Source organism: Helianthus annuus, chromosome 12 (genome assembly GCF_002127325.2).
Source record: "Helianthus annuus cultivar XRQ/B chromosome 12, HanXRQr2.0-SUNRISE, whole genome shotgun sequence".
In the NCBI taxonomy this organism is placed as follows: domain Eukaryota; kingdom Viridiplantae; phylum Streptophyta; class Magnoliopsida; order Asterales; family Asteraceae; genus Helianthus; species Helianthus annuus.
Genome location: NC_035444.2, coordinates 5,295,534 through 5,439,712, shown reverse-complemented (window position 1 = coordinate 5,439,712; position 144,179 = coordinate 5,295,534). Strand labels below are relative to the sequence as shown.

General features: G+C 36.4%; 6 protein-coding genes and 1 non-coding gene across 8 annotated transcripts in view; 5 read left to right on the top strand and 2 right to left on the bottom strand.

The window, feature by feature from the left end:
- The window catches only part of LOC110893873, a 7,495-nt gene extending 1,362 nt beyond the window's left edge, over positions 1-6,133 (bottom strand). The window contains exons 1-9 of the mRNA XM_022141019.2: positions 5,796-6,133; positions 5,637-5,704; positions 4,066-4,127; positions 3,835-3,984; positions 3,578-3,754; positions 2,862-3,074; positions 901-2,258; positions 229-291; positions 28-97 (exon numbers count right to left, since the gene is read on the bottom strand). Coding sequence (XP_021996711.1) covers positions 28-97; positions 229-291; positions 901-2,258; positions 2,862-3,074; positions 3,578-3,754; positions 3,835-3,984; positions 4,066-4,127; positions 5,637-5,704; positions 5,796-6,013 — 2,379 coding nt within the window. The 5' untranslated portion in view covers positions 6,014-6,133. The remainder of the gene's footprint in view (positions 1-27; positions 98-228; positions 292-900; positions 2,259-2,861; positions 3,075-3,577; positions 3,755-3,834; positions 3,985-4,065; positions 4,128-5,636; positions 5,705-5,795) is intronic.
- Positions 6,134-53,540: 47,407 nt separating this feature from the next.
- Positions 53,541-54,707, top strand: LOC110893874 (calmodulin-like protein 3). The gene has a single exon (XM_022141021.2). It carries the CDS (start codon positions 53,652-53,654, stop codon positions 54,375-54,377), a length of 726 nt encoding a protein of 241 aa, XP_021996713.1. The 5' UTR covers positions 53,541-53,651; the 3' UTR covers positions 54,378-54,707.
- A 1,272-nt stretch (positions 54,708-55,979) lies between these two features.
- On the top strand, positions 55,980-56,051 carry TRNAD-GUC. Its single transcript has one exon. It is a non-coding gene; the product is annotated as a tRNA-Asp (tRNA).
- Positions 56,052-74,458: 18,407 nt separating this feature from the next.
- On the top strand, positions 74,459-87,209 carry LOC110893875 (topless-related protein 4). 2 transcript variants are annotated; one of them, XM_022141023.2, is made up of 25 exons: positions 74,459-74,611; positions 75,708-75,816; positions 75,919-76,098; positions 76,740-76,853; positions 76,958-77,116; positions 77,182-77,377; positions 77,474-77,594; positions 78,240-78,352; positions 78,433-78,607; positions 78,696-78,805; positions 79,883-79,952; positions 80,034-80,107; positions 80,239-80,430; positions 81,539-81,666; positions 81,749-81,983; positions 82,701-82,865; positions 83,590-83,682; positions 83,786-83,935; positions 84,354-84,464; positions 84,871-85,050; positions 85,118-85,246; positions 85,767-85,862; positions 85,948-86,136; positions 86,220-86,386; positions 86,814-87,209. In XM_022141023.2, the coding sequence occupies exons 2-25, from the start codon at positions 75,737-75,739 to the stop codon at positions 87,016-87,018; spliced, it is 3,432 nt and encodes a 1,143-aa protein (XP_021996715.1). In that variant the 5' UTR covers positions 74,459-74,611; positions 75,708-75,736; the 3' UTR covers positions 87,019-87,209. The 2 variants fall into 2 exon arrangements, with proteins under 2 accessions (XP_021996715.1, XP_021996714.1); XM_022141022.2 differs by having other exon boundaries at positions 78,430-78,607.
- A 1,708-nt stretch (positions 87,210-88,917) lies between these two features.
- LOC110892317 (probable clathrin assembly protein At4g32285) lies at positions 88,918-92,012 on the top strand. Its single transcript, XM_035980741.1, has 2 exons — positions 88,918-88,946; positions 90,316-92,012. The coding sequence occupies exon 2, from the start codon at positions 90,329-90,331 to the stop codon at positions 91,847-91,849; it is 1,521 nt and encodes a 506-aa protein (XP_035836634.1). The 5' UTR covers positions 88,918-88,946; positions 90,316-90,328; the 3' UTR covers positions 91,850-92,012.
- A 7,356-nt stretch (positions 92,013-99,368) lies between these two features.
- LOC110893876 lies at positions 99,369-102,742 on the top strand. The gene is made up of 5 exons (XM_022141024.2): positions 99,369-99,567; positions 100,405-100,505; positions 100,611-100,725; positions 101,663-101,777; positions 101,859-102,742. The coding sequence occupies exons 1-5, from the start codon at positions 99,535-99,537 to the stop codon at positions 102,596-102,598; spliced, it is 1,104 nt and encodes a 367-aa protein (XP_021996716.1). The 5' UTR covers positions 99,369-99,534; the 3' UTR covers positions 102,599-102,742.
- Positions 102,743-110,117: 7,375 nt separating this feature from the next.
- On the bottom strand, positions 110,118-111,636 carry LOC110893877 (cucumber peeling cupredoxin). The gene is made up of 2 exons (XM_022141025.2): positions 111,325-111,636; positions 110,118-110,808 (listed from the first exon to the last, which is right to left on the bottom strand). Exons 1-2 carry the CDS (start codon positions 111,521-111,523, stop codon positions 110,276-110,278), a joined length of 732 nt encoding a protein of 243 aa, XP_021996717.1. The 5' UTR covers positions 111,524-111,636; the 3' UTR covers positions 110,118-110,275.
- Between the last annotated feature and the right edge of the window lie 32,543 nt (positions 111,637-144,179).

Here is a 144,179-nt window from a genome sequence, read left to right as displayed (position 1 = left end):
TAGAGATTTTGAAGGAGGGATGCAAACCTCAACAAATGGAATGATATCCTCATCAAAGTGAAAAGATTCCATAACGCGCGCCAACGTGGAGAAGACCCTGAAAAACCGTTAAAAAACATCACCTCTATGTTTAGTTATATTCTTATATTGGACCGAAAAAAAAACATTCGAACCACAAATCGACCGTACTAAATGAACACAATGACGTAACCGAAACTTTTAACCAACCTGGAAGTTGTATCAAGAATCTCTGGATTTGATTTTGCTTCTGCGTACGATACACCTAAATACCTACACAGTTCCACCAGAATTTGTAACAAATAGGTAAATGTTCATATTAAGGTTTTAAAAAAATATATATATACACATAGTCACATATATATATATAGGGGAAGGTTCATTGGGGAACACTAAAAAAGTGGGGAACAGCGGGGAACCGACTCAAACGAACTCCGATTGGACTCATTCCAGCGGCGTTGGAACCGGCTCGTCGAACCCTAGCTAAGATCTCTTAACCCTAAACCCTAAATCCTAACTCCTAAACTCTAAACCCTAAAGCTAAAAAATAAGGCTAAACTCTAAGCTAAACCGTAAAATCTAAACTATAAACCCTAAAGGCTAAACCTAAAGCTAAACCCTAAAGCTAAACCCTAAACCCTAAAGCTAAACCCTAAACCCTAAAGCTAAACCCTAAAACTAAACCCTAAAAGTCAAACCCTAATATATTTAGGGTTTAGGGTTAAAAGATCTTAGTTAGGGTTCGACGAGCCGGTTCCAACGCTGCGGGAATGAGTCCAATCGGAGTTCGTTTGAGTCGGTTCCCCGCTGTTCCCCATTTTTTTAGTGTTCCCCAATGAACTTCACACTATATATATATATATATATATATATTTTACTGACCTGGCAGCACACTGCAGGACGGTTTTGGTGCAATGTGTTCTTTTACGATCACCGACATCATTTGGTGATTTAATAATATGTTCAAGAACACATATTACAGCATCTCCACAAAAGGAAAGAAAAACATATCCCCGGGTGTCTTCCGCAGGGTCAATCTTGGAATAATCTTCAAGAAACCGATCAAACACCGGAAGTAAATTTTCACAGCATTTGGTAGACGTGTAAAGCGACTTCCACGGTTGAACAATTTGCACACAATCAAGATTCTTTTGCGATCGCAACGAGAAAAGGTTGAAAGGGTACGCCAAGAAACGAGAGACTACAAGATCGCAATTGTCATCAGGCTCTGATTTACTATTTACGTAATCATTCAAGCAGTTTGCGACAACAATCCAGTGATTTAAGCAGTCGTCGGGTATCGAGAACTTGTATAACAAACATGTCAACGTGTGAAGAATATCGTTAGAATCGTAAGACTGCAACAAGAAAGTCACGTACTTCGACAATTTCGACAATTTCGACGCATCCGAAGGTGAGTTTATTACGTCATGGAAATATAGTACTGTAAAATACACCACCGGTGTAACCATATCGTTGTCGTCATTCATTTCGTTCATGTTTTCGGTGTACTTGGTGTCAAGTTTCATCTTGTACAAAGGAGATCCCAAAATCGACGGTTGTAATTCCTCCGTAGCAATCTCGATAAAGTCAAGAAACGTTCGACCGATACCACTTTCCGATATCTTCTTTAGACAGTTAATAATGGTATCGATGCATGACATGACTTCACTAAACGGAACACTTGATCCCGATACAGTGGACCGAACACTTTTCAGTGACGACCGAAATATTTTTAAAGCGGCATCACACGCCACCTCGCCATGACCGATGAAAATGTCAACCATTTTGACAAAAAAGTCAAACTGACGTAAACTCCAAGGCATCCATTTGACGGAATAATGTTTTTCATCATCTAACGTTCTTGCTAACGCATAGCTATCGAGAATATCCAAGCAGAACTTCCATGAGCAGACGTTTTTACCATCGGGTCCCGCTCGAAAGACCACTTCAAACATAGGTTCAAGAACGGTTTTGTTGACAAAAGGGTGGTTAACGCAGGTGTCGAGTTTGTGGAGCAAATAATTCCACGTGTTTAAGCAGGATAAGTGGACCGATAAATCACATTTGCTTGACATGACTCCGATTAGTGGTGTCATTATGAGTTTAATGCTCTTCGTTAATCTGTTGGTTTCGAAGATCCCGTCGTTTTCTTCATACGTTTGTTGTGTTGCAACTTCGGTTGTAGATTCTTGTGTTGGTAGAATGACCAGAGCGTCAATTAATGCTTCCCACGCAGTCTACAAGAAAATTATAACGATTAATTGCGATATTTCGACTCATTAACTAAATGGATTGATTGATTAAACAAAAATGAAATAAGTTTTGATCCGACCTGTATCAAGAAAATTATAGGGTTGCAAACGAGCTGAGCAGCTCGCCAAAGAGCTCGAAACAAGCCAAGCCTTATCGAGCCCTAGGCGAGCCTTATCAAGCCCGAGCCGAGATTGAGCTTAAAATAAAGCTCGTTTACTTATCGAGCCCGGCATGTGAAGCTCGTTAGGCTCATCGAGCCTTAGTGTAATATTAGTTTTTATTAATTATTTAATAACATTTACCCTTTATTTAAAGTTTTCTACTAAACGAGCAGAGGCGGGCTCATTTAAAATAAAGCTCGCTTATTTACGAGCCAAGCCCGAACCTAAAAATAAACTTGTTTAGTAAACAAGCCTGAGCTTCACTTATTGAGCTCGCGAGCCTAAACGAGTCTATTATTTCTATTATACATTTTTACTTAATATATTAATTAATTAATTGGAAAACGAGTCGAGCTCGAGAAACAACCAACGAGCCAAGCTGGAGCTTGGGCACGGCACGGCTCATTTGCACCCCTAGAAAATTACCTGTGAAGCAATTTTGACTTGTGGGTCACCGTCAGGAAATGTCTGCTCAGGAATTTTTAGTAGCTGATTAATCACGTGCCTATTTTTTATGGCGTACGACCCTATTAAGCGAGTGTACCATCCCCAAGCTTGCATTGCTTGAATCTTCATGCCTTGTTTTAACAGTTCTTCCATTGCAGGAAGTAGTTTTCTCTTAACATCCACAATAACTACCTGTTTAAACAACATAATATCCTCATTGTAGAGTAAAATGTCATTTCGTCCCTAAGGTTTGGCCAGTTTTGCGACTTCCGTCCAAAGGTTTGTTTTTCCGCATCTGGATCCGAAAGGTTTGAGATCTTGCCATTTTCAATTTTCATCCAGCGTTAACTTCATCCATTTTTCTCCGTTAAGTCAAGGGTATTTCTGTCTTTTTTTGTTAACTTAAAGGACAATTTGGTTCTTTTCACTTTATGTACAAGCATTTAGGCTTTAGCATAATGTACTAGTATTCAAAATACCCTTACTAAACAAAAACCAAAAGCAAGTAAGTAAAAAGACAAAAACGCCACTGACATAACGGAGAAAAACGGATGAAGTTAACGAGCCGGATGAAAATGGCAACATTTCAAACCTTTTGGGTCCAAATGCGGAAACACAAACCTTTGGACGAAAGTCGCAAAACTGGCCAAACCTCAAGGACGACAATGGCATTTTACTCTAATCTCTTTATGTACCTTAGAGAGAGCTGCTGGAGGGGGGCATATTAACGATTTAATTTTCCGTAAACACCTTTCCGACATATCTCTCTCCCTTTTATCTACACTAACAAGTCTTCTGTATATCGGCGGACCCCATAAATATGACGTCTCTCTCATCTTTTCATTCACTTGAGTTTCCAGCTTCATCACAGCCTGCACCAGTAGCCATTAGAGAAAAAATAATAATAATAACAAAAAATTTAAAAAAAAAAATTATATAATTTTTGCCATACCTGCATGGCCTCAAAAGTTGTTGATAGAGATCCGGTAGGATTGTCAAGAGCGTGAACTATTGCCCGCACTAAAGATTCGATATGTGCGTCTAAGAACGATGTATTTAATTGTTGAACCGATATGCACCATACTCCTAAATTACAAACAGACTGCAATTAAACTATAAAAGTCAGTGACGATGAACATATGTTTGTGAGTGTGTGTGATTTCAAGCGAAATGCAATTTTGACCTTGATTCGAGTTGACAAAATGACCTTCTGCAAAGAACGTAGAACCATATCAACATCGTCTCCTGCCATACCCATTAAAACAAGATTAAATGATCAACATTTTCTATACGACTTTGCCCTACTCGTTTCACTAAAGTTTTTACGTGCTTACCGCTACTCATCTCACCAATGTTTTCTACGTGCTTACCTACATGAAGCCAGTGGCGAAGCTTGAGATTTCCGACCGGGGGGCGGAAGTCATCGGACCTAAAAGTTTCTATAAAACCGGGGGGTCGAAAACGTATATACCCACAAATTTCTATACGAACACTACATACTCTCCACTATTGAGCGAAAAGTTCGGGGGTCGGCCGCCCCCTCCCGCCCTTAAAAGCTTCGCCCATGCATGAAGCTACGTGTGGTCAGCTATCACGACACACATGGTGTCGATAGCTACTAAAAAAAACCTAAAGGCACTCATACCCTTTGTATCCTCACCTTTCGCTCTTTTAATCATCCAACTCTAACGAACCTATGTTTCCGTTTGTCCAAGCAAATCATGTGCCTCCGTTTGTCCAACAAAGTCTAACACCACATTTGGATATTTAAGATGACTATACTTGGTTGTCCACTATTTACTCCCGCATTGCAGAATTCCCAAAGAAGTTAGGGATGTGCTTTTCATGCATAGACTAGTTTTTAATTATAATTGTGACGCTTAAAAGACAATGGTTACGTACTTATCAATGTTCCAATAGATCAATGTATGTATGTTAAACAGTTTTATGTTTGGTTGTTTATTTGTAGTAGTTCATACGCATTATCTTTTGTCAAAATTTTAATTAAGTTGTATAATTTTAAGACTTGTCGTCCCTCCTCCTAGGATCCAAAACTACATGTAACATCGACACTCATACCAAGCAATACCATCCGCTTTACCGAGTGGGGAGCTCACGGATTTGTTTTTAATTACCTGTGTGGAGACTTTTCCGAGAGGTCATCCATCTTGAATTGCTCTAACCCAAATATGCTTAATCCCTTGTCAACGAACTAAAGTGAAATTTGCCTAATGTCACGTATCTACCGCCTACTTTTTTTCTTTTCATTTTCTACTAGCAACCACCCCCCCCCCCCCAAAAAAAAAAAAAAATCTACTTTTTGAAGGATAAACACCTGGTGCCACTACTTAAAGACGCTAATTCACTAATAAATGCAATCAAGTAACTTTTTTAAACTATAATTCCTATATATTTTCTAGGATAAATACACCACACCCAAGGGCGGTTCTTAGAAGGCCTAAGGCAGGGCCACGACCCGGGCAAGTTTTTCGGCCGTAGTGCTAATTTTCCGCATTTCAATCAAAATGTTTTATATATACTATGTTTAGCCCAGGCTTGCCCGGGCTTTTTTTAGTGCCCGTGTCTTTCGGCCCTGGCACATTCAACGAGCAAGATCCGCCACCGACCACACCCTGCATGATTTAAACCCTCAACCTTTTGGTTGTCGAGTACACCACTTAACCACCCAAATATCCCCAAAATCAACTACTTAAAATGAGACTAATTCTCTAATATATATAGTTATATACCCACCTGATATACCAAGAACAATGGATGGATGATAAATCATGAACCCCATACACTTCAAAGCCTGTGAAGCTCTACAAAAAAACGCATCAACACATACACACACATTAGCAAATACCAAACACCAACAACACAATCCAACAATCAATCAACAAAAACACTTACATCTCCTCATCATCCTGTAAAATATCAGTCGCCATCACTGACAGAAGCACGTGAGATGACTCAGCTAGCGATTGAAGAAGAGAATGATCGGTTGTTGAGTGTTCTTGAAGCTGTAATAACGTCGAGTAAAGGTTCGATTTTTCTGATTTTGAGTTAGTATTTGCACAAGATTGCAAAAGGGCTTTCAGTTCGTCGAATTGGGTATTGAAATCCCCCATTGATTCTCGTTTAATTTTGGAGAAATTTAGGGAATCGATTGTTTGTAGATATGAAGTTATAAACCCTAGTTTGCTGCAATTTTCGCGCCATATGTAAACTTTTTACCTCTTTTTTTCAGGAAGTAAAATTTGCTTAACGGCCCTCGGTCTTTTGATAACCTGTAATTTTAGTGCTAAAAGGTTTTTTTTACCAAAATAGTTTGATACACAATAGAAATATTACATAAGAATAAGAGGTAAACGATTGTGTTAATTATTATAACTAAAAGTCATACTTAGGCTCATAATTTTAACCATCACGTCATACAATGTCTACTACATTACTACATCATTTTCTTTCGCTTTTTTCCAATGTTTTAAAAACCGGTTTTAAATCAAACCGGATTAGGCTAAAAAATGGTTCAACCGGTTGAACCAGGTTGTACCGAGCGGTTCAACCGGCTTAACTAGCTAACTCTATAATTTCATAAATTACAACATCAACTCAAAAGTTAATTAAAAAACGCATGATTACATATTAAAAGATAATCCAAAAGTAAATTCATAATAAAAAAATAGTCCAAAAGATAATAAAAAATCATTCAATTTTTCAACAAGCTTTTTTAAATGGAAGTGTACGATATGTTTAAGCCATTTGAATGTTAAATACATCAAGTTCACGATCGCATAAAAGATGAGATTCACTATTATCACCATCCTCATCAAGTAGAGGATAACTATTTTCGTTTCATAAAATATTAAATAAGAACTTTTAGTTACGAATAATCACAATATATAAAAATTACGTAAGATAAATAACATATATAATAAAAATAAGTAACAACCCAAACTAAAATAACCCTGCTGGGCCAGTACCGGTATTACGTTTCAAACCGGTATACCGGATTTTACTGTCGGTACAAACCTTATGCCGTTTCACTTATTTACCGGGGTGTTTCGTACCGGATTTACATCTGGAAACGGTAATACAGGTATAACCGGCCGGTATTTACCGGTTTTTAAAACATTGTTTTTTTCAACTAAGAGTCATACTTAAGTTATGCGTTATGGGTTCATCTCTAGCCAAAATCGGTTCATCGAGGTCCCTTCATCTATGGCCAAAAGTCGGCGATCAACTCGCTATTCTTCACTGTTGGTAGGGGTCCCTTCATCTCTGGCCACGTTTTAATTTTCTTCAATATATATAACATAAATATAACTTTATTTATAAATTAAGAAATTTATGAAGAAGAAGTAAATATTCGTGAGTGTGACATGTCATAAATATAAATATGCAATTTTATAAGAAAGAAATTTATGAAAATAACTAAAATGCGTTTGATCCAATTTTTTTAAGACGCAAAGAGTAAGTACTTTAAACATACTTTAATTCATCTTCTCCAAATTCCATTTGATTTAGAATACTAATACACTATAATAAGTGATGTACAAACTAGGATAAATATTTGAGGTTCTTTAATCATTAACAAACTACTTTCTGGCTTAGAATCTGAAAAAAAAAAAGTATTTTCTTCAAAACTGATTGACGTAATGTTGTGGTCACAAGCAAATTTAATCCAATTACTACTAATAGCTAGTGGTAAGTGGGTATCAAACACAGGGAGTTTGTGGAATATGCGCTATTTAAAAGTTTCTCTAAGTTAACTAAGATTAAACTAATTGCCAGGAAAGTAAATTCAAAGAGTTGGATTGATTGATTGATTTTTAAGAACTAAAATTACTATTCTAATTGCAAAATGAAAGTTTGGTTTGTAAACAGTAGAGGAACAAATGACCATTCTAAGTCTCTGGTTTACTATGACATTTATGTTAAAATTCACTAGAAAGAACCACATAGACATGGTTCGTGTGTTGTGATGAAAGGGAACTAAGTACTCGGATTAGAAGTATGCGAGGTTGTTACCCGATGACCAATTAATCAATACCCAATCCTAATCCCGCCCATGATATCTCGATTGCCAACGGCACCAAGAACGTATGGTTTAGACTAAGATTAACATACAAATTAACAATTTACGAACAAGAAAACAACACACCATAATAAACAAACAAAAGTTGAAAGTCTATTATTCTATAAATAAGAATCAAAACACAAATGTCTTAGATAAACCTTCAACCTAGGATGATCACCATAAGTTTAGTGACTCATGACTTGGACAATCACCATCGCATACATATCAATGTTCATAAGAATTAAAAACACTAACAAGATGTTTAGAAATTGTTTCAAGATCCCAAGAACACCAAAAATTCGCCTCTAGACTGCTTGTAACCGAATGGGATTCATAGGACTTCAAGAGACATCATAAAAAGTCATTAAAATGGGCAGTTACAAGTTTCACGCAGCAGGCGCCGTAACCTACGGCACCCGCCGTAGGCTACAATGGCAATCAAAACACTACGGCACCCTTAAACTGGGCTACGGCGGACCAGAAAACACAGTGAGTGCCGTAACCTACGGGCAGAGCCGTAGGCTACGGGGGCACCAGGTTTTGTTTTCTTGTTTTCTTCATAACTTTCTCTTTTCAACTCCGTTTTCTTCGCCGTTTTCGCCCACGTTCTCGTAATTTCATCCTCTTCGTGTGATATCCTTAGTTCTTCCATTCCAATATTTTATTTTTTATTGATTCTCCAAATTCCTTCCCTTTTAAGCTCCATTTGTACCTAAAACACAAACAACCGTAGTTACCTAATTCTAGACAATTACATGGATAAATGCGGTGTTAAATTATCATTTATAACACTCAAGGGTTGTCATACGGACTACCCGTCACTGATATCAGAAAGACGTTTGACACGGTAAATTAGAGTTTCTTAGATTCAATGATGAGCCAAATGGGATTCCCAATAACTGGAGAAGTTGGATTCTTTGTTTTCTTTCTTCTATCGGAACATTAATTTTGGTTAAGGGATCTCTCACGCAAGAATTCCATGTGGAGCGAGGAGTTTGACAGGGTACCTGTTTCCTTTTTATTACACGTTACACTTTCTAAGGCAAGGGTGATGAGTCTAGTCAATGAAATAGTCACTCCCACCAATGGTCCATTAATCCCCCATTTATTCTTCGTTAACGATGCTATTTTTCTAGTGAATGGTACATATTCAAATTCCAAAATCTTACAAGAAATATCTGTTTCTTTCAATTATCATCTCGTCTTTGTCTTAATTTCTCCAAAAGTGAAGTTTTTAGAAATCTTGTGCAACATCTCAAGTATGTCAAGCATCTTACAATGTCAAACGACCTATTTCTATTTTGTCTACTAGGGAATTTTGGTGGGGGACAATATGTATCTCATTTAATATTAGGTCTCAATTGTCAACGAATTCAGATCCAACCTAACCATTTGGAAAGTAAATACACTATTTGTTTGAAGACAAACATATTAAAGTGGTTATGGCCAGTCTGTCCACGTACTACTTCTCTTTATTTAAAGCACCATTACAGGTAATTGCTAAATTAAAACAACTTAGACAATAATGAATCTAAATCAAAAGTTTGTTGGATTTCTTAGGATAAGGTTCTTGTGCCTAAACGGTTAGAGAGGCTGGGATTAAGTGGTTTGGGGGCTTGCAAAAATTCAATAAGGCACTCTTGGCAATTTGGTGGTAGCGTTTCAAACTTGACAAAGCTCAAATACTTGGCAATTAAGGCAATACATCAAAGTAGTAAGGAAAACAAATACATCCCACTAAAGTGCAAAATTACAAATGCATGGAAACATTATTGAAATATAATACAACTTAAGAGTTATCTCAATAACTATGGAAGACCTCATGAAAGTCGAAAGGAAAATTGGTTCGGATGTAGCACTCTAGCTAGACAATTGGGAAGATCATGTAATGTTAGTGAATGTTATTCTTAAACTCGAAAAACACAAGATATGTGAACTTTCAGATAGAATTACAAATGATGGGTTTTGTGCGGCCCCAAATTGGTGATGGAAGGGAGATTGATACAACAATTTTGAGCTTCTTGAGACTAGACAATGCTTGAATTTCACTAGGATATGGAAAAAAAAAGAAGGAAAGGACGAGTGGATATGGCTTGAGGATGAATTGAATGTCTTCATTTTTAAATCACTTCGAGAGATGATCAAATCAGAATGCTACAATCAAGGTAATTATTCTAATGGTTGGTTAAATTGGGTTTCAATCAACGTAAATTATTTTTCTTGAATGGCGACTTTAAATAAATTACATACAATGAATGAACTAACGAAAATGAATATCAGTAGAAGGTCAAACATATGTACTTTATGTGGAAAGTTAAAGGAATTAGCAGACCATCTTCTTCTTAAATGTCAATTCACTTATGTGATTTGGATAAGGTGTTTGATTGTTGTTGTTTTTCTCCTCCCCCATGTAACTTAATATGGAACCCCGTGCCATTCGCGAACTTTTCACAACCACCAACAATGGGCTTGTCAACCCCCCCCCCCCCCCCATCGCGCCATAGGTACGGTAGTGTCATGATGCATACGAGGAACCATATCCTCTTTTCAGGTAGTTCCAACACATCCCATTAAGCATATAAGGATCCAGATATACCCCTACCGATAATTGCACAATAACAACATTCGTGTATTATTACCAGTTCAACAGAATGAGTATACAATCACAGTTTTATAAATAAACATGATAACTCATTTGTTTAACAGTTGCTTAACAGCCGCTAGTACGGTCGATTAATGTATCAGGGTCCTTAAAACTATCTACGCCAAGTTGATGTAGAGTCTCCCTATACGTGCTCCTAATCGCTCCAAATACGACTTATAACAACACCCAATGGGTATTGTGGGCTCGGGATTCTCTTATACTAGAGCGTTCCCATTAAAGAAACTGATAATTTATATGAGGTACTGAAGGTTGTCTTTAAAGGAGTGAATGGACGATGGGATAAAGTATTTGGTCAATGCAGGATAAAGGTGACATGCTCGCTTGCGTGCTTGCTTACATTTATATAATTTTAAATGATATAATTTATTTGTATATTATAATTAACTCAACTCCTTAATTACTCGTTTATTTCTTATAACTTTTAAAATATGATGTTTTATAACATTGCAAATATATTGTTAAGATGAGCTTGTTTTTCTCTACGTTCTGACCTAAGCTTCTTTAAAAACGGAGTATGGTCAAATATAATATAATTTATTATTATTAAGCGGTCTCCTATAATAATAAATACTCATCTAAACACTACTTATTTCAAAAAAGCATTCTACTCGTTACTTATTCGTTCGACACTATATAAAATATAAATTTCATATTTCACACGTTTATAACTATTACATTAAGGTTCAGGGTATTAGAGTTTTATTTTTAAATAAAGTCCCGTCGTTAAATATATAATAATCATAAAATGGTAAAAAAATATATATATATTTTTTTTAACGGCAAATTTCTTTTATTCTTGTCATCCGTAGGACTTGAACTCAAGACCTCCCCTCCCAAAATGTTTAAAGGTTTTGCATTTGCTAACGGACCAGCACCCATTGGTTATATATTAATCAAAATCTACTTTGAAATTTGTAATACAAGAACATCAACTTTAACCTTTTCACTTTACAAAAATAGTATCTTCTCTTAACAATAAAACCACTTTACTAACTCCGTTAACAAGTTTGCCCTATATATCATAAATGAACAGAAACTAATAAAATTCCTATGCACAATGCTTAGGGAATTCGGTTTTAATTAATAACTCCTTGGAGACAAGGGTATGTACAATGTACATAGTGCTACACAAACATGTTAACATTAAAACACTCGTCAAAGATAATTAGTAAATAGTAACTAAATATTTTTTAGTTAAATCATATACACATATACATATATAAGTTTTTATATACATATATAAGTTTTTATATATATATATAAAAAGAGGGTTTTATTTTTTTAAAACTGTAAAAAAATACTACATTTACACCATGGATATATTCAAGTAAAAGAAAACGTTAAATATATGATTATTACATGAAATATAAACGACAGGAGGTTGGAAAGAAGGTGGGGTATGATCACTGATAAGAGTTGTGTTATACTTATACCCGATATTCTTCTTGGGATCGGAGGTAAAAAAAATAAAACTGTTTTTCCTATATATACTACCCCTTCTCTCCTCTTCACTCACCACACCCTCTATCTATCTCTTCTTCACAGTCTACACACACAAACACACACAGTGAGTGTGATTTCAAGAACCCTAATTAGGGTTATGCTCCTCAAGAACAAGATAATCTTGAAAAAAAAATGGTGCTTTTTCTGCTCTTCCACAGCTTTCTTGAACTGCATGCTTCAACCTCAACCTGATCTATATATTACTTTGCAGTTCAATAAAGCTGTGGGAAGATAGAGAGAGAATCAATACATAATATCAAATCCAAGAAAGTAACAACAGATTACCAGATCTACCCTTGATTTGCATATTTGGTATGATATCTCTCACTCTTGTTTTTGTGTTTTTTGTTGCCATTAAGTTGTTGGTTTACTCTTTTTAAAGATGTAAAAAGTTACTAGTTTTGATTTCGTATGAATAATATTCATGCTAAGTACATTTATTCTTGTCAGATCTATGTAAACTTCACTCACTAGCATGCATAGATATTATTCCAATGCATGTTAACAATTAAATATATCATAAATGAATTTAACAGTCTATAGATCAGTCCACATGGATGTGTTTTACTTTTACCTTTCTCTTATGAACCATCAATCACTTACTTGGCATATAACATGTGAATTAAGTGGTATACAAAGAAAACTATATATATATATATAGATATTGGTATTTATTTTCTTACATATTAATGGAATTATTGTACTGATGTATACAGCCTAACTAGGTATACCTTTTTCCCATTTAATTGTCAACAATTAAGACCTTTTTTTGTTGTTAAAAGTGGTTTCTAATATCAGTTGGGTTGAAACATTATACACCCTAATTATTATATACTATCTTAGCTTGTTTTTACTTGGTGTTATGAAAAATATAAAAGTAAAATATATTATGCAAATTGGGTAATATGATTTCACATGTTTGAAGTTGTAAAAAGTGAAATCCACATGTGATTTGATTAGGGTTTTAACCATGGGGTATTGTTTAAAAAGGAGTGCCAACCAAAATGTCAAAAGGAAGTGTACTTTGCCTTGGTGAAATTTGTCTTGCCTTAAAGATCAAATCTTTTTTATGTTTCTTGAATATATCCACCATGGTGCACATGGTATATAAATGTATAAGTGTATAACTCTTAAAATCCAGAACTTAAGTCATTGTTTTAATAAGAATGAGTATATTTGTTTGTTGCAAAGCTCATAGTAGTGACGGATGCATAATTTCGGTCCGAATTGTATCTTAGAGATTTGGATCAAGGGATACCTGGATTCGGGCTATGGTTCGGTCTTGATTAACAGATCGCTACATCGGAACTCAAAAGAATAAAAGGCATTCATCAGTGAGATCCTTTAAATCCCTTTCTCTATATTTTGGAGACAGAGAAAAACAATTTGTGTGGCTCAAATTGATGGAGATGACAACATATCTATCTCTTGTCTTCAACTAGCGTTTTATTTATGGCCGGATGAATGGTATTCATAGAACTTATTCTCGATTCATATATATGTCCATTCGTCCACAGCCTTATAGTCTAGTGGCATTAGCCTTATAGTTTAGTGGCATTAGGATGACTCCCGCAAAAGTGACGTGGGTTTGAATCCCTACACGTACAAGTTGATTAGATTGTAACTATAGTAAATGACTATTGTTCGATCCCGTCCTAAAGTCAACTTTTGAAAAAGCAAATTGTTCGGTGTGGGTGTAGAAAATAGATAGGGTGGTTGGTTAATTTGGCTTAACTCTATTTGAGAGTATATGTTAGTTATAATAGTATAACTATATTAGTTGTAGTCATACTATAGGAGTTCGAAAATGAGAATTGTAATTATATTTATGATAGTAATATAAGATCTGATCAAGTAGTATTTGTAATTATTTTTACGGTACTCTTATAGATAGTTAGACGGTTATACTTAATTAAGTAGGTAGAGGATCATGTACATAAATCCAGAAGTATGAGAAGTGTATTATAACACTATATATAACACTATATAACATCATATAAACACCGTATAACACTATGTAACACCGTATAACACTATTTAACACTATGTAACACTATATAACACTATGCATATATCATAGACATGCTATTAGACAAAATATAGTGTTATATTTGTTATATAGTGTTATATAGTGTTACATAGTATTATATGGTGTTACATAGTGTTATACAGTGTTTATATGGTGTTATAATAGACTTCTCACACTTCTTACACTTCTGAATTAATGTACACTATCCCTACCCAATATTACCTGATTTTCATTCTTCTACATGGTATTAAAATATTAGGGTTCTTAACTTCTCATTTCCTCTCCCATCCTTTGTGTCATTTCAACCCTTTTCTCCATAAACCTCATTGTGTGACACTCTTCTTTCTCTTCTTTTCTCATTGTACCTCCTTGAGGACAAAATAAACACACACATACACATATTAGATTCTATTTGTGTTTCTCTTATCACCACGTACTCTCGTGTCGTTACAGTCGTTCATACGATACCAACCTTGTCGTCATTCCTTTTGATGTCATTTTTCCACATCCATTCTTTATAGTATCCGCACATACCATATTTCTGTCTACAAAACTCCCTTAAAAGCCATCAAGATGCTTGAGGGATCTAGACGAATATCACCAAGGCAATGTACAGTTTCAATGTTGGATTAAAGTTAAACATATGTGCTTAATTAAAGTTTTTGAAGTCACTTTTGGTTCAATACCCATGTCAAAAAGATGAATCTTTTTTATAAATAAATGTTTAATCAGTAGTTACCTGCATTTAGAGATCAAGAAAGAGCTGTTTAATTAGTTTCTCAAACTCAATTTTTTTATAATTTTTTTCTTACTGAATCTTATGAACCTTCCATGCAAGACAAACCCAAGATATGTGATGTGTGTATATAAAATTGTGTTCTTTTTTAGTTATACTTTATGCAATGAGTATTGTCAAAAAAGCTAGGATAGAAATTATAAATCTTGAGTGTGGTTATACATTCATAAAGATAAAGATAGAAGCATAGAGAAATGAGATTGGACACCATTTACTTTTGTTGCATGATTGATTGACAAGAAAGTTTTTTGTTCTCTTTAGAAGATAAAATAAAATAAAATAATAATTAACATAATAATAAAAAAAAATAAAGCATTTTCAAGAAAAAAGAAGGTTATTTGGACCATCGAAGAAAGTTGGAATTGATATATGGTTGTCTTCATATATTATGTCTTTTTGTTCATGATATGAAGTGTTGGCCCAAAGGCCAGTGATTCACATTTTGGCCATTTGCATACATACACACATTTAAGTACTTCCCCATTAAAAAAAAATCAAAAGTTCCAAGAAACTATAGCCGATTGAGATTTGAGAAACAAAGTATATGTAAGTTGTCAACTTCCCTTCACGTGTTATTATTTATTATTTCACATCTAAATTTATTTTTAAAAGAACTTATTACCTTTTTACGATTATAATAGGCTAAGACTACTAAATCTTGTTACTTAGCCTATAATGAGTTCACTCGTATCTATTGTCATGTTAACATAGCTATGTAGGTTGCATGATGTGGATGGTAGAAAAAATAATACGTCTTCGGCTACGTAATATATATAAACTGCCACCTACCACACAGGGACGGGTAATATTTCTAGCAGGGCCGGCTCTTGGGCCGGCCAACCCGTGCGGTGGCTCGAGGCCCAAATTTTTTAAAGGGCCCGAAAAGTTTCTATGAGCTTTTATATATACACTTAATTATATATTTAATATATGCATCTAATCATTATGCAAAAAAAAAAAATGTTGGTGTTGGAGTGGAAAAACCATGTCAAGATAATGTGAAAGATCTCAAGTTCAAGTATTCACTCCACTACCAGAGATTTGTTTTTTATAATTCATTTCCCCAACTACAATTTTGGGTCCAATTTTTTTTTTCACCCGAGGCTTGAATTTTTTTGAGAGTTCGACGGCTCTGATTTTTAGTTTATTAATAAAAAAATATATGGGATTATGGGAAGATAGGGGAATCTCGTCTGCAAATGATTAACCCCGTCTGAAGGGGCATCAGAGTTTTGATTGAAGGATCAGAATAAAAACAAAACTTCAATCCTATATAATTCACATCATTCAATCTCACACCGTACAGGCGTACTTACATCCATAATTACTTTACTTTCCACAAATAACATCATCTCTAAATTACTTAAAAATGGTAATGTCTTAGAAACAAATATTACCATACTACATACAGATTAGGATCTCGGTTCAACAAATAACAAGTTAACAACATATTTAATTACGAGGGACACTTAACCCCTCTAACCTTAGCCCCGTTAATCTTGTATTGTCACGTCATTTAGAACATCCATTACCCTCTTCTACCCGAATTAGTAGCATCACTACCCAAAATACGGACCCCACCATTTTACCCTAGTCTCTCTCTCCATACATACAACTCTCTCTATCTTTCTCATACCCACACACATATGCAATCAGTAATATCTTGACCCCACCCTACTCGCTAGACCGGCAACAACGTTTGGGTGCGGGTAAGGGGTATCCGCTAGTGCCCCTTCCCCTTAAGTTACTTTAAAATGGTAATGTTTTGAAACAAATGTTACTATCCTATGAATTAATTAGGAACTCGGTTCACTCATAAATCATTATTACATGAATAGTAATATATATATATAGATATATATATATATATATCTATATATATATATATATTTTAATTTTTAATTCCACCTCTCGTATGTGATACACACTTAACTCATTTAGTTTTCTAATTAAATTGATTTCTCTAATAAATATAGTTCATTAACTTAAAAAAGGTTGATTTGTAGTTGTGTGTTTTCTTGACACTCCGATATAATATTTGTTAAAAATGGGCTTAAATTCGAAATAGAGTATTTGTTTGATAGTGAGAGTTATAACGAGTGCTGGTATCGTAACGAACTAAACCAACACCGACTGAACAACATCAGTGCTGAAAAATGAAAATGAAAATGAAAATAGTATTGGTGTTTTTTTTTTATTTTATGATTTTGGATCGACGTAAAATACATGTCAATATCCTTTTATATTTTACTGAACTTATATCTCAACAGAACAAGACTAGTGTCGGTTTTTATTTTTATTTTTATTTTATTTGGTTTCTCTGCGATTCGATTTTGATATTATTTGATGTTTGTTAACTATTTATGCCAAAGCGATAATATACCATATAATAACTTTATAACTTGCAACTTTATGTTTATAACTTGTTTATTTAATTATTTCGTGATATTGTAAGCCCTCAACATCACACAGGAGAAACCTACTAGCTATTTATTTAGGATTCACGTTTTCTAAAACAATGGATTTGGAAAACTTTGCTCACTAAATTAATATATAAAAAAATATATCTTTTTTTTTAACGGCGAAAATTCTATGATTATAGAACGAGTGCCAGCAAGCTGATCTGATAAATATATATACAAAAATCTTATTCTCATTCAACCTTTTCTATTTCCAACACAAGAGGTCACATTTTTTGTCACATGCACGAGGGGTTTTTGGTCTTTAACATCTCTATTAAATTTGTATGAGTTACCAACTTAATTTTATACAGTTGTTATGTTTCCTCAAGGTCCCGTGGAGCAATTAAGTCACTTTATATCCTACATTATGAAATCCTGACAAGTGACATTTAACGCCAATAAATCCTTCGTATATGTTGTAACAAAGGTTAATGTTGGTAAGATCATACATAGTACATTTACATACCATATATGGCATGTATCTCAAATATATGTTTATCTAAGAAAAAAATACACTTATAACATCCCTTAACACAACCACAATATGTAGCAATACCTAAGGATGTAGTTTGATCAACTGCATTATAATATAATATTACGCACATATTGAAAAAATAGAATCATATAGAGAATAGACTACAACGTTATCCCCCAACACCTCGGTATGATGTTTAACATTATGACAGAAGATAATGTCAATTAATATAATATTTTAAATATGACACGCGATTAATCTATGTTTTTTATGTGAAGTTGTCAAAAGCATTAAGTGGCTAAATTGTGCAAACTCTTTGTAGTCATCTTAAGACAAAAGATGATATAGTTTTGATATCGTTTTAAGGAGACTATCATTTGTAAAGAAGCTAGCACAAAACTAGATGAAAACCGCGCCCTTTACCACTACGTGTTATAAGCACATACAGTTGCGACGCGACACCAATAATGCTCTCACCTATAATATGTTAAAATCACTATTGTGTGTGTATACATATTTATATCGTGTTTAAAATGAAATTAGGATTTTAACTCATGTTCCTATATGAAATGAATATAAATAATATGTAAATAAATTCGCGTTTGCAATGAATATTGTTAGAAATAACATACATTTTTTGTTGTTGATACTTGAACAAAAGGTCTTACACTAGTAGATTATCCCTTAATGTACTTTTTTTCAAAGTTAATGGAATAAAGAGTGATCAACAAGTTAAAGTTGATATGCGATCATGTTATCACATGACTCCTAGTTGTAGACACGGTTTATTACTAACATGTTGATAGTGTTGTAATAATGTATCATATGGAAACTAATAAGCTTCTTGATTTTCTCGTTTAAAATTCGTCTCCCTTTCAACTGTGAAGATAACCTACAAATAAAAACCACATAACACATTGACTGTGTGCAAGTGGGAATTTAATAGTGAACCCATACCCATATTCATGGACCACACTACACTATGGTAGTCAGTGGCGGAGCTTAACCAAAAGTTTTAAGGGGGGCGTAAAGTGATTGGACCCAAATTTTTTTCCTATTGTTGTGTTTTGGGTCGGGTCGGGTTGGCTATTCGATTAAAGTCGGGTCAAATAATAATAGTTCCAAATAAAACAAAGTGTATATTTACAAAACCACCCATCATTTATATACAAAGTTTATAAATATTTAGGATATACAATTTAGGAAAAATAATCGGGAGGCGATCCTATATAATTTTAAAATTTTCGGACGAAAAATTAGAACTTATACACTTTTAACCGAAACATTGGGGTGGACGGGTGCACCCCCGAGCACCCACAATACTTCGCCACTGATGGTAGTGTTTGGTATTGAGGTATCTAACGTAGAATGGAATGGATCATTATAAGGAGATAAATAAAAAGGTGTTTGGTTGGTAGTGGAAATGGAATCACCCATTACATAAGGCATTCTACAATGGTTTTTTTTTTTTTTTTTCATTTCATCCCTCTTTCACCCTTCACTAACAAAACCACAACCCACCACCGTCGCCACCACCTCCACACACCACTATTGCTGCCACCCACCGCGTCGTTGCCACCACCATCACCCACCTCCGCCACCACCACCTCTGTCGCCAACCACTGTCGCGGCTACCACCCACCTCCGCCCCCGTTGTCACCCGCCACTACCACCACCGCCACCACCCACCTTGGCCACCCACCACCACCACTGTCGTCACCCACTTCTGCAATCCCCGTTACCCGCCACCACCCATTGCCACTGCCACCCACCTCTGCCCTTGTCGTCACCCGCGACCACCCACCATCGTTGCCGCCACCCACTGCCAACTTCACCACCCACCGCCGACACCACTCATTGCCACTGCCACCCACCTAATTTGATTTATTAAAAAATAATAATAATAAAACATGATTGTAAAGGCATAAGAGCACATTTTTTCAAGCTCGAATAGTGTACATAAATTCTTATAAACGCAACTGGATATATTTCTTATGACTTCTTATTTTTAAGAAACTTTGTATTTGATCCTAACTCGTATTATCAAATCAAATTTAGTAATCTAAGTTGCTATTGTTGTTTGGTATAGAGAATAATCTCTGAATTGAGTTTGAATTGTATTGATAGTAATGTGTTGTGTTAAAAAAGATTACATAGAGATGGTGTATATATAGAACACCATATTACACTCTAGCCCCTATACTATCTTTTTTCTTCTTTTCGACACTCCCCCTCAAGTTGAGTAGTGGGGTCACCAATACTTAACTTGCTCAAACAGCTACTAAAAGCGTTTCCGTTGACTGCTTTTGTGAGAATATCTGCGAGTTGTTCTTTTGTTGATATATATGGGAGCTCTATGATTCTTTCCTCCAGTTTTTCCTTGATGAAATGTCGATCCACCTCCACATGTTTGGTTCGATCATGCTGAACTGGGTTTTCTGAGATTTGTATTGCAGCTGTATTGTCACACATAATTTTACTGGGTATCGCCCTTTGGGAGAAACCAATGTCTTCTAGGAGCTTCCTGATCCAAAGAACTTCACTTAGCCCTCGAGCTATGCCTCTGAACTCAGCTTCTGCACTCGACAGAGCGACCACCTTCTGTTTCTTACTTCTCCAGGTGACAAGGTTTCCACCAACCAAGGAGAAGTACCCTGACGTTGACCTTCGGTTTCCCTTATCTCCTGCCCAGTCGGCGTCCGTGTAGAGCTCAACATTTAAATGTCCACTTGCTTTGAACAACACTCCATGGCCTGCGGTACCCTTTAGATACCTTAGAATTCTCTGAGCAGCTTCCATGTGGGCAACTTGCGGTTGGTGCATAAACTGACTTACCACTCCAACAGCATAAGCTATATCAGGACGAGTATGGGAGAGATAAATTAACTTGCCCACGAGCCGTTGATATCTTTCTTTGTCTGCGAGCTTTCCATCGAGTTCCATGTGAAGATTGTGGTTCACCACCATTGGCGTATCTGCTGGTTTACAATCAATCAACCCAGTTTCCGCCAAGAGATCTAGAACATACTTCTTTTGGCAGATGAAAATCCCCCGTTTAGACCTGAGAACTTCTATTCCAAGGAAATACTTGAGATTCCCAAGGTCTTTCATTTCAAACTTTGAAAACGAATTTCTCTTCAGATGTGCTATTTCTTCTACATCATCTCTGGTGATAATCATGTCGTCCACATATATGATTAAGCAAGTTACGAGGCCGTTTCTCCTTTTGAGGAACAAGGTATGATCAGCGTTGCTTTGGTGATACCCGTATTCTTTCATGGCCAAGGTGAACTTTCCAAACCATGCCCGAGGAGACTGTTTTAGCCCGTATAGGGATTTTTTCAACCTACAAACTTCCCCATCTTTAAAACCCCCTGAAAAACCTGTAGGTGCTTCCATGTAAACTTCTTCAGTTAGGTCTCCATGAAGAAATGCATTTGTAACATCAAATTGATGAAGGGGCCAATCCTTATTAGCTGCCACGGAAAAAAGAACTCTTATGGTATCCATTTTTGCAACCGGAGAAAATGTCTCAGAGTAATCGATCCCATACGTCTGAGTGTACCCTTTGGCTACAAGCCGGGCCTTGTATCTTCCAATAGAGCCATCTGGTTTATACTTAATCGAATACACCCACCGGCATCCAACTGTTTTCTTTCCTTTAAGAAGAATGCACTTCTCCCATGTGTTGTTTTTCATAAGAGCACGCATCTCCACTTCCATTGCTTCTTCCCAGTTCTTCTTACCTTGAGTTTCCTTTACGGAATTAGGTATTTGTTCAGTGTATAGAGAAGTAACAAATGCTTTCGCACTGTTAGATAAGTTCCCGTTGACCATATTAGCTACAGGATATCTTGAATTTCTGGTCTCCCTCTCTGGGGAGTACCGTTTTGGAGGAACCCCTCTATTGGCTCTAGGTGGAAGAGAGTATCTTCCGGTAGTCTCTGCTGCAACTGGTTCGACATGTTCAACAACTGGTTCAACCTGTTCAACAACTGGATCAACATGTTCTGTAGTTGTCGGTTCTATGTGTTCCCCTGTTGTCTCATAGTTATAAGACGTAGAACATTCAGGGTTCTCAGTATTTCTTACCTCAGGCATCACGTTGGATGGACTTTCTTCAGTGTTACTGTGCTCCGCGGATTGTGTGTCTGTGTTTGAAGGACTCGCAGTACTGTGATAGTTTTCTGTTGTGACTTCTTCAGATGAGGGAATTTGGGTTAACCAGCTCAGAGTGTCTATACTGTCATTCTCCCCCTGACCACTGAGTTGGGTGTTATAAAAGTATTTTGTTTCAAGAAAGTCAACATTCATTGTGGTGAACATTTGACGAGTTGTTGGATTATAACATCGGTAACCTATTTGATCGATCCCATAGCCGACAAATACACATTTTTCAGCACATGGGCTAAGCTTGTTTCGATTGGTTTTGGGTATATGAACGAATGCGGTACACCCGAAGATTCGAGGTTCAAGTGTAAGAGGATGAGGAATACTGGCAGATTCAGACAGACAATCTAAGGGAGTCTTAAATTTAAGAGCTTTTGTGGGAAGTCGATTCAGCAGATACACGGAGGTTGCAACTGCCTCCGGCCAGAAAGATTTAGGGACCTGAGATTCAATCAAAAGGGCTCGAGTCATTTCAAGAATAATACGATTTTTCCGTTCGGAAACACCGTTTTGTTCCGGGGTATGAGCACAAGAGGTTTGATGAATTAATCCTTTGGTTTTAAAGAACTGTTTCATAGATGTATTGACAAACTTCCCCCCCATTGTCGGATCGAAGAATTTGAATTTGAGTTTGAAATTGAGTTTGAATCATAGCATAAAACATGACAAATTTTTCGTACACTTCGGCTTTATTTTTTAAAAAATATACCCATGTCATGCGAGTGCAATCATCCACGAATAATATAAAGTATCGAAGACCCTGCCCCCCCATCACAGGAGCAGGACCCCACACATCGGAATGGATAAGGGAGAAAGGTGAGGCCACTTCCGTATTGCTAGGTTTGAACGATTGTCGATGGCTTTTAGCGCGAAGACAGGTTTCACAATCTATTTTCCCATTTGAAGGGAAGAGTTTTGGAAACAAAAGGTGCGAATAACCATGGGATGGATGTCCCAAACGTCTATGCCATAGCCAGGCTTCCCGGTTATCAGTTCCATGAGCCAACATCACAGTACCCTGTTGAGCCACTTCATCCACATAGTACAATCCTTGGCGCTCAGTACCACGTCCAATAATCACACCCGTCCTGATATCCTGTAGAAGGCAGAAAGTAGGATGCATTAGTACGGTGCAGTTTAGCTCTTTGGTAATATGGCTAATTGAGAGCAGTTGGTGCGATAATGATGGAACATAAAGACAATTTGATAATTTCATAGTTGGTGAAATTTCAATTGTTCCTCCTCCTTTCACTTGCATAATTCCATTGTTTGCAGTGTGGATTTGAGTTTTTTGAGGATTGGACATTGATCGCATGTCTGATGGTTCAAACGTCATGATGTCAATGGCACCAGAATAAAAAATCCAAGCACTGTGCCTACTATGATTGATTTCCATTTTTTTTTGGACGTCAACCAAACCGAGCGTATTTAATAGGCAACCAAATACGCCGAAATCGCGTTCAAAAAGTAAGTTCGGAATAACTCCGCTAAATGGCGAAACTATCTCACGCGGCGAATTTATCACAATTCATCGGCGACTTGAACTCGCGTTCAAGATTTAGGTTCGGAATAACTCCGCTAAATGGTGAAGCTATCTCAACCGGCGAATTTATCGAAATTCACCGATGACTTGAACTCGCGTTCAAGATTTAAACAAACCCGGAAACGAAAAATCCGCTCCAATACACGAACAACAAATCCGCTTCGACAATTTTGCTCCAATAAATCCGCTCCAATACACACACTTATATATATCAAGGGCACAAAAGAAACTTCTAAGATTCTCCAAAACAATAAATCCGCTGCACTACTGTATTTATCAAAAAGGAAGGTTATATTTATCAAAAAAAGGTTTTGTTTATTAAGAACAAGGAAAAAGGAAACTGCCAAAAATCACGTGTTGACTTAGGGTTGAATCAGAGGCAATTTCTCCACCAAAAAGATGAAGGTAACCGTTACTACGCGGAGCGGCAAAGAGGTAGAACTGAATCTGATGATGATGTTCTGTTTATGGTGGCCGGCGGCGGCAGCGTATTTCCGGCAGGTTCGATTCCAAAGTTTGATTTTGATTTGATTTTTGAGGCTTATCCAGGTTTGGGTTGGATTGGTTTGAAAACTGGTGTTGATCGATTTTGGGTTTGATTTTTTTTTTTTTTTGGTTTTAGATTTGAGATTTGAAAAAGAATGGCTGGAATAGATCGATGGGAACGATTGTGGTTGAGATAATTGTAGATGATGAACAGGCTATCCAAGGATCAGAAACTCTGCTTTGATACCATGTTGTTTGGTATAGAGAATAATCTCTGAATTGAGTTTGAATTGTATTGATAGTAATGTGTTGTGTTAAAAAAGATTACATAGAGATGGTGTATATATAGAACACCATATTACACTCTAGCCTCTATACTATCTTTTTTCTTCTTTTCAACAGCTATGTGTTGCATATCACTATTACTTGTAATTTAAAACGGTAGTTCTTAAATGAATTAGTCGTATAATAAGTTTTTAATTCTTAAATCTCGTATTGTAATATCAATTTTATGAGAATACGAAAAACATTCCGAATCAGGATCGACTCACACATTCACTAGATTAGACAAGAAATATTTCGCAACTCACATCAACTCACGGATGCAACATATAAGAACACATTTGGTATAAGTTTGTAAATAATAAACGTAAAAAAAGGTTGGCTCCAAATTTGTATTTTGTGTTACATATGAGTATGGACATCATGACGTGTATTATGTAGGTACTAGATCGTCTAAAGTGTTAGGGTGTAAGGGGTGCTCATCTAATAGGTGAGTCCCCTCTCTTACGCCCGACCAATCAGCTATTGCCACGTCAAGTCCCCTCTAATACTCCCCTAACACTCCATTTTGATGGCGGCACTCCCCTATTAGGAGAGTTGGTTTTTTTTTTTTTTTTGTAAAATGATGCATGTTTACAAATAAAAAAAATATTAATAAAAATAAAAATTAAATAAAGGACATTTCATTAAATTAAAAAAAATACATTCAAACTAGAAAAAAAAATACATTCAAACTAGAAAAATATTAAAACCAACTACTCGTCGTCCGAATCAACTTCAAGGTGAGGCAAATCTAAACTTCCGAGATGCTCAACGAGATCGTGTTTTAGCCTCCAATGCGTCTCTTCGTCAATGAGCTCCGTATAGGCTGTATCATCGAAGACGGGTTCGACTGGAGGATCTTGAATATGTACCGGTGCTATCGCCCTTCCGTCGTCTTTTATAATCATGTTGTGTAAAATAAGGCACGTATACACGATGGACCTTATCTTTCTCACCGTCTTCGAACGCATTGGACGATTTAGTATTCCCCACTTCGACTTTAACACACCAAACGCCCGTTCCACATCTTTTCTTGCGGCCTCGTGTTGCCTCTTGAACTTTTTTTCATTCGGCTCGTGTGGATATGGAAAAGACTTCACAAACACGGACCAGGTAGGGTAGATCCCATCAGTAAGATAATACCCATGTTTGTATAAGTGGTTGTTCACTTGAAATGGACAATTTGGCGCCGTTCCGTTTCGTTGAGCAAGAAATAACGGAGATTGTTGCAGCACGTTGATGTCGTTTTGTAAACCCGCAGGGCCACAAAAAGCATGCCAAATCCACAAAACTTGAGACGCCACCGCTTCTAACATAACCGTCGGGTATTGATGATCGCCTCTCATGTATTGTCCACGCAATTCTGTGGGGCACATTCTCCAGACGAAGTGTGTACAATCCAGACTACCCAACATACCAGGTAGGTGATGCCTCTCCTCATGAGCCTGATACAATAGCGCGACGTCGTGGCTCGTTGGTCTACGTAGGAATTCACCGCCATACCTTTTACAGACCGTCTCGCAGAAATATTCAAGGCACTCACGAGAGGTCCTTTCAGACATATTTAAATACTCGTCCCCCTCGTCTGGTGGGTTACCGGTTGCAAGTTGTTTAATTGCCGAAGTAACCTTTTGCAACGGTGTAAAACTTTTCTTCATTCTCCCGTCTAAGCCTTCTTGAAACCACCCGTCATACGCTTCCACGTCACTAACAATTTTTAGGAACAAAGACTTGGACATACGAAATCTATGACGAAAAGTATCTTCATTAAATTTTGGATTTTCATCAAAATAATCGGCCATGAGTGTCTCATGGCCCCCCTCACGATCTCGACGGACATAATTTTTTTTACTAGACGATGCCGTGTCTAGTAGCTCCGCTTGTTGGATGAGATTTTGGAAGAAAATTAAGCTACTATCGCTTGACGATGCATCTCCATCGTCGGGAAAGTCGGGTAGGGTAGAAAGAAACGGAAGCTTGGAATCCATTTTGTATTTGAAAGATTGAAGTTTGAGAGGTTTGGTGTGAGTTTGAGAGTGGTGAGTGTGGTAAAAAAATTGATTTAGGTTGTTTAAATATATGTTTTTTAAAAAAGTTGATTTTTTTTTATTAAATTGACCGTTATTCAACGGTCTTATTTCGAAAAATGAGCCAAACCAAGCGGTGAACCCATGCCTAATCCACCCCCCGATTCGGGTCCCCGCATTGATGGTGGCGGTGTTCCTGATCGGGGACTATCATCACCGAATCCCCTTACCGCGTACACCCCGTCCACCCTTATGTTAATTTGATATTCATATCCCATAAATGCAATATTTGATGTGTAGGCTAGTGGAGGCGGTTTCAGTGGGATAGTGTGTGGTAAGAATTTCTTAATTAGATTAAATAATTAGAGGCTAGATGTTGTACAACACACAAATAGATTAAATATTTAGAGGCTAGATGTTTGTACAACACACAAGTTTTGTATAAAGCATACGTGATTAACGGACTTTGGCTTGAAATTTAATTTAGTCTTTTCTCACTTGAACAACTCTCCTTCTTGATTTTCAAACGGTTATAAAATGACAGCGTATTAACGAACATTTTATTCTCTTTAATTCGAGCAGCCTATTGCTATAGTTTTCTTTAAAAAAAATTACAGGATTTTGAATACTCATTAGTCCATTACGTGATTTTGAATACCCAGTACATGACTACGTGATCTTGAATACTATTACGTGATTACACATTCAATATGACTTGTTGATCAAAAACCAACGATACGGGGAGAAAGTATTATGACTTGTTGGCTTGATGTGACTTAATGTTGCATGTAAAATAACATGTCCATAGCATATAATCATAGACGTTTAGCGATCGTCTCAACAAAACATGTATTCCAATGATGATCAATAACTTGGGAATCGAATTCACTATTACAACCGAAATAAATATGTCAATCTGGAATAATATGCTTGTGATCACATTAGCTAAGTCATAATCACACAAACTTTAGGTTGTGGATTTGATAACCATTTAGACGATGCATCGATTTAAAACACTAAATGGTATCAAGTTGAGATACGCGTATCCTTTAATCACTTCCAGAATATTTAGGGATTCTCACCCTACTTTGGTTGGTAAATAATGAATTTCTCTTGAGAGCAAATATTGCATGCTAATTAACAACTTGAAGAATCTTCTAGTTCTTCAATACGTTTCACACCATCATTGACATAGTGTGGTCTAACCGGTCATGCCAACTAATTAAATAATTATGATCCATAAACTTCTGGTTTATGATCGTATATGTATTACTTGCACTTATGCTAGTACAAGACACGATATAATTTTATTTGAAACTATCATGTTATATCACCATCATTATTTCCACATATCATTATCATATTATTATTCCCTTATTTTGATACTTATGGTTCGCTATATGTGGGATTATACTGGGTATGGTTGTTGTTGTATTTTGCGACTTATGGTGGTCAATCTCATTATTAACATAAGTTACATAACCACCGTTGCAGTTGCATTTCTGATAACCAATCTCATTATTAATATGACCATCATTAAATCCCTAATTAAGTCCAGGATCACAACGATCAATATATAGTCACATTCACTTCAACGAATAGAGTAAAACCAATTAGGCTTCATAATTTTCATTATTTTCTCATTTATATACGGCTAATATATAGTCACACCACTTGATCTAGAGATAATCCATCTCCCTCCTTCGTGATACTCCTTAGTTTTCTCATTTCCTTTACGGCTAAACAATACAAAATAATAAGTTGTCTATCTGGGAATCCGAACATCGGACCTAAAGGTGTAGGGCTGATACTTGTTAAAGCCCAAAAGCAGTTTATTGGGTCAAAGCCCAAATCGAAAGAAATATTAGTAAACAACAGGGATGTTTATTTTGAAGGCCTCTGTTTAGTGGCCATAAGTAAATTGAGTATTAAAGTCAAATTTGTCTTTATTTGTAAACTAGGTTAGAACCCCATGTATTACACGGTTTTAATAAATGTAATTTTATATACTAAATAAAAAACAATATATTTTTAAAAACCTCATTTATTACATGTGTTGAGTAAATATAATTTTATATATTAAATAATAAAAAGTTAATTACATAGTTAGTCCCTTTGTTTTGCACAAAATAATATACTTAGGTATTAATAGTTTAAAATCACCTTCTAGGTTATTAACTTTTCATTTTATAACCTTTGGAGGTATTAACTTTTAGGGTATTAACATAGTTAGTCCGTGTGGTTTGCACAAAATAACATACTTAGTTACTAATAGTACCTAAATATATTACTTTGTGCAAACCACAGGTACTAACTATGTAATTAACTCTAAAAAAATTATATGTTTAAGAACCTCGTGTATTGTGCGGGTTGAATAAAAGTAATTTTATATGTCAAACAATAAAAAAGTTATCCTTAAAAACAAACATGTGTGGAAGAAATGTAATTTTATATACTAAATAATAAAAAAATTATATTTAAAAAATACTTTGTGTATTGTACGGGTTGAATAAATTCAATTTTATATAGCAAATAATAAAAAAAATGTTATATCTTTAAAAACCCTGCGTATTACACGGGTTTATTTATTGTTAAAAAATCTTTCTAAATCAAAATGGATTTTTTATTATATCTTTTTAGGTTAATACTATTTAAAATTTTGGGTTTGATTAATAAGTTATTTAATATAATTTCTCATAGTTAACAATAATAACATTAACAATAAATAGCATGTTTATCTACTGTTAAGTGAAACAATGGTTTTTAGTTTAGATAAGACTTTACGATTTAAAGTTAAGTTTATGCCAATGATTTAGAGTTGATAAGATTTATATTAATTTAATTAATATTTAATAATTTAAATTAAATAATAATTATCTACAATTAAGGATGGCCTAGAATAATGACAAATGTCCCAAAATTGTTTTTTTTTTTATTATAGTAGATAGATCTTTTAGTTCCAAAAGAGGTTAGCTCCAAAAGATGATTATAAATCTAACTAAAAATCTAAAATATCCACGGTCTCGATTACCCAATTTAACTATTGGATCTAAATTTAATTTAATTTAATTTTGTTTTGTAATATGATATGATAAATTAATTAACATTTTGGTTATCAGTAACGTTTTTTTTTTTTTCGTAATAAATCCATGAAACAGTTATGGTCACACATATTTAACTATTTGATCTTGTTTTTCCTTTTTACAATATGATAATCTCTTTAGTTTAATCAATCATTAATTTTTTTTAATTATTTGAAAGTTAATATCAACTTTGGAATTTGTATGAATTCTTATTAGATTTGATTAAATATTATTGATAATAAAAAATTGTATTAGATTAGATTTTAGATTTGATTAAATATTATTAATAATAAGAATTTGTATTAATTTAGATTAAATATTATTAATTTTAGTATTATTAATAATTTTATTCAATTAAATGAGAGGATGACAAGTGTCTCAAAACAGGTTTCTTTTATTATATAGTATAGAAGATTAATTAACTCTATTACATTTATCAAATCGAATGAACATTCGTTTATTATTATTTTAATTTTTTTAGCTTTTTGACTTTTTTTGTCTTCTACGAGCAAACCATTTTACGATTTTGTTACGTTTTAAAATTACGATTTTTCCATCAATTTAAAATTACGATTTTGCCATCAGTTTAAAATTACGTTTTTGCCCCCAGTTCAAAATAAAATTATGCTTTTACCCACAAAAAAAAATTACAATTTTGCCCTAAGTTAAAAATTACGATTTTTACCCCTTTAAATTTACGTTTTTTTCCTTTTCCGCTTTGTGTATATATTATAGTTATTATTGCGCAAATTATTAAGAAAAACTTTCGCAATTCGGTTGATTGTATGAACATTCAAATATAATGAGTGTCTCGGATTCAAAGCACTTCATGGGAAAGAAAACTATTTATTACCTGCTGCCAAATCTTTTAAAACAAAACCTTTTTAACATACATTCTTCTTCCTACAGTGTAGCGTAGATTAGGGATGAACATTTGGTACCGGGTATCGAACGTCCGAACCAGTACCGAACCGTACCGGTTTTTACAGTTAAAACACCGGTAATTACCTATACCGTATCAGTACCGGTACCGAACCGGTGTATTCGGTACCGGTACCACTTTTCCCCCTTTTTCGATACCGGTACTTTCGGTGCCGAACAGGTACCATGCTCATCCCATTACATAACAAAATGAATCGATAACGTTCGAATTCCCTGTCGCGTAGCGCAGGGAATTAATTTTTATAGCCAACCGGTACGGTACCTGTATTTACGAGTAACACACCCGTAAGTACCGATACCGTGTTAGTACCGAACCGATGTATTCGCTACCGGTACCACTTTTCCCCGTTTTTTAGTACCGGTACTTTCGGTATCGAACGGATACCGTGCTCATCCCGTTACAAAACGAGTCGATAACGTTCGAATTCCCCGCCGCATAGCGCGGGAAATTTCACTAGTTGAGTATAAGGGTATACGGAGTGGGGTGCGGCAAAGTGTGGCAAACTTAGTTTGCCAATTGGTAACACCACTGCCAACATAGTTTGCCACTCAAAAGTTTGCCAAATCGGTGTAGGCTTGCCGAAGTGGTGAAGGGAGGGAAGGAGAGAGAGAGAGAGAGAGGGGGTGTGTGTGGTGGGATCCATGTCATCTCAACCAATCACACATTTTTTTTTAAATAGTTTACCACTTCACCAAGTGTCTAACTATTGCCAACACTTTTGAGTATAGTTTACCACTTTGACATGACACACTCTCATTGGTTGATTTTTTAGTTTGACACTCTCAAGTGTCTAACCACTCCTTATACCCTAAAAGTCAAATTTGTCTTTATTTGTATTCATTCATTTTTCTTATTTAGGATTCAAATTAATGTTGATTGCAAACTAAGTCTGTAGTTATTACAAATAGAGATAATGAGTCGATGTAAACATATCAGCCGTGACAGAGCTAACCCATTAATTTGGGGTATACCAAAAGAAAATTTTTACCGTGCAATCAAAGGACCAGAAAACTCACAAATCAAAAGTCAACGCCGGTCAACGATCAACATGGACGACTTTAGGTTGCGCAGGGACAATTCCAACGATCAAAAGGGACGTTAATTCCGAATCAGCGAACAATAGGGATGATTCCAACGATTATCAAGCCAACATGGACGATTTCAGACTTTCAACACTCAGCAGATAACAACCAGCACTTCAGAGTTTAGGTAGCAAGGACGATGTCGATTTCAGAAGCTGTGTTTTGTTCGACGTCTAGTTTCCAAACTGTCGCCCATAATCAAATGGTGTATTTTGTTGTTTTAGGTCTTGGGCTAATCTTTGTTATTTACCAATTGGGTCTCCTTTCAATTCTATTACTATCAGTTTGGGCTTATCTAATCATTTGGGCTTAATTATTCTACAAGTTTCGGGTTGTAAAATGTTTGAGCTTAAATAAAATTGTGATTTTAGTAATAGCAAGTATTCGATTTTTTGATTAGGGATGTCCTCGTATTTTTTAGGGGTATCCTTTGTGTAAGACCGAAAAATAAAATAAAAAAAATATAATACGAATACGAGGTTGATTCCGCCTCTGCGTTTCAGCTCTTAACTTTAAGTTAATAAATAAAAAAGTCTTGGTGTGTCCCCCGACAAAATCGAGTGTTCTTGTTCGTATATTCGATTTGACCGATTGTCTCCATCACCTAGTGAGGCTATCGGCTAGTTGTGTTCGATAGTAGTTAAGCTAAATGCGCATGGATAATACTTATTTTAAGAAAAATAAAAAACTTAAGTTGAAATTCCCCTTTAAGACCATGTGTAGTGGGAGGGGGTTTGGCATTTTGCGTCGTGTGGCGGTTCAGTCACCATGTGGGCATTATGTGACATTACGTTAAAAGGGTGTAGTGGGCTTGAAAACTTGCAATGATTAGATTTCTAATAGAATTAAATAAAAAATTAAAAAAAAAAACATCAAAAAAATGTTGTTGGCCAAAGAAACAAGTGAAGGCGTTTAAAAACGGACGTCACCCCATTAAAAAAAAACGCCTCCGTGGGCGGTTCCGAGGCATGTTTGAGCGTTTTTTAGAGAAAAACACCAAAAAACCCCACTACGAGTGCCCGGTGCTCTAAAAAGTATCAAAACAAATCTACAAAACTCTATATTTAACACCCAAAATATTTCAGTGACCCGACTCAAACAAATTGTAGGTAGGGATAGTATCATTTTCAAAGAAATAATATTTCGGTAACCTGTTTCTATAATTATATAGAATTTGAGCAGAAATTTAATATAGAGTAGTTGAAGGATGCGACCATATGTGACTTTTTTTCTCCCTTATAATAATTATTAGCACACTAATTTGAATTATATGTGCAAGTTAATAAAAAAAATAAAAACTAAGAACAACAAAAGTAAACTAAGTTGCAAAGAACAACAAAAGTTGAGAATTATAATTACAAGTGTATAATATTTTCTTGACTTTATTGTAATACTATATATAAATTGAATCCATGCCTTATGGATATGGTGTTTTAATTATCTAGTTAATTATGTTACAAGTTCTTATCAAACATGCATTGGAGATGATACATATGTTTCCCTGCCGATTGCATATATAAGTTGAGGAAACGGAATTGATTAGAATGTACTATATGTGTTTTTTTTTGTCCAATGATATGAATAAAGAATAAGTATCTTGCTTATAGCTTGCAAAGTGTAGTTAATAACATGAATTTGATGAGGTGTGAACTTACATCAATCACCTAAGACGATGCTAAGGTATGCACTAATAATCTTAGTATAAAAATGACATGAAAAACGTTGACCCGTTATGAAATGTTAGTGGGTTGTGTGAATCAAGGTTTTGTTTAGCTATTAATGATACTCTTAATGGCTCATACCTCTTACTAATTCAATACTTAGGGGCTGTTTGGTAGCCTCTGAATGGTCATTAAGAGGCTACCTCTTAATGGAATCACTAAGAATTTTACCAATGAGAAGGTAGAAGAATATGACATGTGATGATTTACCATTCAGAGGTTACCTCTTAACCATTCAGACTTGAGGTTACCTCTTATTCATTCAGAGGTTTTAAACCATTAAGAGGTAGCATCTGAATGGTCATTAAGAGGCTATCAAACAGCCCCTTAATGTTTAAGATTATTTATTTCGTAAACAAATGTCTGAATGGTTTAGATATTTTTCTCTGAATGGTTAAGCATTATACTGAGTCTAAATGGTTAAGACTTATAATCTGAATTGGCAAGACATTTGCCTCTAAACGGTTAAATATTATAGTGGCTCTTAATGATTTAGATCTCTTACTGGTTTAGCACTTCATGGTTCAGACCTCTTACTGCACTTAACCATTCATAAGTTGCCAAACAACCCCTTAGTTATATGATTAATATTAGAGGTGCACAAATCGGGGTTTTGTTAATACCCGGTTATGGGTATGGAACCGGTTCCGGGTATGATCGGGTATTGGAAAATCGGGTACTAAGAGAAACCGGTAGGGTTCGGGTACGAGTATTGAAGAGAAAAGTCATACCCTATGTACCCGGGTAGGGTATTTTTGGTCAAAATCTATTTAAGAATAATGTAACCAAAGCCGAAATGTGAGGTATAGTGCTCAGATGATTAACAATGATGTAAATGAATGTAAGGTTGTAAATGTAATTGAACACAAAGATTTATACGAGGAAAAACCCTTGATCACTAGTAGATCGTTGACACAAAAACCTCAGGTGGTGAAAACTATCGACCACCAACTATATTGAACAATGAAAAATGATTACTATTCCGGATGTTGGTCAAGTGTGGTACAATGTTTGATTGCTAAAGTGTTTGTAAGCTTCTACTCGTAGTGTGTGTATGCGAAAGTGAGAACATGTCTAACAACACTTGATCAACCCCTTTTAATTTAAAAATAACAAAGTACCCGAAAACTATGTTAGTCCATGTTCACTCCCATGACCGATGTGAAATAAGCACGTGAAGCTTCCATAAAGAATTACTCCTGAGATTCCAGTTTAGGCTCGATCCATCACGTTGATATCCTGCATATGAACATTAAGAAAATATCGAGAACAACTATTAGAAACTATAAGAAATAATAAGAAACCTTGATCCTCTGAGTCCCTGCACTAACCGTTAAGGATAACTTATCCAGGCAATACCTCAAAATATGGGATACATAATAATAAAAACCTAGCCCCGAACAGGGTATAATCGGGTATTGGAACCGGGTATGAATCCGGGTATTAATACCCGATTTAAAAAAATATGTTTTTTATTATACATAAAAATAAATGCGTTTAGAAAGTAAATTTGGTTTGTAAAAGTAACTAAAAACAAATTACAATAACATAAATTCACTCAAATACAAATTATTTGTTTATAATATGCATTTTTATAAAGCTTAAATATAAAACTTGCAAAGTAAACATAAAAATATACCTTAAAAATTCGGGTATTCTATCGGGTATAGGGTATAACCGGGCTCGGGTATAGTATATGACCGTTTCCGGGTATTTTCGGGTATAAATCGGGTATGGTTTGGGTTATGGGTATTGAGTTCAAAATGTATACTCTATCCATATCTTACGGGTAGGGTCCGGTTCGATTACGGGTATACAATACCCGGATACAAAAATAACTAGTTTTGGATTTTTTTTATCAAGTCCGATTCTAGGTACGGATTTTTTGTGTACCTCTAATTATATATATATGGTTCCCATTAAGTGTAACTAACTTTCAAATCAACGTTGACCATTGGATTTGGCTGAGTTAATCTCAGCCACTTAAACTCACAAAAATAACCGCTACAGTGGCAGTTTAGAGCGGTTGGGAACAGTTTTTCTTAGCTAGTGGTTACCTCCTAATTTCCTGCCCATTATCTCCATAACTCTAAGCTTCCTACAAACATGGGTTCAGTCTTATATAATGTCCAAGAGGCCTACGAACAAAAGTTCCTATTTTCAGTTAAGCATTCTTGAAGAGCTATATGAGAACATAGATAGAGCAATGTCCAAGCCAAAGTAAAGTTGTCTGCTCCCCCTTTATTCATTTGTCTTTTGTTCATGTATCACCTACCATGTTTCCCAAAAAAATTGATTTCTTTCCTTCCTTTGCAAAGAAACCGTTCCAAAATCATGTATTTAACAACATCAACAATCCATCGTTCCAGATTTCTCTCCTAATCTAAGCATTGTCGTCGTTCGAAGCCGTACGATGACTGCCGCTCCCCTCCACTGAACCGGCGATAGAAAACACAAGTGAAGGTAAAATATTATTTTCATTTTTAACTATGTTCTTTTAAAGTTGGTGATTCTCATCCAAACATCAAAATCGGTGTATCACTGGATGTGATAAAAAATCGATATTGAAAAAGTAAAATAAATAATCTCGAAGCGCCAGAATCAAAATCTGAATTGTCAAATCTTAAGTTATCACGAAAATTCTCACAGACTTCTGTGTGAAATAGATATGATAACTTCAGCAACTTTAATAAAGCAGCAATCAAGTTCGAAATTGAATTCGTTACATCAGTTGCTATAATGCATGAATTAACATCCTTGAAGTAATTTCATATTTGAATGTTAATTTGGTTTGCTTCCTCTTCTGTTCGACTTCATCTGCAACTTTTGATTCAACAGTTCCAATTTCAAAATCGAGTTTTCTAGAGAACATTGCCATGTAATCAACTACAAGCAACCACCACACAATCTGTCGATTTCTCTTCTACCACAATTTGTTATTTAAACTAGCCATTAGTTCTTCATAATCTTCAATATAGATGCAAACTTGATGTGATTTATGTATGCATTTCAATGACATCTTATTATATGGCATATGCATTGATAGTTATCTTGGTGTGGTTAACTATCTGGCTTGTATTTTGGTTTGTTTGTGCAGGGTAAGGCGGGACGTGTTTTATTTGCAAAGATATCAAATTATTTAAAAATGACTTTGTCACAACTTATAAAGAGAAGATTTTTGTAACACCTCGAATTTTTGTGTCCAATGATGTGTTAACACGTGTCATTGTTTACACGTGGCATTGATATTAAATAAAGGACTAATATTGACAAACCTTGAAAGTATATAAATTCGAGGGTTATAAATGTCAATCAAGGGTAGATATACTGTATAGTAACCCTAAAATGGTGCTTGTACCTTCAAACGAATAAATCATGGATCGTACTGAAGCGAAACGCGGAAGAAAGTGAGAGATTACAAGCTACAGGGGTTAACTGTGTCAACATGTTTAATTATACCTCTGAGTGACCCTTTAACGTTCCCAAGGCTTTGTAAAAGTATTATACACTCACTAAAATGTAATATATAAATTTCGCGAAGTTCCGTTATAAAACGAGAAAGTTACGATCGAATTCGTATGAGAAGGGTTAAAAGCGTCAATAATATAATTAAAGCTTTCCGGATAATAAATAAATTAACCGGGGGCTTAACGATACGGGTAAATAGCGCGAGGTCCTTAATTGTAATTAATCGAGGGCCATATCGCAAAGTTACCCCTTCAAACCCGAAAGGTCAGGTAATTAATTACCAAGATTTTCTAATCATTACAAAAAGATTTAAAAAGATTTATTTTTAACCCCTTACGGACCGTAAAGGGTATGCCTTACGGACCGTAAGGAGGGGGAATGATTGCTGATGATCCGCCTATGGCTTACGGACCGCAAGGCCGAAGCCATACGGTCCGTAAGCGATGCCCAGCGACAGAAAGTTGCCTGTTGGCTGATTTAAACGACAAAACAACTAAGGATGGGTTTCTCAGGGTCATGGGCGCTCCCTACTCGACCCATAACCCTCTAGGACACATGCCATCCATCCATGATCAGTTGTAGAATGTTGTGTAATGATCTAAGGGCTTGTCTATGACTATAAATAAGCACCTTGTGCTCATAAGTTTCATCACAACCCAACAACACTTCTCTGGTCATTCTAAGAGCTCTCAAGCATTCTTCTCTGTTCTCTAAGCAAGTCTCAACTGCTGTAAGTCCATTAGATCCTTGGTAGTTTGATTTATACTTAGTAAATAGCTAAAAACCAAATCGTCGTAAATACGGTTTGACTTCAAAATAAATCCGTAGTGGCTCAGGCTTATGACGGATCAAAAGTAGTTATGAGTTGGTATTCATGTGGGTAATAAACCTCTAAAAGGGCTCCCTCTGATCACCACTCTAACTAGCTCAAATGTCGAGTCAAACGAATGCTTAAAAAGTCAACAGAAAGCTATTTTTGCGATTTGTGCATAATCTGTAATGTACATGCTATGGAACCTGTTTAGACACTCATAAAACATGATATTAAGTATATAAACTTGTTTGCGCTCGTTTGAATCGACCATTTGCCATATCGACCCGGTTCGGAGCCGAATGTCGCAAAAGTTTGACTTTTGCTTTGACTTCAGTTCTGACCCGTTTTAGTGAGGTATAGATATGCCTTAGGACTCTCTTAGGACCAGGTTACATGATGGTATAACCCTCTGTGACCGGTTCATGATTTGTCCGAGTCTTGTACGCATTTCCGTTAATCGCCTAAAAGTTGACCGTAACGCCTTTTTAAAATAAAAACGAGTATTTCGGACGCGTGAACGGACCATAACCTTGCTTACTAAATTATAAGCATGTCCTTAAAGTTTCACGTCAATCCGAGGTCTAGAATGAGAGTTATGCTAAAAAGCGCAATTAAAGTAAACTTTTGTAATAAACGGCGCAATTAGCATAACGCCTATCTAAACCAAGATTTCGTCACCAAAACTTTTACCCACTGTAGTAAAATAATATTTTTAGAATTTTAAAGATTTTTAATAAATTTTACCTTGCTCATAACCTGCGGTTATGGCTACGGTTCGGTAAATACCGAATATGCCCTTTTCGGCCAAAACTTGAGTTCTACAAGGTCTTTTGATCCGATTCCAGTTGCTACTGATTTTAAATAATAAATAAAGTATTTTAGACTTTATAAACTGCTCGGGAAACTGAGATTTCCTGTAGAACTCGAAAAGCTCTTTAAAAGTCTTTAAAATGACCGAAAAAAACCCCTACGGGGCGATATATTAACTAAAACTCGTTACGGGCATCACGGAAGGTATCCTACTGATACCACAACCTCTTTAAGGCATATTGACTTAGGAAATAAACGTAGGACTCTCATGGTTAACCGTTTCGCCTATTGTGCGCACGGTTCGGCTTATGGAACTAGTTTTCATAAATTAGCCGACATGGGTCAAACCATATTATTTTGACCCCAAAATCCAGAGTGTGAACCTTAAGCCCATCTAAAACAAGTCTCTGAACTTGTTGGGTCAGAATCACACTCCATTCTCGGTTTTCGCCTTTTCGCGCGATTAAACCGTATTCACATATCGGAACCAACCGGTCTAGGCTACGGCCAATATAAAGACTCGTTAGGATTCTAATAGGTTAATTAAAACCTTCATTCCAGAATAGGAGCCCAGTAAAAGCTATCGGTGACTTAGTCAAATTAAGGATAATACTTGCAAAGGTAAATACTTTAACTTATTTTCCCTTATACGGGCTTGGGATACGGTATATTAATACCGCTTGATTGAGCATCATATCTTCCATCGCTTAGGTGGTTAATTGAATAATGTGATCGGCTCATTTAAACAGTCTTGTTACTTAAAAGCCTTTGGGGGGTTAATGACCGTTGTCCCGGATATCCTTGGTATCATTTTACGAAATGGCCACGACCTCGACATCCCGGTGTAGGCGTACACCCGGTATATTATGTCGACATTATTATTATTAAAAGACGTAGCCGTTGGTTTTTACACTACGGTTTTACGCAATGTGGTGTGTCTATTAATCTTTAACCCGGACAGGATCCGGGCTACTGAACGCATAAAAGGACATGTAATTCGTTCACAAGATTTTAATAATTTTCCAAAGTTATAAAAGAGTTTGTGCCTCGTGCATTCAAATCAATTTTAAATAAACATTTTCAAATGTGTCAGTTGAACGTATTTACCAGTGTAAACTGACGTATTTTCCCAAAAAGATTAAGTGCAGGTACTACACGAAATTGGCTGGTAGTAGCTTCCTAGCATCGTGATAAGTCTTGCAAGCTTGATGCTGTATCTGACTGAACAATACTTTATTAGTATTTTGATCCCCTGTGGATACAATTCGACTTCTGTAATACACTTGATATTACATTCAAAAGGTTGAATTATATTTATCTTTTTGCTTCCGCTGTGCATTCATATAATTGTGTGGTTTGACTATATTGTTGCCAACTACGTCACGGTAATCCCCCACCGGGCCCACCGGTGATACACGTGGAAATCGGGGTGTGACAGGTTGGTATCAGAGCCAACATTGAGTGAATTAAACACATTAGGCATTGTGTTTAATCTCAGTGACACAATTGCACGTACTTGAGTCTAGACAAGAACTTAGGACAAATTCGAATTGTTATTCCAATTTTGTCTTTTCTTTTATTATTGGTATTTAAAGTTTTATAAAGCAGGAAATATGCCGCCAGTGATATTCCGAGGAAGAGGAAGGGGAAGAAGAGGCAGAGGAGGGATCGTTACTCATCACGATCACGAAGCCGGACCTTCAGGTACGCGAGCTCCTTCGACTACAAGGAGTGAAGAACCGCAGAGGCGAAGAGACCTTTACGAACCTGCGAGGCATTCCACCTCGCACAGCTCGACGCCATCATACCGGCACTCATTCGGGCCAAATTCAGAGAATGATCCCAACAACCCGCAACCCTCCTTCATACCTCTACAACGTTCGGTATCACACCGAAATTTTGACGACCCTACTCCATACTTCAGAGGTCAGTTCAATCCAGCTGACTACATCCAGGAACCTTCAGGTTTTGTTCCACTAGGGCCACAAGATCACTTCTCCGAAGATCATATGGACGAAGATACGGATCCGACAGAACCTGCTCGTGGTACGCCCACGCATCCGATAGAAGTCTCTGATGGGTCATCCTTCCATGGCACACCCTATCAGGGGCCAGATAGTTTCCAAGCGTTGTTCGACCGACATGAGTGGTACTACACGCCACCTCAGCAGACATCACAACAACCGCGACATCCGCAGGATCCCTCCGAGGATTCACGCTTTGTGGCAGTTACGCCACGACCTCCGCCACCGGTACAGCCAGTAGTGCCTGATCCGCCTAGGCGTAGGAGGACAAATGCTCGTATGTCCACACGAGGAGGAGGGGATTTCCACTTCAGCACCCCTCGACACTCTAGTAGTAGCCACTACCCGCCACTACAAGAAGAAGGACCTTCAAGTCCTATACAGGAGGCGAACTCCGCACCAGCTGCACCAAATTCGCCACCATTTGGGTATGACCAACCCATACCTGCTTACACGGGTCCAACGGCTTACAACCCATTCGAACCGTCATCACAAGCACATTACAACTACAATTATGAGCGCGACCCATATGTGGTGTCAGCTAGATATAATGCACGCTATCCTGACGGAGCTCATGGGAACATGGGAGCACCGGACTACTCAGCTCATGGGTACCCAATACCTCCCAGACCTCCAGTTCCGCAACAAGCGCCACAACCACGTTTCTCTCCTCCTGAGCAGGAAGAGATACTCCAACGATTGGATCGTGTGGAGAGAGAGTTCGAGGAAGAGAAAAAGAGCCACCGAGGATTTCTCAAAGGCTTGGCGAACCTACTAAAGGGCAAAAAGAAGAAACGTGACCACTAGCCCTTAATAGTTGTACTAATGTAATTTCTACTTTGAAATAAGTCCCTGCGAGGACATTTATCGTATTGCAGTCCCTACGTGGACTTATCTTTTAGTCCCTGTATGGACACTTATCTTGTATCAGTCCCTGCGTGGACTTGTCACTTATTTTAAAACCTCTAAGTAGGTATGTACTCGTTTAAAGTCCCGTTTAGGGCAATATGTAATAGTATTTGAGATTTTGGAATGTATGATATGAGTTTTGTTTTAATATATATGAAATAAATCAAAACCATTCCTTTTAAATTGATCTGCCAATATAAAGAATCTTAGAGTGAAACCTAGCCAGGTGTCTTTTAAGATCCGGCCAAGATGGTACGACCAAATTAAAAGATTCAGATTCCCTGTTAACCTCTGCAAGCATGTTGACGATCATGGCAGATGTGATTCGTTAAAATCACGCACGTCATTCTTATACAATAATCCTTTAAAGGATTTCAAAGACCCAACTAAATGATTTATAAGTCATGGGCAAAGATCATCAATAAAGGTGATCAAATTATTAAAACATCCATTTGAGATGTAGTGCCTACGGGCCAATCTTATTAAAACATCCATTTGAGATGTAGTGCCTACGGGCCAACCATGTTAAAACATCCAGTAGAGATGTAGTGCCTACGGGCCAACCATATTAAAACATCCATTAGTGGTGTAGTGCCTATGGGCCGTAATAATTGTCTTATAAGGACAGAAGACAGTGGTGGTCTATGACTCCCTGTCAGAAAAGGGTAAAAGAACTACGGTTCAAATCTCTATGCCTTTGATTCTCTGAAATCTCAGCTAATATTATAAAACATCCTCGTGATTAGGCTTTACGCCGCCAATATTATTGTTATAGCTAAAATAGGATATATTCAGATCCTAAAACTAAGTGAGTAATAAGTTAATCAGATATGGTCTCTGTTACCATGATTAACAAATTATCATAAAAGACAATCCTATAATAAACTCGTAAATGAAAATTTTGTTATCTTCTGTAACAGATACAAGTTACAATGGCGGATCCCAACGGAGAAAACAGCCATACAAACGAAGATGACTACGATAATGCGCAAGTGCATCTGACAGGCGCACAGCTAAAGGCTCTGATTGACAACGCTGTTCAGGCAGCTCTTGATCGTCAATACACCGAGTCTCATAGCAGAACCGTATCAAAACCACCCTCCAAACCAAAGTCACAATCCAAACCACTCTCCAAACCCAAGAAAGATGACGATAATCACTCGTCTGCTGAGAATAGTATTCGTCGAGAACGAGAATATACTGATGCGTCCGGTGCCAAGGGTTGCACCTACAAGTACTTCGTGTCTTGTAAGCCCCGGGAATTCACAGGGGAGAAGGGTGCTGTGGATTGTATCACCTGGCTGGATGAGATGGACACTATTGTGGACATCAGTGGGTGTGCGGAGAAGGATGTGGTGAAGTTTGTGTCACAATCATTTAAGGGCGAGGCCCTAGCGTGGTGGAGAGCGTTGGTACAGGCATCCGGTAAGTCTGCTCTATACAAGATGACATGGGAGGAATTTATTGCCCTCATTAAGGAAAACTACTGTCCTCAGCATGAAGTAGAGAAGATCGAGTCTGATTTTGTGTCACTGGTGATGACAAACCTGGACTGCCAGGCCTATTTGACGAGCTTCAATACGATGTCTCGCCTGGTCCCGTACCTTGTGACACCAGAGTCCAGGAGAATCGCCCGTTTCATTGGGGGCTTAGAGCCTGCTATAAAGGCGAGTGTAAAGGGCTCTCGGCCGACGACCTTCCGGTCAGTAACTGACCTCTCCTTGTCTCTCACTTTAGATGTTGTCCGTCTGAGGACGCTAAGGAGCAAGGAGGCGGAAAAGAGGAAACGTGAGGACGACACCTCACGTAGGTCAGGAAAGAAACACCGTGGAAACGGTGAAGGCAAGAGAGGGACTGAAGCAAAGAAAGATGGCCAAGCTGGAGAAAGGCCCAAATGCAAAGTCTGCCAGAAACCCCATTCTGGAAAATGTAGGTTTGGGTCGAATTCACAGTCCCAGCCAAAGTCTTTTGCCTGTGGACTATGCAAGTCCAAGGACCATAAGACGGTGGACTGCAAGAAAATCAAGGATGCAACATGCTATGGTTGCAACGAAAAGGGGCATATCAAGAGTAACTGTCCCAAGAATGCCAGGAAACCAGAAGAGAACAAGAAGACAAATGCGAGAGTCTTCCGTATGGATGCAAAGGAGGCTGTGCTGAACGATAACGTACTTACAGGTACTTTTCTCGTAAATAATATATTTGCAAGAGTACTTTTCGATTCAGGCGCTGATAAATCCTTTGTGGACCAAAAATTTTGCAAACTACTGAATATGCCTATCAAAACCCTAGATGTGAAATACGAGGTAGAGTTAGCAGACGGCACGATAGAAACCGTCTCCACTGTTCTAGAGGGATGTGAAATGTCCATTAAGAACCACTCTTTTCCTCTGACTCTACTTCCCTTCAAACTAGCGGGTTTCGACATTGTTCTAGGCATGGACTGGTTATCCCGTAATCAGGCCCAAATCATTTGCAACAGAAGGCATATTGTGCTAAAGACTCCGAGTGGTGAATCGCTTACCATTCGAGGAGACACGCAGTATGGATTACCCGAGGACGTATCTATGCTCAAGGCTTCTAGATGTTTGAAGAGAGGCTGTGTCATTTACATGGCTCAAGTGATAATTGAAGAGCCCAAGCCGAAGATATAGGATCTTCCTGTTATTTCTGAATATTCCGAAGTTTCCCCCGAAGAACTACCTGGTTTACCACCAGATAGACAAGTGGAATTCAGAATAGATATCATACCTGGAGCAGCTCCTATAGCTAGAGCGCCTTACAGGCTTGCTCCGACGGAAATGAAGGAATTAAGGACCCAGTTGGATGAACTGTTGGCAAAAGGTTTTATCAGACCTAGTTCGTCTCCCTGGGGAGCACCTGTCCTATTTGTAAAGAAAAAGGACGGATCGATGCGGTTGTGCATCGATTACCGTGAGCTGAACAAAGTTACCATCAAGAATAGATATCCCTTACCAAGGATCGACGATCTGTTCGATCAGCTGCAAGGAGCGAGCTACTTCTCGAAGATCGACTTAAGGTCGGGTTATCATCAGCTAAAGGTCAGAGATGAAGATGTGAATAAGACAGCATTTAGGACTTGCTACGGTCATTACGAGTTCCTAGTGATGCCTTTTGGGCTCACAAATGCACCGGTTGCGTTCATGGATCTCATGAATCGCGTCTGCAAGCCGTACTTGGACAAATTTGTCATCGTCTTCATCGACGATATCCTCATTTATTCAAAGAACCAAGCTGACCACGAGAAACACCTCCGTTGTATTCTCGAATTGCTACAGCGTGAGAAACTCTACGCCAAATTCTCTAAATGCGAATTTTGGCTACGAGAGGTTCAATTTTTGGGTCACGTTGTAAGTGAGCGTGGTATCCAGGTGGATCCCGCTAAGGTGGAGGCAGTCATGAACTGGCAAGAGCCAAAGACGCCTACCGAAATTCGTAGTTTCCTGGGGTTAGCAGGATACTACAGGAGATTTATTGAGAATTTTTCGAGGATTGCTGCGCCCTTGACTTCCCTAACCAAGAAGAAAGAAAAGTTCATTTGGGGCCCAAAGCAGCAAGAATCCTTCGAAATCCTGAAGCAAAAGCTGAGCAACGCACCTGTGTTGACCTTACCTGAGGGTACAGAAGAATTCGTAGTTTACTGCGATGCATCACACACAGGCATGGGGTGTGTGCTTATGCAGAAGGGCAAGGTTATTGCCTACGCTTCACGACAATTAAAGGTGCACGAAAAGAATTACACCACCCATGATTTGGAGTTGGGTGCCGTTGTATTTGCACTGAAATTGTGGAGGCATTACCTCTATGGTATTAAATTTGTGATTTATTCCGATCACAAAAGCCTTCAACATCTGTTCAACCAGAAAGAGTTGAACATGAGGCAACGCCGTTGGATGGAAACATTGAATGATTATGATTGTGAGATCAGGTACCATCCCGGCAAAGCGAATGTAGTCGCTGATGCCTTGAGCAGGAAAGAAAGGGTAAAACCTATTCGAATCAATGCCAAGAGCATTAAAGTCAAGAACAATTTGATTGAGAGGATATTAGCTGCACAGCGAGAGGCTGTGTTGGAAGCTAATTATCCTAAGGAAAAGTTAGGAGTAACTGAAGAACAGTTGACTCTTAGCAAGGATGGAATCCTTAGATTAAACAGACGAATATGGGTTCTGATTTATGGAGGACTACTAGATGTTATCCTCCAGGAAGCCCATAGTTCCAAATATTCGGTCCGTCCGGGGGCAGATAAATTGTATCAAGACTTAAAGGCAAACTATTGGTGGATAGGCTTGAAAAAGTCTGTAGCCGCCCACGTAGCAAAGTGCTTGACTTGTGCTCAAATCAAAGCCGAGCACCAAAAGCCGTCTGGCTTGCTACAACAGCCTGAACTTCCCGAGTGGAAGTGGGAATGCGTAACTATGGACTTCATAACCAAGTTACCCAAAACAAGGAAAGGAAACGACACAATATGGGTCATAGTTGATAGGCTGACTAAATCAGCTCATTTTCTACCCATCAAGGAGACGTATAGCTCCGATATGCTAGCCCAACTTTATGTTGATAAGATTGTAGCCTTACACGGCATACCTGTGTCTATTATCTCCGACAGGGATACCAAATACACGTCTCATTTCTGGAAGAGTTTCCAGCAATCTTTGGGCACGCGTTTGAACTTCAGTACGGCTTACCATCCACAGACGGACGGTCAGAGTGAGCGTACTATCCAAACGTTAGAAGACATGCTTCGTGCATGTGCGATCGATTTAGGTGGTAACTGGGATAAGAACCTACCCCTAATCGAATTCTCCTACAATAATAGCTACCATACCAGCATAAAGGCTGCGCCTTTCGAGGCATTATACGGTAGGAAATGTAGATCGCCTGTTTGTTGGGCGGAAGTGGGAGAGGTCCAATTATCAGGACCAGATATAGTTTTCCAGATAATGGACAAGATTGTCCAGATTCGGGAACGTCTCAAGGCTGCCAGAGATAGGCAGAAAAGTTACGCTGATCCGAAGCGTAAGGATTTTCACTTCGAAGTAGGTGAAAAAGTATTGCTTAAAGTATCACCCTGGAAAGGGGTGATGCGTTTCGGCAAGAAAGGCAAACTGAGTCCGAGATACATAGGACCTTTTGAGGTCATTGAACGTGTCGGATCAGTCGCCTATAAGTTGAACTTGCCTGAAGAGCTCAATGGAATTCACAATGTGGTCCACATCTGCAATCTCAAAAAGTGCTTCGCCGATGAATCATTGGTGATCCCACACACAGATGTGCATATAGATGAGAGCTTAAAGTTTGTAGAGAAGCCTTTGTCAATTGAAGATCGACAGGTGAAGAAGCTTCGAAGAAAACACGTACCGATTGTAAAGGTCAAATGGGATGCTCGTAGAGGTCCCGAATACACGTGGGAATTCGAAGCCACAATGAAAGAAAAATACCCTTATTTATTTGAGTAAATCTCGGGTCGAGATTTATTTTAAGGGGGTGAGGATGTAACACCTCGAATTTTTGTGTCCAATGATGTGTTAACACGTGTCATTGTTTACACGTGGCATTGATATTAAAAAAAGGACTAATATTGACAAACCTTGAAAGTATATAAATTCGAGGGTTATAAATGTCAATCAAGGGTAGATATACTGTATAGTAACCCTAAAATGGTGCTTGTACCTTCAAACGAATAAATCATGGATCGTACTGAAGCGAAACGCGGAAGAAAGTGAGAGATTACAAGCTACAGGGGTTAACTGTGTCAACATGTTTAATTATACCTCTGAGTGACCCTTTAACGTTCCCAAGGCTTTGTAACAGTATTATACACTCACTAAAATGTAATATATAAATTTCGCGAAGTTCCGTTATAAAACGAGAAAATTACGATCGAATTCGTATGAGAAGGGTTAAAAGCGTCAACAACATAATTTAAGGCTTTCCGGATAATAAATAAATTAACCGGGGGCTTAACGATACGGGTAAATAGCGCGAGGTCCTTAATTGTAATTAATCGAGGGCCATATCGCAAAGTTACCCCTTCAAACCCGAAAGGTCAGGTAATTAATTACCAAGATTTTCTAATCATTACAAAAAGATTTAAAAAGATTTATTTTTAACCCCTTACGGACCGTAAAGGGTATGCCTTACGGACCGTAAGGAGGGGGAATGATTGCTGATGATCCGCCTATGGCTTACGGACCGCAAGGCCGAAGCCATACGGTCCGTAAGCGATGCCCAGCGACAGAAAGTTGGCTGTTGGCTGATTTAAACGGCAAAACAACTAAGGATGGGTTTCTCAGGGTCATGGGCGCCCCCTACTCGACCCATAACCCTCTAGGACACATGACATCCATCCATGATCAGTTGTAGAGTGTTGTGTAATGATCTAAGGGCTTGTCTTTGACTATAAATAAGCACCTTGTGCTCATAAGTTTCATCACAACCCAACAACACTTCTCTGGTCATTCTAAGAGCTCTCAAGCATTCTTCTCTGTTCTCTAAGCAAGTCTCAACTGTTGTAAGTCCATTAGATCCTTGGTAGTTTGATTTATACTTAGTAAATAGCTAAAAACCAAACCGTCGTAAATACGGTTTGACTTCAAAATAAATCCGTAATGGCTCAGGCTTATGACGGATCAAAAGTAGTTATGAGTTGGTATTCATGTGGGTAATAAACCTCTAAAAGGGCTCCCTCTGATCACCACTCTAACTAGCTCAAATGTCGAGTCAAACGAATGCTTAAAAAGTCAACAGAAAGCTATTTTTGCGATTTGTGCATAATCTGTAATGTACATGCTATGGAACCTGTTTAGACACTCATAAAACATGATATTATGTATATAAACTTGTTTGCGCTCGTTTGAATCGACCATTTGCCATATCGACCCGGTTCGGAGCCGAATGTCGCAAAAGTTTGACTTTTGCTTTGACTTCAGTTCTGACCCGTTTTAGTGAGGTATAGATATGCCTTAGGACTCTCTTAGGACCAGGTTACATGATGGTATAACCCTCTGTGACCGGTTCATGATTTGTCTGAGTCTTGTACGCATTTCCGTTAATCGCCTAAAAGTTGACTGTAACGCCTTTTTAAAATAAAAACGAGTATTTCGGACGCGTGAACGGACCATAACCTTGCTTACTAAATTATAAGCATGTCCTTAAAGTTTCACGTCAATCCGAGGTCTAGAATGAGAGTTATGCTAAAAATCGCAATTAAAGTAAACTTTTGTAATAAACGGCGCAATTAGCATAACGCCTATCTAAACCAAGATTTCGTCACCAAAACTTTTACCCACTGTAGTAAAATAATATTTTCAGAATTTTAAAGATTTTTAATAAATTTTACCTTGCTCATAACCTGCGGTTATGGCTACGGTTCGGTAAATACCGAATATGCCCTTTTCGGCCAAAACTTGAGTTCTACAAGGTCTTTTGATCCGATTCCAGTTGCTACTGATTTTAAATAATAAATAAAGTATTTTAGACTTTATAAACTGCTCGGGAAACTCAGATTTCCTGTAGAACTCGAAAAGCTCTTTAAAAGTCTTTAAAATGACCGAAAAACCCCTACGGGGCGATATATTAACTAAAACTCGTTACGGGCATCACGAAAGGTATCCTACTGATACCACAACCTCTTTAAGGCATATTGACTTAGGAAATAAACGTAGGACTCTCATGGTTAACCGTTTCGCCTATTGTGCGCACGGTTCGGCTTATGGAACTAGTTTTCATAAATTAGCCGACATGGGTCAAACCATATTATTTTGACCCCAAAATCCAGAGTGTGAACCTTAAGCCCATCTAAAACAAGTCTCTGAACTTGTTGGGTCAGAATCACACTCCATTCTCGGTTTTCGCCTTTTCGCGCGATTAAACCGTATTCACATATCGGAACCAACCGGTCTAGGCTACGGCCAATATAAAGACTCGTTAGGATTCTAACAGGTTAATTAAAACCTTCGTTCCAGAATAGGAGCCCCAGTAAAAGCTATCGGTGACTTAATCAAATTAAGGATAATACTTGCAAAGGTAAATACTTTAACTTATTTTCCCTTATACGGGCTTGGGATACGGTATATTAATACCACTTGATTGAGCATCATATCTTCCATCGCTTAGGTGGTTAATTGAATAATGTGATCGGCTCATTTAAACAGTCTTGTTACTTAAAAGCCTTTGGGGGGTTAATGACCGTTGTCCCGGATATCCTTGGCATCATTTTACGAAATGGCCACGACCTCGACATCCCGGTGTAGGCGTACACCCGGTATATTATGTCGACATTATTATTATTAAAAGACGTAGCCGTTGGTTTTTACACTACGGTTTTACGCAATGTGGTGTGTCTATTAATCTTTAACCCGGACAGGATCCGGGCTACTGAACGCATAAAAGGACATGTAATTCGTTCACAAGATTTTAATAATTTTCCCAAGTTATAAAAGAGTTTGTGCCTCGTGCATTCAAATCAATTTTAAATAAACATTTTCAAATGTGTCAGTTGAACGTATTTACCAGTGTAAACTGACGTATTTTCCCAAAAAGATTAAGTGCAGGTACTACACGAAATTGGCTGGTAGTAGCTTCCTAGCATCGTGATAAGTCTCGCAAGCTTGATGCTGTATCTGACTGAACAATACTTTATTATTATTTTGATCCCCTGTGGATACAATTCGACTTCTGTAATACACTTGATATTACATTCAAAAGGTTGAATTATATTTATCTTTTTGCTTCCGCTGTGCATTCATATAATTGTGTGGTTTGACTATATTGTTGCCAACTACGTCACGGTAATCCCCCACCGGGCCCACCGGTGATACACGTGGAAATCGGGGTGTGACAAGTTTGAACAAGACTCATGAATAGTGGGTCGAAATGTGTTAAGGGGTCGGGTGGATGTAGCACGGCCTGTGGCTTGGGTAGCAACAATTATGGATAATCTTTCTTGCATTTTTTCGTAAGATATTTTTTAATTCTGCTAATTATTTAACAGTTCTGTTATGTTGATATGCTTACATTATAATTTATTCTAATTTGTTGGTCATGTGGTTCCAGTGGTGAGCCAACTATGGGTAAAACGAGGCCTAAGACAATATTTCGTTAACTTGACACAAAAAAGGGGCAGGTAGTAGACAAAGGGATTTCGCTTCAGTTTGATTTTTACAGAAATTTGTGTGATAACGTGTTAATGTTAATGTGAATTTAGGTGTGCATCATGCTTCAAGCGAAAAATATATATGTAGATACATTGCTAGCAAAATGGGTATTATGGAGGATTTTAGCATTGTTCCACAACTTGCTGGAGGTATTATCATTGTGATTTTTGGCATGAAATGTTTTTCTACATTGATAAAAGACAATATTAATTATTTAAGTGAGCAATTAGGCTGGGTGTAGCCTCTGTTATTTGTAATCTAGCTTTATGGAGTAGTAAAAGAACTTAAATATTATTACAGAATATAGGAAGGTGGACTTAACAATTATTTCAGTTGAACATGGAGGTGGTTGCATCTCGGCTGGTGGAGGAATTCAAGTGGGTATGTGATCTAACTTTGGTTTCGTGTAATGTAATGTAACTAGAGGTGGCAGGCAGGGGCGGACCTACTATGGGTTATGGGTGGGCGGGTGCACCCCTTAAGTTTTGTTTTTTTAGTTTTATAGGTAGCGTAAAATCTCAAGCGCCCCCATAAATTTTGGTTTCGCACCCCATGAACTCATCGGATTTGTGCAGAGAAACAAGCGAAGATAAGATAACATAATATATTTTTTTCCAGCGACTCTTACATGTTGTTCATCAGAGTAGAGAGTAAAATCTCAAGCGCCCCATAAATTTTAGTTTCGCACCCCATGAACTCGTCGGATTTGTGCAGAGAAACAAGCGAAGATAAGATAACATAATATATTTTTTTCCGGCGACTCTTATGAAACTAAAGATACTGGCAAATCATTGACTCAATTGGTTGATTGTTATTATAGGGAACCTCTGGGTCATGAATGTGATAAAAACACCACTGTACATAGGCAAAGGAAAATGAAAAATGTATTGTCAATTTGTAGCAGGTGTCTAACCCACCTGTATTTTCAATATATATGAAAAAAAAATTAAGTTATTATTACACATATATGAAAGTAAAATTGTGTTTGTATTGGACATTAAAACGAGGCAGTAGGTTGAAAAGAGGTCCCTTTTGAGGTCAAAGAGGACGCTCCAAAAGCCGAAAAATTGAAGCAGTAAACCACGTTTAAATGTTATAAGACATTCCGTACGTGTTGTACTTTACCATGCGTGCGTTTTAACTACTGTTTACCTTTGCATCAAAATGACACTATTTCATGTCTCAGTCCTCTTATCATTTTTATTTTCTATCATTTTGTGGTTATAGATTGTTGACATTCGTTTTCCATTTATAAATTAAAAAATGGTGCTTTTGTTTGTCGTGTTGTTTAACTTTGTGTACAATATATGTTCATTCATGTTGTTAATATATATAACATTAACGTAACCCGTCCACCGGACGGGTATTAAACTAGTTAATATGAGTGGTCTTAGCGTAGGTTACGTTGGGCTTTCTTTGACTTCAATATTTTGATGTTTTCAACTATGTTATGATACAAGTTGTTTAAATATATTCTAATACATTACTAATACTAACCTTAGGGGTATTTTTTTCCTTAGGTAATAGGATGAGCAAATGGTACTCGATATCGGTACTGAATTTATCAAACCGGGTACATTTTCAGTACCGATTCGGTACGAACTTTTGACATTTTCGGTACTGGTCCGGTACGGTACCGATATTTACTGGTTTTTACCCTCAAATACCGGTACCGAACCGTACCGTACCAGGTATATTCGGTACCGGTATGATACCTAATTTTAGGGATTTTCGATACCGGTACTTTCGGTTCTGATACCGGTTAGTATCGAGCTCATCCCTATTAGGTAATGTATCAGATAAATATTATGGATGGCTTTGTACTTGTAGATCAAGTGCTTGTGACAGAACAGAAATAACACATCTTGGACTTGAAATGTCATTTTTTCATCTTCATCATAGCTAGTAAATCCTATTAATAGCAAAGCTAAGGTACTAACTTTTCATCCTTACTTCTACCCTATAGGTAACACATCTAGTTTTCATTTAATTTAATTTGTCTCTAATAATTTGCATTCGTTAACTCTAAAAAACTATATACGTATTCGTGTATTTTTTTTTTATATTTTAGTTTTTTTGAACGGTAAATTTGGATCACTGATTAATTACTGGAGTATCATCGTGTCACCAGCGGAACCATCGATTATATCCATCTCCACTAGGGATAATGCATATACACCAATAAAGGAGGATACCCAATAAACATGAGAAAACACCATTTTGAGAATCGAACCCATGACTTATTGGTCTCAAAACCTTATACCACCCTAAAAGATGCCACTAGACTATAAATTTTTTTTTGAACGACCAACTGAATCAATCCTGAGCACTCTCGGGGCACCTACTGGACCAAACAGAGTACTCCGAGAGTAACCCGAGTCCACCACCAATTCTGGGGAAAACCCGGTAACTCACCCGCCCGTAGACACGACGGTGAAATTATCAGTAAAACCCGTTTGGCTCAAGAATCGAACCCAGGTTTTCCTAGGTCTTCTATTATTGCCCACCAATGTCTCGCTCTTCATCAAATGAGAATTAAACTTGCATCTCTCAAAACAAAACAAAACAAAACAAAACAAAACAAAACAAAATACAATACTTTCATCACTTATCACTTGATTTAAAGATTATTGGCCACTAGACTATTAACTAATAGGAAAATATTATTCTTTCGAATTACCACTTTTCATTTATGTCAATAAGTTAATACAATGTTGCTTTGGATCTCACGACAATGTCATTATCACAACAAACGCGTATACGGATGCACGCATCGTCTTAAATCTGACACGTAATAAAAGCTAAACCATTAATTATTTCTTTTCCAACAAATATTATAAACATATTCATCTTAAAAAACTTATAATTGTCAACTTGTGCACTTTGTTATTATAATAATAATAGTTTAATAATACCACTTATTTAAAAAAAAAAATAACGCGGCATTACATAGAGAATATATTTCAGTTTATTCAGTTTTGACGCGTTTTGTGGGATCACACAACAATTTATTATACCAAAATATTAAAGATTAGTTAAAGAAATATGACACCAAATAACGCGTAAAGTGTTAAAAGACATTAAGACACTTATGTTATTGTTATTATCATCAATTTTTCCAAAAACACACACACTTTCTCCTCTCCTTCATTGAAGCTTCTTCTTCTTCTTCAATGGCTATTTTAACCACTGCTTTTCTTGTCTTTCTGTTCATATTTGGAGTTATTTCAACTCTTTTTCAAATACCCACAAAGAAAGTTGCTACTTTATTTGGGTTTGAATCTTCTTCATCCAATCAAGATTCAAGAGATCAAGATTTGTCGAAGAAGCGAATAACCGAAGAACCGAAGAAGGTGATGAACAAGAAGGGGAGTGTAAGTGTTGGTTGTGAGTCAAGGGAAAGGAAGGCTGAGTTGAAGAGTGTGTTTGCCACTTTTGACAAGAATAGAGATGGGTTTATAACTAAACAAGAGTTGAGTGATTCACTAAAGAATATTGGGATCTCAACAAGTGAAAAGGATGTGTTGGAAATGGTGCAAAGGGTTGATGTGAATGGCGATGGGTTGATCGATTTCGATGAGTTTTGTGAGCTTTTTGAGATGATGATGAGGGGAGAAGATGAAGAGGGGAGGAAGATTGGTGGTGGTGATGGGAATTTTGATCATGAAGATGGTGATTTGAGAGATGCTTTTAATGTGTTTGATGGGGATAAGAATGGGCTTATTAGTGTTGAAGAATTGGGATTGGTTTTGGATTCATTGGGGTTTAAAGAAGGTAAGAAGTTGGAGGATTGTAAGATGATGATTAGCAAAGTTGATATTGATGGTGATGGGATGATCAATTTTCATGAGTTTAAGAACATGATGAAGAATGGTGTTAGTCTTATTTCGGTGTCTTGATTCGTGTTTACCTAGCAAAAGATGAAACGACTTGAAGGTTTTTTTTCGCATTAAGATAACAGACGTTATACCAGTATAACGAAGAAGAAAAATCTTATGGTTTTTTAGGATTAAGGTCAACACGCGTTGTACCAATGTAACACACACGTTAAGGTATTTGATGCTTGGAAATGTATAGAATTTAGTTTTTGACTTCATTTTTCTCATTTGTGTCTTTAGTGATTTAAATGTCATGGTACTAGTTATGTTGCAACTAGAAAGTAGTTTAAATGTAGTTCAATTGATCAATGGTTTTTATGTTAGTTTATGGATTGATAATTGTGTTACTAATCCAAAGTCTTAGATTCAACATCAAAAGTACACCTTTGTTTTTATTCCATAAGTAGCACGATGTGTGCCCCTAGGCCTTGTCTACTTCTTACCGGGAAGGCCACCATTTTTACCTCTAGCAGAAGGCTAACATTTTTTTATGAATTTTCTAGAGTCGGCTTAAACCAACTTCGAACCATGCTAACCAAAATCCAGATTGAAAATGTAACATTAAAGGATCACAAATCATATGTTATAAAATGAAAGATGTTGATAATAACATCGAATAGTCCATTTTGATTTAAACGAATACACACGGGATTTCATTACATATATGAAACAAAAGAGTGTATATCTATAAGAAGATATGAAGTTTATGCATCTTTCTTGTTAGAACATATAAATGCCAAGTGTTGTACTAGTTATGTATGAACTTTATATCACCATGTGTCTATTGGAAAAATATATGCATCCGAATTTGTTGGAGATACAAACATATATAGATTCAAAAATTGAATTATAAAAAGTTTGGATCTATGTGAACATCAATAATAAGCAAAGGGACTGTTCTGAGTGACTGAGTCGAAGGTTGCTTGACAAAAGTATAAGAAAACCATATATTATGATGGTTCAACTACTTGGGACCCACTTTAAGATGCCTAAATTTCTACATAATTTCAAAGTATTGTTGACGACAAAGGAAAACATTTGGACAGAAACAAACACCTAAACATGACAAACACATGGGATAGCTAAGTGTGAGGCGAATGGCTTAACTCGTTTATCATTCATTATATAAGAATAATTGTTATATAATCATATATATGTGATGATATATGTTTTCTAGCAATTGACAATTAGAAAACTTTGGTAGTTTTAAAGAATACATAAACAGTTTTTATGAAAAAAAAAGAAGTCATTTTTCTATGAACATTACTTCTTACAGAGAACCATTAAACCTATTATAAAAACACTCAATGATTATAAAAATCCATAATTTTTTCACACTACTTATTTTTATGAACTTTTATGTATTTATTTATCACTTAATCTTTTTATATTCCTTGTATTTCTATAAATCAACATTTGGTAAATTCTTATACATATCTTTAAAACTCAAATATATAGCATGTTTATGTAGTATTTACACATTCTTCTAATTAAGTTACCAGTTAACTTTTACAAATCAGTTTAATTACTTATTTATTAACTTAAAATTTCGTTTATTTTTTTATAATCGTCCTTTTATCTGTCAGAAAATGTAAAATTAAGTGCATAAAATTGTAACAAATTGTCGTTGTAGTATAGTGGTAAGTATTCCCGCCTGTCACGCGGGTGACCCGGGTTCGATCCCCGGCAACGGCGTTTTCCTTTTTTAATTTTTTTGTAGTTTCAGACTTTAAACAACTGAATACACACAAACACTCTAATTATTATCACATAATGACTGCAGATCTTGGAAAGCAGACCTAAATATCCAAATTAAAAGAGATATGTCTATTCTTTCATGATTTACTTTCATGTGTTCAAGGCAAGCAGCATACCCGTTATATGCATTCAGTGCCATTCACACCAACCGGGTCTTGTTCTTTCTAATACAAGACGACGAGATAGGTTTAATACCTCGTACGGCCTTCATCCATCTTCTAACTTAATCGATAAAACACAGAAAAGTTTAGATTTCTTCTTCTTGGTGCTAATATTAGGCTTTTATTTTGGTCGGAACTTTGTCGGTAAGTGGTCGGAATTTCCGACTAAATTTTTTTGGTCGGAAATTTTGGTAGGAAATCCCAAGTTTTCTAGTAGTGTAATTACGCCCACTCGTTTGAATCTTTCTTGTAAAAATATCATTTTGAATATGTTTGGTAAAAATATATTCAGTGCGTCATTATTATTTACTAGCATTTAACAGCACCAGAGGGCTTGTAGCCTAGCGGTACCAAGGTGTCTTGACAAAGTGTCCTCCGCATGTGACTAAGGGTTCAAGTCGTATGGTGGACAAAAATTCAGTAATATTGGATGGTATGAGAATTAAATAAAAAAATATATCTAGGATGTAGTACGAATACAAATTCATACTATCTTTTTAGTGTTTTTCTTGTTAGAGATAAAACGTAAATCATTTCACAAAACATATATAAATGTGTGAGATTATTCAAACAAAAAATGGTAAAATGATTTCCTTGTAAAGAAACTACCAAAACTTTCATAAAAAAAAAATTATTTGTTTGGAAACATTATTTCTCAAAAGAATAAATTAAAGTTATCGTTAAAAGTTAAAACATTCAATACTATTTAGAGTCCAACATTTTTACAGCATTCAAATTCATAAATTTGTATGTATTTATTTAACATTCATAAAACAATTTATTTACAGATGTTTTTCTAATTGCTAAATATTGAAAGCAGGTCTTTCAGATCTTCAAAAGTTCTTAAAAAGAAAAGATTGAATATTTTAATTAAAGTTCACCCGGGTTCGATCCCCGGCAACGGCGTTTTTCATTTTTTATGTATTTTTGGTTAAATCCAAAAGAGAAAAGACCATGCTCGTTGCTGCTAAATCTTGTTAAGAAATTCTCTTTTTTATAATTGTTATATCTAAATCATTTGAATATCTAGTCGGTCGCCTACACAGAAAGATTCACCACCCGAATGTAATGTCAGTTCTGCTTTCACTTGTATCCGCCTGGGACATGTTCAGGATCAATATATGACAATTCATTTGTTGTCATGTGTGCATTTTCAATTAAGATTATCATATTTATTTTCATGATATTAGTCCCCGTCTCGCAGTGGGACATCTCATCTTTGATTTAGTTAAAGCGACATTGGCTCTTGAACATCATCTTCGAAGGGTCGGCTTGCTAAAACAAGTTTTTGACAGCTTCTATAATATGAGTTTCAAATATTCAATAAAACTGTGAGCTAACAAAGATAAGTTTCAAATATTCAATAAAACTGTGAAATACTTCACGAGAAATGGGTGTTTTTGAGAACTATAGTTGCAATGTCACTTGGTAATTAGATTATATATCATATATTAAAGTACAACTTGAAATCATTTGTAGCTCTCTTACTATAGTGTAACACTGAAAAGTAACTTTTTTTTGTCGTTTTCTAATTTCACTTTTATACTATAAATAATATGCACATTTAACCCAATACTTTTATTTTCCTCTTACAACGTTCGTTCATTCGTTAGTTCTTTTTTCAAAAACTAAATATGCGTATAAAAACATGGATATTAATATCGGTTCTATTAGAACCATTAATGGTATTTTTCACTATTGTTTCCGGTCGATGTAAAACATGTGTCAGCACACTTTTGTATTCAGCACGACTTTATTTTTTAAGTTTTCTCTTTCGGTTGCTATATCGAATTAAAAATCGGGTCGCCCCCGCCGCGAAACGCGGATGTAACCCACTAGTTTTTTTTTTTTAAATATAATATAAAGATGAACTTATAAATATAAAATAAACAAATAAATAAACTAAAGTTATATTTTTTTTAATGTAAAAGATATAAGAAACAATAAGGTGAATTTTTGAAATATTTTCATTTTCAATTCTAGCAAACATATAAGTTATAATTTCTTATTACCAATTCTTTCTGTTTTTTTATTATTATTGTTGTTGTAAGATGGAATGGGCTTGTATGTTGTGATGGGCTTAGATGATGAACACAAGAGATGGATACAGTTGCTGGGCTGAGTTGAATTTAGTACGAGTCTTAGAATTGTGAAAAATCAGAACGTTCGTATCAGTTTTGATTATTCTTTCATCTTTTTGGTGAATGTTTTTTTATTCGAATCACTGTGATTTTTAGGGTTTTTTATAAAAGGTTTGGGTAAATTGTTATGTTTTTGTGTTCAATGCCGTGATTCGTCGAATTTGTGTGAACTCGGGGGTATAGTGGTTATACCGAATAACAGAGAGTTAAAACCTGATCGGAAAAAAAGTTTTCCGGCAAAATAGCGTCAGCAACGCCACTGATTCATAAAGACAGAAGATGAAAGAAAATGTCAGATGTGACAGACGGGTCTTTAATGTCTACGCTATTTTGGAAAATAATATTTAAATTTTATTTTTGATTAAGTGACAGAGAACTAAAACCAAAAATCCAAAATGATGCATTCTATTGGTCTACAAATAGATGTAAATCTATGGTTAGGGGACCCGGGCTGGTTGCAAAATAGCTAGTGATGGAAATGTTTCACGAGTGATAAAAATTCATAACACCACCGGGTCTAAAAATGTTACATTACTACGTAGAATGGTAAATGGAAATAGCGTTGTTGAAAATTCTAGACGATGTTTACCGCGGGTGTAAATGCGCTGGTGAAAATGGCTTAGATATGTGTCGTGTTTATATACATTAGGTTAGATTGAGGGTGTGATGTAAATGTGGTAAATAGAAATGTTGGACGCGGGTGACTAAAAATAAATGATAAGAAATATAGCTTTAAATGTTGGACGAGGGTGATTAAAAATAAATTATAAGAAATATATGGTGATAAACAGAGTTTTATGTTTATATTGGTAATGGTGATTTATCAAATGCGTAAATTAAAACATGGACTATGATGAAACAGATCGAAACTCCCTTTTATCTTTAATGTCTAAATCTTTTAAACCTTTGATCAAAATATGTTTTGGCCCGTTACTCATCCGTTCATTTTGACATAATGAACAATCAATCTTGATACCTTTAATCTTATTAATTTGTAAATGTGCTCCTACAATGCAATTAGAGTGTATTTCTGTTAAGAGTAAGAGATTTAGAAATTGATGTGCAATTTTCGATAATGGTCCGTATAATTCAGATGAGTTTGTGACTTGACTTTTTTTTATGAGAATCACAAATCATATAAATTTCACAAAATAAACAATAAATATATAACATACTAGGTTAGAAGCCCGTGTATTACACGGGTTGAATAAATGGAATTTTCTATACCAAATAATAAAAAATTATATCTTTAAAAATCTCTTTTATTTCACGGGTTGAATAAATTCAATTTTATATACCAAATAATAAAACAATATATATTTAAAAATCTCGTTTATTACATTTTTTTGAATAAATTTATTTATATATTAAATAATAAAAAAAGTTATATCTTTAAGAATCCTGTGTATTGTACGGGTTGAATAAATTTAATTTTAAATATTAAATAATGAAAAAAGTTACATTTTTAAGAAAACCTCATGTGTTATACGGCTTGAGCACATGTAATTTTATATATCAAACAATAAAAAGTTATATCTTTATAAACCCTATGTATTATATGGATTGAATAAATCTAATTTTATATATTACATCATAAAAAAGTTATATTTTTAAAACCACATGTATTACACGAGTTGCATAAATGTAATTTTGTATAGTAAAAAATAGAGTAAATTGTCATTTTAGTTCCTGAGGTTTGGTCCAAATTGTCATTTTAGTCTAAATAGTTTTTTTCTTCTCTAGGTCCCTGACTTTTCCATTTTCTTACAATTTTGATCACATTGTCTAACTCAGTCTAAAAATCTGGTTATAACCAGGGGTATTTTTGGCATAACTGTTGTATAGTGATAACCAGGGGTAGTTTACAACATAATTTATAAACCTCATAATAATTTAATGCCAAAAATACCCCTGATTATAACCTGGTTTTTAGACTAAGTTAGGCAATGTGATCAAAATGGCAAGAAAAAGGAAAAGTCAGAGACCTAGAGAAGAAAAAAACTATTTAGACTAAAATGACTACTTGGACAAAAATTCAGGGATTAAAATGACAATTTACTCTAAAAAAATAAAAATGATGTATCTTTAAAAAATCTCATTTATTACACTGGTTGAATTCTAATAAAAAAATTATATCTTTAAAAAAAAAAACTAACGGACATACTCGATATACGATTGATGGGGTGATTGCGGTGATGGTTCTTATAAATGTCACTTAAACATAGTGATTACCGTATTTGAGTTGAGAATTGAACACGAAAATAAAAATATAGAACCAATAAACCCCTTTTAAACATTTTTAAAATAGGTTCTACCCTTAACTACTTTAATTTAATAAAATAAATAAATCATTTACATTAATTTCAAGATAAATAATTTTGAAATCTGATAAATATTTTAAAATATTATATTAATATCGTATATGAATTGTTTAAATTTATATTAAATTTAATTGTATAATTATCTTTTAATTGATATTAATTATCCATAAAAACAGATAGCTTCAATGAATGATATGTGTTTTTTCATTGGTTTCTTTTATTATATAGTATACATATAGATTAATTCAATTTTCTATGATATTTGTTATTTGGTTAATTTATAATATGCGTTTGATTGATTGGTAAATTCTATATGATTACCACCAACTATTTACATGTTAAAATTTAAATAAACAAAATCACATCTTAATAAGACCTTAATTTGTTTTATTAAACTTTATATTAAAAAAACTGAACCAAATTATATTTAATATATTTCAACACTGAGTGTGTAAAGTTTTAATTTGGAATGTTTATACGAACAAAAGTAAGATAACCACTGGCAATATCTAAATGTTACCACTTTCAAATGATTTTTCATGTTCAATATAATCATTTTTAAACTGTTATCATATATTAATTTAATCATGACTAACTTTTTTATGACTAATTAATAAAAATAATTTAATTGATTGAATCGACTTTGAAATAAACGATCAATCTGATCAATATAATCATTTTAAACTGTTCTCACTTCTCTACAATTCAAAATCTTGAATTTGGAAAAGATTTTATATTTAATATAGACTTTTTTTAACCGTAAGTATGTAAAATTAGAGTTTATAGCCTTTTGGATCCTACTTGTAGAATGGTGGCTTGCAGTTTATTGGATTCTTTAATTATTCGTATGAATTCTTATTAGATTTGATTAAATATTATTGATAATAAAAATTTGTATTAGATTAGATTTTAATTTGATTAAATATTATTAATATTAAGAATTTGTATTAATTTAGATTAAATATTATTATTATTAGTATTATTAATAATTTTAATCAATTAAATGAGAGAATGACAAGTGTCACAAAACAGGTTTCTTTTATTATATAGTATAGATATATGTATCTATTTACATATAAAAAAATGGAAAACAACTGACGCATACGCATACCCTTTCTTAAACCAACTACCCTTTAATTATTACCCATTCCTACACCGACATACCCTTTAGTTAAACAACTAACGTATACTTTTAACTAGTTAACTTCATAAACGAACATACCATTAATTAAGTTCATAAACGAACATACCTTTCCTTTATTTGTTTATAGGGTGAATCTTTTGTTTTTTTTTAACAGTCTTGGGAAAGTTGCAGGATCAATCCACGTGGTTATGATGTTTTTGAAAGGGTATGATATCTTTAAAAATTATGACTTTTTTTTTACAAGGGTGTGATATATTTAAAAGTAGTTTGAAGGGCTGTGACTTTTTTTATATGTATAAATGGTTGTGACTTTTTGTAAGGATATGGTTGCATGATAAACCCACGTGGTTATGATATTTTTTTTGAAAGGGTGTGGTATCTTTAAAAGTTGTGCCTTTTTTTTATAAGGGGTGTGATATATTTAAAATAGTTTAAAGGGTTGTGACTTTTTGTATATGTATAAATGGTTCTGACTTTTTGTAAGGGTATGGTATATTTGAAACTAATTTAAGGGTTGTGACTTTTTAAATATTTAAAAGTTGTGACTTTTTTATAAGGGGTTTGATTATGTATATATAAAATTAGTTTGAAGGGTTGTGACTATTTTAAAGGGTGTGATTTAAACCATTGTGTCTTAAGTTACTTTTTGTGAGTATATATAATTAGATATAAATAAAAAGGTAAAAAAAGTCTAAAATACCCTTAAATTATTTTTTAATTGAGGACACTTGTCATTAAACTGTTGGTTCTTACAGTTTGTACAAAGATATATGTTTGTATATATAATACTATTCCTTAATACTAGGCTTGTAAATGAACTGAACAAACACGAACGAGGCATGTTCATGTTCGTTCATTTACCTTTAACCGAACAAACGATCGGACAAGGACATTTAAATGAACAGGTTTTCTTGTTCGTGTTTGTTCGTTAAGAAAATGAACATGTTCATGTTTGTTTATGTTCGTTCGCTAAAAGTATAAACGAACAGTTCACAAACATAAACGCACACAAACACACATAATTGAACATAAAAGAACATAATAAATCATAATGAACATAATTGAACAAGGCTTTGAATTGTATAGCAATAGTAGAGGAGAAGAAGAACGTAAGTATAGGTAAACCTTAATTCACGTTTTATATGATAGAAAAGATTGTTTTTTAAATTGGAAAATATAAATCAAATATATTAATACCATATAGGATAAATTACACTTTTCGTCCCTCATGTTTGTAGCGGGTTGCAATGGATGACCTTTAACTTTAATAATTACAGTAACAATCCTTTATTTAGAAAACTCATTACACCTTTCGTCCTTTAAGACTAACCAGGTTAAAAATTTAAGTTAAATACATTCACTTAAGGGTATCATGGTCATTTCATGCTTTTATTTAAATTTTCTTAATAACTAAAACAAAAAATTATATCTATACTTTCTATAAAAGGAGAAATCCAAGTGACACAAGAAAAGCTGATGTGTCAGCTTGAGAGCATGTCCAACAAGGCTTTTCTTATCTCAATATTACATCATAAAGCCTAATATTAAAAGACTTTATAATTCAAAGTTGGCCCACATTTAGATTCCAAAGGTCTGCCCATTCAAAATCTCATACAAACCACTATCCATTCAAGCCACTGTAATCAAGACCATTGCCCATTCAAAGGTCTGCCCATTCAAACGAATGTAATCAAACCACTGTAACCAAACCACTGATGATTAAAAATTCAAGCTTCAAAACCTCTGACGATTCAATATTATGGCTCCAAATTCAAAATTCAAAATTACAGTGGCTCCATATATATAACATGTCATCTTCTTCAATTAATTACTCTCTCTAATCAACATCTTCTCCAATTCAAATTCTGGCTCCACATTCAAAATTCAAAATTCAAACCATATTCAAATTCTATAAATAAGACATAATTATCTGGCTGCACATTCAATTCTCTCTCGCTGATATCTGCAAGCGTGCCTCTCTCTCGCTCTCTCTCTCTCTCTCTCTCTCTCAAATGCATCTTTCTTGACTCTCGTGATTTAGCCGCTATTCTCCGATTACACAATTTTGTTCGAATGTTTGATGATTTTGTTTACATATTATCGTTCCGGTATCATTGTTCCAACATCGTCATATCAATGATGTTGGCCATCACACATCAACCTTTCAATGTCGATGTTGCAATATATTTGTTGCAACATCATGAAAAGTTGCATGTGTTACATTCTTTGATGGGAGAGTTGCAACTTCAACCGACGATATGTATCTTATATCGTGAAAAGGTCAGTTATGCTACACCAGTTGAGAAGAGACCTTTGCATTTTATGTTTGTTTCTTATTTTTTACTAACTGTTAAGATGCATGTTTATATTATTAAAATGAACTACTACAGAGAAAAATATTGAATTTGAATGAAATATTTATAAAGTATTACACGCTAGGATTAACACTTGCTAAGATTTCGTAGACTCTAGCCTTTCTCCATGTGATTTCATGCTCTCTTTTTAATTTCAGGTCAGTTAGCATGTTGCAGATTTTATGATCCCGTTCTAGAAGTTGTGTAAGAAACTCTTCTGCATTCTTCTGGAAGTCTGATGGAGGAGAGTGGAGGACTTCATCGAGCAATGCTATGTTGTTCCAGGTATTGTTGTTATTAGTGTTGTTGATTATGTCGACTTTCCTGTTTACTTCTTGGTTTGTTCTTTGTTCTTTGAGCGACCACATCGAGAATTGTGTTTTAAGATCGCTGGTGTCTGACCAGTGGTAGAAACTGAACTTTGCCATGTAGATTTTTTGTAGGTTTTCTGATTTGGAACTATTTTTGACAGAAAGTGATTTGTAGGACGAGTTGTTGATGTTTTGAATCAAAATGAATCATCGGTTTTTTATAGAGTTTAAAAAACGCGTTTACATGGAAAATGAATCGCTTAATTGTAATTTTCATAATCTGCTTTTGTTCTTTGAAATTCGATATTTTATCCCTTGGGTTTCTTGGTATTTAATTTTACGGATTTCCCATAAAAGTTGGGGTTTTGAATAGGTTTTTGCATTAAAAGACTGTTTAATGAAGCAGATTATGTTTATATATATTAAATCTACACGTTTTCATAATTACAAAGTTCAGTATATAAACTCATAGTCACTTCACCTGTTTTTTCATCGCGTTTTCCTAAGAAGATATCATACTTTCAGGAAAGTCGAGTTATATAGTTTACTCAAATGGCCTCATTCACAGATGCAAAATCGGATGATTTCAAGCAGCGTTTTATCAGGCAAATCGAGGAACAGCTGTATGAAGACAGGGCTACTCTTCAAGAGTTGAAGAGATGTTTTGATGGATTGCAGGTTGGCCTGCTCACTAGAGAGCAGATTTCCAGAGATCTTATGCGCATGCCTTCAACTTCCGTTCGTGAGCTTTGTGTTGTTAGTAATATAGAGTGCGGTGATAGAGACGTGGTGTTCATGGCGATGCTGAAGGACATACATCGAGAGGTTCAACAATCGATGGAGTTGAAGCTAAAGTTTCTTCATTCTTGTTGTTATTGTTAGATTTGAACTTTAATGTTGTTCAATATGTGATGTAATTTTTGGACTTTTAATGTCATGAATAAATGAATAAATTTTAAACTTATGAATCCATGTTGCCTTTTAGTTTTATTTATTTAGTTTTTTAGTTTGTATTAGTTTAATTATTGGTAAGTCAATAGAAGTTTAATAATATGAAGGGTTGGTTTGATGGCGAAGAGATAATGTTGATGTTGTATTGTGTCTGAACATCTGTTTGGTAAGTCAACAGAGGTCTAATAGTATCAACGGTTGGTTTGATGGTTAACAAATTATGTTGATGTTGAATTCTGTCTGAACATCTGCTTGGTAAGTCAACAAAGGTTTAATAGCATCAAGGGTTGGTTTGATGGTGAACAAATGAGTGCAAAGATAAAACTGTAACACCCCGTGTTTTCGAATGCCAAAGTCAAAGTCAAATGTTGACTTTATTTGTAATTAGTTTATTTTAAATTTTGTATTATGTGGAGTAAGTGTTGTCTAATCAAATGAATCGAATGATAATCGAATGTGAATCGTTAATCAACTTGGAATAATAGGAAGTAACAATGCGATAAAGTCAAGTTAATCGATAATCAAGGCTAATCAATCAATCATCGAACTCGAATCTCGAATTATGCGAACTTTGGTACTTTATACGTGTGTGTGTGCCCTATGTGTTACTTGTGCATGTTTACTTTATGTTGTTATGTGTGGTGAATCAATCAAATCGAATCGAAACTCGAAGGGCAATCAAACTCAATCGAACCCGAAATGTGAATTATGGATGCTTATAGGTTAGATATAATCCCGACTATTAAAAGAAATTTGATTAAGAACTCTATCATACTCAAATCATCGTTCGTCGAAATCGGAATATCAAAAATCGTCGCAAAACACTCAAAGGTTGTGCCAATCGAACAGGACCTCACGATCGAATAGGCCAACCGATCGAACATGCTGTTCGATCGGACAGCCCATTCGGCCAGTGAAGCCTGGCCGATCGGTTGCACCTTTCCTCATTTGGAAGCCTATAAATAGGGTTGTCCTTGTCTTCATTTCCACTTTTGGAAAGTTCTGACCGGCCAGCTCCTATTCTTCACTTTTTCTCAGATTTCTCTCCAATCCGGTAAGTATTCACTCTAGATCTTGTACATTCTTGTTCATTACATGATTTTACACCTTTTTATCTTTCAAAACTTGGATTCTAACCGTGAAATCGCCAAGATCTAGGTGTTCTTGGGTGATGTCATCATGGTGTTCTTCAAGAATATCATGTTTTGGCATCATTCAACCATGAGCAAACTAAAATCTACTAAAGATCTAGACATTTCACGGTGTGAAATGTTGAAGGACGGTTTTCCGACATTCTTTCAACTCCTTTACACTCAACACACTAAAACCGGTAGAACGGAGCTTGAACCAGCTCACAAATCGTTCTAACTAACACATGGTTCAAGGTTCGGATTCTAACTACGAGGTTCACCGATTTCGGGTTGAATACTAAACTACCGTTCCGAACAGTTTACTGGCCGGACTTGGGTGATTCCTGTCCGAACCAGTGAAACAAGTAAGAACCCATGTTCTATGGTTCAACTCGCTGTCAAAATACCTCAAAATCATATCAAAGTAATCAAAACAGCCAAGTGTTAGACGATAGGCCAACCAGGTCAGAAATGCTGGCCGAACGGTTAGGCTGTTCGAACGAACAGCCCAACCGAACGGACTTTCCAACCGATCGACCGGGCCAGCCGATCGGCTAGCACATGGTCCCACACTTTACAAATTTCATGAAGCATAGTATCGATGAAGGGATGTTCAATCGAACTGCGTTTGGTAAACATTAATCTTCGGATCATGAGATACTACACTTCAACACTTAACCATTTTTCAATTCGTTTAAAGCATTGGAGTGCCACCTGATCGAGCATGCCACCCGATCGAGTGACACCCTGCCAAGGGACTATACTGAGTGATTAACCGATCGGTTGGGCTAACCGATCGAACGTTCCGTTCGATCGACCGACCTGAAAGGTAAGGATACTTCAATATGTCCTGATAATGCTGCAAAAACTTCAAAAGTTCAAACCATCATACACAAACACATCTTTCCCTAAAGGAAGAAACAATCCACTCGAAAGGACCAGCCGATCGAGCCTACCGGCCGATCGAATAGGACTGTTCAAACGGACTTTCAAACCGAACGAACAGCCCGTTCGATCGAACCTGTTGTCCGATCGACCGGACTGATCGACCCAATATCACTCGTTTGCATTTCCGCGTTACTCATCGTATACTATCGAACTATTCAGGCTAACCTACTCTCAGCGCTCCCTTCAATCCATAACCAATCACTGTGAGTATACTCGATCCCTTTTTGCTTTTAGCACTTTTGGGTGTTACATACGTTATCTATCTAGTCACAATCAACACAAAACTATTTGAATGCTAACCGATTGATGTGCTATTTGACTAAATGAATGCTGTTTATTATGTTTACACGTGGAGTGCTATCTACCTGCCTTAGCAACATAGTACTATAGTTTGGACTCAGCACCCGTTCACACGGGGGTTGTTAAGGACAATTACTTGCATGGATTACGGTGGTATTCATGTATTGCGAACTGTCTCGGACAGTCAACCCGCAGTCGTTGGTACCGATGGTCCCATGTCGATAATTAACATGCATCGTTTTCCTTTGTGTACGTGCCTGGTTATGCGTAAACTATTCAAACTTTATATGTTATTATCAAACTTGTGTGCTCACCTTTACATTATATGTATTGACTTTATTTTAACGTATGTGACAGGTGTTTAAGGTGTTAGCTTACTAGGAAAGCGAGGCCAAAATAAAGCTTTAGAGCCCAACAAATAGTTGTAGGTAGTGGTCTACCTAGGGGTCTCTAAAAGCAAATAAACAACTGCCATGGAGCCGTTGGAGTTGTCTGATCAGGAGACTATGGCATTTGTTGTCTGTAGATCTTGTCTAGACGAGTCTTAATGACTCTAAGACAATACTTTATTCATTTGGCTTGTAATAATTGAATCTGAGTTGTCGAAACAGTGTTATTTGCCTAGTTGTTATCTATGATAACTTGTTTATTTATTTGGGATATGGTATGGGACAAAAACAAATGTTCAGAATTTGATCATTGATAGTAGTTTTTTTGAAGAATCTGCTGATGATGAAACAACTGTGTATGCTAACGACTGTTCGATTTACCACTGTTGACTAAAAGACATAAATTTAAATAGTATTAATCTTTGTTGTCGCATCTTCATTTTAATTATTTCAGTCATTCCTAACAGTGGTTAGGCTAATATCAGATGTTAGACTTACCACTGTTGAATTACACTGATTGAAAACAACTGTTTTTGAAACTTATGCTTGCCTAAAAACACATCCACTGCTAAATGGTACCGTTTGTTATCATAATTTCTGTTTTTCCTAATGACTGTTCATTTACAATAGTGCTAACTGCTGACTGTCATGCATTATGATAACAGAGGTTCTGACGTGGACAGATGTTAGCTAAAAATAAAACAACTGCTGAAAGTTATCATCTGTTGTCATAACTTCTGTTTATCTAACAACTGTTTGACTTACACTATTTCCAACGACCAACAGAGGTTTCCAAACACATTTTGTTAGACATCTTTTATTAAGTTTGTAAATGTAAATAACAAATTCAATAAGGGGTCTATGTGTAAATATTTTTCATTTGTTGAAAATATGGGAAAACGAAAACACAACTGTCATTATTTCTTTAGCATTATTACACATCAATCATCTATCATCTGACTTCCTTCAAAAATCTCTTTTTCTCAGTCATTTTCTAGGGTTTCAACTTTCTTATTCTCCGTCTTCTACACTTGAATCACTGGAGGTTTTGTTGTTTTTTCTTCAACAACTGGTATGTAAATTCATATTGTAATACTTTATATTGTTTAACCGATTTTAATTAAAAAAAATCAAATCCTATCTTGCTACAAATACGATTTTACGTTTATTGCTATACATTCAAGAAGGGTTTAGTTAGGTGTTTGAATCATTTGTTGATAACATATTAAAATAGTTATTATTTGCAGAAAATTTTTAACTCATACTCTGTTTCTATGATTAATTTAAGTAGATACTCTGTTAATATAAAAAGTTAATGTTCATCTTCGAAGCCAACTTTTTAATTTCAATGTTTTAACATCTTTACTAATTTAGGTTTTGTCATGTATACTACATTTTTCAAGTTTCTTGATAACCCAGAATCTTTGAAACTGGTATGAAATGTTTTTATATACATAATTTATTTTTATTGAGATATATATTTAACAGTTGTTATGGTTTATATTTTCTTACACTACTTAAAAATTATATACATGATGTACCTATAGCCTTTGCTAATCAAAAGTGGGGAGATTGTTGGCAAAAAAATAAGTTGCGAATCTATCATGAGTCTGGTAAAAATGGGTTATGAAGGTCAGAACAGAAAATTCAACACCAATAATAACTGACGGTTGGGACAATGTTGTTAAAGATCTCAATCTGCCGAGGGATACTTTGTTGGTTTTCAAAGCGTTAGGTGATTTTGGGTTTGAAATTTCATGTTTTGTTGATGGGATGTGTGGTGAATCTTATTTCACGTTTAATCGTTATGCAAGATTTGGTTTTACGGTATGACTATTGATCTTAACTTCAATCCTTTTGCATCTTAAACGTGTCAGCACTTATTCTCATAAGTTACATACTTCACATATAGTATTCATTATTTTTAATTTTATGCAGGTAATCGAAGACTGCTTCATTAAACAGTTTTATGTAAACAGCCCACCAAGTTGCAAATTTCAAATCTGTTATAATGGTTCCTATTGGAATGTTGAGGTATCTAAGGTTGATACAAACTTTGTATTTGCTAGAGGATAGCCTGAAATGTGCAAGGATGTTGGGATACTTGAGGATGATTTGCTTGTGTTTAGCAGAATTGATGATGTTGTTTTTGAGGTAGTAGTTTATAGAGATGAGATTGAGATTTGCTTTTCGAAGAAAGCTGAATCTGATGATGATAGTGTATTTAGCATTAGCAGTAAAAGTTTTAATTCTTTTAGCATTATATTAATTATTTCATTAATGTTGACCAGGACATCTATGAGGATGAAGAAGTTGTGTCTGTAGGTGAAGGAAGAACTGTTACTCACGTACTTACTAAATCATTAAAATTATTTATTTTTAATTTAACACATATAAAAATTTAATGTTTTTACAACTATTAGTAATGTTGTTTACTGATGTTACATTTATCCAATAATGTATTATTTAGAAGAAGTTACGAACGAATGTCGAATGCACGTCGAAGAGACGCATGTCTTCACGATTGAATAAAACACAAGATGTAAGTTTATCGTGTTAAAGATTGTTATATTACTATGGTTATTAAAGTCATTGTATGACAACAGGTTAAGAAGAAAGGTAAAGTTACTTCTGAGAGAAAGGAGACGATCAAGAATATGACTAAGGGAAATGTTGCCTTACCTGTCGACACAAGTGATCATATTGGATGTTCTTTATCTGCTCACAAAGTTAAGGTATCTATACTCGCCACTTAATCAGTATATCTTATATAAACTGTTTTTTTTTGTTCATATATTCTACATTCCTTTAATTCACATGCATATGTTTACTTTTTCATCAAGGGGAAGAGAGCCGCCAACGTTCAGAAAAAGCTTATCTGTAGAAATAAGATTATAAAGACTGCAAAAAAACATTCTGGACATCTTCTCGACCCTGAGTTCTTTCATTTTGATCGCAAAGGAGACTATAGGCTGGTATAATGTTTTTTATAACAAGCTAATGATTTACGTTTATTTGTCTGACTATTATTTTTTTCCACACAATACATGTAGCGTCTTCCTGTTGAAGTTGCCAGACGAGCAGGTCTTTCTGTTGATCTTCATCCTTTGAAAGTTCAAAACATGGTTGGAGTTGTGGAGGTTTATGATGTTAAGTCGGAGTTAAATGATTTGAAGCCACGTTATGCATTGGACGGTTGGCGAAAGTTTATGACTGAGGATAAGTTGAGATTTGGTGATATGTTGCACTTCACATACGTGTCTTCGGAACAAAAGATCATATTAAATCAAGTTACCTCAGTTTAACAACGACATTTAAGTATGTTATGATATCAGATATTATAATTATGAATTTTTTTGATAGTGAAATTGTATGTTTTTTTTTTAAATTATTAACTTGATGTTTTGCTGCTATGTATAGCTAACATGATAAAACACTGTTATTAGCACTTTATGTTTTATATATAGATGATATCATGCTTCTTTTTGCTAATAGTAACTGCAATTAGTAGAAACTTGGTTTTTTAATCGCAAATGCGACATTCTTCTGCATTTATGGGTTTATGAATTCAGAATAATGGATGGATGTATATGACTGTATTTGGCATGATGATGTTGTGTTTCATGTTGTCAAAACCAGGGTTTGAACATCTGTTTGACTTTTGGTCAATAGTTAATGGAAATACAAGAACAAACAGTGGTTTGAACATCTGTTTGACTTTTGGTCAATAGTTAATGGAAACCCATGTTAGGTTCAACAATGTTTTGAAGATGAAAACAGTGTGAGAAGATAGTAGATCTGATTAAGTTAAACATCTGTTCAGATTTAAACAGATGTTTGGCCTTTTATATCAGAGGTTTGGACTTAAACAGATGTTTGTGCTTAAATAGATGTTTCACCTTGAACAGATGTTTTTCCTTAAACAGATGTTTGGCCTTCTATATCAGATATATGGACTTAAACAGATGTTTGGCCATAAACAGATCTGTGGTGTTAAACCAAACATCTGTTTAAGGTCAACATCTGTTTGACTATTGGTCAACATCTGATTGACTTTTGGTCAACATCTGTTTTAATTTTGGTCAACATCTCATTTAGTATTCAACAGAACTTTGAATAACTCAATATCTGTTTAATTTGTTATTTCGTTTTCTTGAATTCTATGTAATTTTGTAAAGTAGTACTAAAACAAACATTTTTAAAAATCCCAAGTCACCTTATCATTAAAGTAATTTTGTAAAGTAGTTTGTTCTCAACATAATGGAATTGCTGTTGAATAAAGCTATTAATCATTAATTTATATCAATTTTGTAAGTCTGCAGTAATTATTTTTTTACTCTCTGTCGATATATGTTATGCATGGTTTTCTAAGAAATGACCCATGTTTGCACACGGGTCTTACCGCTAGTATATATATATATATATATATGTATATATATAACATATCTCCCAATTCCCAGCCCTAATTACTCATCCATCTCCTCTGCTTCTTTCTCCCTCTTCACCCAATAACCAGTGACCAGACATAACCATCTTATTTCTCCCTCTTCACCCGATCACCAGTGGCCAGGGGTTTGATCTATCTATATATTGAGGATTGTTTCAAACTTTTCAAAATCAAAAACTTTAACATGTAGTAGTTAGTACCTTTGGTGATACCGAATCGAGGCGTGATTCTAACGAATCAAACTGATTCTTCAACTGCAAAGAGAGAGAGAGAGAGAGAGAGAGTGACGATCGAACAATAGATCTTGTAGAGGAAGTTACCCATGACAGCAGCAGTGGAAGCAAACCCCACCGTGAACCACATCAATCGCATCCTCATCATCATCTTTGAATTCAGAAATAGGGCTTCACAATCTATTTTTTCACTTTAGTATGTAAATCTCAAATCATGTAGCTGTTCTTTGAAAGAGGTTCCAATGAGGTAAGCAAGCTCCTCATAAAGCAACTGGATTTTTGGCCTTTTTGCTTTGATGTAAGGATTAATCTTTATAATCGACATATCGTTGTCATTCTCGTAAAGTAACCTCCTTAACTTATCTCTCCAGATCTATGTTTGCCATATCTCAGATTTAGCTTTGATGCAATTTCAAGTCTAGTTGTTAAGTTCCAAGTGGGTTCAGTGGGTCTTTATGATTAAAGAAATCAAATTTTTGCACCAACATACTCGTCTTCATTTTCTAATCAAAAGCCCTAACATCTTAATGTCTAACTATTATTAAAGAAATCGAATTTTAGGATTATCATAAGAGGGTTGTTCCAGGTTCTTAAATGGTGGTGGTGGGGTTTGGTGGTGATTGCTAGATCTGGTTATTTAGAGAGAGAGACTTACAGTGTTTAGAGAGAGAATGGATTTTAGATATTATTTTTGTGTTGTTTATTAAAATATTTTTTAAATGATTTGGTAATGAGTAAAAAGACTAAATTACCCTTATGTGAATATATTTAACTGAAATTTTTAACCAGGTTAATGCTAAAGGACGTATGTTGTAGTGGGTTTTCCAAATAAAGGATTGTGACTGTAATTATTAAAGTTAAAGGCTATCTATTGAAATTCGATACAAACATAAAGGACGAAAAATGTAATTTACCCTACCATATAAAAGAAAGTTTTGAAATCGGAAAGTGAAAGCTAGTTATGGGATGATAAAGAAAATTAAGTAGATTTTTAAATTTAATTAGTAATAACTAAATTTAAAAGATAAACATAAACATAAACAAACGGATATAAACGAACATAAAAGAACGATTTAAATGAATTGACATAGAGGAACGTAAACGAATAAACATAAATGAACGCACATAAGTGATCGTTCATGAACGTAAATGAACAAACGGGACATTGTTCATGTTCGTTCGTTTATTTAAATGAACAAAAAAAATTGTTCATGTTCGTTCATTTATTAAATAAAAGAACATGAACGAATTTCCTGCCGAACGATTCATGAACGATTCACTGAACGTTCGATTCGTTTACAACCCTACTTAATACGATAACTTGAATGAGAAGTAAGCTAAACAAAAAGTAGAGATAAGGGGTACGTTTAGCACCACCCGTCTATAAATTCCAATAAGTCATAAAACCTTTCATTCAATAAGATGATAAGTTATAGTGATAAGTAGTCTCACTTATCATTTCCAACCCTATCATCTCGCACCACTCGTATTCTTCACCACTACTTATACCGTTCTTCCTTTCACCATTTTCATCTCTCTCTCTCTCTCTCTCTACAAATCCCTAAAGTAGGAGCGAGAACAATTAGTTACCAGTAAAAAGCGATTTCGATTCTTTCTCTACAAATCTCCAGATCTGTTTCTCTAATTTTTCATCATCCAATTCCAAGGTATGAGACTCAAATCTCGCTTATTTTTTTGTTTGTTTGTTAAACCTAGGTTATTATTCATGTTTTTAGGTTAATTATATGCGTAGATCATATATATATCGAACGTAGATGATTTTGTTTACGGAAATTTGTGGTTTTAGGTTAATTATACGCAGCTGTTTGTTAGGGTTTTGGTTGCTAAGTTTTGTAGTTGAATTTTAAGGGAATTTAGGTCGGATTTTTTTGTTTGATCCGTGAAGGTTTTGATTGGATTTTGCTTGTTAAGTTTCTAGTTGAATTTTAGGAAATTTAGGTCAGATTTTTGTTATTTGATCCGTGAAGAATTTGATAACTTTTTTAGGGTTTTGCTTGTTAAGTTTCTAGATGAATTTAAAGGAAATTAAGGTCAGATTTTTGTTGTTTGATCCTTGAAAATTTTGATTTTTTTAGGGTTTTGCTTGTTAAGTTTTTTAATTGACTTTTAAGGAAATTAAGGTCAGATTTTTGTTGTTTAATCCATCAAGATTTTGATAGTTTTTTTTTTTTTTTACTTTTTTTAGGGTGTTGCTTGTTAAGTTTCTACTTGAATTTTAAGGAAAAAAAGGTTGGATTTTTGTTGTTTGATCCATGATGATTTTGATAAATTTCCTATTTACTTTATAAACTTTTTAGAGTTTTTCTTGTTAAGCTTCTAGTTGAATTTTAAGGAAATTAAGGTTGGATTTTGGTTGTTTAATCCGTGAAGATCGTGATTTTTTCTTAATTTTTTTTAGGGTTTTGCTTGTTAAGTTTCTAGTTGAATTTTAAGGAAATCAAGGTTGGATTTTTGTTGTTTGATCTGTGAAGATTTTATAATTTTCTTATTTATTTTGTTTTAGAGTTTTTCTTGTTAAGTTTTTAGTTGAATGTTAAGGAAATTAAGGTTGGATTTTTGTTTTTTTGATCCGTGAAGATTTTGATAATTTTCTTATTTATTTTGTTTTTAATTTCTTTTAGAGTTTTTCTTGTTAAGTTTCTAGTTGAATAAGGAAATTACGGTCGGATTTCTGTTGTTTGATCCGTGAAGATTTTAATACATTTTCTTTAATAGTTTTTAAATTTGTATTTTTTTTTGCAGATTTAGGGAATAAACAAGAAAGGGGAACTATGTCTTCCCTTAGCAGGGAGTTGGTGTTTTTAATACTCCAGTTTTTAGATGAAGAGAAGTTTAAGGAGACGGTTCACAGGTACGGTTTATAAATTTACAATTTTTTCAAAATTGGTTTGATGCTTTCAGTTTTGGTTTCGGTGTTGTGTTTATCTGTTAATGGATTTGGTTTATTGTTAAGGCTGGAGCAAGAGTCAGGTTTTTTCTTCAATGTTCGTTACTTTGAGGAAATGGTGACGAATGGCGAATGGGATGAGGTGGAGAAGTATCTTTCGGGATTCACGAAGGTGGATGATAACAGATATTCGATGAAGATCTTTTTTGAGATACGGAAACAGAAATACCTAGAAGCCCTAGACAAGTATGTGTTTGCATAATCTTTTTAATTAAATCCGAAATGCAATTAATGAGGAAAAGTTGGAAACTTTTAAGCCTTTAATGATCTATTAATATTAATTAGAGAATTTTGATTGTTATAAAACCATAGTATGGTATTGGGTTTAAAACACATGGCGAGCTTGGTTTTAAAATGCGCGCATAATGCGTGATGCGCCCGATGCACTAATGAGAGCGCATCGCAACAGCTGATGCGATGAGTTTACGTGATGCGAGAATATTGCGCGCATTTCGCATAATGCGCTCTGATGCACGCAACATTGTTTCTTATGCTTTTTTTTCCAGATTTTATGAACTGTGTTCGGTTTTTTCCATAATTAACATCTTAGTATGCTTGATTTGAACCAAAAAACACAACTCTTATCTTCTAACTACGTCAGTTGTTTTACTTTAAGTATGTTTTTATAAGTTCTTATGTATAAATAATTTTAACTATTTTTTTATAAAGAACGCATCACATACGTGATGCGCTCGCATTGCGCATCACGCATCACGCATCAGATTTTTGGACTAAACGCATCGGAGCGCATCACGCAATTTAAAACCAAGATGGTGAGATTGTTTTAGAATGATGCATTAGATTCTTATGTTTTATTCACTTTATAGGAAGGATCGTGCTAAAGCCGTTGAAATTCTAGTGAAGGACTTGAAGGTGTTTTCGGCTTTTAATGAAGATCTTTTTAAAGAAATAACTCAGCTTTTGACTCTGGAGAATTTCAGGTTTATTTCCGTATTGTAAAATATATATAGTGTTGTCTGAATTTATTTGTAAAACATTGGTGGTTTACGATAATAACTAATTAGTAACTACTATGTGTATACAGAGACAACGAACAATTATCTAAATATGGAGACACAAAGTCTGCAAGGGGTATAATGTTGGGCGAGCTTAAAAAGTTGATCGAAGCAAATCCTCTTTTTCGCGATAAGCTAAACTTCCCAACGTTAAAAAACTCAAGATTGCGTACACTTATCAATCAAAGGTATCTGCGGTTGACATTTCTCGCTCAAGTGATTTCATGTTGACCTTTTTCTTTTTGGTTTGTAGTTTAAACTGGCAACATCAGCTGTGTAAAAACCCTAAACCGAATCCTGACATAAAGACTTTGTTCGTTGACCATTCTTGTGGACAGTCACAGCCAAACGGTGCTAGGGCTCCATCCCCCGTAAATAATCCGTTAAATAATCCATTAATGGGTGCGGTACCAAAACCCGCAGGCTTTCCACCTCTGGGTGCTCATGGAGTAAGTGGAAACAAGTTTTTTTTTTTAAAAATCTTAATCATGTTTTGTAATTTATTTTGCATTTTGCATTTATTTTTTTAATTTTTTTGTGTAAAGCCTTTTCAGCCTGCACCAGCAACTCTGCCGACGTCTCTTGCTGGTTGGATGGCAAATCCATCCACCGTTCATCCGTCAGCTTCTGCGGGTCCTCTCGGTTTCAATCCACCAAGTAATTCTGGTACGTAATTTATTCGGTTTTATTTGATGTAGTGTAAACGAATTGAACGTTCAGCAAATAGTTCGTAAACTGTTCGGCGGGAAATTCGTTTATGTTGGGTTGTTTAATAAATGAACAAACACCAACGAAATTCCGTTTGATAAGTTAAACAAATGAGCAAGAGCAGAGGGCTGCGTTCGTTCGTATATGTTTGTGAACGTTCAGTAATGTGTTCATTTATGTTAGCTCGTTTGTGCTCATTTGTGTTCGTTTCCTTTAAAGGTTTTTTCTGGTTATATATTTATTTATTAGTTTTTTTCTGGTTATATATTTAACCATTTCAACTTTAGTTTGTGTTAAAGCTTGACAAACTTCTTAATTTTTGTGTTGATTATGTTTATGATAATTATATCAACTATGTTCTGATAGTCAAGTACTTATTTCTGGATTTCTCGTAATCTTATTGATGAAAAATGCATATTTTATTTTAAAATGTAATCTCGTTCGGTAACCGTTCATGAACTGTTAATGAACATGTTAATTTCTCAATGAACGGACACGGACAATGCCTTGTTCGTGTTCGTTCGGTTCGTTTCGTTTACAGCCCTAGATTTAGTTAAAGTTGTTTTTTTCCTCACATTGACATCTCTTTATTTGACATAACAGCCATGTTAAAGCGCCCCAGGACTCCACCAACCAACAACCCTGTTGTCGACTACCAAACCGCTGACTCCGAACATGTGTTAAAGCGAACAAGGACATTCGGTATTTCCGAAGAAGTACAGCACTTTCTCTACACTAGTGTATTTGACATCTTAATCTAATTAGGGTCTGACCAAATTTGTGATGTTGTTAGCAGGCCAATCATTTGCCTGTAAACATCTTACCTGTTGGTTACAGCGGTCAAAATCAAAGTCATGGTCAAAGCTCATATTCGTCTGACGATTTACCAAAAACGGTGGTGATGACCCTAAATCAGGGTTCGGCAGTTAAAAGCATGGATTTTCATCCAGTACAACAAATTCTTCTTCTTGGTTGGTTGTCGTTTTCTTTAATAATGACTTTGCGTTAGTCATGTATTATGTCACTAATTTTCCGTTTTTTTTTTTTGACGATCTACAGTTGGAACAAGCACAGGGGAAATCATGATATGGGAACTTGCTAGCAGAGAACGGCTTGCTCATAAGAATTTTAAAGTTTGGGATCATAGCGCCTTTTCAATGCCTTTGCAGGTCTGCATCCATCACATCGGCGCGACACTAACTTTTTTTTTTTGTCTTTTTTGTACTTTAGCCCCCTAACTTTCCGTTTTACACTTTTACCCCCTTAACTTTCTAAAACTTTATGAAATGTCATTTTGACTCTCTCGAGTTTTAAGTGGTTATATTTTTATATATGTACGCGTCAGTATAAATTCAAGTTGGTTTACGTTTTGACGTAATTTTTTTTTCCTTGAAATGAGTCGGGTGAAATATAATACGTTTTTGTGTATATTTTGATGTACGTTTTCAGTTGGTCTACGTTTTGATGTAAATGCTGTTCGGAAACATAGTTGTTAATGGCGAATAGCGACAAATAGCGATAAGGTACCTATATGCTACATAGCGAATAGCGACGATAAACAGCGGGTGCTATTTTATAAATAGAGATACACTAGAATGTTTTTTTTTAGTTTTTTTTATATGTATATATTATATCAAAATACACTGGTATATACACTATTTTAGATGTATATTTAACAAAAATCTAAAATCCAGCTTTTTTATAGCTATATTTAATTGCTATTTATATAAAAAAACAAAAAAAAAACGAAATAAAATGTCGCTATTATCGCTATCTATCGCTACAACCCTAATAGCGAGCCTAGACCTATACGCTACGTAGCGCGCTATAGCGATCGCTACGCCTGCCATTGACAACTATGTTCGGAAACGAGTCGGGTCAAATATAATACGTTTTCATTAGATGGTATAAATTCGAGTTACTTTACGTCTCGATACCGCTGCAACACGGTCCCATCCTTGAACTTAAAGAACCACTATTTTCTTACGTTTCGAAGTTTTCAAGGAAATAAGTTGGGTCAAATATAAAACGTTTTCGTGCTTATTTTTATGAACGTTTTTCAGTTGGTCTATGTTCTGACGTAAATTTTGTTCGGAAACGAGTCGGGTCAAATATTATACGTTTGCATTAGACGGTATAAATTTGCGTTACTTTACATTTCGCCGCCGCCGCAACGCGCGGGAGAAATTTACTAGTTAAGATTAATTATACTTCTATTCTCCTTGACCATTGACTCTTTATGCTAGGCTGCTTTGACCAATGATTATACTGCATCAATCAATCGTGTAACTTGGAACCCTGACGGAACCCTCTTTGGTATCTTAACCGTTACCTTATATATTTCTTTAGTTCTTTTGTCAATAAAATCTTAGTTAAACTATACGAATTTCGACTCAGGCGTTGCATACTCGAAGTACGTCGTGCAGATATACTCATACAATGGTGGTGATGATGTCCGAAACCACTTGGAGGTTTGTTTGATTCCTTTTTTGCCCTCTTTCGTTCTAAGCGGTTCCCATTAATATATATTAACTGCATTATTATTATTATTATTATTATTATTATTTATTATAATAATAATAATAATCTATATTATAAACAGATTGAGGCTCATACTGGCAGCGTTAATGACCTCGCGTTCTCTTACCCAAACAAACAACTTTGCATCGTGACGTGTGGAGAAGACAGACTAATCAAGGTTTGGGATGCCGCAACGGGTGCGAAACAGTTTACGTTTGATGATCATGAAGCACCTGTATATTCTATATGTCCACATTTTAAAGAAAACATTCAGGTATTAATTATACGCCACTCCTTTGAAATTTACGTTATTTGCCCTATATTAGTTTACAAATTTTCTCCCCTCTCAAAAACACTATTCCTTTTTCTTTTCTTTTAACCCTTTTATTTTCTATCTTTCACGCTTTTAACTCTTTTCATCTTTTACATAACCCCCATAGTTTTCATCTTTTACACTTTTAACCCTATAGTTTTCATAGTTATTAAAGGCGTTAGGCGCACTCAAGGCGCATAGGCCTCGCCTGGGGCCTAGGCGCAAGGCGCAAAAAAAGCGCGGGCCTGAGAAAAAAAAAGCGAACAACAAAAAAAACTTAAAATATTTTTATATAATAGAAAATTAATACTATACTTTAAATAAAATAAATTAAAACTATTATACAACATTTAATATCATCTATTTAGTACCAAAAGTTATAAAATGCTAGTTTATTAGTGTAGAAAAGTAGTTCCGTTAGATAAAAGTAGAAATATAGCTAGAATCTTGCCAGAATTTAGAGAATTTGGCCGAAAACTCTCAATAATCTAGGAATCTCACCAGAATCTGCGCATGAACCATCACCTGGAGAATTAAAGCGCAATTGCCTTGACTTAAGGCGCAATTGCCTCGCCTAGCTAGGAAATTGGGCCTAGGCGCAAGAGGCGATGGCTTTTAACAACTATGATAGTTTTCATCTTTTACATGTTTGTCACAAACATTTACTAGTTTTAACCCCAACACTTTTCCACTTTCAACTTTGGTCCCCTGTACTTTACATCTTTTACAAATTTGTCGTTTTACGATTCGTTCTAGATTTTGCAAGTTAACACGTTGCAATGTCCACGTGTAGTTCAACGTTTTTACGTCTATTTTTTATGGTTTAACGGCTCCCTTGAAACTCGCGGATCCTAAGCCGGCTTAGTTATTCTTTTCTATGTTTTACTTTTTCGGTCTAACTTTTGCGAGTTAACACGCTGTAACGTGCGTGCGTGATTCATCTTTTTTACGTTTACCTTTTGTTCGGCTTAACTGTCCCGCTGCAAAGCGCGGGTCATAGATGCTACTTTTTTCTATAATATAAGACCTTTTGAAAATGTTATTAATTTTCTATATCTTCGTATACCAGTTTATATTCTCGACAGCAACTGACGGGAAAATAAAAGCATGGTTATACGACAATATGGGTTCAAGAATCGAATATGATGCACCAGGTCATTCATCCACCCGAATGGCGTACAGTGCAGATGGAACGAGGTTTGAATAGTCAACAACTTTGTGTGTGTGTGTTATGTTTATAACATATTTGTTAACTTATATTATTTACTTAACATAACAGGTTATTCTCATGTGGTACCAATAAAGAAGGGGAATCATACGTTGTAGAATGGAATGAAAGTGAAGGGGCTGTAAAACGAACATATAACGGGCTTGCGAAGCGATCGGTTGGCATTGTGCAATTCGATACGACCAAAAACCGTTTTCTTGCTGCCGGTGACGAGTTTCTTGTTAAAATTTGGGATATGGATAGCGTAAACTTGTTGACGACTGTTGATGCCGATGGTGGTTTACCGGTACTCATTATATATATAGGGAATGGTTAAAATGAGAACTAGCTTGAGTTTTGAGAACTTTTTGATCTAAAGGTTTTTTGATTTTTTTTTTCATGAAACTTTTTCAAAAAAAAAATCGTATACGACTTCTTACACCTTCGTAAACCAGATTTACACCGTCATAAGGTTCTGGGGCTGCTGACGTCAGCAGCCATTTACTGCGCTGTAAATCAAACTTGCATGTCGAATAAATGTCGGCTCGTCGAATTTTTTTTTTTCAATTTTTTTTCACAGATGTATTAGTTAAGTGTTAATCTACCTTTGTGCAAAATTGTACAATATCCCTTAACGTACGATGCGTACGCGATTAATATATAACATGCGGATTTTGTACAATTTGGCTTCCGAGTTTAGGAACATGTCCGGGTTTGGTAAATATAACATGCGGGTTTTGATAAATATATCATGCGGATTTTGTAATTTTTTGGCTTCCGAGTTTGTGAAGTCCGGGTTTGATAAATATAACATGTGGGTTTTCGTCTTTTGAGGTTTATAACGTGCGGATTTCTAATCGCGTACGCATCGTACGTTAAGGCCAGTTGTACGTTAACTGACCCCTTCTTATATATATGTATATATATATATATATATATATATTTAAAATGTTAGATTTTTGATACATGGTTGTGACTATTTGTTAAGAAATACGTGTGTATATATAATTTAACATATGTGCAGGCTTCTCCTTGCGTACGGTTCAACAAGGAAGGGATGCTATTGGCTGTCACAACAAATGATAATGGTATCAAGATTTTAGCTAATCCAGATGGAATTAGGCTTTTAAGAACTGTTGAGACTCGCGCGTTTGATCCGTCTAGAGTTGCATCGGCATCTATTGTGAAGGTAAAGATTTTTGTTACGGTTCACGTTGTTCAGCGGGAAGTTCGTTTATGTTTGTTTAGTCAATAAACGAACGAATATGAGCACATCTTTTTGTTCATTTGATTAAACGAACGAACATGAACACACGTTTTGTTCGTTCATTTATGTTCGTGAACGTCCGTTTATGTTCGTTCATTTGTGTGCGTTTATGTTCGTTTATGTACATTTGTTTATGTTTGTTTCATTTTAAATACACCAGTAATTATATTTATATAAATATTAAACATAAAAGGAACTTTCTAACTGCTTAATATAAATAATCGGTAATTGCGTTTTCTAGTAATAATAATAGGTTTTCCAATGGAATTTATCGTAACTAATCACTAAATTATATTAAAAATTACTTTACGTTCGTTTATGTTTAGTAAATTATGTTCATTTATGTTAACTCAGTTGTGTTTATTTGTATTGTTTATTGTTTATTATATAATGTTCGTTTAAGTTTGTTTACTTATGTTCGTTTAGGTTTCATACGAACGAACATAAACGGACAGGAACATGCCTATTTTCTTTATAAACAAACATGAACAAAAATGTGTTCGATCATATGTTCGTGTTTGGAAAAAGTTAAATGAACGAAGACGAACATGCCTCTATTCATGTTCATTCGGTTCATTTACAGGCCTACCGGTTTATAGTTAATTAAATTCTATGTCGTACTTACCAAATGCTCTAACACGTACAGAGTTCCGCTATGACCACATTCGGTGCTTCTAATCCATCTGCGGGACCCAGCATTATGGAAAGAGTTACACCAGTGACCTCAATGGTTACAATGGTGAGATACTTTCGATACGAACTCATCTTACAGTTACACTAATATAAATATGTCCATATTTAAAATCATGATATTAACCTTTTTACGTGGGGTCCGCTTGTAGAACGGTGAGAATCGGAGTTTGGTTGATGTTAAACCTAGAATCGGAGATGAATCCATGGAAAAATCTAGAATATGGAAGTTGACAGAAATCACAGAACCGTCACAATGCCGCTCATTAAGGCTTCCGGATTCTACATCTTCTACCATGCGGGTATTTCATCGGTCTAGTCATTATAACATCTCTGCTTTTTTTATTATCATATCTGGGTTGGGTTGCGGATAAACTGGTCAATTCGCCAACAAGTTAAAAGCTAGAAATAAAAAAACTACTAATTCAACCCATTTGACCCGTTTTACACTTTTACCTTAACATGCTATACGGATCACAATATCACACCGGTGTTTCATGTGTTAAACTGGTTTGGCTCAGGGTTAAGTTTTTTTGACAAAATTAAATAAACGGGCCGTGTTGGGGTAACACGATACCAACCGTACCCGGCCCACCTCTAAACACGATTCTATTATGCCAGTTTTATAATAACTGATTATATATAGTTTTGGATTATTAAATGATATATCACTTTCAAAACATACATCCAAACACTCCTTTATCATATCCGTCATTACAGGTTTCACGGTTGATATACACAAACTCCGGACTTGCGATATTGGCTCTAGCAGCCAATGCCGTCCATAAACTATGGAAATGGCAGCGAAACGATCGCAATTCAACCGGCAAGGTAGTTTTATTATTATAATGATTGTTATCATTCTTTTTATAATTTTGAGTAAATTACTTTTTGAGTCCCTGTGTTTTAGTGGTTTTAACCATTTGAGTCCAAAATCAAAAAGTTTAACGCCCTAAGTCCCTAGCCTTTTATTTTATAACGTTTTGAGTCCAATTTTGTTCATTTTATAACGATTTGAGTCCAAAAAAATTGGACTCAAAAGGTTAAAATTTGGACTCAAAAGGACTCAAATGGTTAATGAAAATGCTTATAGGGACTCAGGTCGTTAAACTTTTTGCTTTTGGACTCAACTAGTTAAAACCACTAAAACACAGGGACTTAAAAAGTAATTTACGCTATAATTTTATTATTAATTCTCCATCCCACCTTTCCTCAACATATTGTTCGTCTTTTCTAGGCTACCGCAAATGTTGTCCCTCAGTTATGGCAACCGACAAGTGGCATCTTGATGACAAATGTTATTAGTGACACCAACCCCGAAGAAGCGGTCCCGTGTTTCGCACTGTCAAAGAATGACTCCTATGTTATGTCTGCATCTGGCGGAAAAATCTCGTTATTCAACATGATGACATTTAAGGTGACACGATAGTTGCATACATTTTACGTTTTTTTAACTTTTAACACTTTTTTTTTTTTATTTGTAGACTATGACTACATTTATGCCCCCTCCACCTGCGGCAACGTTTTTAGCGTTTCATCCACAAGACAATAATATTATAGCCATCGGCATGGAAGACTCGTCTATCCAAATCTACAACGTTCGCATAGACGAGGTTGTTTTTTTATTTAAAATTATAAGAGTAAAATGCCATTTTCGTCCCTTGGGTTTGGCCAGTTTTGCGACTTTCGTCCAAAGGTTTGTTTTTTCGCATCTAGATCCAAAAGGTTTGAATCTTGCCATTTTCAACCGGCTCGTTAACTTCATCCATATTTCTCCGTTTAGTCAAGGGTATTTCCGTCTTTTTTGTTAACTTAAAGGGCAATTCGGTCTCTTTCACTTTGTGTACAAGCATTTAGCATAATGTACAGATATTCAAAGGACCAAATTGCCCTTTAAGTTAAGAAAAAGACGAAAATACTCCTGAATTAACTGAGCAAAATAGATGAAGTTAATGAGCCGGATGAAAATGGTAAGATTTCAAACCTTTTGGATCCAAATGCGGAAAAACAAACATTTGGACGAAAGTCGCAAAACTGGCCAAACCTGAGGGACGAAAATGGCATTTTACTCTTTTTTAATTTAAAGTTATATGTATGAAAAACGAATCAGCTTTAATTATTTTCTTCAAACAGGTTAAAACCAAGCTTAAAGGGCACAGTAAACGGATAACAGGCTTGGCGTTCTCAAACGTGCTTAATGTTCTAGTATCTTCCGGTGCTGATTCACAAGTGAGAAAACCGGATCCTATTTAATATTTTCATTTCAGTTTTTTACATGTTTAATTTTCACAAAAAGTAACATAAATTTGTGCAGTTGTGCGTTTGGAGCACGGAAGGATGGGAGAAACAAACGAGTAAAAATTTGCAAATTCCACCCGGACGCGTTGCGGCTCCTGTAGTGGATACACGCGTACAGTTTCACAACGATCAAACACAATTGCTAGTAGTCCATGAAACTCAGATAGCTATATATGAAGCACCTAAACTTGAACGCATGAAGCAGGTCGGGTAACGGGTCAAAATTTATTTTCTAGTCATGAATTATGGAAATCTTTTTAATTTTCTTTTTATTATTCGTTACAACAGTGGGTCCCGCCAGAAACAAGTGGTTTGATCACACACGCGACTTTTTCATGCGATAGCCAGTCGATTTACGCGAGTTTCGAGGATGGCAGTGTCGGTATACTTACCGCATCATCACTCCGGTTAAGATGTCGTGTCACTTCCGCATCATACTTGCCAACCAATCCAAAGTAAGTATTTTTAAATGCTAGAGTAAAATGCCGTTTTCGTCCTTGAGGTTTGGCCACTTTTGCGACTTTCGTCCAAAGGTTTGTTTTTTCGCATCTAAATCCAAAAGGTTTGAAATCTTGCCATTTTCATCAACTCCATCCATTTTTTAACGAATCTTGCCAGTTTGATATAAATAAACAAAACAAACAGCTAAAATGACGAAAATGCCCTTGACTTAACGTAAAAAAATGGATGGAGTTAACGAGCCGGATTAAAATGACAAGATTTCAAACCTTTTGAATCCAGATGCGAAAAAACAAACCTTTGGACGAAAGTCGCAAAAGTGGCCAAACCTCAGAGGGACGAAAATGACATTTTACTCTAAATTCTATTACATGGACATAAACGTCTTTTTTACAAACATTGATCGACATTGACTTTTTGCAGTTCAAGGGTGTATCCACTTGTGGTTGCTGCGCACCCAACCGAACCGAATCAATTTGCATTAGGATTGACTGATGGCGGTGTGGTTGTGCTCGAGCCGCTAGAATCAGAAGGGAAATGGGGCACCTCACCGCCTATTGAAAACGGGGCTGGTCCGAGCAGTTTGACTGCTGGTGCGACAAGTACGACTGATCAATCGCAAAGGTAATATTTATATCGAGATTTAGGTACAGCGGTGAGTGTAGGGAAGTTATTATACCTGGAATATGTAGTGTTATAGATCTTTAGAATCAGGTATAGATGGTGTAAAGAAAATCTTTAAAGACATGTTGTCAGACAATTTGTGTTTCAAGTTATTATTGGTTTCGGTAGTGAGTTATACAAAGGTTTTGTCAGCTCTTTTTTGTTGTTTTGATGATATGAATTTTGTTATTATTGCTACTACTAATACTATTGCTCGATCCATTGTCGAGTGGTGGCGGATCTGGAAAATCCTTATAGGGGTAACGTTTCAAAAAAAAGGGTAACAAAATCGAAAAAACGTCAAAAAAAGGTCAAATTTTTCCAAAATTTACACTACCGTCAGATCGTCAAGGGGTAGCGCAGGCTACCCCTTAATACAAGGTATGTATCATGACAAATCACAAAAGTTGTAAATATCACCAAATGGGCATGTTATACAAAATAACTTCTACTTTAAAAAAAGTATAATATGTATTATGAGCTTGTACTAATCTTTAAAAGGGTGACAAAGTTGTAAACACTTAAATCTCTCTAGTAGAGATAGGGGTGTTAACGTGTCAAATCTTTTGTGAGCCGCTTAGGATTGACTCGCTAAACGCTCGAATTACGTTAAGCTTAACCAAGTCTGACCTTGAGTTCGAGTTTAAAAATAAGTTTGTTTAATAATTGAGCCCGGACAAAGCTTTACTTATCAAGATTGAGTAAGCTTGCTAAACTTGAGCTTTCATCAATTAAACATGCCGAGCTCGAGCTTCCATAAATTAAACAAGCCGAGCTCGAGCTTAAACGAACACAAGCTCGGCTCAACTAATTTACACGGATCTCTCGTCAAAATCCAGCCTTCATCGGTTTGATAACTTTAACCCCTTGATACTGTTGGGTTTGTGAAGGCTTAAAGATCTTGGGCCTGGTTTCGGCCCATATTAGGTTTCTTGGGGCCCAAGTTGAAAACCCTAATTTATTTTCTATATAACCTAGTCTTGTAATTGTAATCATTGTTGCCTTGAGCTTAATGAAATAACCTAGTTGTACCCTATGTATAACTGGGACGGAACCACGTCAAATTCTTGTGTTGTGTTTATTATTTTCTGAATTGCGTGATTATGTTGTAATTGTGTGTGTTGGTTTCGTTGCGCCACATGATACATAGCAGATACCACATGTAAAAAGCAAGCTATAAGTTTTCCAATAATAACATATCAAGATTAGAAAAGGTCTATAAGCTTTTACCATATAATATCACTTATAAGATATGAACTTCGGGTTAGATCAAATACAAAGTCTTCCAAAAATAAGAAGTCGTAAAAAGGATATCAAACAAACTCCGATTGACCTCATCAAACGGCACTGGAACTCTCTCATCGAACTCTACGATGTGAGATTTTAGATTTTTGTTTTCGGATGTTCAGCTTGTAGATTTTAGACGTTTTGTTTTCCTAATTATATCTTTTTTACTTATCATTATGTCTTTTTTTTATATTTGCGTCATTGTATCTTTTTTCTTCGACATTGTTTTCTATTTTACGATTCATTGTGTTTTTGTACAATTTTTATTTTTAGAAGCCGTTTTAGAATAACTTTACACATAAACTTGCAATGAAAAAAAGAATTTAGATAAAAATTACACTCCACATAAATTATAGAAACGAAGAATAACGGTATGCGTTGAAAAAGTCAAATACGCGGGGAACTTTAAAAAGATAATAATACTTTAAGGGGTGACATGCAAAAGTTAAAAAAAAAAAAGAAAGAAACACTTGGCAGACCAGACCACTGATACATAAAGTTGCCATAACACGTACATACATACATACATTCCTCTTTCATTTTTGGTTTTCAAAAGCCTTAATTCACTTTCCTCGTAGATCACACCTTCTTTCTTCTATATTGTCGGTGAGTTTCTTATTCATCTCCTATTCGCTCTCTCTATGTTTCAGATCGTAAATTTAAGAATTAATTTGTGGAAGTGTGATTTGTAGTTTGGACGTTGATTTTGTGTCTGTGATTTTTGATTTTTTGTGTGTTTATGAGACCATAAATGATTTGTGATTGCAATCGAGTATGAATCTGTAATTTGTAATGACCTGAATTATAGTTTTTTTGAGGCTAATATTGTGTTCTGTGATTACAGACTTTTGAATTTTAAGTTTGTGTGTGTTTATGAGAATAGAAATGACTTGTGATCCTAAAAGAATTGAATAACTGTAATATGAATTGCCCCGCTTGCGGTGTGCACATATAATGTATATATGTGTGAGTGCTCGGGGGGCAAAAGTGAAATGGTACTAACTTTAACGTTATTTTACTAATTTCGTGAAAATAACGTTAAAAGCGGCAAACGGTTAATAATGCATCATGTGATGACTGATGACGTTGATAGCTGAAAGACACGAGGGTACATGCACCAATCAGTCTTTGTCCCGATTGTTTGAGTGTTATGTTTCTTAGGTCCAAGGCTTGATACAAAACTACAATCGAGCCGGGGGACTCACTAGAAGCAGCCTCAGACCCTACCTTAGCTTTGCTATTGGTGGGATCTACTGGGTATGATGATGATGATAATATGAATTGCGAATTATAGTTTTAACATTGATTTCGTGTGCTGTGATTTCAGATTTCTAAGTTTTATTTGTTAATGCGTGTGCTTAATGAGAAGAAAAGGTACCTGTGATCATAGTCCTTCCTTAGACAACCTTACCTCTACCCGTAGGAATAGAGAGACTCCTCCCCGGCTCAATAGTAGTTTTGCATCAAGTCTTGGACATAACACTCAACAATTGGGACGGAGGCTGATTAGTGCATGTATCCCCTTGTCTTTCGGCTATCAACGCCACCACATGATGCATGATTAACCGTCCCCTGCTTTTAACTTATTTTCACAAAATTAGTAAAATAACGTTAAAATTAGTGCACTTTCACTTTTACGCCTCCAGGGCCCACACATATATACATAATATATACGCATACCGCAAGCAGGGCATTGTAACTGAAATATAATGGTTGTAAAAATCCTGACCTGGCACCAATTAATTCCGATTAATCTTCGATTTATCACTAGTCCCCACCCCACCACCTGACTAGCGACTAGCGGTTACTCTGCAACACACTGAATTATAGCTTTGGCATTAACTTTGTGTGCTGTGATTACAAATTTCTCAATTTTACGTGTTTGTGCCTGTGAGAATGTGTGTTAATGAGCTATGATCATAATCGAGCATGAATCATGTGATGTGTTTGGATTATGACAGGATTGTTTCAACAGGCGGTTTATATCAATGTCGATTAGGAAGGCGATCGGGGTAGTTAAAGACCAAACCAGCATAAGCATAGCCAAAGTCGCAGGCAACGTAGCACCCGATCTTGAGGTACTGATCGTAAAGGCAACAAACCACGACAGCAGCGAGCCAGCCGAAGAGAAATACATACGCGAGATTCTTCATTTCATATCTCAATCTAGAGGATACGTAAGCGCATGCGTTTACAACATTTCCAAACGCTTGGGCAAAACGCACGATTGGGTCGTTGCGTTAAAGGCGTTAATGCTCGTTCACCGCTTGTTAGTTGACGGGAATCCGGTATTCGGTCAAGAGATGATGTTCGCAAGCCGAAAAGGGGCTAGGGTTTTGAACATGTCGGATTTTCGTGTTGAGGCTCTTTCGAGTTATTGGGATCATTCGACGTTTGTGAAAAGTTACGCTCTGTATCTTGATCAGAAGCTTGAATTCATAGCGTTTGAACGGAAACTAAGCCCGACGGGAGTTAGAGACGGAATTAGCCATAAGTCGAAATCTTACGGCGACTTATACGAGTCGTCGGTACGTGGTGAGAAAAAAGAAACCAAAGTGGCAATAACTCCAGTGCGGGAGATGAAACCCGATCGCGTGTTGGAAAGACTGAATAAACTGCTTCGGCTTATTGATCGCGTGTTATCGTGCAGACCAGCTGGAAGTGCGAAAAGTAGTAAACTGGTGCTTGCGGCTTTGTACCTCGTTTTAAACGAAAGCTTTTGGATTTACGCGGATATATGCGAGGCGTTAGGGGTGTTGCTCGATAGGTTTCCCGAAATGGAGTATGGTGATTGTGTAAAGACGTTCGATCAATATGTTAATGCGGCTAAAACGATTGACGAGCTTGTTGACTTTTATAGTTGGTCAAAGGAGTTAGGAGTCGCTCGAGCCGCAGAGTTCCCACAAGTGCGAAAGGTTACCGACAAGATTTTGGGGACACTAGAGAGATTTCTAAGGGATAAGAAGGACAAAATCAAGAAGAATGAGGAAAACGGTTACAACGAAAAGGGACCGTCACCCCACGCCACGGTGGTAACAACCGAAAACTTGTTAGATCTCGAAGATGACATAGTGCCGCCGACGCAGGCGGCTAACAGCAATACGTTGGCGATTTCTTTGTTTTCGGGACCTAAAACGATTGAAGCCGACTGGGAGCTGGCGTTGGTGGAATCGACTAGTAACCAGTCGAAACTGGCGTGTGGTGGTCTTGATTCTGTGATGCTAAATGACATGTATGATCAGGGACCCGTGACACAACGCGTTAGCTATAATGTTAGTGCACCGGCGGTGTTAGCATTGCCTGCACCCAGTGAGAAAATGCAGCCGGTGGTGGACCCACAAGACCCTTTTGCGGCGTCTCTTATGGTCCCACCACCGCCATACGTGCAGCTTGCTGACATGGAAAAGAGAAAGGGGTTCCTTATGCGGGGACCGCAACCGTATGGAAGCAATGTGGGCATGATGAATGGTATGGGAAAAGAAGCGGGTTATAACTATGCGCGTTATTGATCAAGTTTCTTCGTATTGTTTGTTAATGTTTTATCCTACGGAGAAATTCTATATAAAGATACTGTCGACTCGTTTTACATCTGAGTTGTGTAAAAAGAATTTTGTTTCGTGAAATAAAACCATTTTGTCTGGTTTTTAATAAAAGTATACTTTTCTGTTCGCACAGGACCTAAAGATTTTCAAACATTTTCGGAGACGACCCTGTAGCTTCCCATAGGATCCGACATGAATCAGCCATGAATTCCAACTCATACACAACGAACATACCTAACATAGAACCAACAATACATACACCAATGCTACACTCAACAAAAACAGTTTTCTTTATTTGATCCATATATAATCGTCTACCTCAAACAAACCACCCTCCGCCATCACTACCCACAACCATCAGCCGCCGCCACCGCCACCACCATGGATGATGGCGGTGGAGGTGGATGGTGGGTAGTGATGGTTGATAGCGATGGAGGGGGGTGGTGGTGGTAAGATATAGAAAATTAATAGCATTTTCAAAAGGTCTTATATTATAGAAAAAAATAGCATCTATGACCCACGCTTTGCAGCGGGACAGTTAAGCCGAACAAAAGGTAAACGTAAAAATGATGAATCACGCACGCACGTTACAGCGTGTTAACTCGCAAAAATTAGACCGAAAAAGTAAAACATAGAAAAGAATAATTAAGCCGGCTTAGGATCCGCGAGTTTCAAGGGAGCCGTTAAACCATAAAAAATAGACGTAAAAACGTTGAACTACACGTGGGCATTGCAACATGTTAACTCGCAAAATCTAGAACGAATCGTAAAACGACAAATTTGTAAAAGATGTAAAGTACAGGGGACCAAATTTGAAAGTGGAAAAGTGTTGGGGTTAAAACTAGTAAATGTTTGTGATAAACATGTAAAAGATGAAAACTATAGGGTTAAAAGTGTAAAAGATAAAAACTATGGTGGTTATGTAAAAGATGAAAACTATGGTGGTTATGTAAAAGATGAAAACTATAATTAATACCTGAATGTTTTCTTTAAAATGTGGACATATAGAATATACAGGTGCTTCATGATCATCAAACGTAAACTGTTTCGCACCCGTTGCGGCATCCCAAACCTTGATTAGTCTGTCTTCTCCACACGTCACGATGCAAAGTTGTTTGTTTGGGTAAGAGAACGCGAGGTCGTTAACGCTGCCAGTATGAGCCTCAATCTGTATATAATATGGATTATTATTATTATTATTATTATTATTATTATTATTATTATTATTATTATTATTATTATTATTATTATTATTATTATTATTATTATTATAATGCAGTTAATATATATTAATGGGAACCGCTTAGAACGAAAGAGGGCAAAAAAGGAATCAAACAAACCTCCAAGTGGTTTCGGACATCATCACCACCATTGTATGAGTATATCTGCACGACGTACTTCGAGTATGCAACGCCTGAGTCGAAATTCGTATAGTTTAACTCAGATTTTATTTACATTTCGCCGCCGCCGCAACACGATGGAGAAATTTACTAGTTAAGATTAATTATACTTCTATTCTCCTTGACCATTGACTCTTTATGCTAGGCTGCTTTGACCAATGATTATACTGCATCAATCAATCGTGTAACTTGGAACCCTGACGGAACCCTCTTTGGTATCTTAACCGTTACCTTATATACAGGGCTGGCCCTAAGAATTCGTGTACCCTGTTCGAGCTCGAAAAAATGTGCCCTTAGGCCTTTACGAAATTGGGTATTTGGCTCACTAAAGATCTAAACCTAATGCCAAAGGGGTTAATAACTAATCTAAACCATAAGAATAGGTTTGTAAGTGAGCCTATGTTAGTGTTTGTATGGATGTACTCAGTTAAAAAATATTTTACATATACATATCGGGTTTTTTTCATAAAAAACGTGCCCCTCGAAATATCGGGCCCTGGCCGGTGGTCCTCCCCGCCCACCCCCAGGGCCGGCCATGCTTATATATTTACCTTATATATGTGGTGATGAGAGTGCCACATAGGGGTGCAAACGAGCCGAGCCCCAGTTGAGCTTGAGAAAATACAAACGAGCCGAGCTCGAGCCTTGAAAACAAAGCTCGAATCGAGCCGAGCTTGAGCCCGAGCTCACATAAAGTTAATCGAGCTCGAGCTCGAGCCTGGTGAAGCTCGGACTCGGCTCGGCTCGTTTGCACCCCTAGACTGCCACATAAGTAGCCACCTCATCAGATAACAAAGGTTTGTGCCACTTGAGCGTCCACGTCACTAAAAAACTAATTGGGTTAGATCTTAGTTAGAAAATATCCGTTGGTGGACAATAAGCTAAAAAGGTGGGACCATCAGTGATAATTTTTGTAGTTGAGACCGTTTCCAGCCAATGACCAATAGTTGAGATTATTAAAATTCATTATTCATTTTTAAAACTATATTTTGTAACACATTTGACCATTTGACATAACATAATTAACTCGAACCTATTTTGACTTGTCAACTGACCATTCCAACCTGTTAGTTTTGTCATACTTTTTTTTAAACGACAAATTTCTTTCATTCGATGTTGTATGTGAGACTTGAACCCAAGACCTCTTCTTTCAAAGTGTTTTAAAGGCTTTGTCATACTTTATTTATAATTTATTGGCAAAGAGCCTATGTATACTTCATTCATTATTTAATGCAATTAGTGTTACAACGAGAAACTTGTCACCACTGTGTCAACACAAGACGGCTCATTTTGAACATACATACACAATTCAACCCACCCTAACTAAAACCCATACCTAAACCAAAGAAATCCTTAAATGCGTATCAAGCTAGACATTAATAGGGTTTTTAGGTTTGCTTAATGCTTATAGCATAGCAGGCTGCAGGTACATGGTCTATGTAAGTGTAGGAGTCTTGTGGTTACATGTTTGACATTTGGCCCTATTATATATAACATTAAACTTGGTGGTGTTATCTAGACTAGGGTGAGGTTCGGCTAGAAAGTCCAAGTTTCCTAAAAAGTGTAAAAAAGTCATAAAACACAATAATTTCAGGCATAAAACACACCTAAGGCTGGACGGTATGGGGACCGTCCAGCGCCGTCCTCCTCCCGTCGCCGCCCCCCTCTCCATGCCGCGGTCCTCCGTCTTCAGCACGTCCCGTCGCAATCGTCGGAATTCCGACGTCCAGGACGCTCCAAAACAGTGGGCCCCCTCTATTTTGTTTGTTTGTTTGTTTGTTTGTGGGATTTGTACATTATGCTTTAATACTTGTATATAGTTTTGTGGGGTAGGATCATCTAGCACCATCCTCCCATGCCCCCTAGTTTTGGAGGATGATCCATCTTGGGAGGACTATGATGTGTCGCCTACGTGGCGGATCATCCTCCAAGGATGGTCCATCACCATACCATGTAGCCTAAAACTCACAAATAATAGAATGAATATTACTAAAACACCATATTCAAACTCTAATAGTCCATAAAAACTTCAAACGCACTATAGTATAACTATGAATATAAAACACAAAATGCTAAACAACATAAAACACAATAATATTTGTCATTCCATAATCAGAGCCTTAACATCTAAAACACAACACAAAACCCACATACATGATGTTTTAGTAATCTTCATCATATTATTTGTGGGTTTTTGGTGTGTTTTATGATTGACATTATGGTGTTTTATGATTTTTTACACTTTTTAGGAAATATGGACTTTCTGCCCAACTCCTAGCCATCTAGACTAATATGGGCTTCTCTAATTCTCAAAATGTTTTCCATTTCATTTTTGCTCTTTGAAAAAGTCTTAATGTTTAAATGTGAAAACTGGATTTATTTATAAATAGATTAGTTTGCTATATATAGATTAGGTGTCTTAAGCGGATGTGGTGGCGGAGGTGTTTAAGGGGAGGCGGTGGCGGAGGTGTTAAGAGGAGGCGGTGACGGAGGTCTTACAGATCTGAGGTTGGAGAAGATGAGTGGCGGCGATCGGGTGGTGGTGGTCGGGTGGCGGTGGTTGTGGAGAAAAGGGAGGGTTGTTTATGGTGGTGGTGGTGCTAGAGTGATAGTGGGAAACAGGCGGTTAGAGAGAGACAGGGAGAGAGAGAGAGTTAAGAGCATTCAAATCCCTTACGTCAAAATCTCAGAGAGTGATCTTTATATCATTAAAAGTGATTGAGTGAGAAAATGTTACGGTTCATCTGTATATTTGAGAGGATATTGTTCAACCTCTATAATTTTTTAATAAACTTTGAAAGTGGTTTTGAGTAAAGGAGAAATAAAATTTATGATAAAGATATAAAAAAGTATTATTTAATTGAAAGAAGAGTGAAAAATAGTTTTTTTTATTGTAATTATAAGGTAAAATTTGATGGAAGGGATATGAATGCTTTTAAAGAGAGAAAGTGAGTTATAAGAGAGATGATCTAATTTATTTATTTTTATTTTTTAAAAATTCTTTTTTGTTTTATTTATTTTAAATAATTAAGTTAGTAAAATTATCAATATACTCTAATTTAACATTAGAGTAAACTGCCATTTTCGTCCCTGAGGTTTGGTCACTTTTGCCACTTTAGTCCAAAACTCAAACTTTTTGCATCTGGGTCCCTGCGGTTTCAGTTTTATTGCCATTTTGGTCCAAAAATGAAATCAGGTCATATTTATCTTATAAAACACTGCAATTTTGTCATTTTCCTCAGAGGCAAATCAGGTCATATTTGTCTTAGAAAATATGGTATTTATTTATAAAAAGAAATGATCATTTTGCCCATGCGGAAAAAGGACAAAATAACAGTATTTTATAAGGCAAGCATGACCTGATTTCATTTTTGGACCAAAATGGCAATAAAACAGAAACCATAGGGACCCAGATGCAAAAAATTTGAGTTTTGGACTAAAGTGGCAAAAGTGACCAAACCACAGGGACCAAAATGGCAGTTTACTCTTAACATTAAAATTTAATTGAGTTAAGGCTAAGGAACATAACATGTTAGGGGTTTGCATACATAAAGTATGAATATCATCAACTTTAAAGACAAAGAACAAATTTTGCAATCTGATACAAACATAAGGGACAATTTCTATAATTTACTTAAAAATTAATAAGCACAAGTTATTTAAGATCAAAATTAAGTCTTAGATTTAAATACTATGATAAGAAAAGAAACACTTAGGTGGCATGAGCAAGGGCAGATCCAGGGTCACTCGCCCCCATGAAATTTTATTTATAGTATTGTACATACCCTAAAATCTTGATCAATTCCTATAAAACTTTTAACACCGACCTCATGAAATTTATTAGAGAAAGGAAAGAAAAAGAAATGAAAAAAATGTGACGAATTTTTTATCCAACGACATCTTTGATCAACTAAAGGTGAAAAAGAAGAAAGAGATAAGAGTAAACTGCGATTTTGGTCCCTGAGGTTTGGTCACTTTTGCTATTTTAGTTCAAAACTCAAACCTTTTAAATCTGGGTCCTTGTGGTTTTACTTTTATTGCCATTTTGGTATAGAAATGAAATCAGCTGATATTTAGCTAATAAAATCCTGTTATTTTGTCATTTTCCTCAGGGGCAAAATGGCCAAATATCAACTGATTTTATTAATTTAATTAATAATGTGTTATAATAAAATTATATTGACCGTTTTGCCCCTGAGGAAAGAGACAAAATAACATGATTTTATTAGCCAAATATCAGTTGATTTCATTTTTGGACTAAAATGGCAATAAAAGTGAAACCACAAGAACCCAGATTTAAAAGATTTGAGTTTTGAATTACAGTGACAAAAGTGACTAAACCTCAGGAACCAAAATGGTAGTTTACTCAAGAGATAAAGAAGAAGAGAATTGTTTAAAAGTTGGACGCCACCTCAACTATTTATTTTTTCAATTTTCAACTAGATGTGACGATTGATAGAATCGGACTAATAAGCAGGAAACTTTGAAATAACAACACGCGAAATGACGATTTATTTAATTTGCACTCGTTTTCTTCTATTGTTTAATTTCATTTAATATGAAGCTAGGAGGCAACACATGCACGTCACGCACGGTATGTTAAATTTTGTAAGGCTTGGTTTCGACGATTTGTATATTAGTATTAACTAGATGAAAAAAATACCGAGTTTGTCAGAGGTGATTGGTCATGTAGAAAATGGTTTTGAACGAGATCATCGGTGGTATCCTCCCCATAGTTCCCGAATTCTCATGATACCACACCATCTCTAGAATGGTGTGGATTTGGTACAATTGTGCCTGTTGGCACATAATCAAAATTTTCAGTAATGGGTGTGAGAGAGGTTAGGGGTGCATGGACAGTGGCGGAGCTTGACCAAAAGTTTCGAGGGGGCGTAAAGTGATGGGACCCAATTTTTTTTTCCTATCGTTATGTTTTGAGTCAGGTCGGGTTGGCTATTCGATTCAAGTCGGGTCAAATAATAATAGTTCCAAATAAAACAAAGTGTATATTTACCAAACTACCCATCATTTATATACAAAGTTTATAAATATTTAGGATATACAATTTAGGAAAAATAACCGGGGGGCGATCCTATATAATTTTAAAGTTTTCGGACGAAAAATCGAAACTTATACACTTTTAACCGAAACATTGGGGTGGGCGGGTGCACCCCCGGGCACCTACAATACTTCGCCACTGTGCATGGAGATGAGGTCGCATTGCCGGAGAGCGAGGATCACTGTGCCACCCCCTAATCCCCTTTTTTGTAGGTCATACGTGTTGGCTATCCCGCTCATCATTCTCTCTCTCTTACTCTTACTCTCTCTTAAACTATGTTGTAGAGTTTTATTTTCAGGAGAAGAGAAGAGATTATTTTTTTATGGGGAGAAAAAAAGAGAGGCAGAGATGAAGATGTGGGAGAATGGAAGAATTTTGTTTCTTTCCTCCCTATACTTTCCTTTATTAAACTCAGGAACACAGCATTAGTGTCGTGGAGGTGAATGTTGGAGGAGGTAGTAGTGAGTGATGAGTATAATACATGGCCTAAAAGTAGCTTAACTTCTGGTTCATATAACTATTACAGTCCGTTTTTTTACAACCGGTTTCTAGTCTAAACTTCAAACCAAACCATTCTAACAATCATTTTGAAGTCAATCAACCGATATTTTCTGAAAAGCCAACCACAAAACTAAACCCATAAATAATTTGAACGACTACACGGTTTAGACACGAAAGGATAACACACTATTACAACCTCAAAAAACCCAAAATCATTACACCATAATTGCATTACTTTTCACTTGTTACATCACAAGAACAATTCAAGACACATCCATTCTAACAATCATTTTGAATCCAATCAACCGATATTTTCTGAAAAGCCAACCATGAAAGTAAACCCATAAATAATTTGAACGACTACACGGTTTAGACACGAAACCATAACACACTATTACAACCTCAAAAAACCCAAAATCATTACACCATAATTGCATTACCTTTCACTTGTTACATCACAAAAACAATTCAAGACACATCCCTTTCCAATACAAAGAAAATATCAATCAAACAAAATCACCAAAAAAGATTCCATCTTCCATTACCATCTATAAAAAATTGACAATCCATACAAAAAAGCTTTGATCTTGCCCTCCATATGCCTGACCAATCACCATTCTTAACCACTTCATCAGATATTATTGAATCTTGGCTGCTTCTCCCCCTGTAACCCCCACCATCTTCCTTCTTCAATGCTGGCCCCCCCTCTCTACATGTTTCTGAGGGTGGGTTTTCATCACGTGTCCCCTTTCTTCTAGTTTCAATTATTCACCACACACTCAATTTTTCAAAAGGGGAAGCATCTTTCACTCTCTCCCCCCACTACAATCTATCTTTAGGGTTTCAGACACTAATTGATGGCTTTTTTTTTATATAAATTTGGTCAATTTGAGTGATACCCACTTCAATTTTTAATACCCATGTTGAGATTTTGTTGATCTTTATTCATAAAGTTTCAAATTTTCCCAGTTTTTTTTTTGTCTTTTTTGTTGAACCCATTTGAAATTTCGGTACCCATTTAGAGATTTTGTTGATCTTTCTTCTTAAAGTTTCAATTTGAGTGATACCCACCTGAAATTTCAATACCCATGTAGAGATTTTGTTAATCTTTACTCATAAAGTTTCAATTTTTCCCAGTTTTTTTTTTTTTTTTGTCCATTTTGTTGTACCCACATGAATTTTCAATACCCATGTAGAGATTTTGTTAATCTTTCGGCTTAAAGTTTCAATTTTTACCAGTTTTTTTGTCTTTTTTGTTGAACCCATTTGGAATTTCAATATCCATGTAGAGATTTTGTTAATCCTTCCTCTTAAAGTTTCAATTTTTAGCAGTTTTTTTAATTTTTTTTTGTCTTTTTTGCTGAACCCACTTGAAATGTTATATCCATTTTAGAGATTTTGTTAATCTTTCTTCATAAAGTTTCAATTTTTCCAGTTTTTTTCGTCTTTTTTCTTGAACCCACTTGAAATTTGATATCCATTTAGAGATTTTGTTAATCTTTAGTCTTAAAGTTTTAATTTTTCCCAGTTTTTTTTTTTTTTTTTCTTTTTTTTTGTTGAAGATGCCAAGGCCTGGACCGAGACCGTTTGAATGTGTGAGAAGATCTTGGCATAGTGATAGACACCAGCCACTTAGAGGGTCCATTATTCAGCAGATTTTTAGGTAAATTTTGCTTAATTTAATGTTGGAAAGATAAAAAGTTGTAATTTTATTTGTGTTTTTTTGGGTTTTGAATAATGCACACCATGTGTTTGAGGAATTGATCAGACTTGTACATGAGAACCATAGTCCTGGTACTAAGAAGAACAGAGAATGGCAAGAGAAGCTGGCTGTTGTTGTGTTGAAATCCGAGGAGATCTTGTACTCTAAAGCGAATTCCGAGGTACCCGTTTTTTTTTTTTTTTTTTTTTTTTTTTTTTTTTTTTTTTTTTTACTTTTTGTACGAACTATGTTTAAGGAAAGTAATTTAACATCGGTGATAAAGAGTTCTTGGACGTCGGATAAAGGTTAAGAATCTTTAGAGGGCGTATAGATTTGCCTTTTACTTTTTGTTGTTTAGGGAATGTAATTCAATCGACGGTGATGGGAGTTTATTGCAGGCGTCGGATAAAGGTTAAGAATTTTTAGGGGGTGTATAGATTTGTCTTTTTACTTTTTGTTCGAATTATGTTTAATGAATGTAATTCAATTTTCGGTGATAGGAGTTCCTGGAGACGAGTGATAAAGGGTAGGGATTTTTATGGGTGCGTATAGATTTGTGTTAGCTATTATTATTTCTTATATCGTAAAAAAGGTTTTCCAGAGTATGGGGCCTACTGGGATAGAGGCAGGGGTGTTCAAAAAGCTCGCGGCTCGAGACTCACTAAAAAAAAACTCGTTTTGTTTTCGAGCCGAGCTGAGCCAACTAGTTTTGTAACCGAGATGAGCTTGAGCCAGGGGTGCTCGGCTCGTGGCTCAGCACGATGGCTCGTATGTATATGTGTGTGTGTATATATATTAGAAATGTGTGTTAATTTTTTTTATTTTTGTTTTATATGTTATCAATATTTGTAAAAAAAATTGAATAAAAAAAATTCACGAGCCGACTCAAGCTGGCTCGAAGTTTTTACAAGCCAAGCTCGAGCTCGATTTTGCAGCTCGAAAAAATAATCGAGCCGAGCCGAGCCAAGCCGAGCTGGCTCGTTTAGGTTTGAGTTCGAGCCTAGCTTGGCTCGGCTTGGCTCGATTACCGCCCTAATCTTACTGGATACATTCGTTTGTTTGTTTGTTTGTTAATTCAATCGTCTTAATCAAGTTTTTACTTTCATTTTAATAATTAGGCCGAGTATAAAGATCCGGAAACGCTGTGGGATCGTTTGAACGATGCCATTGACACCATAATAAGGAAAGACGAGACCACGGAAACCGGTGACTTCTTGCACCCTTGTGTTGAAGGTACACCCTTTTTTCACATTCTCCAAACTTAAACCCAATGTTTTTCGATAATCTTGAAACTTGTATTGTAACGGTGTTCAGCTGCCCTTAACTTGGGCTGTATCCCCGTAAAATCATCGAGAAGCCAAAGAAACGCCAATACCATGAGCTACCTAAGCCCAAGAAAACAAGATTCTGGTCCAAACACGCAAAACGTACCAAATGTTCGAAGACCACCAGATGGTGCGAGTCAAACGCATACATTTTCCGAAACTAATAACGATACAAGACCGGTTTACAATGTTGCAGGCTCCTCCTCCTCGTTTTATCCTCAAAATGTTCCTAGACAAATGATGTCATTTGAGAATAGATCATCATCTTCTTCGGTTTATCCATTATACCACGGTTTCCATATTCAACCGCAGCAAATGGGATTCGATAATGCTCACCGAAAACCAAACAATATAATTCTTGGAAAACCGGTTTTTCAAGCCGCAGCCTCTGGTTCTCAAACGGGTTGTCAAGAAAGATCGTTTTTGTTTGAGAAAGATGGCAACGGTTCAAAGAAAGAGTCTAGACCCGAATTGGTGGAATGTGATTTGTCTCTAAGGTTGGGTCTTGTATCAAGTAATGAAAAAAGGTTGACTTTTGGGGATGATGTTGACCCGGGTCCAAGAAGCAAGGAATTTTCGTTCTTTCCTTTGAGTTCAGAGGTTGAAGAAGGTGGGAATATGATGACGGATGTTAGGAAACGAAAAACAGTAGGGGAATCGCAGAGTTTTTTGCATTTTGAGCGGGATTTTGACCGGATTAATGACCGAATGAAAAGACAAGGTTTGTAGATATGGAGTTTCTTATGCAATGAAATGAGAAAGAAGTCTTTGATTACGCGTTTTTATGAATATGTTTCATAAATTTGCAGTTTTCTGAAGCAAATCCCAACTGATTTTCTTGATTATATAGCCCCGACCTCAAGATTTTCATTACGAGGGCGTTTGGTTCGTATAATGTTTTTAAAGGAATCAAAATCTGGCAAAAGAATTGAAATTTGAAAGAACTGGAATGAATTCTTAATGAAAAATTTGTATGGTGTTTTGTTGGTAAAATTTATAAAAGGGATGAGAATGTAAAAAGTTTAAATTACAAAATGACCCTTAATGAACCCACACCCTACTCCCAACCCTAGATCGAGTTTGAAGCCCACGTCGTCGTTCGATCTGCTTAATCAGTCGGGTTGTTGTTCGACCCCCATGGCGCTTAGATTTCGCACTTGACCATCTTGTGGCCCTTAAGTGATGGTTTATGTTGTGTAATTCTATGCGTCTTGAAGCCTTTTATTTATATGTACTAATATCGATGTGATATTATAGATTAAATAAGAAATGTCTTCATTGATCAATTGAACATGCTTTAAAACAAAATTAAGTCTAATCTTAATAAGTTTCGTGAATTAAACAGGTTTTACTAGGCCAACAATATTATCTTCTTTATATTTATGTAGAGGTTAGGTGTTATTATTAAGAGTTAGTTACATAGATGGTCCATATGGTTTGAAACCACGAACCTAAAACTTACATTCTTTGAATTTAGACTTTGAAGGTTTGAAGGTGTAACTTAAGTGAAACTAGAGGGGCGATTTGTGTAATTAACTCTATTTTTTGTTTGTTATTCTTCATTAGAATATAGAAAGAGAGATACTCCTATTGTCCTTTGATTATGCATTACTTATATTCTAATAATATTATTGTTTGGGTCCTAGCATTATAAGGAAAGTTGTCAAGCAAGACTACTAAACATCTTTGGTTTTTTAATAATAACTAGAAGATTAACTCGTGCGTTACGCCGCGGCCAATGAAATTGACATGTTAATCAAATTCACATTTACAATATGTTAAAGATGTTTTTGTCGGTTAAGTCTATATTACTATCTTATACAAATAAGTAATTCACCAAATAATCTCAATACAATTAATGGTATCATAATTATTACGTTACATGACTTTGTATCCATATAAATAACCTATCGTATTAAGCTCCCCGTGTTGCGACGGGGGCTTAAAACCGTGACAAATAGCACCAATGCCACACTATAGCCAACAACCACCAACATTGAAGTTGCGGCGTCTTAACGTGGAAAAAATAGACCGACATATAAAAATAAAAAATAATAACTAACTCGATTTAGGACTCGCACGTTGTGACAAACTTATTAAACTGGAAAAAAATAGACGGCGTAAACACACTGAACCATACACGTACGTTGCCCTATATTAACTCGCAAAATTTAGAACGGAGCGTATAACAAAACGTAAAATCATTGAACCACACACACACACATTGTGTCATGTTAAGTCGCAAAATTTATATCTAAACATAAAACGAAATTTTTTTGCAAAATATGAAAAACATAGGGGATCAAAGTTGAAAGTAAAAAGTTTGTGAGGTTAAATTGGAAAAACTAAAAACTTTTGGGTTAAAACTACAAAATCAAGTAGTTTTGAGTTTAAGTGAAACATCTTTTTTTTTTTTTTTTTTTTTTTTTTTTTTTTTTTTTGAAAAACCCCCAAAACATGGGGTACAACACCTCAATGCCTCAACTTGTAAGTTTATATCATGTAAATTTATACACACTAAGCATCATGTACAACAACTATGAACAAAAAACTCATTAAGCATCATGTACAAACCCGCTATGCTCAAACATCTTTCAAATTAATAGTATATAAATAATAATAATAATAATAATAATAATAATAATAATAATAATAATAATAATAATAATAATAATAATAATAATAGGTTAATGCTACAAAAAAGATCAATTTGTGATAAAAAAATATTTTAACTATTATTATATTATTAAATTCTGTAATTTGAGTAAAGTACCTATATAAAAACAACTTCTTATTTTTTGAACCAGTCAAAATATGATGAAATGAATTTATGACTTCTGAGTAGATAAGTATATCCTTATTTATCATCTAAAATTTTGTACTCAATAAATATTTAAAAATTGTTTAAAAACTGAGCTTGCCCCATGAACGGGCCCAATTTGAAAAGTTGAATATTGTGATAGAGCCCATTGGGCCGGTTGTAGCTTAATTGGGTAATAAGAAAACTTGGGTTGCGATTTCTTCCGGTCCGTATAAGGTTCAAGTTAGGCAAGTTAGGCTTTTTTTGGGCCGGCTATTAATACCCAATCGTTAGACCCAAAGACAAATTTCTTTCAAGTGGAGGTAGAGATGGGCATAATAACCGGTTCCAAACCCGACCCGGTGGAACCGACCTGGACCAGGTTCCGGTTCCTACCCGGCTAATAGTAGAACCGGTTCTGGGTTCAAAAAACCCGTAGGTTCCGACCCGGTTCCACATTTTATAAATTAAATCGGTTCGTACCCGGTCCTTACCTGGACCCGGTTCCTACCCAGACCCGGTGCGTACCCGGAACCCGATTCCTACCCGGAATCGGTTCCGGGTATTACAAAAAAACCCGATATGCCCATCTCTAAATTATCAATTAATGGTTTAAATAGCAACTTTATGGTATTTACCAGATCCAAAGAATGATTCATCGAGTGATGCTTAAAACCAACCATTCAATCAAATACGTGAAGCAAACGAAAATGTACAGGTTATAAAAGCATAACATGATGAGATACACATCAGTTCTACCAAAAATAAACATTAAAAAATACAAAACCAAAAATAGCAACAATCCTTATTAAACCTAAGACCTTTACAAACTGCTGTTTACCACAAAAATGAGTTGACATGTGTTGTTGGTTCCGTTCGGTAGAAAAAGTAAAAAAACAGCTTTTATCGAGTAAAAACAGGAGGAACCGGTTACGTACAGTATTGACAGCTTTTTGTATTGAAAAACTCAAAAAAACCGGTTTCAAACAATACCCGTACCCGGTTCCAAACAGGACCCGTACCCGGTTCCATTGTACCCGAAACCGGTTACGCCGGTTCTAAATATATTGACGTGTACCCGGGTTGTACCCGGAACCGGTTCCACAGAGAACCCGGTTCCAGTCACTTGTATCCATACCCGGTTCCGGGTTGGAACCGGTTCCGGGTTTTAAGAATACCCGATTATGCCCATCTCTAAGTGGAGGTGCATAAAATAACCACTTAATAACCGATCGAGAAATAACCGGTTAGTGGTTATTTTAACCGTAGGTTAATAACCGGTTATTGATATTCAGTATAAGAACCAGTTATTAACCGGCAAAGCGGTTAACCGGAAAATAACCGTTAAAAAAACAAAAAACTGGTTATTAATCGAAAATAACCGGTTAAAGTAATAAACTGGGCCAGTTAAAGCATTAACCGGTTAAAGTCAGAAAGAAAAATTAACGGGTATAACTGGTTAACTGAACCGTTTATTAAAATTAACCGGTTTGTGCACCTCTACTTGCAAGGGTTAGTCTACCCTTGGGGATTCTTCCTCATCAACGGGCGGGTTGTTCTTTCTTCGTCATTGATACTTTGATCGTATTAGCCCTTTGAATTGGTAGTAAATTTCACCACTAATATGCCGCTAATATAATCAAAAGCGGCTTGCGAAGCAACTTATTGTCCGTTTACCTGCCATCCTTATGTAATTTTTCTGGCGTTAATGAAATGGAGAATTAATTAAAAAAATATATCATCAGTCAGTAATCCCTCGGTAAAATCCGTCGGTGATCCATCTTTTCTGATGGAGTATCTTTGACAATACCCGAGTTATTATGAGACTTCTAACGGATCATTCCGTTGCTGAAAGCTCCACGTTTTGTAGTGAAACCGTCATCCTGGTGGTTTTTGTTTTGTTTTGTTTTTTTATGATAATATTGTGTAGTTACATTCTTGGGAATCTACATGAAAACAACAATGAAAAACATATCTTTGTAAAAGTCAAGTGCTGTCCGGAAGTACCACACACGACACGATACAAAGTTGAACCGTACATCAAAATTGTGCTAGGTTTGTCTATTCTTTTCAAAGTTGAATTTTCTTTCTATTTAATTAATAAACAAACTTCTCTCACTTTAAGGTGCTGTTTGTATTTGCAGACATAAATTGTCTGCAAGCTTATTTCATCTGTTTTCATGTCTGTAACTGAAGATGTGGTCTGAAACTTTTCAAGCTGAAAATATAAGACTGTTTGTTTTTATAAATTGATACTGTCTGTACAAACTACATGAACTTTGTTTTATTTTCCAAATCAAAACATCCTAAACCAATTACCTCAACTACACATTCCAATTGTAATAACCAATCTGCAACCCAATTCCCCAAATTCCCAAATCATCGATCAAACTAAACTGAATTCACATCCCAAATCCAATTCATACAGTGGTTAGTTTTGGGTACACACTTAAAACTTACCAATAGGCCTTAACTGTGGATATAAATAATTGTGAGCCATTGGAATCTGGTCCTGTATTCACCATAGCCACCATACCTAATAAAATACACAAATAAAGACTAAAAAAATGCAGAATCAGAGAACTAAAAGGATAAAATAAAATACACAATCAAAGAATTAAAAATAATAGTTCACAAACCTGCATGTGACTGTTTGATTTTAAAAATAATAGTTCACAATCAAACGTGCCACCGTATATGGATTCATTTCCACGCCGTCACGGTAGACAATATCTCCTCCTTGAATAATGAAGCCGACAATGATTCAAGGATTCATCATCGAGGTTCTCCGACCGACTAAGGCAACGGCCGGCGCCGGTGACCGTATAGTAGTGGTGGTGGTCCAATTTTGAGGGAGGAGGGTTTTTTGTGAAGATGAGAGAGGAGGGTTTTTTGTGAAGATGTTTGAAGAAAGGGTGACATAGCTTTTTTTAAGCTGAAAAAAGCCATTTTCAGATCTGTTTAAATAAAAAAAACAAACAGTTTTCAAGAGTAACGTCTGCGCGCCTACAGACGTCTTCAAGGGTAACTAACTGCTTTTCAAGGTAAAAATACATAACATACTTATCAAAGTCTTTAAAATCTCTTCATATTCCATAATCAAGATGAAGAAATAAATTAATAATATATGTTTTTATGTATTCTCCATTGTAAATTTGTAATCCTTGTGAACACACTTATCTATGTTGTATAAACACCAACAAATAATAAGTGTAACGAACCGAGTTGTGTTCAGAATAATTTTTTTTATCATAAACTATACCGATTGTTGTACTGCATCGGTAACGAAATGAAACGAACCAATGCCGATTGAACAATGTGGTACCAGTATCGGTATTATCGGATTGGTATCAATATTTTTTATGCTTTTCGATCGATGTAACATGTATTGTTTCTTTTCAAGTATAATGTATTACAAGATTTCGAATATAACATTGGACACACTAATTTTTATCTACTTTTTGATATGAATTTATTCAAAACGAAATTCGTGAAACTACTAGACCAAGTGTCACGATTTCTGAAATTGGGGGTGGTTTCCAAAATTTCAAAAACTTGGTTTTTTGACCTTTATGTCACACATCTTAGATACGTGAAAGTGGTTTAAGTTTCCAAATTTGCATTGTAATTCATAGCAACATATTTGTAATTTTTGCTTTGGTAGGTAAAGCTTACAAGTAACAACTTGTTGATGTTGAACTTTATATAAAATGGGATCAAATTCAATCTTTGAAATGTATAGATAAATGATAAAAAATAGTTAGAATGCAAATCATAATGGAGCTCTTTTCTGTAACGAAATGTGTCATGAGTCGAGACCAATCTTAGTGGGTGTCATTAGTCGTGCCCGATTCTAATGGGTTAATCAGTGACCCGTTTTGTTAAATAAGGGCCCACACTTCTCACCCTTCCGAGTGCAATTTTTTTTATATTTAGCTTCAAGAAATCTCTCTAAGTAGTTTTATAAAATGGCCAAGCCTACTAGTTAGTCTAGCCATAGACAAATAGGTATCTTTGTGACCTACCCTTGACATGAAAATCAATATGAGTATATTGAGTGTGTATAAAGAGTGTAGGCTTGGTTTAAAAAAGCTTGACGACTTAAGGCGCAGATGGCTGGGCTTTATGCAACACTAGACGAGTGTTTTTGAAAAAGTGAGGGCTTTTGCGATTTACTTGTTAGGCGACGAGGCAAAAGTTGGACGTTATTAGGACTTAAAGCACAAAATTAGGGACAGTAAGGATGATAAGTAATAGAGATGGAGATAAGGATGAAGGCATGCGATAAAAATGCAGCTGGAGAGTTTTGGACTATCATGCGAAGGCTAGGAGAGTTTTGGACTATTGATCTTGCAATCCAATGGCTAAGATTGAATCCTAGCAAAATCTAGAAATCACGTAACACAAAACAAGCGAAACAAGTAAGGAAATGGCGAAAAGGAATATACACTACTGTTGACTTTTAACCACTTCCCCTATGATTTTAAACGGTCATAACTCTTTCATACGTTAAAAAATTAACATGTTACGTGATTACACACCAATATGTGATTACATAACATTACGTAATATGCCTTATATTCAGAACAAATATAATGTTACGTGATTTTATATACATTGTGTGATTATATACAATTACGCAATTATGTAACACTACGTGATACACTACGTGATACACTACTATGTGATTGCATGGACGATTAATTATACCCATGGCTTAAAGCACAATTGTCATCTTTTTGTGGCTTTGCAGCCTTTGCAAAAACCTCTCTTGTAGGGGATACATACAGTGGCGAAACTTGATATTTTCGATTGGGGCGGGTCGAAAACGTACATACCCAAAATTTTCTATACGAAAACTACATACTCTCCACTACCAAGCGAACTGCGCCCCTGGATACATACACGTATAGTTGTATAAGAAATTACTATAATTTAAACCGACTTTATGGTTTAAAAGTAGTGTTTCTTAAGGAGAATAAGCCAGTAATAAAAAAGTGGTAAAAAAGTGTAATTATGATAACGTAACGTTATATAAGAAATTACTAAAATTTAAACAGACTTTATGGTGCAAAATTTATTGCACATGTATGTTACGTTAAAATAAATGGATAATCTAGTACATTCATAACTAGACTTACTTGCTTTTCAAGTCACAAAATAATAACAAAGGTACGATTTTTCAACAAAAGTTTGTTAGTTTTCCTAACCACATTTTCCAGGTGTCAAAAGCTTTTTAAACTTTAAAGTATTCAAAGTCCATTCGGCAACATTCAATACTTTGTCAAAGAAAAATCATATAGAAATTGGATGAATTATTAAAGTCAAGATTTGTAAACTAAGAAACTAACATGAAAATTTTTTAAATAAAAAAAAAGACATGAGAATATGATTCTTTTATTTTTCTTTGTCATATTGTTTGGATCGAATAGAATAAAAGCCACAAGCTTAAAAGGCAATAAAAAGTGAAATTTATTGATACGAATGATGAATAAGAACATAATGTTAATAAATCATTACAAAAATATATAAACTAATCACACATGCACACATCGTGTAATTGTAATCTCTCCATAGAAAGAATATTAACTTTTAACTATCAATATCTAGTAAAAGAAAGCTAAAGCAACGGCCAAGAAAGTGGCCGGAATCACCGCGGTGAATGACCGGGCGGCGGTGCTAGGTGACGGTGGAGGAGGGGTGGTTTCACCGTTTGGAGATGGGCCGGAAGTGGTAGGTGACGGTGGGGTGGCTCCGACGGGTGACGGTGCCATAGGGGTGGTAGGTGGTGGGGTGGTGGTGGAAGGGGCGGGGGCGGGTGAGGGGTTGGTGGTTGGTGGAGAAACGGGTGTCGGTGCAGGTGGTGTTGGGGTGGTTGTAGGTGGGGTGGTGGGTGGTGATGCTGGTGGTGGGGTGGTAGGGGGCGTGGCGGTGGCGGCGGAGACGTTGATGGATAATTTTTGACCAATTTGGCAATGAGTTCCGACGGTGCAAATATAGTAATGTGGGCCTGCGGCCGTCAATGTGACGGTCGCAGGGCCGGTGGTGATGGTGGAGATGGGGTTGGCCGTGGTGCATGGGCCGTATGCTGCTTGTGATACTTCGGCCACGTTATGGAATCCGGTGGTGAAGTTAAAAACTGCAAATATAAATAAAAGAATTTGATTAATTAATTGATTAGTTATATCATAAATCAATAATGATCTAGCTAAATTACTACCACTAAAGTCAATTATATTAATAAATATATCACCGGATTTGAAATATAGAGAAGTTAGGTTTGTTTGCATGTGACATGATTTAGTTTCTCCTTATACCTACTTTTTTTTATAAATTAAAAAAGATAGAATATTGAGTTTTAATCAAAGAAAATATTCTTATAATATTTGTTTTTGTTTGTGTGAGCTTAATTGGGGTGTTGTGATAGTTACACCAGTGGTGGAACTTGAACGAAAACTCAGTATGAGTTAGACATTTAAAATTCAATTTGATAAAGGCCAGAATAAAAAAAATCAATATTTTACACTACACTACGAAAAAAAGTTTAAGATTTTTTTTTGGGAAAAATTAACACTAGGAGCGGAAAATAGATGGGGCCCGCCCCTAATAAAGCTCCGCCCATGAGTGGCGACAGAAGGTGGTTTTAGTTACTTACAGAGAGTGTCGCCGACGTTAAAAGTCTGTTGGGAAGCCCAGGTGGTGTAAGCGGCGGCACCATTGGATGGAATGTTCCATCCCAAGGCGTCTCCGCCGACGACGTGTCTAGTCTGAGCCAAGGAGCTATGCATCTGCATGGATGCAACAATGAGCATCATCATCATGAACATTGTCGTACTCGACTTCATTGCAGCCATTTATGGTGTTCTTGTGAATGGTCACCCCTTTAACTCTCTCTAGAAAAAATGAGAGTTGATTTCTCTCTCTATATGTATATGTAAAGTAGGCTTGTGTGATTGGTTTTATGGAGAATGGATGTCTAGATATTTATAGGGAAAAGAAGGGTGAGTTTTTCCGCGTTAATCGATTGTATATTTGTATCCATTTTGGAGATAATTTAATAGAAATATTGACTTAAAAACAAAATACTTTAACACTTTTTAATTTAAAGAATTAATTAAGATATTGAATCTTCAAAATATTTGTGATAACAATGAATCACTATATTACCATTGTTTATGAAGTGTTAAAGTTGATATGATAAAGTTAAAACTATTATACAACTCAATTTAGTAGCGGACCTAAAAGAAAATTTCAAAAATATTCAAAAAAAAAAAAAAAAAAAAAAACAACCAGTGGTGGATTTAGAAGGAAAATTTAGTGTATATAGTGGCGGCTCTATATAAAACGGAGATTTGTTTTTTGCATTTCGCCAAGACGGTTGAGGGGTATCCTGGACATCCACTGGCTCTTGAATAGATCCGCCCCTGGTCAACTCAAGGTTTACGTTTTGTAAAAAACCCGGTTAAATGATTCGGTTGATGGTTTATGTATTGGAACCTACAACTTAATTCGAACTGGTCAAATTTAACATTCTGTTGTATGTTTTATGTTTCAGTTTATGAATAAATAAGAATAATCATACATGCATACGTCTAATAGTCTAATATTCATTAACTATCCTATCAATTTACAAAAGTTAATGCAATAATAATTATAAAATGTTAAATAGAAGTTGGCCCGAATCGTTTTGGCCGATTTGGTAGACTCGTCCGAACCAACCCGTTTGTTTTATTTTTTTTTAAACCTGTGTACCGGTTTTGTTACGAATTTTTTTATTAAAACTGGTTAAACGAGACCGTAAAGACCCTAGTAGAAAGTAGACAAGCAGCTAGAACTATAATTTGGTGATAACATGTTACGAAAAGTATATTATTAATTTTAAATTATTTAATATAATTATTTAAAATAATTTTTTCAAAGCATATGACTCAGGTGGAGAAAGACTGTTGGTGGTGGTGGTAGAAGGTGGTCGGAAGGTTGCAAAAGGTGGTGAAATGAAGCGTTGACCGTTGACCATTGGTGAAGTGTGAAGTCAAGATTTTGAATGGGTAGCCGTATGTGGGCCCCGGCGATTAATCCGGTGGAGATTCCGTGACTTGTTTTGGTTCATTTCTGTTTTTTTCTAGTTTACAATTTGACCAAATACTTGTAATAAGTTTACAGTTATTATTATTATTTTTTTTAAACGTAAACTTCATTCACCAAACTGTAATAAGTTTACAGTTGAAGTATAAATTAAAGATATAACTTTTTTAATAGAATTAAATTTACATCTTCTAGGTTTGGAACTTTGGTTAAGTATTTTTAGAGAATCACTCGAATCAAGTAAGCATTCTTTCGAACTCAATACAGTACCACAAGCTGAGCTGTCATGACTTGATATTTTTAATCGAGTCGCCTCCTGCTTAAGACAGCTTGTGAATTGACGAGTTGACTTGTTTTTGAATGATTTTGTATGGTTTTTTATAATCCTCTAATAGCAAGTTCATAACAATTTTGAATTATAGATATCTCAAATAAAAGTGTATCAAACTATCAAGATATGAGAAAAAACCTAATTTACACAAACCAATGAGGGAGCTATTGGAACCAGGTCAATTATTTATCTAACTGGCTTGAGTTTTTAACTAGTTGATAAAACGAGTAGGCGAACAAGACACGGGCTATGAGCCACTTAAACATCTCTATATAGTTGGTTATATATAATTATTGCTAATTTGCAATCACTTTCAATATGTAATCAAATCATTATAAAAATTAGTGTTAAAACTCTTAATTATAATAAAAGTCTTGATACTTTCTAACATAGTACAAAACTATATATAACTAGTTGATTTCCCCCGCGCTTCGTGGCGGAATCTCGATCGGTATTGATTCGATTTATTTTGTACTGACACAATACATGCATTCGGTATATAACAATCAACATCTGCTCTACATCGACCGAAAACCATAAAACGAAGACGGTGCCAATACCGATGTTGTTGGGTCCGGCTCAATATGGTACAATACACTTAATAGTGATACTATCAGTTTATTGAAACTAAAAGGAAAAATATAAATACTGGTACCAAATATCGATGTTGTTCGTTCAATTTTACGTTCGGTACAATAGCGATACAGTGTCTACTTTCAATAAGATTTACTGAAAACGATAAATATGAATACCAACACTTATGTTGTTTAGTCGGTTTTCTTTTCAGTATAGTGGTAGCACGATATCCATCTTGAGTAAGATTTATATCGGAATGTTGGAAAAATACATAGATGTGTATTTAGATTATTTTTAAAAAATTAACGTACACAAATTATTTAAAAAAAATATATTAAATGAACAGTACCTAAAACAAATAGTTAAAAAAAGTTATTTGTTATTCATGATCTCTCTACCTTAATATATATATATTATTAATAAAAAAATCAAATAAACACTAAATAAAATATTACTAAAAAACAAATCTTTAAATAATTTCATCTACTGTTCATGGAAACTTTCTTTTCATATGTATAACTAGTTATATTCTTCCGCGCTTCGCGGCGGAAATCAGTTGGTATTAGTCTGGTTCATTATAGTATAGACACTTGTTATTGTAATCCAAAGAGAAAATCTTTAATCGATCGAAAACAATAAAAACAAATATCGATACCAATATTGATGTTGTTCATTTTATATTGGTTTGATTCGTTTGCGCTCTTGCTTATTTTTTCAACAATGCAATATAGATTTTTATTGAAAACGAACACAATGCTGCTATCATACCAAACCGATTGAACAACATTTACATCGATACCTGATACCTGTATTTATTTTTTGTTTTTGCTTTGGAGAACCTGACACCGTATCACTGCCATACCGTACGAAACTGAACTGAACAACATCAATACTGGTATGTATTCATTGTTATGGTGTCATGTTTGATAACGGATATCGTACCGCTATCGCACTGAACCGGATGTACAACAATGGTTTTGGTACCGATATTTATTTTATTGTTTTCTCTTTCAATAAGCTGACGTTGTATCGCTACCACATGGAACATCGGTATCGGTACCTAGATTCATTTTTATGGTTTTAGGTTTCAAAAACTTTCATTTATACAACTATATATGTGACGATAAATGAATATCGGTACTATTGGCGTGACAGTCTGAACCATCGTTCAAACAACATTGGTGCCGGTACAATGTTTGTTTATAATTTTTGGTACAAATACTAATAAATTAACTAAAAAACAAATTAGTATTTTATAAAACAAATACTAATAAATTAACTAATAAATATAAAACTACTAAAAAACAAATTCTAAAAATTTCAATTACTGTTCATGGCCCCTTAGAAATCATATGTACAATACAGTACATATATTAAAAATAAAAATAATATTAATAAAACAATCACTATTAATTAAGTAATAAATATAAAACTACTAAAAAACAAATTCTTAAAAATTTTCAATTACTGTTCATGGCCACTTACAAATAATATGTATAATGTATAATTTATCTGAATTTATATAATTGTTTTTTTTTTCTTAGTCATGTATTATTTTCTTTTATTGGGTTCTAGAAAATAATTATAAGTGCTACAAAAAAAAGATTATAATAATATTAACAAGACAGAAATTTCAAATGGTGGAAGATGTCAATGTGAAGTATTGGTTATTTTCCAAAATTGCCGCGTGAAGCTTCTGATGGCTGGTGCTAACTTAAACGGATTCCTTTGTGTATTAATATTGACTTTTTTTTTCTTAAGTAACATTGATTATTTTATATAACTTTTTTTCAAAAAAATTATATCCCATCCTTTTGTGATTGGTCCTGGGGTATATAATTGGAAGTGACCACCATTACCATCTGTGAGCACCCACATTGCCCTTAGGTAATGGGGTGTCTTTTCTTATCCTTATTCGGATTATGCTTATTCAGATTGTTTGGGTTGTGACTACACCGCCATTAGACCGCCGAGTAGTCTTTGCCGCATCAGGTTGTCAAGTTGACCATCCCATAATGGACTTTTGATTGTTAAAATGATTTAAACAAAACCAAATTTATTTTATTTTAACTATAAATACCAACTTCACCCGTAATAGATTCATCTAGTCATCTCCTTTTCAACTTTTTTACCCCCAAATACCAATTCCACACTCTTATTACTTTTGTCTACAAACAATTTTCTATTCAAAATTTTGTACCACAAGATGTATCATAAGTTATGGCTTCCACCCATTTCATTGGACGATTTCGACTTGAATGAGGGCGTCTCTAATATCCCCCAATTTCCCATGGATGTTGTCGCCCAAGCCGAAGTTGAAGACACAACAACATAAAAAATATGTTTCATGTGATCGTGAAAAAGCTCTAGAGTATTTAATGTTGGAAATATTAAAGAGGTAAACATACAAGTTGGTATGTTTCCTCCATCCCACATTGGTGGAGGGAGTGAACTTTGAGTGGTTTATAAGGGATTGTTCCTTATGGGCCTCCAAAGTGTTAAATGGGTTGAGAAGTGGATGAAGCCCACACTCGCGCCGAGCCGAGCCGCGAGCTCGCGGATGGTCGCGTTTGAGGCGCACTTTGCACTTCGCACGTACGCTGAGGAGCTTTTATTTTTAGCTAAGGTCCGGTCAGGTGGGTCAGATTTGTGGATCGAATGAGATAGGGAGATAGAGATTAATTCGAAACAGTGGGGGTTATCCCATAGTGATTCGAATTCGTATAGGATAACTATCCAGCAACCGAATTCGTATGGGATATGTATTCAGTAATTCGAATTGGTTATGGATGGTTATCCCTCCCCGTTTTTCTCATTCTTTGGTGAATCATAACCTATAAATAAAAGGCTCCTGCTACCCATTCATTCACTCATATTTTCGTAGCCTACTCTCCTCCCACCTGTGTGTTCGTGTTTTCGTTCCAGCTTCTGCGTTTTCTGGTTTCCATTGCTGTTGGAATACCAGATCAGTTCTGCATTAAATCCTGGGAGTTTGCGCTGCAGCTCACAGCAATACGAGCGCGTAAAATCCTTTAAGGACAGGAGGCATCCGTGCAGTTCAAGGTTTTCGTTCAAAGATCTTCGTTCTCAATCGCCAGGTTGGTTTTAATTTTGCGTGTTCTTTAAATTCGTCCGACAACGGGACAGTCTCCTTCTACCTTTCTTTAATCAGTTTGCTCAAGTTGGAACAAACTGGTTTGGCTGATAACTCGGTAATTAATAAATAAACTGTTTGATTGAATTATTTTCAACAATCTTAAAGGATTTTATTTTTTGTGTTTAATCAACAGAACAAATGGACTCTGAACTACCAACAGCCAATCTGAGATTCATGAATCAAGAGTTTGTCAAGTTGGACAGATTCGATGGTCAGAACTATACCCGCTGGGCGGACAAGGTTAAGTTCATGCTAGTTGTGCTGAAACTCTACTATATCCTTGATCCTGACTTGCCTGCAATCCCTGATGACCCTCCTGGTGAAGCAGGAGAGCTCCCAAATGAAGATTTGGCAAGGCAAAGACTTATCCGTAAGGAAGCTGAAGATCTTTGCCTGGGCCACATCAAAAATTCCCTTTCGGATCGTCTCTATGACTTGTACGCGCCGATAAAAAGTGCTAGAGAATTGTGGAAAGCTTTGGAAGATAAGTACAAGGCTCATGAAGAAGGTACTAACAAATACCTTATTGCCAAGTACTTAGACTTCCAAATGGTCGATGACAAGTCAATCCTGGAGCAGGTGCATGAACTCTAAGTTCTTGTTAACAAATTGACTGCACTTTCTATTCCGCTGCCAGAAATATTTCAAGTAGGGGTCATTATTGCAAAATTGCCTCCTAATTGGAAAGATTTCTCAAAGAGAATGATGCACAAGTCTGAGGACTACTCTTTGGATGAACTGTTGAAGCACCTTCGAATTGAGGAGGAAACGCGCATCAGGGACAAAAGAGGTAAAGTCGGATCGAGTGTGAATCATGTTGCTGGAGGATCTGGTCAAAAGGGAAAAGGGACATCATCAAAGAATAAGAAGTTTACAGCACCAAAGAAAAAAGAATTCAAGAAGTCACAACACACTAACAACCATCAACCAAAGAGGTCTGGTAAATGTCATGTTTGTGGAGAAATAGGGCATTATGCATGAGAGTGCTCTCAGAGGAAATCTGGATCTACGGTTGGTTCTACAAGTGCTATTGATGTTGAGAAAGTCACCAATCTAGTGGCCAGTGTGGGTCTTGGTGAAGTTAATATGCTTTCTCAATATACACGCATTGTGGCATGTAGAGGATGGTTCTTGGATTCTGGAGCCACTGTTCATGTTTGTGGGAATCGTGGCTCGTTTCTTACTTATGCTCCTGTTCCTCAAGGAACAGTGGTGGTATGTGCTGATGGACATCGTGTAGAGGTTCGTGGTAAAGGCACGGTGCGGCTAAACTTTAGAGATGGTCAAGTGGTTACTCTTCAGGACGTGTTGCATGTTCCTGGTATCACCAAGGGTCTTGTTTCTGCTGATAAGTTTGATCGGAATGGTTACAAGCTGGTTATCAAGAATCTCCGTGTGAAGTTTTCTCTAAATGACATCTATGTGGGTCAAGCAAAGAACACGGGTGGAATGTATCGTCTTGACTTAGTTGAAGATGGGATTGATGAAGAAGATTCGGATGAAGGGGGCGTTTCAGTGATTGATGGGTTTGGGAATGAAAGTGATAGTGATAGTGGTGGTAGTGTTAGTTCTAGTATTGGTGAATGTAATGCAATTGGTTTTGATTTGAATGAAATTATGTCTTCTGATTATATCGCTTGTTCAATTTCTTTGTGGCATAAACGTTTAGCTCATACAAATATTAAAAACATTGAAAAAAATGCAAACTAAAGGTTTATTAAAATTAAAAGATAAAGACTTTGAAAAATGCGAAACTTGTGTTAAATCAAAATTCACAAAGAAACCTTTTCCAAGTGTTCATAAACGCAATACATTACTACTAGAACTAATTCATTCAGATATTTGTGAACTGAATGGAGTTCTTACTCGTGGGGGTAAGAGATACTTTATCACTTTCTGTGATGACTCGAGCCGTATAAGTTTATTTGTTGCATTCAAAAGACGAAGCTTTTGAGGCATTCAAAATATATAAGGCTGAAGTTGAAAAACAAAAGGAGAAACGCATTAAAATTCTTCGCTCGGACAGAGGCGGAGAATACTTTAACCGAAAGTTTGATGCATTCTGCGAAGAAGAAGGCATCATACATGAGAGAATTGCACCGTATACTCCCCAACAAAATGGTTTGGCTGAGAGAAAGAACCGAACCTTGGTAGAGATGGCTAACTGTATGTTAAATCAATCGGGTCTACCTCGTAATATGTGGGGGGAAGCTGTGTTAACTGCTTGTTATGTTCATAATAGGATCACTAGTCGTGTGATACCTACGAGCCCATATGAGTTGTGGAAAGGAAGAAAACCAAACCTAGAGCATTTGAGAGTTTGGGGGTGTCTTTCCTACTATCGCGTACCTGATCCAAAGACACTCAAACTGGGAGAACGAGCTTTCAAGAGTGTATTCATTGGATATGCTTCGCATAGTAAATCTTACCGATTGTTGGATGACGAATCAGGTATAGTTGTAGAATCCAGAGATGTGGAATTCTTTGAGAACAAGTTTTCTAGAGATGATGAAAACTCAAATGGCACTACAACTTCTAGTACTTCTGAAAAAATGGTTCAACCCTCACCAATAGTTGAAGAACCAAGGAAAAGTACTAGAGTTAGAAAAGAGAAAAGTTATGGAGCTGATTTCTTTTCTTACCTGGTTGAGGGAACTCAAAAGAAAGTGACAAGAGAGGTCATTTTCGCTGTGAATTTGGATGATGATCCTAAAACTTTCAACGAAGCGATGTCATCGAGAGATGCCCCTTTGTGGAAGGAGGCAGTCAATGATGAAATGGATTCCATTATGGGAAATGGTACTTGGGAGTTAGCTGATCTACCCAAGGTCAAGAAACCTATTGGATCCAAATAGATTTTCAAAAGGAAGTATCATCCAGATGGATCCATCTCTGCTTATAAAGCGAGATTAGTTGCTAAAGGGTATAGGCAGAGAGAAGGGATCGACTATTTTGATACCTATGCACCTGTGGCTAGAATTAGTTCTATTAGAACTCTAATAGCGGTGTCTGCTTTGAAAGGGTTGTACATCCATCAAATGGATGTAAAGACAACATTTCTAAATGGGTATCCAAATGAGGAGATTTATTTGGAGCAACCAGAAGGGTTTGTGATGCCTGGACAAGAGAACAAAGTGTGTAGACTTATTAAATCTCTGTATGGTTTGAAGCAGGCTCCTAAACAATGGCATGAAAGATTTGACACTACTGTGACTGCTTTCGGGTTTCGACACAACAGTGCTGACAGATGTATTTATACTAAATGCGAACCCGGTTATACAGTCGTGATTTGTCTCTATGTTGATGATATGTTGATCATTAGCACTCACCTTGAAGGTATTTCTAAAACTAAGAAATATTTGTCCTCGAACTTTAAGATGAAAGATCTAGGTGAAGTTGATACAATTCTTGGGATCAAGATGAAGAGAACTGGAAGTCAGATTTCTCTAAGTCAATCTCATTACATAGAGAAAATTCTGACTAAGTTTCAACACTTAAATATTAAAGAGTTTAATACTCCGTTTGATCCAAGTGTGAAACTTAATGTGAACTCTGGAAGAGCAGTGGCTCAACTGGAGTATGCGAGTGCTATTGGGAGTATGATGTATGCAACGCATTGCACTCGTCCTGATATTGCTTTTGCTGTAAGCAAACTGAGTCAATATACTGTTAATCCAGGGACAGAACACTGGAAGGCAGTGGGTAGAGTACTTGGATACCTGAAAAGGACCAGTAACTTAGAACTGACATACACGTCTTCTTCCAGAATACTTGAAGGTTATTCTGATGCAAGCTGGATTGATCGCACCAATGATTCAAAATCTACAAGTGGGTGGATTTACACTCTAGCAGGAGGAGCAATTTTTTGGGCGAGCAAGAAACAGACGTGTATTGCCCACTCAACTATGGAAGCTGAGCTTATAGCGCTAGCTGCGGCTGGTAAGGAAGCAGAGTGGATTAGAGATCTACTTACTGACATCCGTCTGTGGGATATTCCAATGCCGTCTATTCCCATGTATTGTGATAGTGAGGCCACACTATCTAAAGTATACAATGCAGTGTATAATGGGAGGTCGAGACACATAGGTCTTCGGCACAATTATGTGAGACACCTGCTTGAAAGTGGTACCATCAAGGTTGTCTATGTCAAGACAAGTAAGAACTTGGCAGATCCGTTTACTAAACCTCTGACGAGAGATTTGGTTGTGAATACCGCGAGAGACATGGGTCTAAAACCCACAATAGAATCGTTAGTGATGGAAACCCAACTTGAACTTAGTGCTCCTATTTCTCAAGTTTAATGGGTAACAACGAAGTCACTTAACGATAGAAGGTACTATCAAATTTGATAGATCCATGTGAGGTATGATGGTACGTCGTTGCCGAGAACAAGGGTGAGCTTATGCTCTTAACAAAGTTTTGGAGGCATCCAAGCAGCGTGGGTGATGTAAAACTTTGCCTATATGATCTAGGGGTGGTGCCGCCTCGAGTGAAGATTAGTGGTTTATCTTCTAAAGGGTCATGAAAAGGATTTTTAGCGCACGACCATATTCGCGCTCAGTGAGAACGCAAAGTCAGCTGGTGATGTGTGGGGGTAAACCGAATGGGGCTATCAGGTTAATGGTTTAATTCCATAGGACACCATCTAATCTGTCTCTTCTTGTTTATCAACATAAACTGGGTTTAATCTTCGTGACACCTAGTGACATCATTAGTCTAAGTGAAATGGTGGGGGATTGTTAGAAATATTAAAGAGGTAAACATACAAGTTGGTATGTTTCCTCCATCCCACATTGGTGGAGGGAGTGAACTTTGAGTGGTTTAAAAGGGATTGTTCCTTATGGGTGTCACACCCCGATTTCCACGTGTCACCGGTGGGCCCGGTGTGGGGTACAGTGACGTAGTTGGCATCGTCATAGACAAACACACAATATAATAATGCACAGCGGAAGCAGAATAGATACATTTCAACTTTAAATAAAGTGCAATAATAAATATCACAGTAGTTGAAACGGATCCACAGGCGGATCAAATAAAATAAGATAAAAATTGTTCAACAGCTATTTGTCGTCCGAGCTTGCGAGACTATAGTGGACGCTCTTAGGAAACAGCCAGCCTAATTTCGTATAGTACCTGCACTTAACCTTTTGGGAAAAATACGTCAGTTTACACTGGTAAATACAAATCGACTGACTCATTTTGAAAATGATTGAAAATTTATTTAAATGCACAAGGCATAAATATTTTTATTAACTTGGGATAATTATATAATATAAACTTGTGAACGATTTACATGCACTCGTATCTTTGGTGGCCCGGGATCTGCTGTCCGGGCTAAGAATTAAATGACACACCACATTAAAGAGTTATACACGCCGAGTGTACGCCTACACCCCGTGCTCTGGTCGTGGCCATCTCGTAAGATAATGCCAAGGATATCCGGGACACGGTCAATAACCCCCCAAAGCCTAAAGTAAGACAAGACTGTTTAAACGAAGTCGCACAAGCTATTCAAGACTGTACACCTATAAGGCGCAGGACTTGTGCGCCCGATCAAGCGGTATTTTAAATACCGTACCCCAGGCCCGTATAGGGAAAATAAGTCAAAATGTATTTACCTGAGCAAGTATGTAACACAAACGGTAAGTGTGGTAGCTTTTACTGGGCCTCCTAATCTGGAACAAAGGTTTATAATTAACCTATTAGATTCCTAACGGGTCTTTTATTTAAGCCTAAGCTTTGACCGGTTAGTTTTAAGAATGATACGGTTTACGCACGATTAAGCGAAAGACCGGATAGAATGTGATTTAGACCCGACAAGTTTGAATACTTGTATAATATGGGTATACTAAATACATTCTGGATTTTGAAATAAAAATGATATCGTTTGACCCGTTTCGGTCAATTTACGCAAACTAGTTACGTAAACCGAACCGAACGCGAAAAGGGCGATACGGGTAGACAAATGATTCAAATGCAAGTTCCCTGATATAATATGCTTTAATTATGATATAATATCAGTAAGTTATGTTCTATATTGCCCGGAATAATTTTAAACTCAATTTATGCCTTAGAAGGGCATTTTGGTCTTTTTAAAAGATTATAAAAGAGTCAAATTAGAAATCTAAGTTTCGGGTCTGGTTCATACAGTAAATATACCTCATTTAACATATTATAACAGTAGGGTATGACCCATATATCAAATTTATCATTTAAAACCAAACTATGCACCGTAGGGGTATTTTAGTAATTTCACAAGGGCTAAAAATGCCAAAACTGGAAATCTGAGTTCATATACTTATACTTACTGTTATTATATGAAAATATACAAATTACATCAGTTGGTATAAGTCTTATATGTTTAAAACGAGTATAACGCTTACTATGCGCTTAAAATGCTAAAAATGCGATTTAAGGGCGTTTTTGGGTTTTCACAATAAATCTGAGATTTTTATATTTCCAGAATACTTAAAATAATTTATTTAACTTATAAAATCAGTAGAAAAAGGTTTCGGGTCAAAAGAATGTGTAAAACTCATTTTATGGCCTAAATGGTCTAAACCGACATACCCCGAAATAACTAGGCGATATAGGATCCGTTCAGCCAAAAATTAATTAAAAATCATCAAAATTCCCAGAATATTATAATACATCAGTTGGTAAAAAGTTTTGCATCAAAACGTGGCCAGAAATAGGTCATATGCGAAAAGGGCCGTTTATGTAAATTAAGAACATAGTTTTACGCTAATGGCCATAACTCACAATCTGGACCACCAACTGATCCGAAATTTTCGGTGCAAGTTTATATATTAGAAATAAAGATTTCTATCCTTTCACTTTTCCAAAAATCACGTTTTATATCAAAAAGGGCAAAATAGTCAACTTTATGCATAAATCGGAAACATGCAATTTAATCGGCTAAGCATAGACTTAATCAACGAAAATTCCAGAAAGTTTAACTAAAATAAAAATAGTCACAAATACTTTCCAATACAGATCTCGAACATGCATGTACGAATCCGAATCGATAGTCTACGAAATAATCGTTTTACAAGACTTTCGGTTCCGATTCGTGTCTATACTATAGATTGTCGAGTTGATCGTGGTAAAATACATTCTTATATTCATAATAAAGCTATCTATGAAGATCAAACAGATTGCATGTCATTTATTTTACCATTTAAGCTATTTTTCTCAAAAATCACTTCTCTTGACTTTTTAGAATCACGTTTGACTCGACAATTAGCATGCATGTAGTGGGATTCAGATAATACCCTTTAGAGGGTTTGTTTCCCACATAATTACCAACATATATCAGGTTTCAATTCGAGAAATGACTGAAAGAAATCCGTTTAATCAGAAAGTCAAAGCTTATGAACAAACAGTTTGACTTTTAGCAATAATCAAAGCAAGAACGGATTAGAGAACGAATTGGAAGCTTACAAAGGTCCTATAGGTGCTTAGTGAACACTAGAGATCGGCCTTGTTGATCAGATTAGCTCCAGGAAGTCTGCCTTGAAGGTTCTTGCAAATGAGAGCTTCTTGGTTACTATGAAAATGCCCAAGAATGAGATGAAAATCTGATTTAAAGCTGTAAATTGAGCCTTGGGAGTAGCCTACTGTAGTAATAGCCATGCATGGCATTTAATTGGAGTATTTGGAGGCAAGACCAGCTGTTTACAACTCAATTTCGGAGCCAAATAACCCAAATTCACAATTTCTGTCGCTGGCAGCCCCATGCGGCCCGCTTGGGTCAGACCAGGCGGGTCGCCTGACCCCTGATCAGCCAAAATATTTTCCAACTTGACAGCTTTAGTCCCTGAACTTGTATGCGATGATTCGGCTGCTTAATTTGACTCGTAAACCCCCAAACTTGGTTTTTAAGAACCTTAGGACATTTACCAACATGGTGATGTCCTCGGATAACTTTGCGCTCAACCGAAAAGCCATGAAATTCGACGTTGACGCTTTTAGTCCCTTAAGTACGGTTTTGGCCATAACTTTCTCATAAGTTGACGAAACTTCACGAAATTTTAACCACATATTCTAGTGAGTATATTTTAGCTTCTCAAAGCTTCGGGTCTGCCAAAAGTTCACTCAGAGGTATAACTTTAACATGTTGACACTTTTGGCCCCTATAGTTTGCAATACTTCACTTTTGTGCAATTTCCGCGTCGTATGATCCATGAACCATCCGTTTAAGGTTATAATCATTATGTTGGGTTATCATAGAGCCTATTTATCCATTGTTGACACTTTGGACCCTTACGTTCCATAGTTTTCACTGTTTGTCACTTTTAGTCCCTCTAAAGTTCATTTTCACATACCGGAACCTTATGACACGTGTCAAGACATTATTGGACGAAATTTTTCGAGGTGTTACATCCTCACCCCCTTAAAAGAAATCTCGACCCCGAGATTTATTCAAACAAATGGGGATATTTTTCTTTCATTGTGGATTCCACTTCCCACGTGTATTCGGGACCTCTACGGGCATCCCACTTGACCTTAACAATAGGCACGTGCTTCCTTCGAAGCTTCTTTACCTGTCGATCCTCAATCGACAAAGGTTTTTCCACAAATTTTAGACTCTCGTCTATGTGTATATCTGTATGCGGTATAACCAGTGATTCGTCAGCGAAACACTTCTTCAAGTTACAGATGTGGAACACATTATGAATGGCGCTAAGTTCCTCAGGCAAGTTTAACTTATAAGCGACTGCCCCGACACGTTCGATTATCTCGAAAGGTCCTATGTATCTCGGGCTTAGCTTGCCTTTCTTTCCAAATCGCATTACACCCTTCCAGGGCGATACTTTGAGCAACACTTTATCACCTACATTGAAGTGAAAATCCTTGCGCTTAGGATCCGCATAACTTTTCTGCCTATCCCTGGCAGCTTTCAAACGATCACGGATCTGAACGATCTTGTCTGTCGTCTCAAAGACGATATCTGGTCCAGACAACTGGACATCTCCAACTTCTGCCCAACAAATGGGCGATCTACACTTTCTACCGTATAGGGCCTCAAAAGGCGCAGCCTTTATGCTGGAATGGTAGCTGTTGTTGTAGGAGAATTCAATCAGTGGTAGGTTCTTATCCCAACTACCACCTAAGTCGATCGCACATGCACGAAGCATGTCTTCCAAAGTTTGAATAGTACGCTCACTCTGACCATCAGTCTGAGGATGATAAGCCGTACTAAAATTCAAACGAGTGCCCAACGATTGTTGGAAACTCTTCCAAAAATGTGACGTATATCTAGTATCTCTATCAGAGATAATAGATATAGGTATACCATGTAGCGCTACTATCTTATCGACGTATAATTGAGCTAACATATCTGAGCTATACGTCTCTTTGATGGGTAGAAAATGAGCTGACTTAGTCAGTCTGTCTACTATGACCCATATGGTATCATTTCCCTTTTTCGTCTTCGGCAACTTGGTGATGAAATCCATTGTCACCATTTCCCATTTCCATTTGGGAATTTCAGGCTGTTGAAGCAAACCTGACGGTTTCTGATGCTCAGCCGTGACTTGCGCACAAGTCAAACATTTAGCTACATGCTCAGCTACTGACTTCTTCAAACCAATCCACCAGTAGTTTGCTTTCAAATCCTGGTACATCTTATCAGCTCCAGGATGAACGGAATATTTAGAGCTGTGGGCTTCCTGGAGGATAACATCCCGAAGTCCTCCATATACTGGAACCCATATTCGTCCGTTTAGGCGTAGCATTCCATCTTTGTCGTGGGATAACTGCTCCTCAGTTACTCCCAACTTTTCTGCAGGATAGTTAGCTTCCAGCACAACTTCCTTCTGTGCAGCTAACACCCTTTCATTCAAATTATTTCTTATCTCAATGCGCTTGGCATTGATTCTGATTGGCTTCACCCTTTCCTTTCTACTTAAGGCGTCGGCAACCACATTTGCCTTGCCTGGATGGTATCGTATCTCGCAATCATAGTCATTGAGAGTTTCCATCCATCGCCTTTGACGCATGTTCAATTCCTTCTGATTGAACAGATGCTGAAGACTCTTGTGATCCGAATAAATTATACACTTGGTTCCATACAAGTAATGTCTCCATAGCTTCAAAGCAAATACAACCGCACCCAATTCCAAGTCGTGGGTGGTGTAGTTCTTCTCGTGCACCTTTAACTGTCGAGAAGCGTAGGCAATGACTTTGCCTTTCTGCATGAGTACACAGCCCATGCCAGTATATGATGCGTCACAGTACACCACAAATTCCTCTATTCCATCGGGCAATTTCAACACTGGCGCATTGCTCAACTTCTTCTTCAAAATATCGAAGGATTCCTGCTGCTTAGGGCCCCAATCAAACTTAATCTTCTTACGGGTCAATGAGGTTAGGGGCGCAGCAATCCTTGAGAAGTTCTCGATAAATCGCCTATAATATCCTGCCAATCCGAGGAAACTGCGAATCTCGGTAGGAGTTTTCGGTTCCTGCCAGTTCATGACTGCTTCTACTTTAGCGGGATCTACTTGGATACCACGCTCACTTACTACATGTCCAAGGAATTGGACTTCTCGAAGCCAAAATTCACACTTCGAGAATTTGGCATAAAGCTTCTCTTGATTCAGAAGTTTGAGAATACAACGAAAGTGTTTCTCATGGTCAGCTTGGCTCTTTGAGTAGATAAGAATGTCATCAATAAAGACGATGACGAACTTATCTAAATAAGGCTTGCAGACGCGATTCATGAGATCCATGAACGCGGCTGGTGCGTTAGTGAGCCCAAACGGCATCACTAGGAACTCGTAATGTCCATAACGAGTCCTAAACGCTGTCTTGTGTACGTCTTCCTCCTTGACCTTCAACTGATGATATCCTGACCTTAGGTCAATCTTGGAGAAATAGCTTGCTCCTTGCAACTGATCGAACAGATCGTCGATCCTGGGTAACGGATACCTATTCTTGATAGTGACCTTGTTAAGCTCACGATAATCGATGCACAGACGCATCGACCCATCCTTCTTTTTAACGAATAAGATTGGCGCTCCCCAAGGAGACGAGCTAGGTCTAATAAAACCTTTAGCTAACAAATCATCCAACTGCGTCCTCAACTCCTTCATCTCCGTTGGTGCCAATCTGTATGGTGCTCTTGCTACAGGTGCAGCGCCTGGTATGATATCTATCCGAAACTCTACTTGCCTATCTGGTGGCAAACCAGGTAGCTCTTCAGGGAAAACCTCAGGATATTCCGAAATAACAGGAATATCTTCAATCTTCGGCTTCGGCTCATCAATGGTAACTTGTGCCATATAAATGACACATCCTTTCTGCATGCATCTGGATGCTTTGAGCATGGACACTTGCTCAGGCAATCCATGTTGGGTATCTCCTTGAATAGTAAGTGACTCACCGGACGGAGTCTTAACTATTACTTGCTTTCTGTTGCACAGAATCTGGGCTTGGTTACTCGACAACCAATCCATGCCTATTACTATATCGAATCCAGCTAGCTTAAAGGGAAACAAGGATAACGGGAAGGAATGATTCCTAATGGATATAACACATCCATCTAGAACAGTCGAGGCGGTTTCTAAGGTTCCATCGGCTAATTCCACCTCATATTTCACACTTAAGGTTTTAACAGGAAGGTTCAACAATTTACAAAACTTATTATCTACAAACGACTTATCAGCTCCTGAATCAAACAAGACTCTAGCAAAAACATCATTTACAAGAAACGTACCGGTAATGACGTTGTCGTCAAGGACTGCTTCCTTAGCGTCCATTCTGAAGACTCTCGCATTAGTCTTCTTCCCATCATCTGCTTTCTTCGCATTCTTTGGGCAGTTGGGCCGAATATGCCCTTTCTCGTTGCAACCGAAACAAGTTGCATCCTTCATTTTCTTGCAATCCACAGCTTTATGATCTGTGGACTTGCAGATCCCACAATGTTTCTCGAAAGACTGGGACTTAGACTCCTGCCTGCATCTCCCAAAATGATGCCTCTTACAAACCTTGCATTTGGGTTTCTCACCCGACTGATCCCCTTTCTTGAACCCCGACCCTTTCCTATGGTCGTTGTTTCCCTTGTGTCGTTTCTCAGATCTTCGTGAGGTGTCATCCTCACGTTTCCTTTTGTTTTCTTCCGAGCTCTTCATAGCTCTAAGTCTGACGACATCTTGAGTGAGGGAGAGGGATAGATCAGCTACTGATCTAAATGTAGTAGGCCTTGAAGCCTTGACGCTTGCCTTTATCTCCGGTGCCAGACCCCCAATAAATCGAGCGATCCTACGCGGCTCCGGGGTCACCAAATAAGGCACTAACCGGGATAAGGTGTTGAACGTAGTAAGATACGCTTGACAATCGAGATTCTTCATAACTAGAGACACAAAATCCGATTCAATTCTCTCGACCTCATGTTGCGGACAGAAATTTTCCTTGATCAGTGCTACAAACTGATCCCAAGTCATGTTATACAGAGCGGTCTTTCCAGTAGCTTGTAGAAGCGACTTCCACCATGCTAACGCGTCTCCCTTGAATGACTGGGATGCGTACTTCACAACATCCCTATCAGCACACCCACTGATATCGACCACAGTATCCATCTCATCAATCCACATCATACAATCGACGGCTCCCTTTTCCCCAGTGAAATCTCTGGGCTTGCAAGATACAAAATACTTGTACGTACAGGACCTGCTGTACGTGTCATGCTTCAGCTTAACTTCTTGCTTTGGGATGCTGCTGTGGTTGGAGGAGTGATTATCATCCTCAGCTTTCTTCGGCTCACTCTTTTTAGAAGGTGGCTTACTATGAGCCTCAGAATGAGTCTTGGGCTTTGCGTGCGTTTCTGTTCGGGTCCTACTCCGAGTACCACTAGATTCCCTGAATTGCCTATCCATAGCTTTGGCAACAGCGTTATCTATCAGTGCTTGCAACTCTGCACCGGTAACGTGAATCTTTGCATTATCTGAGTGTTCCCCAGAATGACTGTTGGTCTCCTCCGATTTGGCCATTGTAGCTTTAAGCTACGATAAAGGACAAGGTCTAATTTAGAACCTAACAGTATTATCGTTCTAGACGATTTATTAACCATGGTATCAAGAACCTTAACAGTTAATTTAATAAATTTCATTCAGGCTCTTATTAGCAATCAAGGAATGAAAATATATATATTGGCACCATAGGCCTAGTCACATCGGACAATTACTAAATTATAAATTTAGATTTTTATAGGATTATAAATTGTATAATTAAACAAATAATCCTTTACTAGACAGAGAGTCATAAACCACAACTGTCACTATATGACATAGTCATAACCCGTAGGTATCAAGTCATTAATAAACTTGTATACAGATAAAATCTGTAGATAATTTATTAAAAAGGGTGACGTGGGTGATTTTACGAATCACGCTCAGTCAAGAATGTTAACATGTTCTCAGACGTTAACAGGGAGTTGAATCTTTTCAACCAGGTTTTACCATCATGGCCAGGCCTATTAATAAGGCATTCAAGCTAGGTTATACCTTACTAAGATTCTTATAAAATGGCAAATCAAATAAAAATTGATATTTTCCATTATTTTAATATAACATTCATGCATATAAATAAAATGAGAAATTCAAATTAACCATTTCAAATTTCAAATAAAGTACTAGTACATCTTTGCCCTAAACGGGACTTTAATTCAAATAACATGAATAACATGCCCGCGCAGGGGCTAAACATCTAATAACAACAACAAATAAAATAAAACAAACCCACGCAGGGGTTAACAGAACAACATACCCGCACAGGGGTAGAATAAGATAGATATACCCACGCAGGGGTAGAGTACAAGGATAGATGTCCACGCAGGGACATGAGTAAATGAGACAATAATCAAGGATTCAATGATCCTTCTTGCTCTTACCCTTGAGCAAGTCAAACACCTTCTTGAACATTCCACTGGTGCGTCGGCGATCAGCTCGCATCTCGTGTTGAAACTCACGTCGCATGCTATCAATCCCATGCAGGATTTCTTGAACCTGCGGCGGCGACATCATAGGCGCCGGTGGCGGTGGCTGGTACTGCTGCGGCTGCGGTGGCTGTGGCTGCTGGTAACCCGGAGGGTAACCAAAAGTAGACTGCCCAGCAGTCCAAGTGTCTCCAAATGGACCACTAGGTGGGAGTGAGCTGTAGTTCACAGCTTGCCAATAAGGGTCTCCTGTGTAATCATAACCCTGAGGGAAAACATGCTCGAACGGGTTAAACTGAGTTGCGCTGGCATAAGCCGGAATCGGCTCTCCATAGTTCTGCGGCGGCAGAGGCGGGATCGGTACTGAAGTGACCTCCGATACGGGATGCTGAGACTCCCCCGTCTCGGACTCCTCGGGAAGAGGCGTGTAGCGGCTGCTACCAACATGTGGAGGGGTGCCTATGCGAATCCCTCCGCGCGTAGACATACGCGCATTCCTCCTTGGCCTCTGAGGCGGAGGAGGTAAAACTGGTGGCGGCGGTGGTGACGGAGTGATCACGTCACGCCATAGGGCCTCAGATAGGTCCTGCGGTAGAGGCGGCTGCTGCTGAAGCTGCTGCTGCTGCGAGTGGTGCTGCGAGTGCACCGGCGAAACCTGGTGAGACTGGAGCATCGGAGAGTTGTGGCTGGGGGTGTAATACCAATCATACTGCTTAAATCTCTCCTGAAAGCTGTCCCCACCATTGTAGGGTGATCCCCTAAATGGCGACCCATCCGATATCTCAATGGGATGGTTGGGCGTACCTGACGGTGGTAGCGAGGGGTCCGTATCCTCGTCGACGTCCATCTCGTGACCACCAGAAAAGTGGTCCTCCGGTCCGAGTGGGTTATGACCCACTGGCTCATCCACAAAAGCATCAGGGTTATATAAACCCTGGTAGACTGGTGCTGGATACTGGTGCGGTGACTGATGCAAAGGTATGTAAGATCCATGCGAACCGTGGGGCCCATTCTCCGAGTGGGGCCCAAACGAGTGGGGTAATGACGGTGAAGTGCTCGCGGATACCGAGTGTCTAGCAGGCTCGGCGAAAGACCTCCAAAGGTCGTTGGCGGCTGTGTTGTGCGTGGCGGATGGAGCTCGCCTATGTGAGGGCCCTGCCTCATGGTCGTGAGATGTAGCAAATCCTCCTCGACCTCTCATACGGGGCGGCATAGTGATCCTGTCAAAAGTTAAACAAGTTGCACAACAAATATATAAGACAAAGCAAATAATGAGATTAAAATAAAATAAACGAAATGTTGAACATTTCCTAAGTTCTTTGTCTAGACTCGAAAATCGAGGAATGTGCAATTGTGTAACTGAGATTAAACACATTAGGATAGTGTTTAATTCACTCAGCGTTGGCTCTGATACCAACCTGTCACACCCCGATTTCCACGTGTCACCGGTGGGCCCGGTGTGGGGTACAGTGACGTAGTTGGCATCGTCATAGACAAACACACAATATAATAATGCACAGCGGAAGCAGAATAGATACATTTCAACTTTAAATAAAGTGCAATAATAAATATCACAGTAGTTGAAACGGATCCACAGGCGGATCAAATAAAATAAGATAAAAATTGTTCAACAGCTATTTGTCGTCCGAGCTTGCGAGACTATAGTGGACGCTCTTAGGAAACAGCCAGCCTAATTTCGTATAGTACCTGCACTTAACCTTTTGGGAAAAAATACGTCAGTTTACACTGGTAAATACAAATCGACTGACTCATTTTGAAAATGATTGAAAATTTATTTAAATGCACAAGGCATAAATATTTTTATTAACTTGGGATAATTATATAATATAAACTTGTGAACGATTTACATGCACTCGTATCTTTGGTGGCCCGGGATCTGCTGTCCGGGCTAAGAATTAAATGACACACCACATTAAAGAGTTATACACGCCGAGTGTACGCCTACACCCCGTGCTCTGGTCGTGGCCATCTCGTAAGATAATGCCAAGGATATCCGGGACACGGTCAATAACCCCCCAAAGCCTAAAGTAAGACAAGACTGTTTAAACGAAGTCGCACAAGCTATTCAAGACTGTACACCTATAAGGCGCAGGACTTGTGCGCCCGATCAAGCGGTATTTTAAATACCGTACCTCAAGCCCGTATAGGGAAAATAAGTCAAAATGTATTTACCTGAGCAAGTATGTAACACAAACGGTAAGTGTGGTAGCTTTTACTGGGCCTCCTAATCTGGAACAAAGGTTTATAATTAACCTATTAGATTCCTAACGGGTCTTTTATTTAAGCCTAAGCTTTGACCGGTTAGTTTTAAGAATGATACAGTTTACGCACGATTAAGCGAAAGACCGGATAGAATGTGATTTAGACCCGACAAGTTTGAATACTTGTATAATATGGGTATACTAAATACATTCTGGATTTTGAAATAAAAATGATATCGTTTGACCCGTTTCGGTCAATTTACGCAAACTAGTTACGTAAACCGAACCGAACGCGAAAAGGGCGATACGGGTAGACAAATGATTCAAATGCAAGTTCCCTGATATAATATGCTTTAATTATGATATAATATCAGTAAGTTATGTTCTATATTGCCCGGAATAATTTTAAACTCAATTTATGCCTTAGAAGGGCATTTTGGTCTTTTTAAAAGATTATAAAAGAGTCAAATTAGAAATCTAAGTTTCGGGTCTGGTTCATACAGTAAATATACCTCATTTAACATATTATAACAGTAGGGTATGACCCATATATCAAATTTATCATTTAAAACCAAACTATGCACCGTAGGGGTATTTTAGTAATTTCACAAGGGCTAAAAATGCCAAAACTGGAAATCTGAGTTCATATACTTATACTTACTGTTATTATATGAAAATATGCAAATTACATCAGTAGGTATAAGTCTTATATGTTTAAAACGAGTATAACGCTTACTATGCGCTTAAAATGCTAAAAATGCGATTTAAGGGCGTTTTTGGGTTTTCACAATAAATCTGAGATTTTTATATTTCCAGAATACTTAAAATAATTTATTTAACTTATAAAATCAGTAGAAAAAGGTTTCGGGTCAAAAGAATGTGTAAAACTCATTTTATGGCCTAAATGGTCTAAACCGACATACCCCGAAATAACTAGGCGATCTAGGATCCGTTCAGCCAAAAATTAATTAAAAATCATCAAAATTCCCAGAATATTATAATACATCAGTTGGTAAAAAGTTTTGCATCAAAACGTGGCCAGAAATAGGTCATATGCGAAAAGGGCCGTTTATGTAAATTAAGAACATAGTTTTACGCTAATGGCCATAACTCACAATCTGGACCACCAACTGATCCGAAATTTTCGGTGCAAGTTTATATATTAGAAATAAAGATTTCCATCCTTTCACTTTTCCAAAAATCACGTTTTATATCAAAAAGGGCAAAATAGTCAACTTTATGCATAAATCGGAAACATGCAATTTAATCGGCTAAGCATAGACTTAATCAACGAAAATTCCAGAAAGTTTAACTAAAATAAAAATAGTCACAAATACTTTCCAATACAGATCTCGAACATGCATGTACGAATCCGAATCGATAGTCTACGAAATAATCGTTTTACAAGACTTTCGGTTCCGATTCGTGTCTATACTATAGATTGTCGAGTTGATCGTGGTAAAATACATTCTTATATTCATAATAAAGCTATCTATGAAGATCAAACAGATTGCATGTCATTTATTTTACCATTTAAGCTATTTTTCTCAAAAATCACTTCTGTTGACTTTTTAGAATCACGTTTGACTCGACAATTAGCATGCATGTAGTGGGATTCAGATAATACCCTTTAGAGGGTTTGTTTCCCACATAATTACCAACATATATCAGGTTTCAATTCGAGAAATGACTGAAAGAAATCCGTTTAATCAGAAAGTCAAAGCTTGTGAACAAACAGTTTGACTTTTAGCAATAATCAAAGCAAGAACGGATTAGAGAACGAATTGGAAGCTTACATAGGTCCTATAGGTGCTTAGTGAACACTAGAGATCGGCCTTGTTGATCAGATTAGCTCCAGGAAGTCTGCCTTGAAGGTTCTTGCAAATGAGAGCTTCTTGGTTACTATGAAAATGCCCAAGAATGAGATGAAAATCCGATTTAAAGCTGTAAATTGAGCCTTGGGAGTAGCCTACTGTAGTAATAGCCATGCATGGCATTTAATTGGAGTATTTGGAGGCAAGACCAGCTGTTTACAACTCAATTTCGGAGCCAAATAACCCAAATTCACAATTTCTGTCGCTGGCAGCCCCATGCGGCCCGCTTGGGTCAGACCAGGCGGGTCGCCTGACCCCTGATCAGCCAAAATATTTTCCAACTTGACAGCTTTAGTCCCTGAACTTGTATGCGATGATTCAGCTGCTTAATTTGACTCGTAAACCCCCAAACTTGGTTTTTAAGAACCTTAGGACATTTACCAACATGGTGATGTCCTCGGATAACTTTGCGCTCAACCGAAAAGCCATGAAATTCGACGTTGACGCTTTTAGTCCCTTAAGTACGGTTTTGGCCATAACTTTCTCATACGTTGACGAAACTTCACGAAATTTTAACCATATATTCTAGTGAGTATATTTTAGCTTCTCAAAGCTTCGGGTCTGCCAAAAGTTCACTCAGAGGTATAACTTTAACATGTTGACACTTTTGGCCCCTATAGTTTGCAATACTTCACTTTTGTGCAATTTCCGCGTCGTATGATCCATGAACCATCCGTTTAAGGTTATAATCATTATGTTGGGTTATCATAGAGCCTATTTATCCATTGTTGACACTTTGGACCCTTACGTTCCATAGTTTTCACTGTTTGTCACTTTTAGTCCCTCTAAAGTTCATTTTCACATACCGGAACCTTATGACACGTGTCAAGACATTATTGGACGAAATTTTTCGAGGTGTTACAATGGGCCTCCAAAGTGTTAAATGGGTTGAGAAGTGGATGAAGCCCACACGCGCGCCGAGCCGAGCTGCGAGCTCGCGAATGGTCGCGTTTGAGGCGCGAATGCGCGTTTGAGGCGCGAATGGGCGCGTTTGAGGCGCACTTTGCACTTCGCACGTACGCATCGTCGAGAGGAGCTGAGGAGCTTTTATTTTTAGCTAAGGTCCGGTCAGGTGGGTCAGATTTGTGGATCGAATGAGATAGGGAGATAGAGATTCGAAACAGTGGGGGTTATCCCATAGTGATTCGAATTCGTATAGGATAACTATCCAGCAACCGAATTCGTATGGGATATGTATTCAGTAATTCGAATTGGTTATGGATGGTTATCCCTCCCCGTTTTTCTCATTCTTTGGTGAATCATAACCTATAAATAAAAGGCTCCTGCTACCCATTCATTCACTCATATTTTCGCAGCCTACTCTCCTCCCACCTGTGTGTTCGTGTTTTCGTTCCAGCTTCTGCGTTTTCTGGTTTCCATTGCTGTTGGAATACCAGATCAGTTCTGCATTAAATCCTGGGAGTTTACGCTGCAGCTCACAGCAATACGAGCGCGTAAAATCCTTTAAGGACAGGAGGCATCCGTGCAGTTCAAGGTTTTCGTTCAAAGATCTTCGTTCTCAATCGCCAGGTCCGCTCTTATGTGCATAACCACATAAGCGAACCACTATTAAGTCATTCAGGTTCGCTCGAAGGGCATGTACACATAAGCGAACCTGGAACTCTATATATAGTGCATGTGTTAGTTCATTTGTAACAGTTCTGATTCGGTAACGAAGTGCTGCCAAATTGCTTCCAGGTTGTAAACTTTGTCAAAATCAATAAAGTGAAGCATTATATTTAGTTTGAGCGTCTGATTCATCGATTCCGCCTTTGAATTAGATAAACGACTCTTCTGATCGACTCATTCAGGGTCAACGACGATCCAACAAGTGGTATCAGAGCACAGGAGGAAGAGTTCGGCTCAAATTTGATCCGTTTTCTATCTTCTACACCTTCTTTTTCGAATTGGACAAGTTTCCACGGTTAAAATCGGACAAATTTTTTACAGGACATGTATTATTGAACATAGACAAACCCTTGAAAGTTTTAGACTCAAATTCGGCCTAAAAGTGACCAAAAACCACTCGTGAAACAGATCCGCTTTTACGTCAGTGTTGGTCCGCTCCAAAACAGCCCAGGTCCACTTGAAAACACGTTGATTCGCTCCTGTGGTCCGCTTGAACGTACAAACTGGTCCGCTTGTATGGCACAGTAGGTCCGCTTTTCAGGTAGATCCGCTCGATTCGAACAAGTCTGGTCCGCTCGAGCAGACAACATCTGGATCGCTTTTACGAAAATTAACTAGTCCGCTCGATTGAACTTGTTTGGTTCGCTTATTCATACATTGATGGGTTCGCGTATTCGGTCAACTTGATTGGTTCGCTTATTTGTCAATTCATTTGATCCGCTCATTTGTCAACGTGGTCCGCTTATCTGTCCAAATTGGTTTTCACTCATTCGTTCAATCTGGTTTTCGTCCAAGTGTCAAGATTATCTCACGACAATCGAGTATTAGTGTATTTCAGATTTCTTGATATTGATTAAACTGATTAAGTTTGTTTGTTTGCTTCTAGGTCATTGATTTCCAGGTGAGTAAAGATGTCGGACTATGGTGAAGAGTTTTACAACACGTTCTATAACGCGTTCACTTCAGAAGATACACCAATTACACCAAAGAATGCTACGAAAGTGATATCGGAAAGTTTGAGTTACGATAACGTGTACGGAAATCACCAAAGACCACCTAAGCTCATGAATATTGAAGACTATCATTGGTGGTTTGAAAGATTTGAAAATTGGGTGCAAGCATATGCGTACGATAGCTGGATTTGTTTAACTTTGGGATATGTAAAACCAAGAAATGAAAGACGTGAGTTGATCACACTAAAAGATTTCACAGCAGATGATAAGAAAGAGCATTCAGCAGAACTAAGAATGAAAACTCTACTTCAACAATCTATCAGAGAGGATATTTTCTCGTTGCTTCAATATGGTGAAACATCTAAGTCAATCTGGGAAGCATTAAAAGTGAAAGCTGAAGGAGGGAAGGATATCAAGAAAAACAAAATTTCGTTGTTGAAAAAGGAGTTTGACATGTTTAGCTGTATGAAGAATGAAACAGTTCGTCAAATGATTGAACGTTTTTGTCACTTAAAGATTGAGTTGGAGAGATTTGAAATTAACAAAGAAAGAGAAGAGATGGTAGATAAACTGGTTGAAGCTTTACCTCATGAAGATGATTGGAAAACATATGTGATTGTGTTGAAAAATGATGTCAATTTTGATAAACTGACATTAGATCAATTGATAGAAAAGATAGAGGGGCATGATTTGTTGATTCGAAAACAAAACAAGATGTCAAGTTCTAACTATCAACAAAATGTTGGTTTGTATTATCGAAGAGGGTTGTTACAAAACAATGAGTCTTCAAGAATCAATGAGTCTCCAAGAATCAAAACGGGGTTTACGGCAGAAAAGACCAGTGACACATCAAAGAATACCTCTTCAAGTTATGATCCAGGATTTCATGCATCATCTGCATCTGGATCATCAACTGCAAATTCCAACTCTGATTGGAAAAATTCTCCATTGCTAAATAATGAATTTGCTCAACAGCATATGAGTTTCTTAGCCTCCATTCTGGTATCTTACGAAGGATTAATCGCAGGAAAGATCGGAAATCCTAACATGACGAAAGAGGATTACGAACAGGTGGATCCAGAAGAAATGGAACTCATGGATATTCGTTGGTGCATGGCAAGTGTCATTCGAAGAGCACAACGCTTCATGGAGATCACTGGTAGAAGATGTTTGGAAGGACCTGAAACGAAGATGGGTTTTGACAAGAACAAAGTAACTTGCTTCAAATGTAAAGAAAAAGGTCACTTTAAAAGAGAATGTCCAAACAACAGAGCTGATGAAAGTGTAAATCCGTTTCGTGAGGATTATTACAAAAAGGCAATATATCACAAGAATACTGATCAGCCAATCAGAAAACAAATTGATGGAGTATCATCCAAAGAAAAGAGAGCTGCTTTGTCATTTTGTGATCAAATGTGGATAATATAGATGGTGATTATGAATCTATGGTTCAAAATCTTGATTGGAAAGAGGGGTTGATAGAGGCAAAATCACCTGGTTTAATCATCTATGATGATGAAGGTTATGATTGGAGTCAACATGACGAAGAGGTTGCTGAAGTGGAAGCTAAAGCAATGGTGGCTGAAGTAACACTGACTCGAGAAGAAAGACATGCTCGTATGAGATTGGATGATGTGTATAATGCTTACAGAGAAGCAACATGGGCAGGAAGGTGGAGCAAAGATAAAGAATGCTATGTTGATCCTCAAGGAAACCCAACTGTTGGTCCAAAGACAGTTGACCTTGATGCACTAGTTGCTGCTATTCCTACTGTGGATGTTTGGTGCAAAGGCCTTAGAGAGAATCCAAGGTACAAACAACAAGTTGAAGAAGGCATTCAGAAAGTAATTTTTGCTAGTCTGGAGAAGAAAAAGAAGATGACAGTCGAAGAGATTGTAACTGAAAGTGAGAAGGTGGTGAGTGAAGTGAAGAAGGTTGAAAAGAAAGCCGAGGAAGGTGTTGAAGACAAAGTGCAAGTCGCTGAAGAAGATCAGATTCAGAAGACTGAGGAAACCAAAGTACCAGTCATTGAGGTAATTATTCAAACTGATACTTCTGATAAAATTGATAATGAAGCTGAACAGCAATGCAAGAAATGCATGGAAACGTGCAGTGCTTGTATTGAGAAAGATGAAAAACTCAACAATAGAGATATTGAATTTACTCAAATAAATAAAATTTTCAAAGAAAAATGTCATGAGATGAGTGAAATTGAAAAGTTTTTGAAACAAGAAAATGAAAAATTGAAACAAAAATGTGATGATCTTGAAATAGAAAACAAGGTTTTAAAAGAAAAGTGTTCAGCTGTTTGCAACGAATGTGTTCCAAAAGACATCAAAATTCAAGAGTTGCAAAAAGAATATGATGTAATGAAATTGTCATATGAAACTGTAAAAGAAGCTTATGAAACTTTAAAAAGTAAAGTCAAAAGTCTAGATGATAGATTATGTGCTTGTCAAAGAAACACTAAATTTCTTGAAGCTAGATTTGAAGATAAATAAAGAGTGGTAAACCAATATATTGATGATGTTGCTAAGCTTAAACAAGAATTGGCAGACAAAGAAAAGTTGGTCAATAAATTGCAAAGCTATCATTCATCTTCATATATTCTGGAACGTATTTTCAACATCACACCCGATGAGAAAGAGTCTGAAAAGAATAAAAAGGGAGTAGGGTCTGAATACCATCAAGTTCCACCACCGTTGGAGAATAATTATACATTCTATGATGGCGAAAAGGTGGAAAAAGTAATCAACATGGTTGATCAGTTACCCGACAACATCGATGTGACTTATACCAAATCTGATGATATCAGTGATTCAGAGGTGGTAGGTAAGGTTGTTGAAAGCGTTTTTCAAGAAAAGTTGGGTGATACAGGTAAAACTGAATCACAGGATGAAGATGAGGGAAACTTTCATGATGGATATCTGAAAAACACAAAATCCGAGAAAAATTTGAATGATGATTCAAAGGGATTGGTTTATACCATGATTGGATCAGACAAATTGTTCTTAGATGTTGTATTCCCGATTCAGAATGTGATTTCAGAAAAGGTTGACCAGGTTTTCAAAATGGTTGAGATTGAAAAATCTGAGATTTCAAAGTTTGCTGGTAAAGGTCACAAAACTTTTTATAACAAACCGGGTGTCAAAAAGAAAAACATGAAGGCTGGGTTGGGTTATAAAAGGAAACAAAATTGGAAGAAAAAATGACGCCAAATTATCAAGAAAAAATGAGTTTTGTTCAAGGAGATAGTTTAGCAAAAGAAAAAGAACTCAAAATGAGACAGTCTAATGCTGAATTTGAAGCACAAAAGAGAAAGCAACAACCACAGGTCAAAGATGTGTCCATGAGAACATGTTTCAAATGTGATCAAAAAGGACATCTTGCATGCAAGTGTCCAAATCTAAAACCTGTGGATGTTGATCAAATGAAGATTGATGCTGGGAAACAAAAATCTGAGAATGTGAGATAAAGGTTAACCAGATTTGATTCAAAACAAACTTGGAGGTACAACACAAACAAGTTTGCTTCGAATCAAAATTGGAAATCTAACCAGAACAGGTTCGATTCAAGACAAATCTGGAATTCTCACACACCCAGGTTCAGAACAACACAAAGTTGGAAAACATCAGTTGATATGACAAAACCCCAAGAGGTTTGGAAACCAAAAGTTGTTGTTCAAAACCAAAGTGTTCAAAAAGATTCACATTTTTACAAACGTGGAACACCAAATGGTCAAGCATGGAGTGTTAAAGAAACATGTTGATTTGGTTAAAAATGAGAAACAAAAACAAATCTGGAAATCGAAAACAGAAATAGAAAGTTCATTTTCTAAGGTGAAGAAAGCTGAGGATTCAATTTCGATTGCCTATGATGAAAACTTTCCACCACTCAAGGCTGAAAACTTTAAGATTCAGGTTGATAGAGTCAAGGTTACACCCAAGGCTGATGAGGCTTGGGTGGACACAATGTTTGATTAAACGGTTGGAATTGCCGGAGCTTCCTTTATCGCGAAGCATGAATCGGCATTTATCTTTATTGATTGAAATTTTGTTTGTGTCAAATTGTTTACGTATTTGATAAAGCTTGAATGTGCAGGTACTCAATGGTGCAGAAGATTGTCAGAATGCAAATAAGAGTAGCCTGGCACTAGAGTAGGAAGAAGATGAACTCTGATTTGGTCAAACAGGGAGTTTGTGTGTTGTTTTGTGAAAATTTGAACAATATGTGATGTTGGTTGTTTGTTCGTGTGGTTGATGTTTGTGATGGTTGTGGTTAATTTTGTTAGAATAAGTGCTGATGGACTACGCCGAAACCCTCACGGCTGAACAAACATGATTACTGTCACAGATTGAAAAACGGTTTTCTAACGGGCAAAATCAATGGGTTGTAAATCTTGGGGGTACTTGATAATAGTTTTTCTGCAAATCAGAGCACTCTAAGCAGCAAATGGATGGCGAGACAAAGCTATTAGTATCGGTTTGTCAAATTTCTTTAATGATTTTGCATTTTAGGGGGAGATATATTGTCAGAAAATACAAAAACATTAGAAAATTTGAAAAAAAAAAACAAAAATATGATAAAATTCAAAAATTTGAGTTTTGCGTAAAAAGAGGAAATGATAGTACATCAGTAGAAAGTTACAGTATGCTAAAGAATTGTAATGATTAAATAGCGTTAAACAGTCTCACTTATGATATGTCGATAGGTTTTTATACACTTAGTAGACTTTTTCGGGATATAAACTTAAATTCAAACTTACTTATTTCGTGGGGAACACTACTTGGATATATAGGTAACCCCTGAAATCTCGTTTGAAAGGTCTCGTATTCTGATATACTAGGTTTTTATACTCTATGATGTCTGGGGTATTATTCCGGGACTTCTACTGAATGGAAGTTCTGACCTAGTCCTTGGATAATACTTTCACCGAATGCTTGAAACACAGCATAAACCCTCAGCATGCAGATGAAACAATAAAATTGATAGTCGCTGCTGTTGTAATTAAAAGATCCTCTAAAGGGGACATACTGAAAAGTCGAAACTGATATCTCTCTGCGCATACGGAAGTATCGACCTGAGATCCCTCAGTCCTCGCATACCTAATTTATGTACAGATATCATTGTAGTATAATCACCTGTAAGACTGAATATTGAGATTCTGGATACGGGAGTATATTCAAGAGGTGGGACACATGAATGAGTTTAAGTCTTAAAACATCTAAATCGTATCCTGAATTAGTTGAAATTTGTATGAAAATTTAAGTGGATCAGTATATTGACAATCTAAGTGAATTGTTTAATTCTTAATGTGTAACTAAGCTCAACGGTACTTGTGACTTGTCAAAAACTGATATGATCCTCTGACGCATACTCAAACAAAAATATTATCTGTAAATATGTTTGTACATATTTCTTTACTGCTTTATATTTTCAGAAAATACAAAAAGATTTTGATTTCTGCTTTATTTTCGATAAACCGATGCCTGAGTTGCTGAGTTTCAAAATCTAAGTAAGCTGATTGTGTTTCTGAAAATAAAACAAGTTCATTAATTTGAAACTTGAAATTTCTATAAAAGTTCAAAAACAGTTTGTGAAATATCTTCAAGGTCATTAATTTGAACTTGAATGATAATTTGTGGGGGAGTTGGATTCTTTATATTGTCAAAATCAGAAATATTATTGATAGGGGGAGTGTTTTAGAAAGTTGTATAGTGCCAGATTACGGTTACTGATTGATGATTTTAAAATGATGTTACTTTTTATTTGTATGAGTGATTACAGGAAAAATCCAGACTACAATCCCGAAAGCCGAGTCTTAGGGGGAGTATGAAGTCGAGCTCAATGAAAACGAAAGCATACAAAGAGTTAGGTATCGTTCCTGGAAGAGCTTGTATCTGGAAAGCTAGGTGTCGATCCTAAAAGCACGGAAGCTTGACGAGAGGGGGAGCCAGCTGACAAGATTGAAAGGTGCTTACATTGTTACAATCTGAGCAGGATGGCAAGATGATCCAGACTGAAGAGGTGGCATAACAGAGAATGGTCACTGAAGACTTCGTCAATATCCGAGGGGGAGTCTGTTGGTGCACTACGTCTATTGACTTCGTCTTGTATCATGTATTAGATTAGGATAGGATAGAATATTGTGTGCACGAGGTTCGAGAAACGAGAAATGGTGATTTAGTATTAAGGTCCGCTTATATGGACATTGTCCATATAAGCGAACCACACCAACACCACAGGTCCACTCTTATGTGCATAACCACATAAGCGAACCACTATTAAGTCATTCAGGTTCGCTCGAAGGGCATGTACACATAAGCGAACCTGGAACTCTATATATAGTGCATGTGTTAGTTCATTTGTAACAGTTCTGATTCGGTAACGAAGTGCTGCCAAATTGCTTCCAGGTTGTAAACTTTGTCAAAATCAATAAAGTGAAGCATTATATTTAGTTTGAGCGTCTGATTCATCGATTCAGCCTTTGAATTAGATAAACGACTCTTCTGATCGACTCATTCAGGGTCAACGACGATCCAACAGGAATACCAGATCAGTTCTGCATTAAATCCTGGGAGTTTACGCTGCAGCTCACAGCAATACGAGCGTGTAAAATCCTTTAAGGACAGGAGGCATCCGTGCAGTTCAAGGTTTTCGTTCAAAGATCTTCATTCTCAATCGCCAGGTTGGTTTTAATTTTGCGTGTTCTTTAAATTCGTCCGACAACGGGACAGTCTCCTT

Coding starts and splice junctions, on each gene's coding strand:
- LOC110893874 (XM_022141021.2), top strand. CDS start 53,652: ATGGCTATTTTAACCACTGCTTTTCTTGTCTTTCTGTTCATATTTGGA.
- LOC110893877 (XM_022141025.2), bottom strand. CDS start 111,523: ATGGCTGCAATGAAGTCGAGTACGACAATGTTCATGATGATGATGCTC. Junction 110,809..111,324: donor TAACGTCGGCGACACTCTCT/GTAAGTAACTAA, acceptor TTATATTTGCAG/TTTTTAACTTCACCACCGGA.
- LOC110893875 (XM_022141022.2), top strand. CDS start 75,737: ATGTCTTCCCTTAGCAGGGAGTTGGTGTTTTTAATACTCCAGTTTTTA. Junction 78,806..79,882: donor CCTTTTCAATGCCTTTGCAG/GTCTGCATCCAT, acceptor TCTTTATGCTAG/GCTGCTTTGACCAATGATTA. Junction 82,866..83,589: donor CATCGGCATCTATTGTGAAG/GTAAAGATTTTT, acceptor TAACACGTACAG/AGTTCCGCTATGACCACATT.
- LOC110893876 (XM_022141024.2), top strand. CDS start 99,535: ATGCTGGCCCCCCCTCTCTACATGTTTCTGAGG. Junction 99,568..100,404: donor CTCTCTACATGTTTCTGAGG/GTGGGTTTTCAT, acceptor TTTTTGTTGAAG/ATGCCAAGGCCTGGACCGAG. Junction 100,506..100,610: donor ATTATTCAGCAGATTTTTAG/GTAAATTTTGCT, acceptor GGAATTGATCAG/ACTTGTACATGAGAACCATA.
- LOC110892317 (XM_035980741.1), top strand. CDS start 90,329: ATGTCGATTAGGAAGGCGATCGGGGTAGTTAAAGACCAAACCAGCATA.